Source organism: Microcaecilia unicolor, chromosome 14 (assembly GCF_901765095.1).
Source record: "Microcaecilia unicolor chromosome 14, aMicUni1.1, whole genome shotgun sequence".
Taxonomy (NCBI): domain Eukaryota; kingdom Metazoa; phylum Chordata; class Amphibia; order Gymnophiona; family Siphonopidae; genus Microcaecilia; species Microcaecilia unicolor.
The window spans coordinates 49,352,814-49,496,992 of record NC_044044.1 but is presented as its reverse complement, the minus strand read 5'-3'; the positions used below and the strand labels follow the sequence as shown (position 1 = coordinate 49,496,992).

The following is a 144,179-nucleotide window of genomic DNA, read 5'->3' as shown; positions in this document are numbered from 1 at the left end:
CCCTTACAGAATTTGCACTTAGTGCTCATCATTCCGGCATCTAGCTTTAGGCGATCCATAGAGAATTACCCCTAAGGAGGGCAAGTCTATAAGCAGGGGCCTACATGTTGACACCAGAAACGTTTGAGCCTATTCTTGAAAGGAAAGCATGTGCTTACTTTCCTTTATAGTTTAGTTTATTTGAACATGGATTCAAGTGTTTCATTGAGGCTCAAAGAGCGATAGTCGAGACAAGTGAACCTATATAGCAGGATCGCAAACATTTTTTACCTATATAGCATTAATGGTGCATAGAATATTTGTTTTGACAACCTTCGGTGGCATTGAACTCTTGATGCAGGCCAGGTGGCCAAAACACAGGCCCATGTTGAGTCGTGCCTTACTTCGATTAAAGTTTTACAGCACTGTTACTGACTGAGTGGTTTCATTGTCATCTTCGTATAGCAGTGGAGTGTGGGCGGAGCTTGCAAGGACATGCATAGATTATTAAAAACTATAATATCCACGTGTACTTCACAACAGGGGCATAGCCAGCCCTCCAATTTTGGAGGGGCCCAGAGGTGGATTGAGGGGAGGCAATGCATTCTCTCTCCATCCTCCCCAGCTCATTAAATATACTTTTTCTGGAGGGGATGCCAAGGCCCCACCAACCAAAGAAATTCACTGCTGAGCTACTCCCCTCCTCCTCTTGCTTCTGCAAGAAACAGGAAGTCGGCAGTGTACCTCCAGCAACTCCAGGACTCCCCGAGCATACTCAATTCTTGTGCAGACTGAGCATGCATGAGGAATCCCCAGCATTGGCAGATGAAGGCATGCTGCCGACGTCCTGTTTTTTGCAGCAGCAAGAGGAGGAGAGGAGCACCTCAGTAGTGAATTCCTTTGACTGGCGTGGCTTCAGCATCCCCGCCAGCTATTACATAAGTAATGCCATACTGGGAAAAGACCAAGGGTCCATTGAGCCCAGCATCTTGTCCACGACAGCGGCCAATCCAGGCCAAGGGCACCTGGCAAGCTTCCCAAACGTACAAAAGGTTAGAGCAGTGGGCTGAGAAGCACTGCAGGTTTGGAGGGGGCCTGAGCCCAAAGTGGGGGGGGCAGGCCCCCCTTGACTATGCCAGTGCTTCAAAAATATTGTACAGACATTTACACCAGCTCTAGGGCTGGTGTAAATGTCTTAAATAGACTTAAGATAGGTGCCTTAAAAGACACCCCCTTTTAAAATTACCTCCTGTATATCCAGGGCAAAATCTGCCTGAAAGTAATATCCCAGAGTTTTATAATGTGAATTTCAACTCTCATAATATACATCTGTTTACTAATCAAAATATGTATATGTGTATTTATTTTAATTTGGCTCTCACCTTTTTTGTTTGAGGCTCAAGGCGAGTTACTTGCAGGTACTTCCCAGTCCTTGAAGAGCTCACAGTCTGTTTGTACTGGAAGCAATGGAGAGTTAAGTGACTTGACCAAAGTCACAGGGGAATTTGAACCCTGGCTGCTCAGCCCACTGCTCTAAACTTTCACCATTAGACTCCTCCTCCACTTGAGTTCTTGCCCATTGTGTCATAGCTGTTTATGCTGATGCTAAGGCATGAGTGCCCAAAATGACACTCAGTACCAATTCCATGGGCATGACACTCAAGGAAAATGAATCAAGCAAGTTCCAGTCTCCTAATTCTAGATATTTGGGTACCTTTGTGGCACTCAAGGACTCAATGCAAGTAGCTGGATCAGTCTTTACAGAGAAACATAGCAAATGATAGTAGATAAAGACTTTATGGCCTACCCAGTGTACCCAACGATATCAACTACTAAGCTCTACAATCTCTTCCTCTCCCTTAGAGATCCTCTGGTCTTGTCCCATGCTTTCTCAAATACTGGGCTCTGACCCAGGTCAACCCTAAAAGGCTGATCCAGTCCTGGCTCTGACCCAGTGTATCCATGGACTTGAAGTTTCTTGGGCCAAACCCTCTCACACTGCATCGAACTGTCAGGGTTGACCTGTATCAGGCGGCAACTCTACTGGGCTCGCATTCTATTCCTTAATGCACAGAAAGTCACAGGAACAGTTCCGCTCTACTTATCAGCTGGTTTTCCTTCAGTGGACTTTGTTCTTAAGGCAAAGGGAGCCAGATCGTTCTGTTCTCAGAGCTTCCATGTGGATGACTGTTACCAGGGAAACCACTGCTATGCTCCTGTTCTGAAAGGTTAGCGCAATGGTGGGGGTCTGCCTGTCAAGAATGGCCTTGTTGTGGCAATGGGAAGCAAAAAAAAAATATATCGGGGCTGGGAGTTGGGGGGATGAGGGAGGAATGGAAGAAAGAAACCGAGCAAATGACCAAAAACACATTAGAGATGTAACTGGATCTAAACTTTTCGTGTTATTGTTTCACAGCTGAGGTGGACTTTTGTGAGGTTATTTTTGTTCTGTTTGGACTCGTGAACTAGCGAGTTGCTCAGCTCCCAGAGTGTCCAGCCCACGATGGTTGTGCTTTGGGTATTAAACAGGAGAAAACATTAAAGAAGCTGTTGTTCCATGGGTTTTCCCATCGGCACAGAAGGCGCAGGTCACTTCTTTTCTGAACATAAAGCAGTGCATGGATTGAACAGAGTCTCTCACTTTCTTTCACCTCTCCCTGACTGGACTCAGAACTAGAGACCCCCCCCCCCCCCCAGCTCAAGACCATGGCAAAAATCCAAATTAAAGGATCCCAAGTAATGATCAAAAAGGGTTCCCAAAATGGGGGAAATCTACCAGAAAAGGGTAAACATTCATCTGGTGGCGGTGAGTGATATCTTTTTAGCCGCCATTGTCTCTATGACCCGATAGTCAATGCCGGACCATGTCTAGGCACCAGCACTGATTATCCGGGTGTGTACAGCCAGCCGGCACTTATCCGGTTAAGGGACAATATTCAGCCCTTAAGTGGATGAGACCGGACAAAGATAGGACTGTGTTCTATGTGGTCCAATTTGTCCATTTACTTTATGTGGCTAAGTGCTGAATGTTGGCACTTAACCACATAAGTGCTGACTCTGCCCCTGACTCCACCACAGGACTGCCCACAACGTAGCTGATTTCGGCTTAGGCAGTAAAAGGGAATATTCGGCAGCACTACCCAGTTAAATGCCGCTGAATATCAGCAGTTCGCCCCATACAGGTGATTTAACTAGGCAGGAGCTTACTTTGCCTGGTTAAATCATTTTGAATATGGAGCCCAAAAGATCTGGAAACAGCCTTCCTCCCATGGGCCCTCTGTGGGGCTACTTGGGTGAAATTTACATCACTGGCTTATGGTGAATCTCCCAGTACTAGGCATGAACAATCTTGTAAGCTAATATACCCCTAGGTTCCTTAAAGATTTGCAGGGTCTCCGGGGCCAGATTAAAGCCAACTGATGCCCTAAGCACAGTCCAACAGCAATGCCTCTCTGCCCTTCCATTACTTAATTAACAAGACATTAAGACTCAATAAGTGCAGAGAAATATCATCATTGTACGAAACAAAACATTATGTATATTTATATTGATTAGAAAAACACTGAAATTCACATAGGATAATGGGTGTGGCAGATGGCAGTGAAAGAGTTAAGGGCATGATAGGTAGGGGGAAAAAATTCTGTGGTGCCCTAAGCACGTGCTTATTTTACTTAATGGTTAATCCAGGGCTGAGGGTCTTCTTGGACAGTAGAGAAGGCAACATCTAAACTTGGGTAGTATTCTTGGAGTTCACTGACATGCGGGTGATCAATATATTGCACCACTGGGACCAATACCGAGGGGTGCAGAATATCAGCTGACAGAGAAAGGGAACAGGACTTGATATACCACCTTTCTGTGGTTTTTGCAACTACATTCAAAGCAGTTTACATTGTATATACAGGGGCAATGGAGGGTTGAGTGACTTGCCCAGATTCACAAGGAGCTGCAGTTGGAATTGAACCCCGGTTCCCCAGGATCAAAGTCCACTGCACTAAGCACTAGGCTACAAAGGCACATGGTGTGGATTGTCACCTCATCCAGGTCAGTATGAACAGGTTGATCCAGTCCTGGGTTTGACCCACTGCAGGCATGCAGGTGCAGTCCTTTTTCTTAGGAAAATAAGAACTGCAACGCCATCAACCTGCAGGAGCTGGTGACCCCCTACACCTGCTGCAGCAGTTTGCAGCAGCTCATGGTTTAACAAAACAAAAAGAGCATTTGGTGAAAAATGGCTGACAAATCGAGGAGCACCAGTGAGGCCAAAGTGCGGAGATGAACAGCAGAAGACATGGCATTAGTTTATTTCTTTATTTATTGGGATGTATTTATCGGAGTGGAGGAGTGGCCTAGTGGTTAGGGTGGTGGACTTTGGTCCTGAGGAACTGAGTTCGATTCCCACTTCAGGCACAGGCAGCTCCTTGTGACTCTGGGCAAGTCACTTAACCCTCCATTGCCCCATGTAAGCCGCATTGAGCCTGCCATGAGTGGGAAAGCGCAGGGTACAAATGTAACAAAAATAAAATAGATACTATTGGAGATTCTACATGGAATGTTGCTTTCCACTAGCAACATTCCATGTAGAAGCCTGCGCGGCCACATTGGTGATCTGCAAGGGCCGACTTCTACATGGAATGTTGCTACTCTTTGAGATTCTACATGGAATGTTGCTATTCCACTAGCAACATTCCATGTAGAAGGCTGCGCAGGCTGCTGTTTCTGTGAGTCTGATGTCCTGCACGTACGTGCAGGACGTCAGAATCACAGAAGCGAAGCCTGCGCGGCTACATTGGTGATCTGCAAGGGCCGACTTCTACATGGTTCTACATGGAATGTTGCTAGTGGAATAGGGCGGTGGACTTTGGTCCTGGGGAACTGAGGAACTGAGTTTGATTCCCGGCACAGGCAGCTCCTTGTGACTCTGGACAAGTCACTTAACCCTCCATTGCCCCATGTAAGCCACATTGAGCCTGCCAAGAGTGGGAAAGCGCGGGGTACAAATGTAACAAAAATAAAAAATTTATTAACTATCTTTATGAAGAAATGTGAGGAAAGGTGACAGGAGACCACAAAAGCAAAGCCAGGGTTTTGGATAAAACCACTGCACAAATTCATTTAAAACAAGCCAGTCACTGCCGATCACGGAGTATGTGATTCAGACAGAGCAAAAAAGTTAATAGTGGATTGTTAAGATGACAGTCTTACAATGGTATTGGACATCATCACAGCTTACTCTGTATGGGCAAGCTCAATAAGCTGTCTGTGTAGCCATCTGCATCTCCTTTTGCGTGTCTCTAAAAGTGACACAACAATTCCTTCAAACCAAGACAATTTAATTGAGCGTCCAGAAATCATGAACACCACTGACTTCAATGCAAGCCTGACAAGGAAGTGACATCCGGCAGAGACAGGCGGCACGCCTTGTGCTGGCCTCTGTAGAGATCACTCCTACATTCATATCAGAACGGTGCTCCTTCCCAGACCAGTTTCAAGAGCAGATGAGGGACAGGACAGATCTTGGAACCACTTGACAAGTGGCCTGGCTTGTTTCACATTACACCATGCTCAGCAGGTTTCAGGAGTGCAGGGATCCTGGTATGATTAAAATTCTAGTGAATGGCATTCCTTTTGGAGTCAATGGTTTATGGCCACTCAGCTCCCTGACATGCCATACTTCAAGGAGGATGTCTTATTACCAAGGGATGGCATATAGCCAACTACAATAGTGCTAGGTGAAGGGAGAAAAATACCTATGATTCCTAAAACCACACCCTAACAAATACACCTGCTGCCCCCTTCCCGTGGCGTAAGACAGTCTTTACGATGACTGCTGAAGAAAAATGCACACGCTCCCCAATACTTTAAGAAACAGACTTTCTACTCAGTTTAGAAAAGGTCTGAAACCGTTTTTATTTCCCTCAATTTAATCAGGTCACACCTAATAATACCCTAATTATGGAATATGGAAGGAATGTTTAGTTCTAATTGTAAAACAAATCGCTATGCCATTAGTTTGTAAATTTTACTTACGGTCTTTGATATTTTTTTTGATACTACAATTTTATTGTATGGCTTTTTAATTTTGTAAACCATCTTGACTGGGTCTACCAAGAAGAGGGTATAAAAATTTTTTTGAAATAAATAAATTTACAGCAATTTTCATTTCATTTAGAGAATTTAAAAAAAAATTCATTTCGGACACGATATCATTACTATTGCACACACTTTCAGAAAGAGCACATACTATTGAGAAAGAGTGTGCAATTCGTAAAAAGTGTGCACTATTTGCAACACAGGAAAAAATCTGAAACATGATAGAGGTCTATAAAATACCGAGTGAAGTGAAACGGGGAGACGTGAATCGCTTGTTTACTCTTTCCAAAAATACTAGGACTAGGGGGCATACAATGAAGTTACTAAGTAGTATATTTAAAACAAATCAGAGAAAATATTTCTTCACTTTACTTGTAATTAAACTGAAATTCATTGCCAGAGAATGTGGTAAAAGCAGTTAGCTTAGCAGGGTTTTAAAAAGGTTTGAATAATTTCCTACAAGAATAGTCCATAAGCTATTTTATTAAGATGGACCTGGGAGAATCCATTGCATATTCTAGGATAAGCAGCATAAAATCTGTTTTACTGTTCTGGGATCTTGCCAGGTACTTGTGACTGTCATGTCCTCAGCCTCAACGCAAGCGGCGTCCTTGGGCTGTGCAGGGTCCCGTTGGCACACACACTTGACTGGCACAGCCCTGAGCCATGTGTATGTAGTTCTTCTCTGGCTGCAGGCTCCTTGATTGCTTTGCTTCCATGCACCTGGCTCTGCTCTCTCTCCGTCTGGCTTCCCTTGCTTCTCTCTTATTGGTCTTCCGGTTCCTCCTTCCCCTGCTCTTGTCCTATAGCTGTACTCCTTCTCCCTGCTGGTCCCTGTTGATGTCAGACGCCAGCACTTTATCTTCCTGGACTCCATGCTTCGGCTTCTACTTTGATAAGTGTTCCTTCCTCAGTAGTGTGCTTCTTCTCTACTTTGTCCCTCATTGCTGCCTGCCTATTGACTTTGCCTGTACCTGGATTACTCTCTTGACCTGCTGCCTGCCTATTGATTTTACCTGTGCCTGGATTACTCTCTTGCCTGTTGTTTGCCTGTTGACATTGCCTGTTCCTGGATCACTCTCTTGCCTGCTGCCTATCTGGCCATTACATTCACCACCTCACTCCCTGCTCTCGTAAGTCCTGCAGGCCACCCGCACCTCGGGGCAATACAAGGCATGATAGTTTCCATTTTCATTTTCCATTCCTTTCCTAATACCTATCATTCTATTTGCTTTCTTAGCTGCTGCCGCAAACTGAGCAGAGAATTTCAACATATTGATGACGTCTAGATCCCTTTCCTGGTTGGTGAATCATAATATGGAACCTTGCATTACGTAGCTATAATTCAGGTTCCTCTTTCCCATATGCATCACTTTGCACTTGCTCACATTAAACGTCATCTGCCATTTGGATGCCAAGTTTCCCAGTCTTGTAAGGTCCTCTTGTAATTTTTCACAATCCTCTTGCGATTTAACAACTTTGAATAACTTTGTGTTGTCCGCAAATTTAATTACATCACTAGTTACCATCTCTAGATCATTTATAAATATATTAAAAAGCAGCGGTCCCAGCACAGACCCCTGGAGAACCCTACTATCTACCCTTCTCCATTGAGAATACTGACCATTTAACCCTACTCTCTGTTTTCTATCTTTTAACCAGTTTTTAATCCACAATAGAACACTACCTCCTATCCCATGACTCTCCGATTTCCTCTGGAGTCTTTCATAAGGTACTTTGTCAAACACCTTCTGAAAATCCAGATACACAATATCAACCAGCTCCCCTTTATCCACATGTTCGTTCACTTCTTCAAAGAAATGTAATGTTGGCTTTGTCTCATTAATTCATGCTGTTGAATATGCTCTGTAATTTTGTTCTTCACCATCGATAACATCATTGGAACATTAATGACCTGTTCCTACCCTCAGTAAAGTGAAACCTGAGGCTCACTTCCTCCTTTTGCTTGTTACAGCTCAAAGCCACAGAAGGAAGAAATTGGGTTAATTCAAATAAATCTTCCAGTACATCAAAAAGGAAAAATTAGATTTGTCAGCAATGCAGCTAGAACAGAAGAAACGACATGATGTTCTTTATCTTCAGTTACTCAGGGAAATCAAACTTCTATTGCCTGCAGAGGAAGGAAGATGGGTGCAGTGGTCCTGTTCATAATGTTCATGGTCGTTGCTGTTTTCTTCCCCGATATATATCTATTTGTATTCTTTGCAGCTTTCTCCAGCTCCTAGCTCAGTCAGAACCTGTGCAGGAGCCTTTGTTCACAACCACCACAGCGTGAAGCCCCCAATTTTATTGGGGTATCCCTAGACTAGCCACTACAGAAACAGAACTCTGGCTGAGGTCCACAACCTATTTTCCCTCTTCAGTTTTCAGCAGGGACGACCCAACAAGCCCTGCCATTGGACAAAGGAGTCCTAGCTCACAAGTCGAATGTCTGGATGAAACCTACCCAAAGCAAGCCACCTCTCATTCTGTGTGGAACATATATGTAGCTTGTCCCTCTGATTGATGGGGCTGAGGGTGACCCCAGAGGTACATAAAATAAAGTTGCTGTCCGCGACTGCACTGAACTCAAAACTACCTCTACTTCGGGAGGCAGGTGAAAGCCTGGCTTCTTCTCTCAAAGCGATTGATTATCCATTCTGGACCCAGGACAAGCTTGCTGCACACCGCGTAACTTAGACCACTTTCTCATATCTTATTCAACTGCACAGATAGGGGTCCTTTTACTAAGGTGACGTAAAAGAGGCCCTGCGCTAGCGGCTGTTTTCTGCCATGTGCCAGAGCCCCTTTTACCGCAGCGGGTGAGAATAGTCAAAACTGGAATGGCCATATAGTAAGTTCGCACTTGCCATAGGGCCATTTCAGTGGGGAGGGAAAGGGAAATGGAACTTGATATACTGCCTTTCTGAGGTTTTTGCAACTACATTCAAAGTGTACCAGGGGCAATGGAGGGTTAAGTGACTTGTCCAGAGTCACAAGGAGCTGCAGTGGGAGTTGAACCCAGTTCCCCAGAATCAGAGTCCGCTGCACTAACCACTAGGCTACTCCTCCACTAGCAACTTTCCATGTAGAAGCCTACCCTTGCAGATTAGCAACGCAGCCTTCTGCTATAAGTGCAGGACGTCAGACTCACAGAAACAGAAGCCTGCGCGGCCGCGTTGCTGATCTGCAAGGGCAGGCTTCTACATGGAATGTTGCTAGTGGAATAGCAACATTAACATTCCATGTAGAATCTCAAATAGTAGCAACAGAATCCCAATAGTAGCAACATTCCATCTAGAATCTCCAATAGTAGCAACATTCCATGTAGAATCTCAAATAGGGAAAGGGAACTGGGACTTGATATACCGCCTTTCTGAGATTTTTGCAACTACATTCAAAGTGGTTTACATTTATTCAGGTACTTATTTTCTACCAGGGGCAATTGAGGGTTAAGTGACTTGCCCAGAGTCACAAGGAGCTGCAGTGGGAGTTGAACCCAGTTCCCCAGGATCAAAGTCCACTGCACTAACCACTAGGCTACTCCTCCACTCCACTTAACCGCCACCTCAATGATAACTGGGCAACTTGCTGGATAACCCCCTGCAGAAATATTTTTTTCAATATTTCTGTTAGCACCGGAAATGGTGCGCAGTAGGGGGGAAACTACCACCGGCACCCACGTCGGGCAGGCGGCAGCTCCGGGTTGCCAGGCGACAAGCCTTTATAGTAAAGGGGTCCCATAATTTGCCTTCAGTTTAGCCACTCATCTGCCTTGTGGGGCAGCTGGTTCAGGACCCAATAAGAGGAGGAGCTATTTTAGATCTAGGCCTTAGTGGAGTGAGAGACTTGCTGAGAAACGTAACGGTTTTGGGGCCGCTTGGCAACAGCATTTAACTTTCGAAAGGACCAACTGTGACAATGACAGCTGGCATAGTTAAAAGGTGAGGTAAAGGAGCAAAAAGAACATTTTTTTAGAACTTGGAAAAAAGATCTGAAGGAAGAAAACAGGAAGCTGCATAAGCTCCGACAAGTTAGATGCATGGCATTGATAAAGAAGGCTAAAAGAGAATTTGAAAAGAAACTTGCTGTAGAAGCAGAATCTCATAGCAAAAACATTTTCAACTACATTAAAAACAGAAAGCCTGTGATGGAGTCAGTTAAACCCTTAGATCATCAAGGAGTAAAAGGAGCACTTAGGGAGGAGAAGGCCAGAACAGAGAGTCTAAATGAATTCTTTGATTCAGCCTTTATTGAAGAGGATAATAGGGAGCTTCCTATGCAAAAAAATAGTATTTAGGGTGATGATACAGAAGAACTGAGAGAAATCTCGTTGAACCTGGAAGATGAAACATCTTACACCTCTTTCCATGCTCCTTAGAAAACACACCTTTTTCAACAGGCTAAATCACAAATCAAGTAGGGTGGCCTAGTGGTTAGGGTGGTGGACTTTGGTCCTGTGGAACTGAGTTCGATTTCCACTTCAGGCACAGGCAGCTCCTTGTGACTCTGGGCAAGTCACTTAACCCTCCATTGCCCCATGTAAGCCGCATTGAGCCTGCCATGAGTGGGAAAGCGCGGGGTACAAATGTAACAAAAATAAAATAGATACTATTGGAGATTCTACATGGAACGTTGCTACTATTGGAGATTCTATATGGAATGTTGCTATTCCACTAGCAACATTCCATGTAGAAGCCTGCGCGGCCACATTGGTGATCTGCAAGGGCCAACTTCTACATGGAATGTTGCTAGTGGAATAGCAACATTCCATATAGAATCTCCAATAGTAGCAACAGTGGAGGAGTGGCCTAGTGGTTAGGGTGGTGGACTTTGGTCCTGAGGAACTGAGTTCAATTCCCACTTCAGGCACAGACAGCTCCTTGTGACTCTGGGCAAGTCACTTAACCCTCCCCATGTAAGCCGCATTGAGCCTGCCATGAGTGGGAAAGCGCGGGGTACAAATGTAACAAAAAAAAAGTATGAAATCGCTGGATTTCGAAATACCAAAATTTCCACAAAATGAAAATGTCTTAAATTAAGTAATAAGTATAGCAATGATGGTCCCATCATACATAAATCATATGACACCAATGCTACAGTGCAAGTTCTTTAAACCATAGATTATCATGGAAGGACAGAGCTCTTGCATCATAAAAATCTACCAGAGCTAACCAGACCACAATCTCCTCTTCATCATTGGCCAGAAAAAAAAACTTCCAATTGCGAAATCTTTCATGCAATTTTTAATACTTTTTAAAAAATCTTTTCTTGCTTTATACAGCATTTTTTAAATGATTTTGCTGAAATGGTGCATATCAAAGTGTTCTCTACAATAAGAACAAAGAGGGACTACATTGATACTCTTCGGTAATATTGGTAGCCCCGCCACCAAGACCCTGAAGTAGCAGCGCGAAACGCTGGCCATCATCGGCTTGGGGCAAGGGAGTGAAGAGAACCCGGTCTAGCACAGGATCTTTCAGTGCCGACAACAGACAGTGCTGACAAAGAAAGATAAGTGTCTGCACAATACTACCAATATTACCGAAGAGTATCAAAGTAGTCCCTCTTTGTTCTTTTTGTAGAGAACACTTTGATATGCACCATTTCAGCAAAATCATTTAAAAAATGCTGTGTAAAGCAAGAAAAGATTTTTAAAAAATTATTAAAAATTGCATGAAAGATTTCGCAATTGGAAGTTTTTTTTCTGGCCAATGGTGAAGAGAAGATTGTGGTCTGGTTAGTTCTGGTAGATTTTTATGATGTAAGAGCTCTGTCCTTCCATGATAATCTATGGTTTAAAGAACTTGCACTGTAGCATTGGTGTCATATGATTTATGTATGATGGGACCATCATTGCTATACTTATTACTTAATTTAAGACATTTGCATTTGGTGGAAATTTTGTTTTTTTCTATATAAGTACATAAGTAATGCCACACTGGGAAAAGACCAAGGGTCCATCAAGCCCAGCATCCTGTCCACGACAGCGGCCAATCCAGGCCAAGGGCACCTGGCAAGCTTCCCAAACGTACAAACATTCTATACATGTTATTCCTGGGATTTTGGATTTTTCCAAGTCCGTTTAGTAGCGGTTTATGGACTTGTCCTTTAGGAAACCGTCCAACCCCTTTTTAAACTCTGCTAAGCTAACCATCTTCACCACGTTCTCCGGCAACAAATTCCAGAGTTTAATTACGCGTTGGGTGAAGAAAAGTTTTCTCCGATTTGTTTTAAATTTACTACAATGTAGTTTCATCGCATGCCCCCTAGTCCTAGTATTTTTGGAAAGCGTGAACAGACACTTCACATCCACCTGTTCCACTCCACTCATTATTTTATATACTTCTATCATGTCTCCCCTCAGCTGCCTCTTCTCCAAGCTGAAAAGCCCTAGCCTCCTTAGTCTTTCTTCATAGGGAAGTCGTCCCATCCTCGCTAACATTTTAGTCGCCCTTCGCTGCACCTTTTCCAATTCTACTATATCTTTCTTGAGATGCGGCGACCAGAATTGAACACAATACTCAAGGTGCGGTCACACCATGGAGCGATACAACGGCATTATAACATCCTCACACCTGTTTTCCATACCTTTCATAATAATACCCAACATTCTATTCGCTTTCCTAGCCGCAGGTTGATCCTGCAGTGAGACACCAGGAATGGTGGATGGGAAGTGGTTGTTTATTTGAATGTAATTTAAGTAGTTTAGTTTGTATGTATGCTTTCATTTCTCTTATGTGAGTGATTAGTAGTTAGTTATTTCCTGTCATAATTTGGCGTTTCTTTCTGGGGGGGGGGGGGTTAAATTGTATTTATTGTTTTAATGCAAACCACTTTAATTTGTTCACAACAAAGGGGTATAACAAATTTAATAAGTGATAAACAATGTAATAAGTCAGAGAGCAGCAAATCTCCTGGACTGGATGGTATACACTATACACCCCAGGGTACTGAAGGTGCTCAAAAATGAAATTGCAGGTCTCCTACTGGTAATCTATAACCTGTCATTAAAATTGTCCAAGATACTTGAAGACTGGAAAGTGGCCTATGTAACACAATTATTTTAAAAGGCTTCTAGGGGTGATCCGAGAAACTATAGACCAGTAAACCTGATGTCAGTGCCAGGCAAAATGGAGGAAACTATTATAAAGAATAAAATTACTGAACACGGAGACAATCATGGTTTAATGGGACAGAGTCAACATGGATTCAGAGAAGGAAAGTCTTGCCTCACCAATCTGCAACATTTTTTGAAGATGTGAATAAACATGTGGATAAGGGGGAACCAGTTAGATTTTCAGAAAACTTTTGACAAAGTGCCTCGTGAGAGACTCCTGAGAAAATTAAAAACCCATGGGATAGGAGGCAATGTTCTGTTGTGGATTAGAAATTGGTTGATGTATAGAAAACAGAGGGTAGGGTTAAATGGCCAATTGTCTCAGTGGAGTAGAGTGAATAGTAAAGTGCCCCAGGGATCTGGACAGGGACCAGTGCTTTTTAACATATTTATAAATGATCTGGAAATGGGAACAACAAGTGAGGTGATCAAATTTGTAGTTGACATAAAACTATTTGAAGTTGTGAAACCATATGTGGACTGTATAAACTTGCAGGAGGAGTTTGGGATTCTGGGAAAAGGGGCATCGAAACTGCAGGTGAAATTTAATGTGGACAAGTGCAAAGTGATGCACATTGGGAAAAATGACCCAATTTATAGCTAGATGAAGCTCAGTTCCACTTTAGGAGTTACCACCAAGGGAAATGATTTAGGTGTCGTCGTGGACAAAGAATGTATCAATTTCAAAGCCCAGACTTTAATCCACAAGATAATACATGGAGAATCTCCGAACGATATGATAAATCTGGTCGACCTTCCAGCAAGAAACATGTCTGTATCCTCACGAAAGTACCTCAACCTGCACTACCCCAGCTGTAAAGGTCTCAAGTACAAAACTTATTATGGATCCAATTTCTCCTTCCTGGGCAGCCGTCTATGGAACGATCTCCCTAGACCTATCCGAGCAATCCATGAGCACCTACCACTCAGAAAAGCACTAAAAACCCATCTATTCAAACAAGCCTACCCAAAAGACCCAGATTAATCTCATGAACCCATCTACCTTACATATACTGAAGAGACAACGACATTGACCCAGACTCTATCTCTCACCTTACCCTCCTCGCTCTATCACCTGTCTCTACCTACTTACCCATCCATTTACTACCCATCCATCCTTCTATTATGTTATACTTAATTTCCTACTTTACATAACAAAATTCTGTGTTACCTATTACTATGTAAGCCGCATTGAGCCTGCTTTTAGTGGGAAAGTGCAGGATACAAATATAATAAATAAATAAATATATTAAAATCTTCTGCTCAGTGTGCAACAGTGGTCAAAAAAGCAGAATGTTAGGAATTATTAAGAAAGGAATAGAAAACAAATCAAAGAATATCATAATGCCTTTGTATTGCTCCATGGTGAGGCAGCGTCTTCAGTACTGTGTGCAATTCTGGTTGTTGCATCTCAAAAAAGATATAGTGGCACTAGTAAAAGGTACAGAAAAGAGCAACCAACATGATAAAGGGGATGGAAGGACTCTCTTAGAAGAAAAGGCTAAAGAGTATAAGGCTCTTCAGCTTGGAGAAGAGATGGCCGAGGAGGGGAAGTATGATTGGTGTCTATAAAATCTTGAATGGAGTGGAATAGATAAACATGAATCAACTGTATACTCTTTCAAGTATAAAGACTAGGAGATGCTCCTTGAAGTTACACTGTGGCACATTAAAATAAATAGGAGAAAACATTTTTTCACTCCGAGTATAATATTGTAAGCTCTGGAACCTTTTGCCAGAGCAAGTGATAACAGCAGTTAATGCAGCTGGTTTTAAAAAAAGGTTTGGACAAATTCCTGGAGGAAAAGTCCATAACTGTGAAACAACATAAACGAAATACTGTAACATAAATGAAACACAAAGTTTTCAGATTTTACAATTTTTGCATAAAATGCATGTTGAAAAAAGGGGCAGAAAAAAGCCTCGGAAAAGGCATACAGAATTAAACCCATACCATTAGCGCACGGCCATTAACAGAAATTAGCTTCTGAGCCCTTACCACCACCCATTTTGTAGGTAGTACATAAGAACATATCAGTAGCCATACTGGATCAGATCAATGGTCCATCTAGCCCAGTATCCTGTTTTCCAAACAGTGGCCAAGTCAGGTCGCAGGCAGAAACCCAAATCGTGGCGACACTCTGTACTACAAGTCCCAGGGCAAGCAGTTGCTTCCCATGTCTGTCTCAATAGCAGACTATGGACTTTTCCTCCAGGAATTTGTCCAAACCTTTTTTTAAACCCAGATAATTCATGTGCTGGTCCAATATGAGAGACCCCAGCCTGGAAACAGTTCAGTTTTTCTCTAGGATTAGTAGGGTTACCAGAACCTTCTACCATGTACAGTAGATCTGAACAAACACGGAAAAAGTGTGTTTTTCCTATACAGGTTTAAGACCACTGACAACTATGAATTTGTAAAAGCCATGATTCCTGCAGGCTTGTAACAGCCTTTGGATCCGCAGAGGCTTATATTCAGCCCACGGGAGGCAGAATGGCTAAGTGCTATGATCGGTGCTGAGCCTGCATATACAATGATGGGTCGTTTCCAGTGACCGGCATTGAGAATCCGGGTTTTTTTTGGTCAGCTTAAACTTAACCAGCCAAGTCAATATTCAGCACTGGCTGGTTAAGTTTATAGCAGTTAAAGGACTGCTATTTGGCCACTAAACTTTGCCAGAAAAGCGCTGAATATTCGTGGCTAGCCAGTTATATTGTGCAATACAGCTGGTTAGCCGCTATGGGCTGGAATCTACATATGGCGCCTAAAATTAATGTACGCTAGGCAATCACGCCTAAACGTATTCTAAATACTGCATATAAATCTACATGGTATTTAGAATAAGTTTAGGTGTAGTTCATGTGACTGAATCTACGCATGTCCATTTATGCCAATGAAAAGCTGGTGTAAATCCCTGCGCACAGATTTACACGCATTGGCCCATATTTTATAACAACGCGCATAAATTTTGGAACACCCACGATAGCAATGTACGTGCCTAATATCTAATTTTTTCCAATTAGTGCTCGTTATTCCTTGTTAAGAGCTGTTAACAACGCTTAACCAGGGCCGCCGAGAGGGGGGGGGACAGGGGCGACAAAATTCCCTGGGCCTCCAAGGGGGGCCTGGCACTGCAATCCCCTCTACCCACCCCTCTCCGTCTACCACCGGGCCGGGCCCCCCTGAATTTAAATCATAGCGCCTCACCTCGACTTTGCTCCATGTGAAAGAAGCGCAGCAGTGGCAGTCTGCAGATTGCCTCCCTTTGGGTCTTCCCTCCCTGTGTCCCGCCCTCGTGCAAGTTACGTCAGAGGAGGGTGGGACACAGGGATGTAGGCCCGAAGAAGGCGATCTGCAGACTGCCACTGCTGCGCTTCTTTCACATGGAGCGTGGTCAAGGTGAGGCGCTATGATTTGAATTCAGGGGGGCCCAGCCCAGTGGTAGCCAGGGGGGGGGGGACGGGTCGAGGGAGGGTGGCGGCAACGATGACCTCGGGGGGGGGGGGGGGGGGGGGTGGCGGAGCCCCAGGGCGGCCTTGCCCTGGGCCCGGCCCAGTCTCTCGGCAGCCCTGAACTTAACAGCTTATTAAAGCAATTAATGTATGTGCATAGTTATAAAATACTCCTAGATTTATGCACGGAAAAGTGCTTAAATCCAGGTGCGATATACAGAATCTAGGGGTATACACTAAGCGCTAATATTCAGCAAAGATAACCGCTATCTCACGCTGAATATTAGTACTTAGCCAGTTAAGTGCTACTTAACTGGACAGGAGCCATTCCTGGCCAGATAATATCTTTGAATATCAGGGGGGGGGGGAACAGAATTTATACTGGAGCTGCATTTTAAACAAAGTTGAGCCCAAGGTCCGGCCTCCGTACCTTACTGCAGTGCATCCATGCACGTCTCCTATAAACCTTTCTGGCAACACTTCCAACTGAGTCTCACAATCGCACTGAAAGTATGAATTTAATTTTGATTAATGAAGCCAGTTACTGTGTTAATTAACTGACAAGTGTGTATTAAAAATAAATATTTTGATGTTTCACAGTTAGGTAAGTGATATGTATGGGTTATGCAATGGAAATCAGCTTTCTCCTGCTAATATGTTTCTCACTGTCCGCCCACCTCCCACCCCATCCCCCATCCCTCATTTCCCATCCTTTGGAGTCACTTTCTACACAAGTGTAGTTTGAATCTGATTAAATTGCAGTGTTGACACCCTCCTCAGAGAGGACGCAGCGAGGTGCTGCCTGGTGAGGCCTCATCGTTTGAAATAAAGATGGAGAACAGGCAAAACTCAAGCCAAAACCAGAGTATAAAGTAGAGTCCTATCCAATCTGTCCAGAATTCTGCAGCTCGACTTATTTTTCACCAAAATCGCTATGCCCACACTAGCCCACTCCTCAAGTCACTTCACTGGCTCCCTATACAGTTCCGTATACAATTCAAACTCCTCTTACTGACCTTTAAATGCATCCACTCTATGACCCCTCACTACCTCTCCTCTCTCATTTCTCCCTACACTCCTCCCCATTAACTCCGCTCTCTGAACAAATCTCTCTTGTCGTCCCCCTTCTACTCCACCGCTAACTCCAGACTTCGTTCCTTTTATCTTACGGCACCTTATGCCTGGAACCGTCTTCCTGAACCCATACGTGTAGCTCCATCTCTACCTGTTTTAAATCTATGTTGAAAGCTCACCTTTTCACTACTGCCTTTGACCCCTAACCGTTACTCATTTGCCCTCCTCCTTCCCTGTTCCTCTTTACCCTGTAATTCCCTTGCCCGTAATGTCTTGTCTGTCTGTTTTACTTAGATTGTAAGCTCTTTGAGCAGGGACTGTCTCTCTATGTCAAGTGTTCAGCACTGTGTGCGGCTGGTAGCGCTATATAAATGTTATTAGTAGTAGTAGTAGTCCAGCTGGGTCACCTGAGAATCAGAATGGATCAGTCCAAAGTCTACCATTACACTGTGACCCGAGTTCTGGTTCCAGATTGGTAAGGAAACACTGGCTCCTTGTGCTGGGTGTAGACTCAGAAGCTCATGGAAAGCAGCGTTAGCACAAGGATTCTGTAATAGTAGGTCATGGAGATGTTGAACTGAATCTCAAAATATCACTGCAAAAATCAGGCTTCATGTTCATATGATCCGTACTTTTGTTTAATTTAATTTCTTATATATCACCTGCAAGTCCCAAAGCTATTGAAGCAGTGAACATTCAGGTACTGAACATATTTCTGTCCCAGAAGGGTTCACAGTCTGAGTTTGTACCTGAGGCAATGGAGGGTTACGTGATTTGCCCAAGATCACAAGAATCAGAGGTGGGATTTGAACTGGGCTCTCCTGGCTCTCAGTCTGCTGCTCTAACCATTAGGCTACTTCTCCACTCAATACATATATTTCCGAGGTAAGCATTTAAAAAAAGAAACAGTTCCATACTGTCTTCTACAATGATTGATGTTTGTGAATGCTGAGTAGATGCAATGACACTCATCAGTCTTTCTGCCTCCCGTTGGGACATCAGAACTCGAAGATACTTCCACACAGGGCACCCTGTAGGCAATGGGATAGCCAAAGGGGGCCTGATGCCCCCACTTTGGCTCCGCCCCCCCCAAAATTGTAACATTCATTGAATGGCTGCTATGGATGATCATGCCCCGCCAGCCAAAGAGGTCCACTGCCCAAGCCCCACCAGTGCTGCCTCAGCATCAAGGGAGACAGCACTCCCTGCACATGCTCAGTTCATCCATGAGGAAATGCATGATCAGAGAGGAAATGCGTGGCCCCCAGTCCACCCCTGCCCCCCCCCCCCCAAAAAAAAATTGCTGGCTATGCCACTGGCTATGGAAGATGCAGATTGACGTGGGGCCATGTGCAGAGACTCATTCTGGGGTTTCATTTGCATAAGAGAGTGGGGGCTGAAAAGCAGGGACATATGTGAAAAACACAGTCACTTGAGGGTATGACCAGTCCTGTTTCCATCAGTTTTCCAGTACACAAATGTATCCCCCTAGGGGATGAATAGAGGGGATCACAGCAAACACCAACCCATTTGCTCCGTTCCAGTACCATGGTGCCACCAAGCTGGCATTCTGGGGCTGTTGATCGTTTCCCATGTCGGAACTCATGCTGATGGCGCATCCAGGTTAAAACATAGCTTCTACTACTCATGGGCCATTGAAATTTCTATGGGTTTGTGAAATTCCACATAGTTGAGTTTGTGGGCATGGATCCAAGCAATGATCCTATAAGTACATAAGTAATGCCACACTGGGAAAAGACCAAGGGTCCATCGAGCCCAGCATCCTGTCCACGACAGCGGCCAATCCAGGCCGAGGGCGCCTGGCAAGCTTCCGAAACGTACAAACATTCTATACATGTTATTCCTGTGGTTTATGTTGAAGCCCTAGGTCACCTCCAGATTCCTCCAGTTTGCAGGGTTGGCTTAACCATTAGCAAACTAGGTGGTTGCCCAGGGCACGTTGTTGTGCATTTTTCAGCGCACATTAAAATTAGTACACCCACATTAATATGCGAGCGTGCACTGATACACTTTAGAGTGTATGATTTCATTTAACACTCACTAATTCACTTTAGAACACACTAAACAAAAGAGCACGTGCTAAAATGAAACGATATGAAACAAAATTTAAAACACATGAAGGAAAATTGCACTAATCTACACAATAGGTACACTAATGCATATTAATTATGTCACCAATTTGCATAAGAACATAAGAATATCCATACTGGGTCAGATCAATGGTCCATCTAGCCCAGTATCCCGCTTCCAACAGTGGCCAAGCCAGGTCACAAGCACCTGACAGAAACCCAATTAGCAACAACATTCCATGCTACCAATCCCGCAAACAAGCAGTGGCTTCCCCACGTCTATCTCAATAGCAAACTATGGACTTTTCCTCCAGGAACTTGTCCAAATCTTTTTTAAACCCAGATACGCTAACCGCTGATACCACTGACAACAAGTTCCACAGCTTAACTATTTATTGAGTGAAAAAATATTTCCTCCTATTCGTTTAAAAAGTATTAACATGTAACTTCATTGAGTGTCCCCCTATTCTTTGTATTTTTGTATTTTTGAAAAATTAAAAAAATCAATTCACTTCTACTTGTTCTACACCACTCAGGATTTTGTAGACCTCAATCATATCTGACCTGATCCGTCTCTTGTCCAAGCTAAAGAGCCCTAACCTCTTTAGCCTTTCCTCATATTGGAGGAGTTCCATCATCCCCCATCATTTTAGTCGCTCTTCTTTGAACCTTTTCTATATATCCACTTGATTGGGGTATCCCTACTGCAGGGTCTGCTAGAAGTGTGGAGATCTTGGATTCTCTAGAGAGAGAACTATTCCAGCAGTTGGTGGTAATGGAACCCATATATGGGATGGAGCCATACTGGTCTTCGTGCTTACAAATGGTGTTTCTGATCTTACAGTCTGGTATACAGTGATCACCAGATAGTATATTAAGATGGGTGTAGAGAGGGTTCAGTCAAAAGTGAAGGTTCTAGGCTTGCTGAAAACTAACTTTGTTCAGTTGGGGGATTACCTCATGGAGTTAACAGGATGGGAACATCTGGAAATAGTAGGAAAACAGTGAGCCGTAAACCTTTTTGTAAGGAAAGTAAATAGGAAAGGAAAAGGTAAGGAAAAGAGATTATCCCTCAAACTACAACAGGTAGCAGGAAGTGGAAGACAGGCAACATTTGGAAAAGCTAAAAGAAGCTGGTAGAGTAGTCAAGAAAGCAAATATGCAAATGGAAGAAAAATTAGCCAATATGATCAAATGGGGTGGGGGGAAGACTTTTTTTTTTTTTTTTTTTTTTAACAGTGATAGTGTTAAGATTGTGGTTGTGACCCCTCTCAAACTTACCTTATTTCTGGGGGTCAGCTTCTGAGCTGGCTTTTGTCTCTCCTTCCTGAGTTAGCTCTGTCTCTGTATGCTGGCTGCTCCCAGCATGGTTCTAATTGCTTCACTATACTGCACCTGTGTGTGTTGCCTGAGTTAGCTCTGCCTCTGTCTCTGTGTGCTGGCTGCTTCCAGCGTGGCTCTAATACTGCACCTATACTGCACCTGTGTGTATTGAGCCTCTCTGTGCTATCCCTTTCCTAATAATTCCTATCATCCTGTTTCCTTTTTTGGACGCCGCCACACACTGGACAAAAGATTTCAGCAAATTGTCTACAATGACACCTAGATCTTTTTCTTGGATGCTGACTCCCATGGTAGACTCTAGCATTAGGCAAGTACGATTTCGATTATTCTTCTAAATGTGCATCACTTTGCATTTGCCCACATCAAATTTCATCTGCCATTTGGATGCCTAATCTTCCAATTTCCTAAGGACTCCCTGCAATGTTTCACAGTTCATATGTGTTTGTTTGTTTTTTAATTTATAACCATTTAAATTTGTACAAGTGATAAAACAACTTGCCGGAAATACAGAGAAAGTAATAAATAGGAATTATTTCAGTCAGGTAATTCTATTCTCTTCCTTAGACCACTAAATAGGGAGAGTGAAACAAGACAAGAAGATCAATTGAACAGTAAACAGAAAAAAAAAAGTGGTATTAACCTGATTATCCCCAGATATTACTCATCTAATTCATTATTTCACATTGATCAACTGGTTGGCTTCTTCAAGTCAAATCATTTCATTGAAAACATACTTATTGTCCAATATTAGTTAGAAATAATACATCTGATTACAATTCACATGTGTTTTAACAACTTTGAATAGTTTTGTGTCCTCTGCAAATTTACCCCCCCCCCCTTTTTTTTTTTTACAAAGAAACACTAGTGGATGACGGTGCATTAATGCTGACACAGCCCATTCAAAGTGAATGGGCTGTGTCGGCATTGCCGTGTGGCTTTCTAAAACGGGGAGTTAATCACCTCATTTGTTCCAATTTCCAGTTCATTTAGAAATATGTTTAGCACTGGTCCATCCAGAACTCCACTATTCACCCTCCTCCATTGATAAAAATGACCATTTAACCCTACTCTCTGTTTTCTGTCCAATAACCAATTCCCATTCTATATAATTGGCAGGCTAGTCATATGGGGCTAGATTCTATATATCATGCCTAAAAAATTGTCACAAAAAAAGTACACCTAGATGTATTCTATAAACTGCGCCTAAATTTATTTATTTATTTAGATTTTGCTCACACCTTTTTCAGTAGTAGTTCAAGGTGAGTTACGTTCAGGTACTCTGGGCAGGAGGGCTCACAATCTAAGTTAGTACCTGAGGCAATGGAGGTTAAGTGACTTGCCCAAGATCACAAGGAGCAGCAGTGGGATTTGAACCAGCCACCTCTGGATGTCAAGACCGGTGCTCTAACAACTAGGACACTCCTCCACTCATGGTTAGTTGTGGTTTGTAGAATACAATACTACTAATTAGGGGACAAAGCTCAACATCCAGAGTCAAAGTTAAAATCTATCACATAAAGACTCCAGTATCTTTTAAATATGAAAAAAATTTTATTCGTTGTGCATTAGTGCCATCCTACAACAGGTGACACTATTACCTACCTAAAAACTCTCACTCATATCATCCATTCACTGTCCTCACGCTGTAAATTATGTTATAATCATGCAATATCTTTCACTTGTTGAATTGATTTACAATTTACACACATTTTACACTGTTAACAATTGAAGGAACACGACTCAGTCTATCCAGCGCAGTGATTAACGCCACGTTTTCCACTTGGCCACTGCGTTCACATGATAAATGGGAGTTGATTGTTTAGTCCCGAATATACAAAAACCAGTTAAAATGTGAATGCTCTGTTGCCTGCTTCCAAGCAGTCCACTACTTCAACAAGCGTCCTTATAAATCACTGTACAGGTACTGTGAAATCGATGAATGGATGATATGAGTGAGAGTTTTTAGGTAGGTAATAGTGTCACCTGTTGTAGGATGGCACTAATGTACAACGAATAAAAAATTTTTCATATTTAAAAGATACTGGAGTCTTTATGTGATAGTTTGTAGAATACACCTAAATTTAGGCATACTTTATTGAATACATCCAACACCAACGGCCATTTACGCTAAGAAAAACTTGGTGTAAATGCCGACAACTAAATTACACACTGAACAGACATCCTATATAATAATTCTCATCTCCAACATTCTGAGGCTGCCTGGAACCGTGGATCATGTTGGAGTAGATAATAGTAATGTCACACAACCCACACCAGATTGGCCAGTAGAAGGGAGAGGGGCGGAGCCACAATACAGGGAGCAGCGAATCAGCACAACACGGGGAATGCACAGCAGCAGGAACAGAAGCCTCTCTCACACAGTCACTCTCACATATACTCTCTCAAACATACACACTCAGAGGAAAACTTTGCTAGCGCCCATTTCCTTTCAAACAGAAACGGGCCTTTTTTACTAGTATTCTATAACACTGCATGTAAATTCTAGGAATGCCCATGCCACGCCCCTGGCCCTACCCCCTTTTTAGATCTTCATCTTAGAATGTATGTGCATCACAATATAGAATACGCTTAGGCATTTGTGCATATAAATTCTAATTAATGCCAATTAGTGTCAATAATTATGTTCAATTATCGGCACTGATTGGCTTGTTGTGCTAATTAAGTTGTGTGCGCAAACCCAAAATATGACCAGATTTGTGGGTGCAACTCAAGTCGCTTTATATAGAATCCAGGGGATGGAACATAACAGCAAATGGGCTGTGCCACTGGGAGAAGCGTGGGAATGTCATTGGTGTTCCACCTAGCAACCCATGTACCTTATAAAATAATATCTGATGTGCACATTTCAAGGCTTCCTTAGAGGCACCAGCTTAGAGCTGTTATTGACCTGCATAAGCTGTCATGCCTAAGTTTCGGAATCTCAAAGCAGCTTTGCGCTACCATTCTGTAATGGGTTAGGCATGCCTTAATGCCATAATAGAATTGGCACTAAGCATGCTTCTTTGTCATGCCTATATTTAGGCACTACATTATAGAATTGCCTCCTTTCTGACTAAATACCCCTGGGATGACAGCCTCTGGGGGGCGGCAAAGAGCCGTTAATGCAAAACAACAGGCCCTGACAGCTAAATAAACTCAAAGAAATGACAGGAAGTTCTTTTACCAGCACAAGGGCGAGCAGATTTCAAAGAGTCCATTTACCAGATAAAAGGCTTTTGGAAACTGTATGATGGTCTTTGCATTTCTGAAGTATCGCTCTGGAAGGAACTGTGTTGGTACAATCATGATTTTATAGTTTAATTCTCACAATCATGATGAGGAGGTAGTGAGAGTTAATGAAGAAGGGCACAAAGCTTAAGATTTGTTTTATTTATTTATTTATTTCAAACTCTTATACACTGCCTACAAGCTTTAAAGAAACCGACAAAATGGTTTACAGCAATTAAAAACACAAAAAACATATGGCTTGCTCCTGATCCCTCCCAAAACCCACTGGCAATATAATGGAGTCCCTTCCAATAACCGCTACCCCTCACCCAGAAAACAACCAGGGCTAGATATTTAGCCAGCAGCAGGGAGCATGTTTTATCCCAGATAAGCATGCAAATGGAAGAAAAAATAGCCAATATGGTAAAATGGTGGGGAGGGGACAAGACATTTTTTTTTTTAGATATGTTAGTAATAGGAGGAAGTGCAAAAGTATCCTGCTTCCAACAGTGTTCAATCCAGGTCACAAGTACCTGGCAGAATCCCAAATAGCAGCAACATTCCAGAACCTCAAAGAGTAACAAGATTCCAGAATCCCAAAGAATAGCAAGATTCCATGCAGAATCCCAAAGAGTAGCAACATATTTATGTGCATTCTGTAAGGACCTGATATAGTAACATAGTAGATGACAGGAGAGAAAGACCTGTACGGTCCATCCAGTCTGTCCAACAAGATAAACTCATATATGCTACTCTATATGTATACCCGACCCTGACTTTTTCTGCCATTTTCAGGGCACAGACCGTAGAAGTCTGCCCAGCACTAGCCCCGCCTCCCAACCACTAGCCCCACCTCCCAACCACCGGCGCTGCCACCCAATCTCGGCTAAGCTTCTGAGAATCCATTCCTTCTGAACAGGATTCCTTTATCTTTATCCCATGCATGTTTGAATTCCGTTACCGTTTTCATCTCCACCACCTCCCGCGGGAGGGCATTCCAAGTACCCACCACTCTGTCCGTGAAAAAATACTTCCAGACATTTTTCTTGAGTCTTTCCCCCTTCAATCTCATTTCATATCCTCTAGTTCTATCGCCTTCCCATCTCCGGAAAAGGTTCGTTTGCGGATTAATACCTTTCAAATATTTGAACATCTGTATCATGTCACTCCGGTTTCTCCTTTCCTCCAGGGTGTACATGTATATCGTTCTTTGTTGATCACTGCTGACTCTGTGCTGTTTCTTCTGTTGTTTACTTTGAAAATTCAATAAAAATGATTTGAACTTTTCAAAAACAAACCTCATTTGTTTGTATCGGCATATACGTAGTGACTCATCGGGACAGTAGGTGGTGCCACTGGTGACTGATGACACTGCAACCCTATACTCGCTTTCCCTTGTACATTTAAGATATCCTATTTCTTCTTCTCCGGAAGTCTTTTCTCAGTTCTTGGCTGCTCTTTTGTCCTGTCTTGAACTGTAATTCCTTTCTGTTATTTCATTGATATTTTTTATCTTAAACCACTTTGGTTTTGAAAGAGGTATATCAAGAAACGTAAACTAGATCAAAAGCAGCAGCTGAATCCAAACAAGGACCCTCCCAGCTATCCCTATTTCCTCACAATGAGACAACAACAAATCATGATCCACCAGATCGAAAGCAGCTGCCAAATCCATCATAACCAGAAAGCCTCACAGGCCTTTGTCCAGGTGCTGACGCAACTCATCCTGCTGAGCCTCAAACACTGACTCAGTACTATGTGGTCTGCAGAAACCGGACTGAATATCTGACAACCTCCCTACTGTCTCCACATAATCCTGCGACTTCAGAAACACCACTCGCTCCAGCTCTTTAGCCAAAAATGGTACGTTGGCTGTAGGTCTCTAATTCTTGCTGTCCCAAGAGTCTAAATCTGGTTTCTTCAACAACAGAGTAATCACTGCACGTCTCTCTCAGGGAGCGCCTTTCCACAAACAAGGCTCAAGTTGGCAAAAAGTAGGATGCAGACCATGAATCAGCCGTATCAAACAGGACACATCTGGAGAAGAAAATTGGTCCAGCTGTGATCCTTGTAGGCAGTTCTGCACCCCTCAATCAGTATAAGCTTCATTTCCCAAAGCCCAACTTGCCCTACAACCTTCCCATAAGCTTGAACCTTAGACACAAAAAAAACTAGCCAACACCTCCCACCCTCAACTTCCACACCCTTTCCTCAACAACCTATTCACTACCCCAAACAATTCCTTAATCTCATGCATCCAGGAATGAATCAAATTAGAAACATGCAATCTCTTAGCCTACAAATCATACCATGATACTGATTCACTACCTTCTGCCACTGAGTTTTTAACCCCTTCCCTGGAAGACTTTTTGCACAGTGTGCTCCACTACGTTCAGCAGGTCCAAATACCAGGGCGCTTTTCTTGTTTCTCCTCCTCACCCTACTTCCTTCCATGGAGCTACTTCATCGATCCTAACACTTCCTCCACTTTCTTTTCTCAACTCTCCACCAACACATCCAAAGACACATTCTTACTCCCCAACTCCACCCGCGCTCAGACTTCACTGAACTTCTGCGTATCTACCTTACATCGTATCCTCACCCTTTCCCTGCCACACCCCCCATTTTCTCCCCCTTTTCCTTCCCCCTTTAAAAATAAAACAATACACACAAACGGCCCCACCAACAAACTGCCCTAACCCCCCAAAATTTTAAAGCTAACTTCTGACACACCACCTCCAACTCCAACCCTCTCCCTATAGAGCCCTGTTGCTTCTTTCACTCTTCATTACAAAACCAGAGAGGTGCACTGGGTTATAACATTTCTGGTGAGAAGTGATGGATTTGAGAGCAAAAAAGCCCCTTAGTTTTGTCCACTAAAGTTATCAGAGCTTGTACTGGTCACAGGACCACTCCAGGTGTATTTCCAGAAACAGCTGGACTTCAAATCTGTAGATGGCCAAACCAAGACTGGACCAAGGTTGCTACCTAACCCCATATTAACCAAACAAGTTGATCTGGTTTTGGTTTTACTCCTTGGCATGCAGGGATTTGTAGTGTTTGATTTTCTTAGAGAAGTCAATGAGACCATCTGAACTACAACTCCCTACATGTCAAGGGGCAAATCCAGGGCAAGGTCTGCCTGTTCAGTTGACCTGGGTTGAGGTAGCAACTCTATACAACCTGTCACTGGTGATCCAGGTGCCCCTGTATAACTTCTGGATATTTTTCTAAGTTATTATGCTTCCATACCCGAATGCTGCTGACACTTGGAAATGTGTCTGGGAAGCAGCTAAGCTTAACAGCTTTTGTTTAATAGAGAGAGAGAAATGGCTAATTGACTAAATGATTGTTTTTAAACTGTCTGAGATTGTTTTAAAAGAATTGTTTTATTAATGTCGGTTAATGCTGCTAAATATTTTGCCTTGTTTTCTACTTTTTCAAATGCTGTCTGCCATCTTGGCTGGCTCCCAGCGTGGATGTGTGAGCTGCTTTTCTATTGGTTATTACTTAACCATATATTAATTCTGCAATCATGTATGCATCCCAGAATGCACCAGTGTATATGGAAGGTCTCACACAGTATCTCATATAATTCATTTGAATGTCCAAGCCCATATGGGAGGAGACTTCAAGAGAACATAAGATAGGAACACTAGGGGGAGTTGCAATCATCCCGGAGGGAAGTGTGAGTAAAAAATGGAATGAGTGCTCTCTTTAGAAGTGTTCCCTAATGTCTCATTTTTTTGCCAGATCAAAGGTTGCTTTCATAACATGGTGCCTTAATGTTTTTCAAAATAGTGCCTATTTGATAAAGGCAACATGGTGCCTATATGCTGTTATGAAACACGGACCTATAATGCCACCCCCCCCCCCCCACCATGATATATTTCATGTCATTAACAAAAGAAAATGAACAGAACAAAACACAATATTTATGTTTTTTTGTTTGCCGATAATAGTGTGAGCTCTTTTGAAAGAATGCACTCTTTTCCTGATACCAGGGTTGTAGCCAGCCCTCCAATTTGGGGGAGCCCAGAGGTGGACTGGGGGGGGGCAATGCATTCACTTTCTCCCTATCTCCACCCTCCCGCTGGCGTGCCAAAAATAATACCTTTCCTGGCGGGGATGCTGAAGCCCCACCAGCCAAAGCTCATTCTCTCACTACTGCAGTACAGAAGACGTCAGCGGTGTGCCTCCAGTTGTCGACGATGGGACTCCCCAAGCACACTCAATTCTTGCACAAACTGAGCATGTGTGAGGAGTTCCAGCGTCAGTGGCTGGAGGCACGTTGCCCACTTCTTCTGTGCTGCAGCAGCGCAAAGAGGACAGCAGCTTTGCAACAAACTTCGTTGGCTGACAGAGCTTCAGACGCTGCATATTTGGAGGGGCCTAAGCAGGGCCGCCGAGAGGGGGGGCCGGGGAGGGGCAAAATTCCCCGGGCCTCCAAGGGGGGCCCGGCACCAGGGTCAGGCTGCTGGCACTGCAGTCCCCGGTCTCACCTGCCTGCCTCCACGGCTCTGGGCCCCCTTCATTCAAAGCGGCAGTTGCAGATCGCCTCTCTTCTGGCCTTCCCTCCCTGTGTCCCGCCCTCACGGAAACTGGAAGTTACATCAGACGAGGGCGGGACACAGGGCGGGAAGGCCAGAAGAGAGGCGATCTGCAACTGCCGCTTTGAATGAAGGGGGCCCAGAGCCGTGGAGGCAGGCAGGTAAGACCGCGGACTGCAGCAGCGGGGGGAGCGACGGGGGTGCGGCAGCGGGGCGGCAGAGGCGGGGTGGCCTTGCCCTGGGCCTAGTCTAGTCTCTTGGTGGCCCTGGGCCTAAGCCCAAAGTGGGGGGCCCAAACTCCGAAGCCCCCCCCCATGTGCAAACCACTATGCAAACAGTGTGTGTATGTTATAGCAGCCAACTTTTCAAAATGATTGGGCATGCTAAATCCAACAAAACCAACTCCTCCCTAGACATAATGAAGGAGCTTGTTCAATATTGGGGGTGCTCAGTACCCACTGCACCCACACAGCTGACACCTATGTGCATCTAGGAAGAAGCAGAGGAAAGGGATTCCAAAGGGCTGTGAGGAATCACAATCGGAAAAAAAAGAGCAATGGGCCCCAAGAATTGACATGAAGGAATGCAATTTCTTAAGAACTGTGTTTTGGCAATGTGCCTGCATTAGGGGTCAGCTCTGTATATGCTCCCAACATATGAATGAATATGTTAAAGTAATGTGATCCAACATGAACACAATATATGGTCCATGTAGCGAATAGATTCTACTCAATCACAGCCTGAAAGACCGCTGAGCATCCATGCAGGTTAATTAATGGACTCGATGCACTAAAATGTATGTGCTCAATGTGGCAGATAGACTGCGACTGAGTCGAGCCAAGCCTAAATGGTCAAATGAAGATGAATAAAACAAACATTCCCAGAAATAACATGAGAAAGGATACAAAACTTCTGGCTGCCCATCCCTACTAATAATGGTGGACTCTAGGTAGCTAATCCTATAGCGCCTCTAGCATACCAAGAGTAGTTCGCCCCAGGTGCAGGCGGCAAGCTGTCGGCTCTGCCGGTCCCTTGCACCCTCTGGCTTCAACTTCCTGTTCTGGGACAGGAGATCAGCAGATCTGTCAGCTGCACACCTCTGCAACGCACTCCCTTGCTCAGAGGAGGGGGTGCTCTGACCCAGGTGGCCACTAAGGTAGGTACACCATTAGGCTGTTATGGGGATGTATGAACAGCTGAACTCAGAAGGTGGCCAAATACAATTAAAAGACACGGAGGCTTATTTTCAAAGCACTTAGACTTACAAAGTTTCATGGCAACCAATGGAACTTTGTAAGTCTAAGTGCTTTGAAAATGAATAGTAAGTGAAGGCAGATAAAGACCTGAATGGTCCATCCAGTCTACCCAACTGTCATATTCATTATCAAGTCATGATTAAACCAACAGTGAACGTGATATAAAATACTTGATCATGGTCTTTCTTTGGTGTTTCTGGGACGTAACCATAGAAGTCCACCCGGCCCTGTCCTTGCATTCCAACTACTGGAGTTGCCATCGAAACCCACTCCAGCCTATCTGTCTTGTCTTTGTGGGACACGGACCATAAAAAAGTCTGCCCAGCACTGTCTCAGTCTCCAGCCATTGGAGTTGCTGTCAAAGCCCAGTTCAGCCTATCTGAATCTGTCATTTGTGGGACACAGAGCATACCAATCTGCCCAGCACTGTCCTCATGTTCCAGCTACTAAAGTTGCTATTGAAGCCCTTTCCAGCTCATCCTAAACCAGATTGCCATATATGGGACAGACCGTACAAATCTGCCTGACACCGGCCCTAGTTCATCAAAGCCAGGGTTGCCATCTAAGCATCACTCGACACATCCACACACATGCAGCCATTTAACTTTATACCTTCCATTTTCTAATTAGAGATCCTCTGTGTTCATCCCACACCTTTTTAAATTCTGTCATCATTTTCTTCTCCACCACCTCCCTCGGGAGGACATTCCAAGCTTCGACCACCCTCTCTGTGAAAAAGAATTTCCAGCCAATACTCCTAAGTCTTCCACCCCACAACCTCAATTCATGTCCTTCTCTGGAAAAGATTTGTTTCTATATTAATACCTTTCAAGTATTTAAATGTCTGTAAAATATCTCTCCTGTCCCTTCTTTCCTCTAGGGTATACATATTCAGGTCTTCCAGTCTCTTCTCATACGTCTTTTGGTGCAAACCCCATACTATTCTAGTCTTTTTACATCCTTAGCAAGATACGGCCTACACAACTGAACATAATACTCCAAATGGGGCCTCACCAACAACTTGTACAGGGGCATCAACACCTCCTTTCTTCTGCTGGTTACACCTCCCTCGATGCAATCTAACACCCTTCTGGCCATGGCCACCGCCTTGTCACACTGTTTTGTCGCCTTCAGATCCTCAGATACTATCACCCCAAGATCCCTCTCCCTGTCTGTGCATATCAGCCTCTTACTGCCTAACACATACATCTCCCTTAGACTTCTACTCCCCAAATGCATCACTATGCACTTCTTTGCATTAAATTTTAGCTGACAAACATTGGACCATCCTAACTTTTGCAGATCCTTTTTCATATTTTGTACTCCCCTCGGGGTGTCCAATCTATTACAAATCTTGTTATCAACTGCAAAAAGGCAAACCTTATCTCTTAACCCTTCGGCAATGTTGCTCACAAATATATTGAACAGAATCGGCCCCAGCATCAATCCTTGAGGCACTCCACTACTCATCCTTCTTTTCCCCTGAGTGAATTCCATTGACCACCACCTTCTTGGCCTCTGTCTGTCAACCAGTTACTAATCCAGTTCACCACTTTGGCTCCTAACTTCAGTCTGACAAGTTTATTCAAGAGCCTCCTATGAGGAACCATGTCAAAGGCTTTCCTGAAATACAAGTACATTATATCTAGTGCACATCCTCGATCCAATTCTCTGGTCATCCAAAGAATTCAATCAAAGTCATTTGGCATGATTTTTGGTACAACCATGTTGCCTCAGATCTTGTAACTCATTGGATTCCAGGAATTTCATTCAGCAACACTTCCATTACTTTTCCAACAACCGAAGTGAGGCTTACCAGCCCGTAGTTTTCCACTTCTTCTCTGTCATCACATTTATGAAGAGGGACTACATCTGCTCTTCTTCAATCCCACAGAACCTCTCCTGTCTCCAGGGATTTATTAAACAAGTCTTTAAGAGGACCCGCCAGAACCTGTCTAAGCTCCGCCAATATCCTGGGATGGATCCCGTCCGGTCCCATGGCTTTGTCTACCTTCAATTTTTCCAGTTGTTCATAAACGCATTGTTCCGTGAACGGTGCAATATCCATTCTCATATGTATCTTCAGTCAGAAAAGTTTGTCCAGGGAAAGATGGTCAAACACCGACTTTCCCCGAAGTAAAACCCATGGGTAAAAAATCATTCTTAGGGAACTTTGGTAAGGTAAAACAATCCTAAAAGATTGAGGGGTCCTACCACCCAGGAATGTAAAAAGATCCTCTCGCACATTCCTTAATTTACATCCTCCCAAATGCAAGGGTCTGAAATACAAATCAATGCATGCATCTACCTTTTCCTATACGAGCACGCAACTCTGGAACGCGCTGCCACGTAACCTGAAAACGGTCTATGAATTGACCAATTTCCGCAAACTATTGAAAACCTATCTCTTCGACAAGATATATCACAAAGATCAGCATATGTAACTGTATAATTCAACATGTGTAACTGTATAGTCTTAAAACTTCCAAACTGTCTTATAATGTGTTATAATATCTTTCTGCTCTAACACTCTCATCTATCTTACTACCATGTAACACAAAACCCTCTGTAAACCAAATGTATATTCAATGCTATTTCCAGTATCCATGACGAAATGTAAGCCACATTGAGCCTGCAATGAGGTGGGATAATGTGGGATACAAATGCCATAAAATAAATAAATAAAAATAAATAAAAGTGATTTAACTGACTAGAAAAGGCACCAGGCCACTTAAATCGTTTGTTTGGGACTATCTGCTGATATTCAGAGGCACTTTAACTGGTTATGGCCGCTAAATATCACTCAAAGCCAGCTATTTTGTGGGTGGTCTGGGGGCGGAGTCAGCACTTACGCAGTTGAGTATCTGGAACGAATTGCCAGAGAATGTGGTGGCAGCGGCTGGCCTTACGGAGTTTAAGGGGCATTTGGACAGATTCCTGAAGGAAAAGTCCATTGAACATTAGAAATTTTTTTTTTGTTTTGTTTTTTGCCAGGTACTTAAAACATGGATTGACCGCTGTCAGAGACAGGATGCTGGGCTTGATGGACCCTTGGTCTTTGCCGCACCTTATGCCTGGAATAGGCTTCCTCAGTCATTACGTCTAGCTCCATCCTTGGCTGCCTTCAAATCGGGGCTAAAGGCCTACCTGTTTGATGCTGCTTTCGACTCCTGACTTGTAACTTTTATCTTACCCTTGTGTGTCCTTCTGTCTGCCCTTCTCCTTTTTGGTCCTGTCTGTTTGTCCTGATTTAGATTGTAAGCTCTTTTGAGCAGGGACTGTCTTCTTCATGTTCAATTGTAAAGCGCTACGCAGGACTGGTAGCGCTATAGAAGTGATTTATAGTAGTATCGATATTCAGCACTTAATCACCTAAGTTTTATCAGACCACATAAAAGTCAGCCCTACCTTCATGCGGTGTCATTTATGATAAGAGTTAGCCGGCTGCATAAATCCAAATATTCAATGCTGGTGGTGCCTGGAAACGGCCCCGCATTGAGTATCCGGGAATAATGCCGCCTCCAGCTACAAAATATGCTCACCGCAGCCAGCTGAATATCAACTCCTGAGAATCAGTGACCTGGGGAGTCAGAAGCCAGTTCTAATGACCTACTTTAAATGTATGGCTAGGAGAAATTACACTCAGGGTGCAGTAGCTGTAGTGCATGGGCCGTAGGGGTTGTGACAGTGCACAATTCCAGCTCAGGATGCTGCTGCTCCTGCCAGTGCTACCCCTGTCCTGTTGTAGTATTGTGTTTGGGGATTTTTTTGGTTGGTTGTTTTTTTTTTTTTTTGGGGGGGGGGTTCTGTGTGGATATAAGATAAAGATTCTAGGTTTCTGTGCTGTCAGCCCTGTGCCTTTCTCTAGTTCCCATGCTTTACAAAACATGGGGAGGAGGAGGAGGGAGGGGTGGAGGAAGGAAGTGTACTTACACAAGCAAGAGTTAAAACCGGAATGCAAATCTCAGCCTTTCCTTTTTTTTTTTTTCTCAATGCCGATTTCCAGTGTGTGTGTGAGATGCCTTTGTATTAATCACACACACACACACACACATACAGAGCCTGACATCACTCGTCACAGAAAAGGGTGGAGAGAGAGCTCACATTGAAATCTGCTCTGTCTAAGGCAGTGGATCGCAGACAGGCAGTGGCAGAGAGCAGAAGCAGCAGCAGTAGCCGGTAGCCCACAGACAAGGAGCCCAAAGCCAAAACCAGACCCCCACCCCACCCCCGGAGGGCGCGAGAGGAGGCTCAGTCCCGGAGTACCTTAAAAAGCTCTGCAGGCGTACAAAGCCAACCGGCCATCTGATTCTCGTTTTGCGACAGCTCGAATCACACACCCTCTCTTCTGCCCTTGGAAGAAAATCCCAAGAATCCGGTAAGTTTTTGCAGGGGTTAAAGGAAAGATCGGTGGGATGGAGTGCAGTTGGGGAAGGAGGGAGGAAAGACATTTTGGAGAGGTTTGCGGTGCAAATTTGCTCTTGGCATGTGGAAAGAAGTCTGAAGGAAGGAGGGGAGCTGTGTTTTTAAGTGGGGTGCAGTGTAGCAGGGCACAGGAAGAGAGGATGGGAGGTGTAGGCAGGCAGGTGTGGCATGCTCAAGAAGAAAATAGAGGGGCATGGGGCAGGAGTGTATTTTGGCTGCATGCTTTCCAGAAAGTGATGGGGGCTTTTTTTTTTTTTACATTTTGGGCTCCGTTTTGGTGGGAGAGAGGACGAGAAAACGTGTAAATGTTTGTAAGTGTCTGAGTTTTGGCGATGGAGACACACACCTCTCCCCTCATTAAACCCACTGGATTTCTGATGCCCCCTACAATTCCTTGAGGCACTTCAGGGAAAGAGGTGTCAGCCTGAAAAAAAGTGCTTAACTGTGATGAGGGACCTCAAAATGTATGCATTAGTTCATCGGACCACTAAAACAAACAAAAAACCCCATCTCTGTCCTGCTAGAGATGTTTTGCTATCAGCCAGTGGCAACAAGGGCAAACAAATGGTAAATTCACTCCAAGTGCCCCTCCCGGAGATGTGCCCAGCCAGTACCAGCAGACAGGGAGGAAGTGGCAGCAGTAGGGTCACTTGCTCAGCAGTCCTCCATCTCCCTCAGGCTAGAGGGTGGGGGGGCATTTCCTGCTCATCATAGCCGTCACCCGCCCCCAGCACTGCCCTGGCAATGCCTGGGCACCGCCCGATTTTCAAAAGCTCAGATGAGGGGGCATTTTGTGTGCTAAAAGGTTTATGTTGAAATCTCCCTTCCAGCATATTGGATTGAAATTAACTTGTTGAGTGATGATAGCAAAGAAACTTTGTTTTTGTTTAAGTTCCTGGTTTTATCCTGCTCAAAAGGAGAACTGATGTAAATTTGAATACAATATGGGGCTGGCTCCGTGTCTGCTGGTCAGGCTGATCCGGCCATGTTTTAATTTCAATGGGTTTGTAATTTCTGCTTTTTCTACTGACTTCAGATCATATAAACAGTAGAGTGGGTAGGGTGAACCAGCAGAAATGGATACAGTCTGTCAATCCTAGTTCAGGACATCTGCATTATCAGTTCCCCATCCTATTTTGGTAATCCCAAACAAGAATCCAGCTTGGGTGTGGGGCCATCAGGATGTGGCATGGAATTGTGCATCTAGTTATGAAAGATACAGTTTTTGCTTACATAAAGAGCTAACATATACCCCAAAGTTATGACCAGGTCAGTAGCCACATCCTGAATACAACTTCTGATATTTCACATGTAACGTTTTGCATTTCAGATAGCTCATACGATGATATATATTTGATCACATCAATTTTCATACCATTGCTGTATCATTCTGCAGCGAGGGGAGACATGATAGAGGTATATAAAATAATGAGTGGAGTGGAACAGGTGGATGTGAAGCGTCTGTTCACGCTTTCCAAAAATACTAGGACTAGGGGGCATGCGATGAAACTACAGTGTAGTAAATTTAAAACAAATCGGAGAAAATTTTTCTTCACCCAACGTATAATTAAACTCTGGAATTCGTTGCCGGAAAAAGTGGTGAAGGCAGTTAGCTTAGCAGAGTTTATAAAGGGGTTGGACGGTTTCCTAAAGGACAAGTCCATAAACCGCTACTAAATGGACTGGGGAAAAATCCACAATTCCAGGAATAACATGTATAGAATGTTTGTACGTTTGGGAAGCTTGCCAGGTGCCCTTGGCCTGGATTGGCCGCTGTTGTGGACAGGATGCTGGGCTCGATGGACCCTTGGTCTTTTCCCAGTGTGGCATTACTTATGCACATGAAGTCATAAACATTTTAGTTGTGACATAACAAAGCACAGCATTATGACATCACTAGAGGTTCCGACAAGAGGGAGGGACTGCAAGAGAGGAGAACTTTAAATGTTTCTAGTGCACTAGAGCTGGCAAAATTGAAACAGGTGGCAGGCTGTGAGGGGCGGACTGACAGTGATCTTGGCCCCCGGGCAGTAAGAGTGATCTGGGGCCCCCTGGTCGCTGCCCGCTGCTCCCCCCCCCCACCACCACCATGCTGGCATTGCCCCCTCCCACACATTATAACCCCCCCCCCCCCCGAGCCTCAGTGGGCCCTTCCCGGTCCTAACCAAGAACCCCATTCTTTCCTGCCCATTACTGCTATTTTGCCTCAAGCCGCTGTGTTTTCAAAATGGGTGCCGAGACTTCCCGCGGTAATTTCGTGAGTCGACAGTCTCGCAAGACTGCCGCAGGGAGGCTTGGCGGCCATTTTTAAAACACAGTGGCGCCAGACAGCAGCCACTCCTGTCGACAGCGGGCAGGAAAGAGTGTTGTTTTTTTTTTCTGCCCTTGCAGAGGGGCTGTAGTGTGTGGAGCCTCTGGGCCCCCGGACACTGCCCGGTTGCTCGAATGGCCAGTCCGCCCCTGCAGGCTGTTTAGAATAGGACTGTGGCCCATGGCTACTTTCTGTTTGCAAGTGGCTACCAGCCTTTCTATGAAGAGCTGAGTAATTCTTGCTGCTGTAAACTACAATGGGTTAGAAGTTAACAATTCTTTTGCATTGCGTGGACAAGGGTAACACCATGGGTGGCTGGTATCTGAGTGCTGTTGGTCAGACTTCTTTTTCTGTTTGATAAGTTGCATGGACCAACTGCAACCAGTGCCACAGTAATTCCATGAAAAATCTCATAGTTTCTCACTTTGGTACCTGATCTACCTGCTTTTATCTCTTGGTTTGGGCTGGGCACACTGGGTATTCTTACAATATAATTTGTGAATTCTAGAAAATTCTTGTAGAATTTCTGTCTTGTGCTCCCTTGTGCATCTACATTAATTTTGCTGTCTACATGTGACAGACAGGTTCCTGAGGGAAAAGTCCATTGAACATTTTTTTTTTTTGTTACATTTGTACCCTGCGCTTTCCCACTCATGGCAGGCTCAATGCGGCTTACATGGGGCAATGGAGGGTTAAGTGACTTGCCCAGAGTCACAAGGAGCTGCCTGTGCCTGAAGTGGGAATCAAACTCAGTTCCTCAGAACCAAAGTCCACCACCCTAACCACTAGGTCACTCCTCCACTGTTGCTACTATTTGAGATTCTACATGGAATGTTGCTATTCCACTAGTGAAGTCGGCCCTTGCAGATCACCAATGTGGCTGTGCAGCCTTCTACATGGAATGTTGCTAGTGGAATAGCAACATTCCATATAGAATCTCCAATAGTAGCAACATTCCATGTAGAATCTCCAATAGTAGCAACATTCCATGTAGAATCTCCAATCGTATCTATTTTATTTTTGTTACATTTGTACCCTGCGCTTTCCCACTCATGGCAGGCTCAATGCGGCTTACATGGGGCAATGGAGGGTTAAGTGACTTGCCCAGAGTCACAAGGAGCTGCCTGTGCCTGAAGTGGGAATCAAACTCAGTTCCCCAGGACCAAAGTCCACCACCCTAACCACTAGGTCACTCCTACACTGTTGCTACTATTTGAGATTCTACATGGAATGTTGCTATTCCACTAGCAACATTCCATGTAGAAGTCGGTCCTTGCAGATCACCAATGTGGCCGCGCAGGCTTCTGCTTCTGTGAGTCTGACGTCCTGCACGTACGTGCAGGACGTCAGACTCACAGAAACAGAAGCCTGCGCAGCCTTCTAAATGGAATGTTGCTAGTGGAATAGCAACATTCCATGTAGAATCTCCAATAGTAGCAACATTCCATCTAGAATCTCCAATAGTATCTATTTTATTTTTGTTACATTTGTACCCTGCGCTTTCCCACTCATGGCAGGCTCAATGCGGCTTACATGGGGCAATGGAGGGTTAAGTGACTTGCCCAGAGTCACAAGGAGCTGCCTGTGCCTGAATTGGGAATCGAACTCAGTTCCTCAGGACCAAAGTCCACCACCCTAACCACTAGGCCACTCCTACACATTAAGTTTTTTTTTTTTTTTTTTTTGGGGGGGGGGGGTTGCCAGGTTCTTGAAGCCTGGATCAGCCGCTGTCGGAGACAGGATGCTGGGCTCGATGGACCCTTGGTCTTTTCCCAGTATGGCGGTGCTTATATACGTTATTATTTAGCAATTCAAGCTTCTTTCCAGCCCCAAGAAGGTAACGTAAAGAAATCCCTGACCCAGATTCTAAAAATTGGGTAGTGATTTCAGGGAAGTCCTGGGATCTGAGTTGAAGACTCAAGATTCTCTGAGGTACTTTGGGCTGGTCATTTTGTCATCCGCTTCTGGGACCCAGTTTTAAGTAAGATGTTTCTCTTTAATCTGGATTTTCTAGTCAACAAAGTTATAGTATTATTATTTATTGCCTCACCATCAATTATGGGGAATGGGAGTGACTCACATTTAATGGGTCCTGTAGATTGTGGCATGGACCCTTGAGCTAGTTTCTTTGACACTTTCCCATGTTTTTTTCTGCTCTGTTTGTATTTATATTGATTGAGATTTATGATTTTATGTGACTGTTATGTTGAGTTTGTTTGATCTTGTGAATGTTTTGTATTGTAATCTGCTTTGATTTTAAAGCGGGATATACATTTTTGAAAATAAACAGCATAAAAATAACAGCGGGAAACAGGGAGTTGCATTGTGCACTGCGCAGTTCCCGGTGGTTTGCATTTATTGGTAAGGTATTTGCCACAGAAAGAACTACCGTTTATCTGGCATTACTGTTTCTGTTTTTGTTCAGTGGACTTCTCCCGTCTCTCAGCTTCTCTGAATTAAGGTGTTGGCCTCTTACTGAGAGTTCTGAATTGTGCTCCCAAGGCCACAACGAATCCTTATATTTAAGGCAGGAAAAGCCATCTGTGCTCAGTCAACACAGATAGTCCTGAAGTGTGTTAGAGTCAGGCACAGCTGTACTGACTGTGGCTTCAGGAAACATCAGCACTCCATGATAAAATAATGAGAAAAATAAAATCGGCAAGATGGGCACTGAGAAAATGAATGTCAGGTGTATATTAGAGGAAGGCGGGTATGGAACTGAAGACAGAACTACTGGAATTAATATGAGTTGACCCACAAAACCATGACATGAGACTTTTGAAAACTACAATCTTTTTATCCAGCCTTCCAACCAGGCAGTACACAGGGAATGACTCAGTGGGAGTCCTGTACTTTCTGGTCTTTAATGGGCAGTGCATTCTTTCTAGAGGAAAAAGGTACCAGTACTCAAATGCCAGGCTACCGTTCAGGGTTGGAGTGATCACTGAGGGACCCACCCCACAATAGCCAGGCCCCCTGCAACCAGTCACAGAATCTAAGACAAGGCAGAATGGTTGTGTAGAGCCTGAGCTCTTTTATTAAAACTTGGGGGAGGGGACCATGGGTCAATTTTAGCAGACAATGGAAAAGGTGCCGGTACTCAGTACCTCCAAGTACCCCGGCAAAAAAAGCCCTGTTAAGGGGGCAATTCTCTAATTGCCCTCCCCCCCCCCTTTTAGATGCCCCAGTGCCGTACAGTGAGCCTTTCTTAGAAAAGAATCTGGGGTCCCAAATTCTGCGAGAAAATATTAGCCTAACCCAACAATGGTGCACTTTAACACTTACCTTAGACCCGGCCTAACTGTGGTCACGTAAATTCAGTTCAGTAACGGCACATATAATTTACAGTGTTCTGTAAGTTGCACACATAAGTGGAAGACATGCCTATGTCTTGTCTGTGGGAACACTCCCACTTCCGTGCACCCCGACAGAATAGTGCTTAGTCACTTTGGGCCAGATTCACTAAATGGTCCTCAAATGTGGGCACCAGAAAGAGCCATGTGAATCTCCTATTCTATACAGAGCGCTGTGCGCCAAGCACCCTTTTACAGAAAAGTGTGTAGCACTGAGTTCCGTGACCAACTTTGGGCGTGAGGACTTACAGCTGCTAAAATCTGGTGTAAATTCTGGCACGTTGGGTGCGCGTCCCCAGAATTCTATCACACTACATTCATATTTATGGACCATGCCTGCCCCTCCTATGCCCGTAGGCACATGCACACATTAGGGGCTAACCGAATTTCAGTTTTGTTTTCAGCTTCAGTGCCAAAACTGGCCCGAAATCTGTGTTCAGCCTTGTATTGGTTTCAGCCGAAAATACCCATGCAGTTCTGGTTAGAAGCTGAACTATGCTGGCAGCCCCCACTCCATCCCTCCTGGATCCATCCCCCCTCCCCAGGGCCTACTGTGTCAGACTCGGTGGCTAAAGGGGGTAGGAGTGATCCCCACTTGCGCCTCCCTCAGAATGGCTTCCTGTACTTCACGTGGCAGTTTCGTGAGACTGCTGCTGCAGGTCACAGCAGCCATTTTGAGACTGGAACTGGCGCAGCCAGCGGGTGAGTCTGGGAGGGTGCTCTTTTTGGTTGGATGGGAGATGTTAGGGGCCAGTTTTGTTTTGTTTTCAGATTCAGTTTCTCCCAAAGTTAAAGCGGTCATTTTCAGTTGCAGATTTGGTTTCAGCTGAAACCAAAAGATCCTGGTTTTGGTCAGGCTCCAGTGTGCATAAGTCCGTATTCGTGCCAACTAACACCAATAATGACGTTAATTGGCTCATTAACTATTTAATTTGGGCAACCTTTATAGAATTCAGGGGTTTATCATCACATGCACACATAAGTGTCCACTTACCCACAAGTGTTCTGTAAATTTATGCACACGAGTGCATTAATGCGGACGCCAGGTTATAGAATTGCCGTTTGAGCGTCAAGCTGCAGAAATGAAAAGGCATCACTGTAAGATCTGTTTAGGGTTTGCCTCCTCACCTGGGTCAACCAAAACAGGCTTATCCCATTCTGATTTTACCCTATTGAATGTGTAGGTTTGTAGTTTTGGAAAAATCAGAGCTGTAGCAGCAAGTATGCCGCAGGCCAAAACGAGGAGTGGATCACGCTGGCTTGCACGATCTGGGATGAGGTGGAAACCCTGCTGCTCCGTTTTCAGTCTTGTCTTCACTCTCAGAAGCTCATATCACTTTCACACCCAAGTTCTTAACCCTCCCCCCCCCCCCCCCCAACACACACACATCACCGACAGGAACAGAAGGTGAAAAGGAAGCTTTAATAAACGCCCCCTCGTTCTGTGCCGGGTGAGTTTAGATTATCAGAACTGGAGAGTCATATCATCCTAGAGCTGTAAAAATGTTTCTTTGGCCGAGGCTGCTACTCAGTTCAGATTCTGATCTTTCAAGCATTTCCTAATGCCGCATTCCCAGCATTCCCAGGCCCCCTACACGGAGCTGCTCCCTCCCCGACTATGAGGTGTGCTGCATGCTTGGCCCAGATGCCAAATTAATGCTCCCAAAGTTATTGGGGCTTGTGGCATGATACTTCAAAGACATCTGGTGGACTTTGGTTCGCCATCCAGAGTTCCAAATTACCCAGTTCCAGAAATAAGATTTTTGGCCTGTCCTGGATTTATTGCAACTCCATCCCAATGGCGCCTGCAGCACTGATTTTAAATGGGTGCAGTCAGGAACTACAAATCCCACACTGCTTTGGGATGTAAGTTTAAAACCAGAACTAGCTATAAATTTTCACTCTTGGGACTGGGTAACTTGGCAGCTCAGTCCATCATTTTATTATCAGTTTTTCTGATCTATCATTGATTCAGTTTCTGTCTTGAGAACGTCTCTCTCATCTCTCTTTGCCAGCTCCCCCTCACTTATTAAAAGCAATAATCACCCAAAAATCAAATCTCCCTTCCAGCTGGAGAATGAAATTTTATCCAAACAGCACTGTGGATCTGACACCTTTGAGATGTTACTTCTCTTTGGTAGCCAGAAACTAGTTTACATACAAGTCGTAGGTGATATCCCTTTAATGGACTAGTGGAGGAGTGGCCTAGTGGTTAGGGTGGTGGACTTTGGTCCTGAGGAACTGAGTTCCATTCCCACTTCAGGCACAGGCAGCTCCTTGTGACTCTGGGCAAGTCACTTAACCCTCCATTGCCCCATGTAAGCCGCATTGAGCCTGCCATGAGTGGGAAAGCGCAGGGTACAAATGTAACAAAAAAAACCAAACCTACATATGTGTTAAGCTTTTGATTGCTCTGCTCCTAGGTCATTACAAAATGCTTTCGAAAGCTTGCTGCATATATCACTGCACTGTATTTCCTGGCTTTATTGTTGTGTATCCACATGAACTCAAGACAGCAACCACATCACTTCTCTGTGGTAAAATTTCTGCAGTGAAACCACATTTTTGCCTGACTTCTGTAAAAAGAATATCACAGTCAAGTCAAAACCATGCAAAGCTGGAGCTCAGCAAATGAAGAACCCCTGATGAAGTACACTGGTATACACTGGATTCTGTGTCTGTTGAATTAGATAATTATATATTTATTTATTTATTGCACTTGTATCCCACATTTTCCCACCTATTTGCAGGCTCAATGTGGCTTACAAAGATCTGTTATGGCATCGCCATAACAGGGTCAATAATACAATTGGTGTTACAAAGAAATTAGAGAGAGCAAGAGGATCTGGTCAAGGAGTTGTAGAGTAAGACAGTCATAGTAACATAGTAACATAGTAGATGACGGCAGAAAAAGACCTTCACGGTCCATCCAGTCTGCCCAACAAGACAAACAGTCTGAATAGAAGGTGTTTAGGTGTTGTGTTGTAGTTAGTTATGTGTTCTCGTGGTGGGGCTTGTTAAAGAGATACGTTTTCAGGGCTTATATAATAATTAACAGTAGGAAGCAGCGCTAGTGTTGGTATGGGGGTGCCCATCAATTTTTCTCCCTTTCAAAAAGTACAAAGACTGGGGGACACTCAATGAAATTACATGGAAATACTTTTAAAACAAATAGGAGGAAATATTTTTCACTCAATGAATTGATAAGCTCTGGAACTCATTGCTGGAGGACGTGGTAACTTTGGTTAGCACATCTTGGTTTAAAAAAGGGCTTGGACAAGTTCCTGGAGGAAATATCCATAGTCATGGACATGAGGGAAGTCACTGCTTGCCCTGGGATTGGTAGTATAGAATGTTGCTACTCTTTGAGGTTCTACGTGGAATGTTGCTGCTCTTTGGGGTTCTACATGGAATGTTGCTACTCTTTGGGGTTCTGCCAGGTACTTGTGACCTGGATTGGCCACTGTTGGAAGCAGGATGTTGGGCTAGATTGGTCTGACCCAGTTTGGCTATTCTTATGTTCAAAATTCCAACACCAGATACACTGCTACTATGCTAGATAATCTAATTACACCTATAGCAGAGATTTTATTGCAAATGAGGAAAAAGTCTCAACTACTACGGCTATTTTCACACATAGGTGTTCATTATATAGCTCGTAGAAAAAGTCATCACTGACTCAAAAACCCTCAATTTTTATATTTTCTTTTTTTTGTTTCAATTATAATTACAATATATAAGCGTCTTATTAAGACTTAAAAAACTGTTAAACGTATCAAAAAGCATGGAACTGATTCACTTATCTTGCCCGAGAATTTTTTCAGAAGATACGATTTTCTTCAGAAGACAGAAGATTCAGATTGTTGATAAAGTGGTCACGGCGCAGTGTTCCAGGTGTGAGCAGGTTCCCTGATGAAGACATTCGAAACGGGACTGTAGGAACCAGTGCATTACCCATCTTAAATTGGATCTAGCGCCTCATTAAGAATAAATCGGCACAGCATTGAAAAAAACATTCGGCAATACTGGGCAAGATAAGTGAATCAGTTCCATGCTTTTTGATATGTTTAACAGTTTTTTAAGTCTTAATAAGACGCTTATATATTGTAATTATAATTGAAACAAAAAAAGAAAATATAAAATTGAGGGTTTTTGAGTCAGTGATGACTTTTTCTACGAGCTATATAATGAACACCTATGTGTGAAAATAGCCGTAGTAGTTGAGACTTTTCCCTCATTTGCAATAAAATCTCTGCTATAGGTGTAATTAGATTATTCTTATGTTCAGCCATACACCCCCCCCCCCCCACACACACACACCAGTTAACCTTCAGACTCTTTGCCTGCAGTTCCTCGAAGACTTTGCTAATTAAACTCAATAATAATGATCATCATAGAAAAATTCTGTTAAATTTTCAGGATAAAGTACTTGCTAATGATTCTTTGGGTTGGTGTGGCTGTCATGATCTACTGTTTGCGTTGGCTACAATAGTTCTTTGCTCCCCCTCCCCCCCCCCCCCCCCCCCCAAGAAGCTGCTGCACTAGGCGAACACCTAGTGTTGCCTAATAGTTAAGCTGGCCCTGGAGGGAAGAATATTTGCTCACAGCTAATGCCCCGACAGCAGGCAATGACAGCCCAAGGCAGAGCCAAAGGAAAAATAACTCAGAAAAGTCACGCCAGATCTTGGGATGGGAGTGAAAGAGTTACTGCTATCAGCACACCTTAGGCTTTGCAACTTAAAAAATCATTTCTGCTCATTAATAGACTGTTCCAAAAGCATTCTGGGTGCATCCGTAGTCCATGATAAACCTCTGACTTTGACAGAACTTTGGGTATGAGCCAATCAAAATGCTGGATTTGCAGCCCATTGTTCTCTGCACCAGTGATGATTTGCTCCCTATAGTAGCGCTATAGAAGTGTTTTATACTAGTAGTAGTTATGTGATTAATAGTCCACCCACAAAATAGTCAGCTTTCACTGCTAGTCTGTGATAATATTCGGCAGTACTACCGATTAAGGGGTCCTTTTACCAAGCTGTGGTAGCAGTGGGGGCCATTTTTGCCACAGTGGGTAAAAAGGCCAAAAAATGGCACGGCTATAATGTCATCAATTGAGGTGGTGTTAAGGGCTCCCGCGCTAACCTGGGCAGTAACCAGTAGCACATGGTGCTGCCCGATTACCGCCAGGTTAGCACCACGCTGGAACATAGGTATTTTCCATAGTATGGCAGATGGCATGCACTGGGGCTGAAACTACCACCGACGCCCACATTCAGTTGGAAGTAGCATGTGGTAAGCTGGCATTGAGCTTACCGCTGCTCTATTAAAGGACCCCTAAGTGTCCCTGAATATCCCTGCATAAGCAATTTAACCATCTGGCAGGTTAAAACCGCTTTGAATATCGACCCCTAGGAGTCACCAGTGTGTGATAACTGCAAATCCTCCCGCACAGACTGTGAACACTGACTGCAACACCCCAGGGTGTAGAGCCTGGGCCTAGAAGTCATACCCAGGTCTTTCCATGAGGCAAGTCTCTAGAACCCTTGCCACTGGGCCAGTCCTGTGCTGGCTACCTCTTAGCTTGGTCTTTGTGCAGGGAAAAGTAGGATGCAGCTTTGCTTTCTTAATTTTCCTATGCTACAAAAAAACGGAGAAGGGCAGTGAAGAGGAGGGAGCAGAGGAAATGCACAGTCATGGGAAAGGAATGACAGTCTGATCTGCATCTGCATTGGCTTGGTTCAAATGTGTCACCACCGGGAAAATGGGAGTCCAGATCACCACAAGCCTCATACCATATAGGCTAATGTGTTTTGTTTACTGCTGTAAAAGAGGAAATTGCATTGTTCTGTTCCATGGTTTTGAATTTTGGGCTTTGTTAAGAAGTAGCTGAGGTCAGAGGGAAAGGAGCGATGAGGAGGAAAGCAACCAGAAATCAGAGACCAAAGCAAGCTGAATATGGGGGAAGAAAGAGTGAATGAGGAGCATCTACTGTTACCAGATGCATGGGAGTTGTTGTTGGGTTTGGTTTGGTTTTTTGGAAAGGGCTAAAGTCCCTTTTGCTAATAAGTGGTTGTTTTTTTATTTTCTTTTGGTTTGTGAAATCTTTGCTGGGTGATGGTAGCAGACAAGAGAGTTAGATGGACACCTTTAAATCAATATTGAAACACGTGTTTAGGGTCGGATTCAGTAAATGGTGCTCAAAATTTGGCACTGGAAAAAATAATCACTAAGTATTTTATTTATTTGTTACATTTGTATCCCACGTTTTCCCACCTATTTGCAGGCTCAATGTGGCTAACATAGTACCGGAGAGGCGATCGCCAATACCGGTTGTAACAAATACAAAGAATGTGCCCTTTATAGAATTGCGCTTAGCGTGGATTCCCACACCTAACTTTAGGCGTCAGACTTACGCCTGATGAAAATGCTGGTGCCCAAGTTACGTGCGCTGAGGCCGTGTTGTACAACCGTGGGCACAACTTTTCAAAACATCCTTTTGAGTTACATGCTAGTAGAGTTAGGCGTCATGCCTTATAAAATAGTGCGCAGCCAGATGTATACGCAGATTTGAATGAGCCAATTAACATGAATAATTGGGTTTAGCACTCAACTATTGATAGTTAATTTATTTGCACATGCGTCTTGGGCGCGCAACGCTAGGCACCTTTATAGCATCCGGGTCAGCACCAAATGCATTGGTGCTTTTAAAAACATATCATTCTAAAGGGTTCAGGTCCAGATTTATTTATTTAATTATATTCTAAAGTGGAATGGAGGAGTAGCCTAGTGGTTAGTACAGTGAACTGGGTTCAGTTCTTCACTGCAGGTCCTGGTGGCTCTGAGCAAGTCACTTAACCCTCCATTGCCCCAGGTACAAATAAGTACCTGTATATATACTCTGTAAACTGCTTTGAATGTAGTTGTAAAAACCATAGAAAGGTGGTATATCAAGTCCCATTAATAAGATTCCATGCAGAATCTTAAAAAGTAGCAACATTCCATGTAGAACCCCAAAGAATAACAAGATTCCAGAATCCCAGCCTATTTGAGATTCTACATGGAATGTTGCTATTCTACTAGCAACATTCCATGTAGAAGCCTGCCCTTGCAGATCAGCAACGCGGCCGCGCAGGCTTCTGTTTCTGTGAGTCTGACATCAGACTCACAGAAACAGAAGCCTGTGCGGCCGCATTGCTGATCTGCAAGGGCAGGCTTCTACATGGAATACTGCTAGTGAAGGAGTAGCCTAGTGGTTAGTGCAGCGGACTCTGATTCTGGGGAACTGGGTTTGATTCCCACTGCAGCTCCTTGTGACTCTGGGCAAGTCACTTAACCCTCCATTGCCCCAGGTATAAATAAGTACCTGTATATATACTCTGTAAACTGCTTTGAATGTAGTTGTAAAAACCATAGAAAGGTTATATATATATATCATTCTAAAGGGTAGGGGTCCAGAATTATGCTGCTGAAAAGGGGCTGGGGTTTAAGGCATTCCGTGAACAGCGCCAGTTACACATAAGTGGAAACATTCAGTTGTTAAATGTACAAATTGTGTGTTTATCTGAGTTGCAAAAAGAGGGAAAAAAAGCAGGTATAAGAGCAACATTGACTTTGGATGTCCTGAATATTCAGCGGTGCTGCCTAAATGGACAGCACTACTAAATATATGTATAATCTGAGGCCGTCTACATTATTGTACACTGCCCATCTTGCGTAATATTGGCCTTATTACACCTGTGTCGACCAAGCGATAGTGCCTATTTGAGAGACTTCATCAACTCCTGTCTGTCTGCATACACACACACACAAAGACATTTGCACATATACACAAAGCCAGAGACACACACACAAAGACACAAACATAGACATAAAGACAGAGACACTCACAAACACTAAAACATACACACACAAAGATACTATCACAGATACCCAAAGACACATGACTTGTACAGCCCTTGTCACCTTGATGAGACACATTTTCTCATGTCTTTTCACACCCAGTTCCCAAACAGACATGTCTGGATTTGCAGACGGAGGAAGGGGAAATGCACCATTTTGACACAGTATAAGTGTTACACATTAAAACTTTTATTTTTAAACACTTCTCATTTATTTTTAAGCACTTCTCTATATTACTTTGGCAACACATGTACCAATGAATGTCAGGGGTAGAAAGTTTCCTGAATCTGCCACAGAAAGAGAGAGGAAGGTAGGATACAATTGTATGTTTTTGGGAAGTGATTTTCCGCCTTTTGGCTGGTTCCTTTCCTCTTCAGCACTGTTTTTCAGCTACCCAGAGACACATCACCTCATTTTCCCAGATGTGGGCTAAAGCTTTTTCCTGTGCTCTTAAAGCAACAGAGCCCACTGCTAGATAGTTATAGGGAGGGACATAAACACACCCACACATATATACATAAACACACCCCTGCACCACAAACACACACACACAGAGGTGCAGACTGGAGGACCACAGCCCACACAACAATAATGAGCCAAACTGAGAAGAGCTAACACATCCCCCACCCTTACACACACACACCCATTTTGCTGGGTTGTGAATCAGCAAAGTGTGTGTGATAAGTTGCTAAACACACTGGAAATTTTTTCCTAAGTGATAGTCACAGAGAAAATGTCTCACATGGCATTCTGTCTCGGCCTCCGCAGCAAACAGAGCAGGCTACGATGACTAGTGCTTTTAATCTTCATATCTGGGCATTACCTATAATCATTGACGCTTCTCAGTTTAATAGAGTGCCATATAGATTTCTGTCTCAGAGTGATACATTGACACAAGCTGCTCGTAAAGTGGCTGAGACTTTTATGTTCCCTTGCAAGTGAAGAACGTCACGGTCACGCTGACTTAGTATCTGGCTTAACTTGGCATCACTTTCTTTTTTTATCTTCCGCTCTTCCAGCTGCTGTGAAAGATTAAGAGAGGCAAGGAAGCTCCAGCTGTGTTCTGTGCCAGTGACATCATAGCCCAGTCTAACGCTGCTGATGTCATTCTCGGGGGGGGGGGGGGCTAGTGAACACAGGTGAATGTAAAACCCAGTGGCGTGAAGGTCACAGGAGGGAGATGGCTGTTCAGCCACTCTCTGATTTAGGGTGCAAGAGGTGAAGGAGGTATGGAGTGTCTGGACATGCCCCTGGACTGACTTAATGTGGCTGCTTCAATGCTTCTGGGTTTGCAGTAAGATTTAAGCTGCAGCTTCCGCTCAGAGGATTACAGAGACTCTTACAACAGGAATTAAAAGACAATAATACTGCCATCTGTTCAGCAACTCAGCTGGCATAGTTTCTGCAATTTAGATTAGAAGTGTGCAAGAGATAATCTTCAACCATAGTGCTTGTCCATCATGCTGAGTTGAGGATCAGGGTACAAAAAATGGACCTGATCTAGGACGTCTCAGACCACCAGGCTGTGATGCAAGTTATCTTCTGGGTCTTCGGGTCAAGCCTGTACCTGTCAAAGAACTGATTTCCAAACATGGGAGAAATTTGTTTCCTTTCAGAATACAGAACAAAGAAACGATAACATTTCATTTACAAAGACAATGGTGTTGGAACTCAATGGTTGTGAATAAGAAAAAGAGATAGTTAAAAGACTGATTATAGAGTCTATGGAAGAGAATGATGTGGGGAAGAGATAAGAGAGTGACGCCATTGAAGTTTATGGAGGGGAATGATGTAGGGAAGAGATACTCGAGAGAGTGACACCATTGAAGTCTACGGAAGAGAAGATGTGGGGAAGAGATGAGAGTGACGCCATTGAAGTCTATCGAAGAGATACTCAAGAGGGTGATAGCACTGATGCCTATAGCATTTTAAAATTGTATGTATTGCTCTAAAAGCACTTTTCAGTTTGATCCCTATCTGGCTGATTTAATAAAGTGATACCATTCAGAATGATCTGCCTATAATGCTTTACCTTCATTTCCCTTGCTGAAGGAGATCAGACGATGAGGAAGCAGACTTTCAGCTGTGTAGTGCTGCGATATGGAATATGCCATCTTGTATTCAGGCAGCAGGTTGGAACCCAGTTCTTTACAGAGTCATTTGAATGACTTGATGGGCAGATTAGGCAGGCCTCGCTCTGTATTTGGTTTTGGGCTGAGACTTGGAGCAGGGATATTGGGAGTAGATGGGTTGCTACTTTTATTACTTGTTATTTTTGTGCTTATTTATGGTATGCTTGTTGCTTTTAGTTCTGTATATTTATTTTTAATTTTATATGACTCATGCATTATGTACTTTGTTATCCGCCTTCATGAATGTTCACGGCAAGGCAGAATAGAAATATAAATAAATGATATGGTAAAGAGATATTTAAGAGGGTGACACTACTGAAGCCTATGGAGGGGAATGATGTAGGAAGAGATTTTTTAAAGAGAGAGTGACAAACAAAAAAAGCAACACTGGGCCTTCAAGACTGGGACACAAAGTTCTTTATTGATGACCGGACCCGACACGGGCCGTGTTTCGGCGCTAAACAGCGCCTGCCTCAGGGGTCTAGAAGGGTCACAGTTAGGTGTACTTGAAGTCAGTTCAATGCCCCAGCGTGTAATGTAAAAATCGCCGTTCGCCGCAGTAGCAAAGATACAGCTCTATGAAGAGCCTTCTCCTGTGCTTGAAAGCGAAAGTAAAAAAGAGAGTGATGCCACTGAAGTCTAGGGAGGGGAATGATGTAGAGATATTTAAGAGGGTGACATCATTAAAGTCTTTAGAGAGGAATGAAGTAGGGAAGAGATATTTAAGAAGATGACACTAGTGAAATGGGGAAGAAATATTGAAGAGGTGACGCCACTAAAATCTATGAAGGGGAATGGATGCGAGGAGGAGAAATTTAAGAGCGTGACTCTGCTGAAATCTATGGAGAAGAACGATGTGGAGAAGAAATATTTTAAGAGCGTGACTCCATTGAGCTCTATGGAGGGGAATGATATGGGTGAGAGCAAGAGATTACTTAAAGGGGTGCGCCATGATATTTTTTCATGAAGAATATTGTAAATGAATGCTGTACCCAACTATCTCAGGCAGCTGTGAGTTTGGAACTGGTACCTGTTTTAAATCAGCCATCGCATTTTACTATTTCATGTTATTTTGCTAGAAAGGCCCTGAGGATATTTGAGAAATATGGTCTCAATATGGAGCTGTATGGTATCAACACAGGAATTTAATTTTGGCCATAATATTAATGGCATTCTTCTGCCAATCATAGTACATTTGTAAATTAACATGGAAGGACTGTTTTAATAAAACAAACCTATTTTACAGATTTACAACATCATGTGATAAATGATTAGACTAGGTAAGAGTCAGAAAATCCTCTGGTAAGTTCTTTAAGTTTTCAAGGGTAATGATGCAGAAGAACTGAAAGAAATCTCGGTGAGCCTGGAAGATGTAGTGGGCCAAATAGACAAATTAAAGAGTAGTAAATCACCTGGACCAGATGTCATACATCCAAGGGTACTCAAAGAACTCAAGCATGAAATTGCTGATCTGCTGTTAGTAATATGTAACCTGTTGTTAAAATCGTCCGTAGTACCTGAGGATTTGAGGGTGGCCAATGTGATGCCGATTTTTAAAAAGGGTTCCAGGGGTGTTCCAGGGGTGATCCAGGAAATTACAGACTGGTAAGCCTGACATCAGTGCTAAGCAAAATAGTGGATAGTATTATAAAGAATAAAATTACAGACACATAGATAAATATAGTTTATGGGACAGAGTCAGCATGGATTTAGCCAACGGAAGTTTTGCCTCACCAATTTGCTTAATTTCTTTGAAGGCATGAATGAACATGTTTATAAAGGTGAGCCAGTTGATGTAGTGTATCTAGATTTTCATAAAGCTTTTGATAAAGTTCCTCATGAGAGACTCCTGAGAAAATTAAGGAGTCATGGGATAGGAAACAATGTTCTGGTGTGAATTAGGAATTGGTTATTTGACAGAAAAACAGAGGGAGGGTCAAATGGTCATTTCTGTCAATGGAGGAGGGTGAACAATGGAGTGCCATGGGGATCAGTACTGGGACCGATACTATTTCTAAATTATATGGAAATTGGAATGACAAGTGAGGTGAATAAATTTGCAGATGACACAAAACTATTCAAGGTTGTTAAAACACGTGCGGATTGTGAAATATTGCAGGAAGACCTTAGAAAATTGGAATTCCCAGCTGGAGGATCATGGTGGCCAACAAATAAAATCACAAACCACACACCCTTGATCTGGGTTAGGTAGTCTCACAACCCAGTTTGTGCCTGGACTCAATGTTTGTTCCACGACCACAGGCCAACATCTGAAGCTATTAAGGGGAAGACGAGGGACCCTCTGCATCTTCCATCAAGATATGTTGAAACACTAGCATTTCAAGGATGGAATAGCACCCAGCTTCTCTGCAGTCCTACACTTTGCAGGTCTATCACAGTGCACTGTGGGACTAGAGATCTTGCATGTTCCATTTGAAATCAGCCCATCCAGGTTCGTTTGTGGCCTGGCTTATCAGAAAGGTCATGCTTAACCTAAGGTATTTGTACTAGTTTTGGTAGCCCTCACTCCCTCTGTATACTGTAACATATATTACATATATTTGGTATTTTATTATTTGTATCATCTTACATGTTATTTTATTTGCCGCACCTTATGCCTGGAATAGACTCCCTGAGCCATTACGTCAAGCTCCATCCCTGACCGCCTTCAAATCCGGGCTAAAGGCTTACCTGTTTGATGCTGCTTTTAATTCCTAACTTGTCACCTGCTCGTAACCTTTATCTTGTCTTCCTGTCTTCAATAGTCCCTTTCCCATATGTCCTTCTGGCTGTCCTACCCTTATTCCTTATTTGTCCTGTCTGTCCTGATTTAGATTGTAAGCTCTTTTGAGCAGGGACTGTCTATTTTTCATGTTAAATTGTGAAGTGCTGCGTACGACTGGTAGCGCTATAGAAATGATTTATAGTAGTAGTAGTAGTATTTGGGGGTTTTTAGACTCCTGAGGCAGGCCTGTAGCTGACACACAGATCTGTGTCGAGTCTTTAATAAAATATTTGATCCAACTGTCCCAGTCTCTGGAGTCATTGATCCATTTCCGTTTGCTGGTTCCGTGGGATTTTGTTGTTCATCCACCTAGGTGGATTTCCTGTCCCTGTCCCACTGTAACATAGTAAATGACGGCAGATAAAGACCTGAACGGTCCATCCAGTCTGCCCAACAGACTGGACTGTCTTTTCCAAACAGAGAGTATTGACAAGTTGATATTTTAGCCTAGCCAATAATATCAGGTGATATGAACTTCCAGTGTTGTATAGATCCAATCACTCAGTCTTTTGAAAAGGAGACACCCTCTTAATGGGAAAAATAATATTCCTGCTCTGCCCCTATCCCTAAGGTGTCCTCTTCTGTTGGGGTTGCCTCTTTCTGGACATGTTCCTGTTCCAAGGGCCATCTACAAGATATGATGTGGATTCTTCAACAAAGGGAAAGGGCATCCAAATGGCAGTTGAAATTTAATGTGGACAAATGCAAGGTGATACACATCGGAAAGAATAATCCAAGTCATAGTTACCTGATGCTAGGGTCCACTTTGGGGGATCAGCAGAGAGATGGGAGACTGGCATCTTCCTCCTTCCCTCACTTTAGGGTAGTCTACTCACTAGAGCATAGGTGGTCAACTCAAGGCTCACAGCCTATTTGGGTTTTCAAGATTTCCACAATGAATATGTATGAGGTCTATTTGCACACACTGGAAGCAATACATGCAAATCAATCTCACATGCATTCATTGTGAAAATCTTGAAAACCCGACTGGGTTGTGACCCTCAAGGATGGTGGTTGTCCATCCCTTGCACTAGAGTCATCCTTGGGCTATACTGTTGTGATCACTCCTGGAGGAATTGGTAGCAAACTCTATCCATGTGTTTTCTGGAGGAAGAAACATACCCTTTGCACCCCTTAGCAAAGGGGGCAAAAGCCCCTTTTTATTTGAATCCTAAGCCATGACTGCAGTGGGACCAGCAGACATTTCTGGGGGTGTGGGGGGGGAGCAGGGTAAAGACTTTAGGGAGACAAATATTCAGAAAATACCACTTCTGATCCAAAAGGATGGATTTTCTCAGGGATAAGCCTGCTCAGGTGCTGATATTTTCCTGGTTCCTCAGCATAAGTATGAAGAAGTTGGCAGAATCATGGATGCCTGTCAAAGCGCTCAGACAAATGGTGATGAAACCCATGAGGGAAGGGTCAACACTGGATCTAGTGCTAACAAATGGAAGAACTGTTTCCAATGTCCGGGTTGATGCCCACCAATGTAATAGTGATCATCACACAAAGTGGTTTGATATAAAAGCAAAAGTGTAGTAAATTTAAAACAAATAGGAGAAAATATTTCTTCACTCAATATGTAATTAAACTCTGGAAGTCATTGCCAGAGAATGTAGTAAAAGCAGTTAGCTTAGCGGGGTTTAAAAAAGGTTTGGATGGCTTCCTAAAGGAAAAGTCCACAGACCATTATTAAAATGGACTTGGGAAAATCCACTGCTTATTTCTAGAATAAGCAGCATAAAATGTATTGTGCTGTTTTGGAATCTTGCCAGGTACTTGTGACTTGGATTGGGCACTATTGGAAACAGGATACTTGACTTGATGGACCTTCGGTCTGTCCCAGTATGGCAATGCTTATGTTCTTATGAAGTCACTATTTCTTAGTGCTCAACAAATTTTATTGCAGTGTCCCATAATAAAATAGTCCTCATGAGCCGCTAAGTTAGCTCTGCAGTATCCTACCCAAGGCTTCCAACAATTTGCCCATGTAGGCCCCTTCTCCAGCTCTGCCTTCCACCAACACAGTCCTGTAGCTTCTCACCACCCCACAGTGCATTAATGTTCCAACAAAAAACAGTCACAGCTTTCTGGAGCAGATTCACCCAACAGTACTCAGGTCATAACAGGCCTCTCACACTGCTTCATAATGGTTTATACAGTCAAAAAACTTCTGGCACAAGCATGAATTAGCACTAAATCCCCACACTCTTTTTCCACTCTTTTCAAACAAAAATTAGCAACAGAAAAATATCCAACACTGGGGCTTTTCTATCTCTGCCACCAGAGCTGGGTCAGCCACCTCCCTTGCACTGTTCCACTGACACTGCCCACCCTCAGCTTCCACTAGAGAAAAGTAGTATACTGTGGCCCTAAGCGCTGCCACCCCCAGAACAATCCAATATTATTTAGAAACTTCTCAGGAACTTTTGGGGTTAATATAAAAAGTTTCCTCTTCACGCCAGCTCACTGGCGTCTGCAATTTCCATATGCTTGAGCTACATTCCTTTTCAGAACTTCCTGGCTCAGCTATGACTTTGGGGTCCCTTCTTGCCCCGGGTTGGGTAGCACATCTACTCCTGGATGGCCCTTCTCTCTGTGTGAGAGCTTCACTCTCTGGGGCTGTCCTCCCCCTCTGGGCTTGGGCTCTTTCCAGTGTTGCCAGATGGTGAAACTTTTTTCAGCCCAAAAGTAACCCCCCAAAATAAACCTATATGAATATTAATATTGTAGTCATCATAATCAGCAGCAGCATAATCATAATCATCATAATCATCATCAGCATAATCAAAATCATCATCAGCATAATCATGATCAGTAGCATAATCATAAGCATAATTAGCAGCAGCATAATCAATCATAAATTAGCGTGATCAGCACCATTAGCAGCATAATCATAAACAACAGGATAATTATCAACAGCATAATCAACATAAACATATGCATAATCAGCAGCATAATCATAATTATAATCAGCAGCAGCATAATCATAATCATCATAGTAACATAGTAGATGACGGCAGAAAAAGACCTGCATGGTCCATCCAGTCAGCATAATCATAAGCATAATCAGCAGCATAATCATAATTATAATCAGCAGCAGCATAATCATAATCATCGTAATCATCAGCATAATCATGATCAGCACCATCAGTAGCATAATCATAAACAGCAGGATAATTATCATCAGCATAATCATGATCAGCAGCATAATCATAATTATCATAATCAGAAGCAGTATAATCAGCATCATCAGCAGCATAATCATAATCAGCAAAATAATCATAATTATAAGCATCATAAACATCATAATCAGCAGCATCATAAATCATCCATCCACATACCCAGCAGCAACAGCAAGGTAAGCATCTTTTTTTTTTTCTTTTTTACAGGCTGAGACTGTGCTATATTTGCCCTTCTCTCCATGTATGTCCCCCTTAGACATCTTTTTGCCCCCCAGGAGCCAGCACCAGACATCCCCCTCCCCCCCCCCCCCCCCCCCACACACACACCAGCACCAGACATCTAAACAAGGACATCCCATGAAGCTATGCAACTCCATTTGGAAAACATAAATGCTATTCAGCTCCAACTCTTCTATTACTGCTTTCCCTTAGCCATCATTATTCCCAGGACACATCTATATTCAATCTCTCTCTCTTATAAGCAGTGGTAATAAACAATATTAAGTGGCTCCTTCGGTCAGTCCGTGCTCCCTCTGGCTCCTGCTAGCATCTACTCATGCCTGGCCCTGTCTCCACAGTCCGTCTCCCGCCGGGCCGTCCAGCCGAGGCCACCACACTAACACTACATCCATGAGTTACCCAGTTCCAGGAGAACTTGACTAGTCCAGGATTTTAAAATTTACACATCCCAAAGCACTGGAATATTAGTAATCTCCGACTACACCCATTTAAACCAGTGCAGCGTGGTCCCAAAAAACAACAGGATGCGGTTGTTAAAAATCCAGGACTGCCCTCAAGTCTCCCTCAATGGGAGGCGGTAAGGGCTCCCCCCTTGAAATGGCCGTGCGGCAAGTGCTTCACTTGCTGCATAGCCATTTCCTCAAAAAAGGAAAGACCTACCTTTTACTCACTGCGGTAAAAGGGGGCCTCCCATTGGTCCACTCAAAATGTGCAGTTTGGCTATGCCACTGTTTGGAAGAAAGGCAGGAGAGGGGAAATATGATAGAGACATTTCAATACCTCTGTGGTATAAATATACCGGAGGTGAGTCTCTTTCAATTGAAGGGAAGTTCTGGAACGAGGGGGCATAGTATGAAGGTAAAAGGAATTATACTCTGAAGTAATCTAAGGAAATACCTCTTTACAGAAAAGGTGGCGGATGTGTGGAACAGCCTCTTGTTGGAGGTGGTGCAGATGAAGGTATCTGAATTCAAGAAAGCTTGGGACACGCACAGAGAATCTGCAAGAGAGAGAAAGGGGTAGTGGCGATTAGTTGTTGGCATTGATTTGCAGACTGGATAGGCTGTACGGTCTTTATCTGTTGGGGGTAATATTCAGCCGGCGGCAATCGGCATTTTTTCAAACGTGGACTGCCGCTGTCAAAGTTATACCTGGATATTTAATGCCAAGTATGTCTGGGTACCAGCACTAAACATCCAGGTTTTGAGTGGACGGCCAGCACTTAACTGGTTAAATCCGGCAAACATAGGACAGCTATTTATGGGGTCCTATTTGGCTGGTTAAGGTAGCTGGTAAAGGGCTGAATATTGGCACTTATCTGATTATGTGCTGACTCTGGCCCTAGACTGTGAACTCCACCCCCGGACTGCCCACACAATAGCTGGTTTTGGCTTTAGCAGTTAGGGGGGATGTTCAGCCCATACAAGGTTCTCTTACTGGGTTAACTGGCTTTGAATAGCGACCCCTGTATTTCTGTATCTGCATGTATAAAACCCAAGACAAGACACTGTTGCAAATTTTTTTTTAAAGCACAAAAGCCTGGATAATAAGAGAAATAAACCTTCCCATGGGGCGCATTTAATTCAGTTTTTAGAAAAGGGGCTACATTACATTTTTTTTTTTATAAGGAGCTGAAATGAACTAGAAAAGAATGAAGGGCTGGAGAGAGAAAACGTCAATAAACTCATAAAACAGGCAGGCCCCCCTTTTGTGTGTCTGTCCTCAAGTTTCCATCTGCCTCTCGCAGCCAGATGTTCAAATCATTTTCAACCCCTGGATGCAAAGGAGGAGGAACTCGTCTATTGCAAATCATGTTTGGGGTGGAGCAGCGGCATTGCATTTCAGATTCTCAGTTTGGGCGTCTGTTCATTTCTGCAGTGAGCGATCGATCGGTAAAGTTCAGGTGGTACACAGGATACTTTCATACCCAAGGCTACGGTGCACCACAAGGTCAAGGTTTTCCTAAAGAAACTGGAAGCATGAGTCCATAAAAGCACTGGGGATGAGGGGAAACCAGGACTGGCTCAGTCTATAGCTGCTGACCTGGAGCCATCTAGTTGTAAAGAGCTTCCTGTAGTTCACCATAAAAATGGGACACTACATTCTTCACATCGCTGACCTCGAAATTAGTTCCCATGTTTAGTCTGCCGTTGTGTGACCCTTCCCTTGGCCTGAAGTTGCCTCTGGGCTCAGCTTACTCCATTTTGCTTATTTAATCTCTGGATTGGTGTCTCTGTGTATTTTTAACATTCGGAAGCACTCACTATCTTGGCTTCTCGCCCCGTGGTTTTCTGGCAGTCTCTGCTTGTGGCTGAAGAGTTTCAACAGAAGGAATTTCTTTCCAGGCACCTCCCTCCGCCCCCATTTCACTGACCAAAATTATGAGTGTCTTCAGACCTCTCTGCTTCTGAAATTTCCAGTGCTCTCTTCCATGAAGGACGGGAACTCTTGCACAAGTTTTCTGCCCTTTAAGACGGGTCAGCACAAGGGGATATCACACCCCATGCAAACTTTAAGCCATGTGCCCCCCCTTCACACCCCAGGGCAGCTCAGGGCCTCACCCACCTCATCTCCAACATATTTCTCTCTCTTCCTTGCCCCTCTGTAGTCTAGCATCTCCCTTTGTCTAACCCTACCCCCTCCAGTGACCTTAAACTTAATATAATGTCTTTCTGCTTTAACACCATCATGTATTTCACCACCATGCAACACAAAACCCTCTGTAAACCAAATGTATACTCACTTCTATTTCCAGTATCCATGATGAATTGTAAGCCACATTGAGCCTGCTAAGAGGTGGGATAATGTGGGATACAAATAAATAAATTGTGAGCCCTCTAGAGCCGAGTACCTGCATATAATGTGTACAGTGCTGTGTACATCTAGTAGCCCTATAGAAATGATTAATAGTAGTAGTAGTGTCCAGCATCTTGTCTTCCTACCCACCCTTAACGTTCAGCCACTTTAGAAACATAGAAACATGACGGCAGATAAAGGCCATATGACCCATCCAGTCTGCCCATCCTCTGACTTTCTTTCATTCCTTATTCCCTCTGGGGTAGCATCAATGGGATAATCAGCGTGACTATGGAAGACATTGCAACTGGCATAGGACCTTCAGCATTCTCCAAGCCCACTGTGTTCTACCCCTTCTAAAACAGGAAGTCAGGCAATTGCCAGTTCCGCGTTAAAACCGCAGAATTGGGCGGTTTCCCGCGACCTACCACGGGATTTTTTGTGAAAGTCACAGGTTGCGGCTAATTGGGCGTCTTTTCACCATTGCGGCCGCGGGTTGGGCAATTTTCATGCAATCTGTCTGGTCACCCTCCTATTGTTCCAATTGGACCAATATGAGGCTGAGGGAGGTGGGATCCAGCCCTCTGTAAATGCCCATGTGTGCGGCGGCATGCTCTGCGGTGTGTGAGGGCAGAGTCGGCCTAGTCTGTTTGCAGCATTGTGATTGCACTCATGCCTGCTTGCACCATGCGCCCTGCGCTGTTATTTAAAATTTTTTTACAGACTTTAGTGTACTAGTATTTAATTGGAGTGGAGACTTAGAAGACTAGAAGAAGAGGGCTAGGGCCTGGTGAACTTGAGCACATGCGGATGCTCAACACCCTGCACCAGCTGCAATGTCTTTCATAGGCATGTTGACTGCCGAGTTGATGCCTCCCCTCAAATTACGCTTAGTCTGCCTAGTAAACAGGCCAGCCCCGCCTTTAAGTCATTTTCTACAGATGAAAAAAAATATCCATGCTTATCTTCAACCTAGAGACACTATCAAAAAATCCCCAAGGGACAGACAAAAAATGGAAACTGGTTATGAAAAGTCAATCCCTAAATATACTGGTGAACATCAAAGGGTTCAACAGGATGTTCACAGAGAACGTTCTGCAGATATATCTTCTACTTTAGTTATTATTATTATTATTGAGGGATGAAAGGGGATTCAGTATTGGCTGTACATACAGCCGAGCAAAATTTCAGTGAGTCACACCGCTAAAAGTAGCTCACCTGAACAGCTCTACACATCATAGCATATCCTCCGATATCAACCCTTTAAAAAAATTTTTATATAATAAAGTTAATACCTGAACCCTTATAGTGAAAAATCAATCATCAAACATATAAATTGCGAGTGACCATACTCACTCGAAAATGCGCAGTAGAGACTTTCCCTCTCTGTCCTGCCCCCGCGTCAATACGTGATGACAGGGGCGGGACAGAGAGGAAAACTGCGCGAAGGGGAGGGAGGGAACCGCTGAGGTCGCCGCCACCGCCCCCCCCTCCACCCGGCCTGGGCCCTCTCTTCGCAATTGAACTTACAGTGCCAAAAACGCAGCAGGCACATCAGCTGAGCTCCCATCAGCCTTCCTTCCCTGCCTGTGTCCCGCCCTCGCCAACGTTATGTCACACGAGGGCGGGACACAGGCAGAGAACGAAGGCCGATGGGAGCTCAGCTGATCTGCCTGATGCGGTTTCGGCGCTGTAAGTTCAGTAGCGAACAGAGTGCCCGGCCCGGGTGGAGGGGAGGCGGAGATGACCTGGCGAGGAGGGTAGCTGGAAATCTCACCCGATTTAACGGGCATAACGGCTAGTCAATATATAAGTTCTCCCTGAACATACTGTGTCCCCAGAGTTCACCTGGAGGAGGAAAACTGTAGCTAAATATTGCTGTGAACAAACTGAGCAAAGTCTTGACTGTAAGCAAAACCTTTTAACTCAAAAAACAAAAACTGGAATAAAGAACCCCACAGGAGCCAAGTTATCTGAGCTGCATATGCACTGTGAGGTTTGGCACGTCCTATCTTCAATCTAGGGCAATATCAACTGTTTCTCAAAAAGACAAGCTGAAAAACTCTGCACCCCATGGTTGCTATCAAAAAACCCTGCAGATATGATTTATTTAATCACCACTGCCTCGTTCCTTCTTATCATAGTTACCTAGATCATGGGTGAGTGACCAGATCATAGATAGAACTTACCAACTCAGGTCATAATTACTGGCCCCTAGGTATATGCATGGAGAAAAGTTTCAGTCTATTTCTATTGTTTTACTTTTTTTCTTTTGTTGTTTACCCATGTTGTAATTTATTTTTTAGTGTGCATTAGAATGTTTTAACGTGCATTAATTCATAGGTTCTCTTGCATTAAATCAAACTCCCTGAGACCATTCGCCAGGCCCCCTCCCTGCCCATCTTCAAATCCTTACTCAAAGCCCATCTCTTCAGTGTCGCCTTCAGCACCTAACCACCATACCTCCATCCAGGAAATCTAGACTGCCCTAACTTGACATTTCGTCCTTTAGATTGTAAGCTCCTTTGAGCAGGGACCGTCCTTCATTGTTAAACTGTACAGCGCTGCGTAACCCTAGTAGCGCTCTAGAAATGTTAAGTATTAGTAGTACCATTAAATCAATTTAGTGTGCACTAATTTTTTTGAAGATGTATTAACGAACCAAATGCACATCTCTACTTGCTCTTTCTGCTTTGGGCTGGCTCTCTGCCTGTGTCCAGCTGTTCTTGTTTTCGTCTCTTTCACTGTTGCAGAAGGATGAATGATTTAGAATTATATACCCTGCTGTAGAAATGATTTCCAGGTTCATCCAGTGGTTCAACTGGTAGCATTTTGTACTGTCATGGAACAGAGACCCAAGTTTCATTCATGGGCCTGCCAGAGAAGGGAACTGAGTCTTGCATGCCCAGCTGCAGCGGTTTCATGAATCTGAACTTGTAGGATCTCTCCTTACCAAAGGAATCCCTGAACAGAAGGGATACATTTGCATTTGGGTATATTTCTTCGCCTGGATAAGCGTTAGCTCTGTGTCTGGTGAGCATGCCTGGAGATGTCGTTCTCTGTTGAGTTTTCCAAGGAATGACAGGACTACAACTCCCAGCATGCACTGGGATAAAAATCAGGCCTCGATCGGCCTCCTTGGGTTGTCTGTCTCCGGTTATGATGACATCCTACTGTACACTGCCCTAAGCTGAGAGCCAGCCAGCAGGAGAGTCTGAATCTTTCTCAGTATCCTGGGAACTCACAGCCAGCAACCACTTATTGTCCTGGAAAAGGAGACGATTATCCGGTGACTGTCGGCGGCATGTGCTTGAAACCCACATGAAAGAAAATGGAAGGCAGTAGATACTACCCAGGCCTTCATCTGGGATGATTCATTTGGCAAGGAGACAAAATAATTCAAGATCCACCTTTTTCTGTTTTGAGTGTACTTTTCTTCTCAAGAAGATTTTGATTTTGAAAGCTCTATCAACTGAGTCACTCCTGCTATTCTACATCTAGGCAAATCCAAACGATTGTCAGACACTCAGAACTCAGTCTGTGAAGGCATATAGTCAGAAGGAAAGGAAAAAATGAAAGTGTAAAACAATTTCTTGATTTTTTTTTTTTTTGGGGGGGGGGGGGGGGGGGAAGACAGGTAGGAGTATGAGTCTCCTGCTTCTTTTCATACCTTCCCTTGCTATATTATCACACAGCAGACATCTGCCATTCTTCTGGGTTTTATCATGGATAACAGCAAGGACTCCTATCCCTGTCCCTGACACACACCTGGCTAGTCAGGTTTTTAGACTATCCACAATGAATATATATATGAGAATGAGAAGTAGCGTTTCGCTATCCCCTGAGGAAAGAGAACCGCTGGACAACCCTGCTTTGCGTCAAGAGAGTGCTGGAGCTGAGCAGAGTGTCTGTTGTTGATGCTCTTGGCAGAGACTCTACTGCTCCTGGCCCAGCAGAGATGCTGGGCCTTGTGGTGTTGGACAACCCCAGCCTGACAGGGAGTCCAGCCCCTACCTTTCTACATCAGTGCATCTGCTCCTCCCTGACCTCCAAGTGAGGCCTGGAGCCAGGGTCTGTCTCGCTCCTGCTTCTGTGTGCCGCAACCAGGTTATCACGTTAACGCAATCACATTTGTCCTGACAGGAGCAGGAAAGAGACAAACCCAGTGCCAGGCTCCCCTTGGAGGCCGAGACTGGGGAAGTTTGCCCCCTCCCCTCTCGGCGGCCCTGGGAAAGAGGGGCAGGTTCCAGGTTTGAAGGATGTGGCTGCCCTAAATTGTTTATACGTCACTAAAAGGTGCCAAAAAACTGGCTGCTAAGCTAGTATTTTATAAAAGCAGAGTTGTGTGCCAAATCCATTATAAAATATAGGGTAAGTCCACAGTTATATGCAGAGCCGTAGCGAGGGGAGCTGACACCCTCGTCCCGCTGGAGCGCACCCCACCCTGGAGCGCATACCCCCCCCCCCCCCGGAGCGCATACCTGCAGCGAGGGACGGGCGGGAGGGCCGATCCGCCCCAACTGCACGTTGTTGGGGTGTGTCGGCTCAGCGCTGGTTCACTGCTCTCTCTGTCCCGGAACAGGAAGTAACCTGTTCCGGGGCAGAGAGGGCAGTGCACCAGTGCGGAGCCGACACCCCCCAGTGGCGTGCACCCGGGGCGGACCACCCCCCCTTCCTACGCCACTGGTTATATGTGACACTTTTGGTGCGACTGCTTATGCCACGTCTATGGTTGGAGTAAATGGTGACACCTTACTGAATCAGTTGGGTGCATGAATGTGACTATTCTATAAAATGAATGCAAGAAGAGTCAGGACACCCCGACACCTCCGTGCCCATCTCACATTAACGCCCCATTTGCACTAGCATGCGAGAGAAGTTAGGCGCACTGTTTATAGAATAGGGACATGTCTGTTGCGCGTGCAGTGGTAAATTAGTGTCAATTAGCAGTGGAACCCATACCTTTAGGCCACCTGAGGCGGGGGCCTCAGGCGGCACTCTGCAGTGAGAAGCACTCTCCCCTTCCCTCCTCAAATTTACATTTTGGGTGGCCACCAGCTTCTCCCCAAGCCAATGCTACCACCAGCATGCATGCTTAGTTTTCACGCATGTGCAAAACTGAGCATACACGAAGGCCGGCGGCTGTCAGCAGCGGCTCAGGTACAGCACTGGCAGCCACCCAAGATGTAAATTGGTTTGGCATGGAAGTGGTCTTCAGGTAGCAGGGCTTGGGGGATCTCCACCAACACAGGTATTTCATTTACTTTGGGGAAGGGACAAAAATGAGTTATGGGGGCAGAGATTACATTTTTAGACCACCCACTTTGGTCTCAGGCCCACCCTAAATTGGCTTTCTGGCCACACCACTGCTTTACTACATGTCAGATTTTTCAGAATGATGGAATCTTTCTAGATTTCTTTATCAGATTGAACACTACAGTCAAAACATCTGTATGATTAGTAATGCTTCACAGCATGGTAGACTTTGCAAAGATCAACAGAGGTAACTTTTATCGCCTTGAGGCAATGCTGAGGATCTGAAAAAAAAAAGGAGGTGAAAGACAGAGAACTTACATCTCAAGTGTTCAGTCTGTGCTTTTCTGACAAAATGTGCTCGTATTGCACCCCTTTTCCTTGGCCCCTGGTATTGATATCACAGCACTGTGACATTTCCAATTTCTGCTCTTTCTATGAAATTATTCATAGTAGAGGAATAGCCTAGTGGTTAGTGCAGCAGACTTTGATCCTGGGGAACTGGGTTTGATTCCCACTGCAGCTCCTTGGGACTCTGGGCAAGTCACTTCACCTTCCATTGCCCCTGGTACAAAATAAGTACCTGAATATATGTAAACCGCTTTGAATGTAGTTGCAAAAACCTCAGAAAGGCGGTATGTCAAGTCCCGGTTCCCTTTCCCTATTTGAGATTCTACATGGAATGTTGCTATTCCACTAGCAACATTCCATGTAGAAGCCTGACCTTGAGGATCAGCAACGCGGCCGCGCAGGCTTCTGTTTCTGTGAGTCTGATGTCCTGCACGTATGTGCAGGACGTCAGACTCACAGAAACAGAAGCCTGCGCAGCCGCATTGCTGATCTGCAAGGGCAGGCTTCTACATGGAATGTTGCTAGTGGAGGAGTAGCCTAGTGGTTAGTGCAGCGGACTCTGATTCTGGGGAACTGGGTTTGATTCCCACTGCAGCTCCTTGGGACTCTGGGCAAGTCACTTAACCCTCCATTGCCCCAGGTACAAATAAGTAGCTGTATATACTATGTAAACCACTTTGAATGTAGTTGCAAAAACCACAGAAAGGCAGTATATCAAGTCCAATTTCCCCTTCCTCTTTCTTCCAACTGTTTCTATGTAAATGTCTTTTGTTGAGGCATCAAGGATATGCATATGGTTCATTAACAGCATTTGGTTCCTTAGCAAGCCTTAAAAAATGTAGTGCACGCCAAATTGATTTAGAACATAAGAACAGCCATACTGGGTCAGACTAATGGTCCATCTAGCCCAGTATCCTGTTTCCAATAGTGGCCAAGACAGGTCACATGTACCTGGCAGAAAACCAAATAGTAGCAACACTCCATGCTACCAATCTCAGGGCAAGCAGTGGCTTCCCTATGTCTGTCTCAATGGCAGACTATGGACTTTTTCTCCAGGAACTTGTCCAAACCTTTTTTAAACCCAGATATGCTAACCGCTATTACTACATCCTCCGGTAAAGAGTTCCAGAGCTTAACTATTCGTTGAGTGAATAAATCTATTTCCTCCTATTTGTTTTAAAAGTATTTTCATGTAACTTCCTTGAGTGTCCCCTGTAGTGTTTGCACTTTGGAATGAGTAAAAAATGGATTCACTTGCACTCGTTCTACACCACTCAGGATTTTCTAGACCTCAGTCATATCTCCCCTCATGTGTCTCTTTTCCAAGCTGAAGAGCCTTAACCTACAAATTAATGGCTATTAAATCAATGATTGCGCCTTAATTAACCATCCTATATAACAATTTGTACCTCCAATGTTCCATGGCTGGCTGGGTTCGTAACATCTCCTGACGTCAGCCAGCCTCCAGTGTTCCATTCCCCCGCCCTTGCGTCAAGACGTAATGACATCAGAGGGCGGAACAGTGAGAGGGAAGGGAACGCTGGAGGCGAGCTGATGTCAGGGGATGCTATGAACAGACGGAACGAAGCCAGCCAGCCAGAGAACATTCAGGTACAAAGAAGAACAGAATCGCAGGACATTGAGGGCAGAGCAGAGGAGAATCGATGGGATGGAAGGGGAGGAAAAGCTCTGTCAAGCAGGGACTGTCTCCATGTTCAAGTGTACAGAGCTGTGTACATCTAGTAGCGCTACAGAAATGATAAGTAGTAGTAGGAGGAGGAGGACAGGAGAGAATCGAGGCACACGGATGGGAGGGCAGGGAAGAGGAGAATCGCTGGACAAGGATGGGAGGGGATGGAAGAATCGCTGGACATGGAGGGGAGGGCAGGGGAGAGAGGGGAAAAAATCGCTTACAAGACTGCCTTCCTAGGGCCCGCTTCCTTGTTGAGGAAATGGGCTTGGTTCCACTAGTTTTTTTATTAAAATGAACATGTGAAACAAACTGAAAATAATGACAAATTGGCAGAAAAGTTCATAAATGACCCACAACTTAGCAAAAATGTTTTCCATGTCCCTCCCTATTGGAAAGGGTTAGTTCAGAATGCAACTATGCAAGGCCGCCAAGAGGAGGGGCAGGGGGGCAAAATTCCCTGGGCCTGCTTCCGGGTCTGTCCTCCCAGCTCCTGCATGATTGTATTAGCGCAATATCGTGTTAATGCAGTCATCCGGATCCTGACTCCCAGCACGGACAGGATCAGGAGAGGACAGACTGGGGGAACAGGAAGCGACTTGCTTGCGCGAGCTCCCCCTTGGAGGCAAAGACAATAAGGTGCAGGAGTGGCGGTGTAAGTGTGTGTGTGGGGGGGGGGGGGCAGTTTGAGCACGGGTGTGGCCTGCAGCAGTCCGGTCCTGCCCCCAGGGGCCCAGCCATGTCTCTCAGCAGCCCTGAAACTATGCATTGCACAAGACAGAAGCTGTTGGGGGTGGGGGCAGCAAGCACATTTTACAGTCACTGCAAAACAACAGGCTCTGACTGCCACATAAGTTCACATATCATATCTGGGCAGCATTGTACAGCGATGCCGAGTACTGGTTTTCAGCTGTCTTTATTTATTTTTGTGCTATTAGTTTAAGATTTAAGGAACGGTGGAGGTCCCCGACGGACCTGTTTCGCTCCAAGCTTCCTCTGGAGACCCGGCTGATTCAGGACACGGTGGGGTCTCCAGAGGGAGCTTGGAGCGAAACAGGTCTGTTGGGACCTACGCTGCTCCTTTTTTTATCCTGCTTAAATCGAGCAACCATCTACTAGAACAAGACATTTTCTATAAGATAAGTGATTTAGCCCACATGACACAATTATATGGACGAAATGATAATATTGTGTTAAGCTGCACTCTAAGGATTTTTGTTTGATTGAAGTTTTGTTTACACTCATTAAGAATTTTTGAAGGGGACCGTTTTTGACCAATGATTAGTATTTTTAACTGTTTTCGTTTCGTATTGCTAAAAAGTTCGGATTTTGCCTCACAGTTCTATGCGGTCTTTTTCCTCCTTCTCTTTCTTGTATTAATTAATATTTTAAGAAAAGTTGGAAATGTTCATGCCATGATTCACTGTTTGGTTGGAGCAAACCCAGGGCTGGCCAAAAGGTCTCCCTCCTGGACCTGACAGCTCTGCCTTTATCTAACAAATGTAATAATGTCCAAAAAGCTAGTCTACAGAAACTTTCAAGACCACATGGCATCCTTTTTGAAAACATCCATCCAGTCTTTGGATAATTCTAACATACAAGTCAGAATGTTCCTCTAAAGGCTGAGGTTACATTAAAAGGGTTTGTTTTCTCAGCTTAATGGAGATATGGATGGAAGTCTGGTGGACAGAAGAAGTGAAAGTATGATTTTTCATGTGGGTGGGGGGTTGAACATAGGGGAAGAGGATTTAAGAAACTGAAAAAGGGAACAAAATTGATGAGAAAAGAGCCAAGGGTTTCCGTAGCGCCTTTCGGGACTTTCCTGTTGGCAGGTTCCTCTTCTGTCCAGGTTGGGCCTGGATCCAGTTAAAGTCTGCTGCCCTGCTCTGCTTTGGCTGGCTGCCTCCAGCAGTTAGAGCTATCCTAAATCAAAACTACTTTCAGCCTTTTGCAATGCAAGAAAAACAAAGGAAATGCAGGGGAACCTAGTCATGAAAAGAATGGCTGTGTAAGCAGAAAGCCACCTTACCACCAGGGCATTACCTGTAACAGAGGCTGTGAAGTGTGCTTAGCTGAAATGTCAGAGCAGCACAGCAGAGATTGACAGCACATTTTTGCAAACTTGTCTATCTCACTGTTTTCACACAATGCAGGGAATAAATTCCATCCCCAGGCATTTCTATCCCTTCTATTCCACTGTATCATACGGTGCAGGGAATAAAGACCATCCCCCAGGCCTTTCTACCCCTTCTTTCTCACTGTATCACACGGTGCAGGGAATAAAGATCATCCCCAGGGTATCCACTCTATTGGTTATCTTCATGTCATCCACAAAAAGGCAAACTTTTCCTTCTAACACTTCAGGAAAGTCTCACACAAATATATTAAACAGAATTGGCCCCGGCACAGACCCCCGAGGCACTCCACTGTTCACCTTCCTTTCCTCAGATCTGATTCCAATTAACACCACCCTCTGCCACTTGTTGGTCAACCAGTTTCCAATCCAGTTAACCATTTTGGGTCTAAGTTCAGCCCTTTCAGCTTATTCACGAGTCTTCTATGATGGAACTTATCATAGGCTTTGCTGAAATCCAAGTAGATTACATCTAGTGCACGTCCTTCATCCAGTTCTTTGGTCACCCAGTCAAAAAAGTCAATCTGACTATTTGTTCTGGTCTATGTTCTGTCACAAGCCTCACTTGATCATTGATCCCATTCCTCCCCCCCACTACTAAGGTCCCTTTGCGTCTATTCTATAATACTGGAATTTTGCCCCTTGTAATCTCCGTTGGAAGTCTGTTCCTCATGTCCACCACCTTCTGGTGTGAAAATATATTATTTCAAGCTTGTTTTAAAATCCCTCCCCCCTAGTCCCTGTAAGGCTGCTCCAGTCTGTTCCTTTTGATTTGCACACTCACAGGCAAGCAAGGTATGACCTGATCATCAAGAAATACAGTTACCACTTCACTCAGCAGGCCATCTCTCCAGCAACAATTGAGTTCAAGACCTCCATCCATCCTTGCTGCTTTGCTGTGATTTTAGACGGTCACTTTGAGGTGCATTTCCTTTACTCCTTCTGGAGTCTTTTAAAATGGGGGCTGTCCCTATCAGGCGGCATGGGAAAAAAAACATGGAATGAACTACCACCGCCTCTAGCAGGGATGTGTTAGGAAAAGAGCACGGAGAAGTGGAAGGGGTGAACTCTTAATAATGGGGCAGTGAGAGTATGAGGGGGAAAGCAAACTTTTAAAGACCTCAAAACAGACTTCCGGTTGGGGAATGGAGTAGAGAGACGGAAGGTGAAGCTACTCCGGGACACGAAGTGATCCGCACTCGTAAACAGCGTCCTAAACGAGAATAAAACGCTTATTTGGAAGCGGGAAAGAACCCTGCACGGGCGAGAGCCAAAAGTTGGAATCGCGAGCCATGGCGGCAAAATTAGGGCGGAAAGAGCCCAAAGATCGAGCGCGCCCCGGCGAAAATAAAATGGCGGACAAAGGAGCGCCTGATTCGCCCTCGCCTAGTTCGCTATGGGCCGCGGAGATCACTGAGGAAGTGAAGGCGGCAGTGGAGCAGACGATCGATCAAAAGCTGCAACTGATCTTAGATAAGCTGGACGGCATGGAGGAGAGGCAAACCACACTGATGACTGAGCTGCACGAGGTACAACAGCGAGTGGGGCAGGCAGAGGAGGAGATCCGGAAAGTTGCAGAAGAGCACCCGAAAATGACCCGTAGGTTGGGAGAGCTAGAAGCGAAACTGGAGGATCTTGAGAATCGCTCCAGGAGGAACAACCTGAGACTAGTGGGTCTACCAGAGAGCTTGGGGGACAAAAATCTGAGTGCTTTCCTTGAAAAATGGTTGCCAGGAGCGTTGGAACAGCCAGATCTTGAAGGCAAGCTGAGAATAGAACGGGCACACCGGCTGGGACCCAGACGTGACAACGCAGAGAGACCACGGGTGACCATATTAAAGATCCTGAACTATGCTCACAAAATGGAGATTCTGCAGAGCCTGAGAGCAGGGAAGAAACTGGAATACCAGGGGAAAAAAATTTTATGTTTCCAAGACTATTCACAGAAAGTATCAACAGCCAGAAGGGACTTTGCCCCCATCTGCTCAACTTTGTTTGATCTCAAATATAAGTTTAGTCTCCTATATCCAGCAAGACTGAAGGTGATTCACAATGGCCAAGCAGTCTTTTTTGAAACAGTGAGGGAGGCTAAAGATTTTGTGAATAAACTGACAGGAGCAAGCGGAGGAACACCTGGAGAGAACAATGGTTGAAGTGAACGCCAAATAGTGGATCGTGATGAAAAGCTGACAGAAAGATGGGGGTTAAAGACAGCAGAAACATGGAGGAGACATTGCTTTGATTAATACACATGTTGATGGTGACTCGCCGTTGCGAGTCAAAAGGACTTCTGGTTGTGGTTATGAGTAGACTGCTTACTGGTCAAGGACACCAGAGGGCGGCAGCCCTCAGAACAATAAGAGTGTGTCCTAATCCTGGGGACACGGAAGCTCACGTGCCATTGGGCATGATGGGGGTAAAGTATTCTAGGGGGGGAGAGGGGGGGGAAGGGCTCAAGGGACAGAGGGGAGGGAGGATTAGGAAGCGAGGGGCAGGTCAAAGGAAGGCTAAGACGAATGAGCGAATGTGGGCGAGTGAGATGTATGTAAGGAAGATGTGGCTGTTTGAAAATAAGGGTGGGCGAAATGTAGACAAAGAACTGAACCCGGGAGGTGGAGGCTGGGACACCTCCGGGGTGTATAAAAAATGGAAAGCAGAATTGGAGTCACACACTAATATACAGGGATGACAACTTTAAAGATTGTGACTTGGAATGTGGGGGGCATTCACTCACCAATAAAGAGACAAAAAATATTGAAGGTCCTTAATGACCAGAAAGCGACAATAGCCCTCCTACAAGAAACGCATCTGACACACATAGAACATGAGAAACTAAAGAGATGGTGGGTGGGAGAGATCATAGATTCCCCGGCAGTAGGAGGGAAAGGAGGAGTGATAATTTTGATTCGTAAGGGACTGCATGTAAAAATACGGAAAACGGTAAAGGACACCAGAGGGCGGTATGTTCTGGTGGCCTTGGAAATAGAGAGGCAACCAATGTTGATATGTAACATATATGCACCTAATACCTTTGAGAAGGTGTTTTATAAGACGCTCTTGAGCAGAATGCAGGATATGGGAGAAAACCCCATAGTGATGGCTGGCGACTTCAACGAAGTCAGAGACCCGCTACTAGACAGATCAAGGCCGACGGGGAGGGAGCTGTCCAGGGGCCAGAGGGGATTGGGGGTACTAGAGGAGGCGCTGGATGTGATAGATGTCTGGAGAACCTTGCATCCATTGGAAAAAGATTACACGCATCTGTCTAGGGCCCACTCCACACTGTCCCGCATTGATTACATATTGATTGCAAGGGAATTGCTAACACAAGTGCACAGAGCTGAGATAGGACCAATAGCTGTCTCTGACCATGCCTGGGTGTCGATGGAGATGAGACTGGATAATAGCGCGCAGAGGACTTTCTCTTGGCGCTTCCCGACATATCTTTATCGAGATAGACAGTTTCAGCTGCAATTAAAGGCGAGATGGGAACAGTATCAAGGGGAAAATGAGGCCCATAGGAGTGATCCGGTCCTTTTTTGGGAAACCGCAAAAGCGGTTCTCCGAGGTGAGACAATAGCCTATAATAGTTTTCAAAAGAAAGTACGGAAACGAGAAGTACTGAGATGGGAGAAGAGGGTAACAACCTTAAGGAGAGAATATGGCCACACTCAGACACCAGAAGCGCGGGCCCGGTTGTTAGAGGCGCAGCAAGCCTTAAATGAACTGCTGCAGCAGACAGCGCAAAAATCTGCAATGTACTACAAATATCAATTATATAAATTTGCTAACAAAGGTGGGAGATTCTTGGCTAGGCTACTGAAAAGACAGGCGGGGTCTAGAAAAGTGTTATCCCTAGCTAATAGCCAAAAAGAGTTGAAACACACGGATAGTGCGATAGCGGAGATCTTTAGGCATTTTTATGAACAGCTGTATAAGCGGCAAGCAGAGGTGGTGACCCCGAGTACAACATATCTGGATAGTGTGGAGATACCAAAGTTGGAAAATGCAGACCTAGAGATTTTAAATGCAGAAATATCAGAAGACGAAGTAGATTGGGTAGTGCAGCAGAGTTCCCTGGGGAAGACACCTGGGCCGGATGGCCTCAGTAATGAATTCTATAAATTACTTAGACCAGGAATTGGACGACAGCTAACAGAAGTATTCAATGAAGTGGTTAGAAGGGGGCAGATGCCTGAACATATGAATAAGGCTAATATTACGGTAATACTGAAGCCACATAAGCAGGCACACTTACCGGAATCTTACCGGCCTATCTCTTTGTTGAATTCGGAGACGAAATTTTTAGCTAAGATTCTGGCGAATAGACTGGCCCGGTTTCTGCCGACAATGCTGGAAGAATCGCAGGTGGGATTCGTGAAAGGTCGAAAGTGGTTAGGAATCTGAGACGAATACTTGGGGCACTGGAAAGAGTAAGAGACGAAGGTTTGCCAGCCATGTTAATAAGCTTTGATGCCGAGAAGGCCTTTGACAGAGTGGACTGGGGCTTTTTGTTTGAGACCTTATCGGCCTATGGCATAAAAGGATTTTTCGAAAAAGCGGTAAAAACGTTATACACGGAACCTAAGGCGAGAATTAGTGTCAATGGGCTATTCTCCGACTGGTTTGATATAAAGCGGGGCACTAGGCAGGGATGTCCGCTTTCGCCGCTGCTGTTTGTATTGACCCTGGACCCGTTACTGAGGGAAATTAACAACAATGTAGAGATCAAAGGAGTTCGGATCCTGGGTCAGGAATTTAAAACTGCAGCATTTGCAGATGATTTGCTGGCGCTGATAACCGAGCCGAAGAACTCATTGACCCGGTTGTTGGAAAGCATGGAGGAATACGGGGATTTTGCGGGTTTTAAATTGAACCTAGAGAAATCAGAAGCCCTAATAAGTGCTGGGGTAGATCTAGAGATTTGGACTAGGACAAAGATTCGACAGGCGCACATGGAATTTAAGTATTTGGGAGTGCAACTGTCGATGGATCCGGCAAATTTATATAAAAGTAATGTCCCTCGATTAATTGGGGAAACTAAAACACAACTAACAACCTGGGTTTCATTACCGCTATCTTTTCTTGGTAGGATTCATCTATATCGTATGGTCATATTCCCGAAATGGCTGTACATGTTGCAGATTTTACCTCTTAAACTGCTGGCTAGAGATCTGAAAATTCTGCAGAGGCACATAGCATGGTTTTGCTGGGCGGGGAAAAAATCGAAAATGAAATGGAAATATGTGTATGGGACTCAACGTGAAGGTGGATTAGGCATGCCTGATTTAAAAGATTATAACTGGGCATGCATGGCTAGACATTTAAGAGATTGGGTTTTGCACTCGACAACATACACTGACATAGGTTGGGAACAAGCTTTGTTTAGACCATGGTCCTTAAATTGCTTATTACACACTAGAAGAGTGAAGATACCAGCTCCTTTCCAAAATAGTGTGCTTTTACAACCTCTGCGATACGCCTGGAGGATGCTGGTGGGTCTCTGGGGGCAGGACCCAGAGGCCAGTGTGCTGTTACCGATAGTGGGGAATGTAGATTTCCCGGCGGGCAGGGAAAACCGAATCTTTAAGGACATGGAGAGACAGGGAGTGATGTTACTGGAGAGTTTTCTTCAAGTAGATGGGTCGCTGTTGACCTATGGGGAGTTTGAAAGGAGGTGCGCAGGCGGCTCACTGGCGAGATTGGCCTATTTACAACTGGAACACTACTTTAGAAGCTTGCCTAGATCTGCGATCACATTGGAGTTTGGGAAGAAGATTAGGGATTTTCTGCAAGGGGATGCATTAGGGCAAACATCAATCTCCTGGTTTCACAAGGCGCTGAAGGATCTAAAACCCCCCAAAGATGTCAAGGAGGTAGTGGGGAGATGGGAACAGGAGCTGGGAAGTTCATTTGCTATAGAGAAAGTAATCATAGCACTAAAAGGGATGACAGGAGTAGTGCATAGTGCTGAACTGCAAGAATGTCATTTTAGAACAATACATAGAGCATACTTCTCTGGCAAGCAAGCATGGCATGCAGGGATAGTGGAGGCCGATAGATGCCGGAAGTGTGGAGCGGCAATGCCTTCTTTGGCACATGGGTTATGGCAGTGTCAGCGAATTCGGGGTTTCTGGACAGCTCTTGCCCGGTTTGTGTCGAGGGTTCTGAAGTGTAGAATACAGTTCACTTTTGAACGAATCATGTTTAGCTCGCCAAGAGTATGGGCACGGGGTACAAAAGAAGAGAAGCTATTTCTGAGTAAGTCTTGCATTCTGGGGAAGAAATGCATATTGAATCATTGGATAAAGGACATACCGCCCTCCTATTGGTATTGGAGGAATAAATTGCACGAGCTTATGCTGTGGGAAGCCAGAGGTGCGCGATTTACCCCCAAAAGAAGGAAGCATTTCATAAACATTTGGACTGCATACCTGAATGTTGTAGCGCCCAGAGTTAGAAGTCAGGTATTGAATGAGTTGGAATGAATGGGAATGAATGTGGAGCAAGAGAGAATGATGAGTAGGGAGAAGTACTGGGGGGGGGGGGGGGAGGGAGGGGGGGGGGGAGGGAAGAGGAGGGGGGACGATGCTGAGACATGCACCGCCGACATTTGACCATATGGGAATGGCTTTAGTCTGCTAAGGATATTGATATGAACAATAAAGCTGTATGATTCGTGGTAAAGATGGAGATGGTAGATGAAGGGCTATGAGAAACAAAGCCCTGGGCAGTGGGTCGTGCATATAAGCTACTGCCTCAGGAGGAAGAATGTTCTTAATCCCAATGTCTTGAACGAATGCCCTATGGATGGTAGCACTGTTTGAAACTGGCTTGAACATAGCGGGAAGGGAAGGGGGGGAAGGGGGGGGACGAGTGGATGGGAGGGGGACGGGGGGAGGGAGGGGGGGGGAAAATAAAGAAAATGTTCACAAGCTGATTTGAACTAGCATATTGTTACTTGGTTGAATATCTCTCAGTGTATAACATGTTTAACTGTTGTTGTTCTTAATAAAAAAGATTTAAAAATAAATAAAAGACCTCAAAACAGGAAGAGATGTGTAAGGAGAGCATATCTGTCTGAAATTGAGCAGAGCTGCAATGTCAACCAGATCAAGGAAATAGATTTGTAGAATTTCAAGGGGAAAGAGGGAAGGGATTTGATAAACTGCCTTTCTGTGGTACAGTCAAAGTAGTTTACATATTATATGCAGGTATTTCTTTTTCTATCCCTAGTAGGCTCACAGTCTAAGGCAGTGGTTCCCAAACCTGGTCCTGGAGGCAGGGGTAACCATAAGTGGGCCTGGGTGAGTCTGGGCCCACCCAGTTTGGGCTCAGACCCACCCAGCAACAGGTGCACCTTGACAGCGTGGAGAAAACAGGCTGGGCTCCCGCGGTCCTGCATCTCTCTATTCAATGGGTCCTGGCTAGTGGCAATGATTCCCACATGCTGCCTGCCACAAACCCGAAAGCCTCTCCTCTGCTGCATCCTGCCCTCCTCTGTCGCAATTTCCTGTTTCAGTGCCTGGGTGGTGGGACGCAACAGAAGAAAGGCTTCCAGGTTAACGGCAGGCAGCGTGTGGGCATTGCTGCCACTACCCAGGACCCACTGAAGTAAGAGGGTCAGAGGGGGAGTTGTGGGGTGAGAGAAGGAATGAAGGAGAGATGCTGCATGGGAGAACGGGGACAGCAAGAGAGGGAGAATTGTTGGATATGGGGTGGAGGGAAGGAAGGAAGGAAGAGATGCAGCAAAGGAGAAAGGAAGAGAGATACTGCATAGAGAGAAGAGAGGAGCAAGAAAGGGACAAATGTTGGACATAGGGTTGGAGGGGACGGAGAAATATTGGGCATGATGGTGGGGAGGAAAGGAGATATGTTGGACCCAGGGCACAAGGGAAGGAGAGAGATTGTGGACAAAGGGGGGTGGTGAGAGGGATAATTATTGGATATGAGGTGGAGGGGAGGAAGGAAGAGATGGAGCAAAGGGGTGGAGAGGGGTGAGAGAGAGGGAGAGATACTGCATGAAGAGGGGCAAGGGAGGGAGAAATATTGGACAAAGGGCTGGAAGAGAGGGAGAGATGGTGCATGGGGAAGAGAGGGAGAAATATTGGGCAAGATGGTAGAGGGAAGGAAGGGAGAGATGTTGGACCCAGGGCACAAGGGAGGAAGAGAGAGAGATGGTGGTGAGAGAGGGAGGGATGTTGGGCAAGGGAGGGATGAGAGAAAGGGAGAGATACACAGGAGGTGGAGAGGGGAGAAAGATGGAGAAGAAGGAAGTGATAAATGCCAGACAATGGGAAGGAGGGAAAAGAGGGAGAAATGCTGAACCATGGGCGAGAGGGCAGAAGGGACAGGGAGATGAGGCTATGAAGATGAGGAGGGGACAGGGAGCAGATGCTGGGCTAGAAGGGTACAGGAAGGAAGATGCTGGGAATGGTGAAACCATGTGAGAGAGGCCAGGAGGGGAAGGAGGGAGGTGGCAAGAAAATGAATGAGAGAATAGTGTTTACAGAGGGTATAAATATGGTAATGGGAATGAAATACTGAGGAAGGAGTGAGATGGGGGATGGCACAGCTAGTAGGTGAGAGAAGAAGATGGAAATTTGATAGGTAGCTGAAAAGTAAAAAGGAGGAGAAGGGTGAGAAAGGGTGAAATTTGAGTTGACAGACAGGGAAAAAAAAAGGAAAGAGCTAAAAAGGAATGATTAATATGTCAGAGGCAGGTGTAGTGAGGGAATAGATAGGAGAAAAGACAAATGGACAGCAGCCGCTTGAAAGAGAATTAGCAGACTACAGACAGGAAAGCAGAAAAGGAAAACTTGAACCAACATGATGGAAAATAAACTGTCCAGACAACAAAGGTAGAAAAAAAGCATTTTATTTTGAATATTTTAAATGGAATATGTTAGCTTTGGGAAATGTGGATAGCACATGTCTTTGTATTGTATTCCATAGAAAAGGAAATGGATTTCTGGTTTTTTTTTGTCTAAATACCTTTATTTATAAACCCTTGTTCTGTATTTGGTGAGGGTCTGTCAGGGTGTTAGTAATGGCAGGTGGTGAAATCGGAGGGGAGGCAGGGAGAAGAGGGGGATCAGGGATGGAGGCCTTCCTTTATTTTTTATTTTCTGACCTGGGCCCTAGCATGTCTAACAACTCACTAAGAAACTCCAGACCGCTCAAAACACAGCAGCCAGGCTGATATTTGGCAAATCGCGATTCGAAAGTGCCAAACCCCTCTGAGAAAAACTGCACTGGCTTCCAATCAAAGAACATATTACCTTCAAAATCTGTACCCTAGTCCACAAAATTATCCACGGCCAAGTCCCAGGATACATGACAGACCTCATACACCTACCAATTAGAAGCATAACCAGATCATCTTGAACATACCTAAACCTTCACTACCCTAACTGCAAAGGACTTACCGTATTTTTCGGACTATAAGACGCATCGGACCATAAGACGCACCTAGGTTTTAGAGGAGGGAAATAGGAAAAAAAAATTTTTCCTTTTTCCCTCCTCTAAAACCTAGGTGCTCCAGTGCGTCTTGTCCGAGTTTTGGACCACCGTCCCGTACTTACACGATGCCATGTTCCGTGGTGGTCTAGTGACGTCGGGGCAGGAAAGAGCCCCCTCTTTCCTGCCCATCGCGCTGCTCTCCGTGCTCCTCACTGCTTTCTGACGGTCTGGCGAGATTCAAAATGCATTTTGAATCTCGCCGAAGCAGTCAGGAGCACGGAGAGCAGTGCGATGGGCAGGAAAGAGGGGGCTCTTTCCTGCCCCGACGTCACTAGACCACCACGGAACATGGCATCGCGTAAGTACGGGACGGCGATCCAAAAACGCTACCTTCGGACTATAAGACGCACCCCCCATTTTCCTCCCAAATTTTGGGGGAAAAAAGTGCGTCTTATAGTCCGAAAAATACGGTAAATACAAAGCAGCCTATGCATCCAGCTTCTCCTACATAAGCACAAAACTATGGAACGCATTGGCAAAAGCTGTGACAGCAATCTACGACCACCTTAACTTCAGGAAATCACTAAAAACCAACCTGTTCAAAAAGGCATGCCCCACCGACCCAACATAAATACCTACATTCTGCACCACAGCAAAACCAAAGCTCATAATGGACACTAACAGCCTTATTTTCGAAAGTGATGGGCACCCAGATTTCGACCCAAATCGGGAGATAGGCACCCATCTCGCAAAGGCGCCAAAATCGGTATAATCAAAAGCCGATTTTGGGCGTCTTCAACTGCAATCTGTCGCGGAAACGGGCAAAGTTGACGGGGGCGTGTCGGAGGCGTCTTGAAGGCGGGACTGGGGCGTGTTTATTGGCCGAGGAGTGATGGGCACCTTCGGCCGATAATGGAAAAAAGAAAGGCGTTTTTAGCGCGAATTTGGGTCATTTTTATTGGACCCTTTTTTTCACGAGCAAGTAGAGTTGTGGGCAGTGGGTTTTGGGGGGGATTTGAGGGGCTCAGCACCCAAGGGATGGGAGCTATGGACTTGGGAGGTATTTAATTTTTTTTTTCTAATTGTTACAAGTGCCCCCTAGGGTGCCCGGTTGGTGTCCTGGCATGTGAGGGGGACCAGTGCACTACGAATCCTGGCCCCTCCCACGACCCAATGCCTTGGATTTGTTCGTTTTTGAGCTGGGCACCTTCGGTTTCCATTATCGCTGAAAAACAAAACCGCCCAGCTCAAATCCGCACAAATCCGATGCATTTGCCAGGCACAAACCATATTATTGAAAATAAAAGATGGGCGCCCATTTTTTTCGAAAATACAGTCTGTCCCACCCCTTCACGTACCCGTTCGCGGACATGGAGATGGGCGTTCGCATTAGATTATGCCCCTTCACATAACCTTTCCTCTCCCCAGTGCCGTAGCGAGGGTGCCTGACACCCGGGGCGGGTCTCCGCTGCGCACCCCCCCCCCCGGGTGCAGGGCACGGCGCCCCCCCTCCGGAGCGCACCCCCCCCACACCGAAACGCACCCTACCTTTCAGCGGGGGGCAGGCGGGAGGGCCGATCCGCCCCCAGTGCACGTCACTGGGAGCTGCGTCGGCTCTGCTGCTTCCCTGCTTTCTCTGCCCCGGAACAGGACCTGTTCCGGGGCAGAAAGAGCAGGGAACCAGCGAGCCGACACCCCCCCCAGCGCGTGCATCCGGGGCGGACCGCCCCACCGCCCCCCCCTTCCTACGCCACTGCCTCTCCCCGATCCCCATGTGATGAAACAAATGTACCTTTATTCGACCACAATATCACCTTGTATTTGTTTCTTTACCGGAAATGGTGAATGCCATCACTGTACTATGTAAGCCACATTGAGCCTGCAAATAGGTGGGAAAATGTGGGATACAAATGTAACAAATAAATAGATAACATCAGTCCCGACCCTTGCTGTATAGCTTGAGGGGATCCCCAGTTGAGGGACTTCCTCCAAAGATGGCCAGAACTCGCTTTCGACCAAACTCTGCAGTCGGCAACATCATCCTTAAGCCACCAACAACTAAGCAAGCATGGGATGCCAGCATTAGTGGCTTGGGGACGTTGCTACTGCCTGCCAAGCTTGGTAAAAGAGAGTTCTGGCCACCTTCAGAGAAAGTCTTCAGCTGACAGAGCTTGGGGACCTCACTAGTTAAAGTATTTATATTTTGAGGTGGATATCATGAAAACCTGACTGGCTGGGGTGCCTCCAGGACCAGTTTTGGGAACTACTGGTCTAAGAATTTTTTTTTTGATTGGTTGGTTGTTTTGTACTTGGGGCAATGTAGGGTTAAGTGGGAAACAAACCCAGTTTAATTTATTTAATGGAAGTATTTTTTCATGGAGAGAGTGGTGGATGCTTGGAATGCTCTCCCACGGGAGGTGGTGGAGAGGAAAACGGTAACGGAATTCAAACATGCATGGGATAAACATAAAGGAATCCTGTTCCAAAGGAATGGATCCTCAGAAGCTTAGCCGAGATTGGGTGGCAGAGCCGGTGGTGGGAGGCGGGGATAGTGCTGGGCAGACTTATAAGTTCTGTGCCAGAGCCGGTGGTGGGAGGCGGGGATAGTGCTGGGCAGAGTTATACGGTCTGTGCCCTGAAGAGGACAGGTACAAATCAAGGTAGGGTATACACAAAAAGTAGCACATACGAGTTTATCTTGTTGGGCAGACTGGATGGACCGTGCAGGTCTTTTTCTGCCGTCATCAACTATGTTAAACTGTTCTATCACCAAATAGCATCAAGGCTGTGTACAAACAAAAATTTGTAACTGCACATAGTTGAAACATCATCAATACATAAACAAAAGACATTAGACAGAAAAAATATATAGGGTAGGGGGTGACTAGTACAACAATCATTTCCATATTAACAAACATGAAGATAATAAGATATCAGTCAGGGCCTGGCTCTCAGGTCATTGCACTAACTATAAGTCTAGTCCTTCACTAAGACACCCTTTATGTCCCGTCACTCATTTCATCTGGTAGAAATAGGGACTATAAATCCTACAATACACTGGAATGTAGGTTCAGAACTGGTGTCCGTACAGGAACTGGGGCCACTTGGGAAGCTTGTTTCAACAAGAGAGCATTAGGTCAGTCTTTTGGGCTTGGATGGTCCAGATCTGAGCATTTCTTCCTTTTTCTGGTTGACCTGAATGGTAAAGTTTTCCAGTTTGCTTCTGGAGAGTTTAGAAGTGTTAAGTGCTAAAGCCCAGAAACAGCAGCAGGTGAGCACAGATAGTATTAAGCAATTGAAAAAACAAACAATCCTTGAATGCTTTTGGATTTTAAATGAAATTTATAATTGGTTCAGCTGAGCACAAAGAGTCTGAAAGCTGGTGCAGGTCACCCAAGTGAAAGAAATGTTTGTTTAAAAAAGAAACACATAGCAGCTTAAAGTCACTAACAGATTAAATAAGGACTGTCAAATTGATATTAAAGAAAATGAAATGAAAAACTGTGCTTAACTTCCCTTGTCTCTCTCTTCACCCTTGCTAATTACATTATTTTAAAGTAGCTATACAGGCACAGCAGTGACACATTTAAACCTCAGGAGGTGATTTAAAGATGCAGTTTCAAGTTCCTACTAACATTTTGTTTTATTCCTTATTCACCTTTCTTTTTTAATATTAAAGCACTCCATTTTTAAAACTCCTTTCTTGTGTTTTTACCTAGTTTAGTGCAGCGGCTCCCAAATGTTTTCTGTTCAAGGCACCCTTAGTGTCCAAGAAGTTTTTTGTGGCATCCTTCCTTCCCCCGCCCCGCAGATCTCTAACCCCCCCCCCCCCCCTCCGCTACACATCATGTCCAGTATTTCTCCCTCTCTCCCCTAGGTACCATCGCACCCTTCCCTCCACCCCTATGTCCAACATTTCTCCCTCTCTATTCAGCATGTCACCCTCCCCTCAACCCCCATATACAAGATTTCACCCCTTCCTCCCCCTCCAACTCATGTCCATCACTTATGCCCCTCATTCCTCCTGCAGCCTCTCTCCTTCCCTCCACCACCCCACCCACAATTTCCCCTCTGTTTGTATGGGTCCCTGGCAGCGACAGCAATTCCCACATGGTGTCCGTCACTAAACCAGAAGCCTCCTCTTGCTTTTGTGATTTTTTGTAACTTGCTGTTCTTATAGGGTCAGGATTATTTGTGCTTACCTTTATCTCTTTCTCTCTGCCAGCTGCCTACAAAATCTTTCTCACGGATGGAGGACCACTGTTTTCCTGCCACACATGGCTGGGGCAAGCCATTGGTCACCGGAGCCTGTCTGGTGCCTAAAAGGACGATCCTGATTTGGAAACAAAGAGCCTCACTCCTTGCTTCCCAATCAGGATCGCCCTCTTAGGAGCCAGACAGGCTCCATGACCAATCACAGCTGAGCTTGCCCCAGCCATGTAGGTTTCCTGGAACCTCCATACAACTTTGTTTAAATAGGGTGACATATTAAGTGATGTCCCTGCACTTGCCTGTGAACCTCCCATCTGCCCTGCGGTACCCCTGTGAGTTTGCCACGGCGGCGCACAGTTTGGGAAATGCTGTATTAGTGTGATTCTTAACAAGGCTATGATGAAGCCTTTCAGTTATTTGTGCTGTTTTCATGCTTTATGTGTAGTGGTGTGGTGCTTGCATGGAGCTACGATGGAGATCTGCTCTTCAGTTGTCTGTGCTGCATTCATGCTTCACGGGGGGAGGGGGGTAATTTTCAAAGGGATTCTCTGCTGGTAATGGGTGTTTACTTATGGAGTAGGGCTTTTTAAAAATCCCACTACTCAAATGGGGGAAAGAGGTGATGTTGGGAGCAGGATCGGAGCTGGTCTTGCAAGGCACATAAAAGTTTTTCTTTAACTCCACATGCACACATTATGGGATTTGCAGTGGCTGGAATCAAGGCCTACACGTACAGTACTGCTCTGGGATTTAAGTTCAAAACCAAGACTGGTCCAAAATTCTCCCTCCTAGAACTTTTGAAATTTAGGGAACTCAATGGAAATGCTATAGAGAAAAGTCTGGATTTTTTTTTTTTTTTTTTTTTTTTGCAACCTTGGCTAATTTTTTAAATTGTGTCCATCCTTAACAGAGCTGCCATGTTACTCATTTCCAGGCTGGAGATTTTGGGACATTTCTGAATTTCTGACCATCCCATCCTGTTGCATTATGGGACTTGCAGCACTGATTTAAATGGGCAGGATCAGGCACTACAGATCCCAAACTGCTTTGGGATGTATGTTCAAAACCAGGACTGGCCAAAGTCTCCAGTCTGGAACTGGGTAACATGGCAGCTGCCTTAACTTCCTCTCCAGGCCTCCCTGACCTTGTTTTTTTTTTTTTGTTACATTTGTACCCCGCGCTTTCCCACTCATGGCAGGCTCAATGCGGCTTACATGGGGCAATGGAGGGTTAAGTGACTTGCCCAGAGTCACAAGGAGCTGCCTGTGCCTGAAGTGGGAATCAAACTCAGTTCCTCAGTTCCCCAGGACCAAAGTCCACCACCCTAGTCGGCACTTGCAGATCACCAATGTGGCCGCGCAGGCTTCTGCTTCTGTGAGTCTGACGTCCTGCACGTACGTGCAGGACGTCAGACTCACAGAAACAGAAGCCTGCGCAGCCTTCTACATGGAATGTTGCTAGTGGAATAGCAACATTCCATGTAGAATCTCCAATAGTAGCAACATTCCATGTAGAATCTCCAATAGTAGCAACATTCCTTGTAGAATCTCCAATAGTATCTATTTTATTTCTTTTACATTTGTACCCCGCGCTTTCCCACTCATGGCAGGCTCAATGCGGCTTACATGGGGCAATGGAGGGTTAAGTGACTTGCCCAGAGTCACAAGGAGCTGCCTGTGCCTGAAGTGGGAATCAAACTCAGTTCCTCAGTTCCCCAGGACCAAAGTCCACCACCCTAGTCGGCACTTGCAGATCACCAATGTGGCCGCGCAGGCTTCTGCTTCTGTGAGTCTGACGTCCTGCACGTACGTGCAGGACGTCAGACTCACAGAAACAGAAGCCTGCGCAGCCTTCTACATGGAATGTTGCTAGTGGAATAGCAACATTCCATGTAGAATCTCCAATAGTAGCAACATTCCATGTAGAATCTCCAATAGTAGCAACATTCCTTGTAGAATCTCCAATAGTATCTATTTTATTTTTGTTACATTTGTACCCTGCACTTTCCCACTCATGGCAGGCTCAATGCGGCTTACATGGGGCAATGGAGGGTTAAGTGACTTGCCCAGAGTCACAAGGAGCTGCCTGTGCCTGAAGTGGGAATCAAACTCAGTTCCTCAGTTCCCCAGGACCAAAGTCCACCACCCTAGTCGGCACTTGCAGATCACCAATGTGGCCGCGCAGGCTTCTGCTTCTGTGAGTCTGACGTCCTGCACGTACGTGCAGGACGTCAGACTCACAGAAACAGAAGCCTGCGCAGCCTTCTACATGGAATGTTGCTAGTGGAATAGCAACATTCCATGTAGAATCTCCAATAGTAGCAACATTCCATGTAGAATCTCCAATAGTAGCAACATTCCTTGTAGAATCTCCAATAGTATCTATTTTATTTCTGTTACATTTGTACCCCGCGCTTTCCTACTCATGGCAGGCTCAATGCCGCTTACATGGGGCAATGGAGGGTTAAGTGACTTGCCCAGAGTCACAAGGAGCTGCCTGTGCCTGAAGTGGGAATCAAACTCAGTTCCTCAGTTCCCCAGGACCAAAGTCCACCACCCTAGTCGGCACTTGCAGATCACCAATGTGGCCGCGCAGGCTTCTGCTTCTGTGAGTCTGACGTCCTGCACGTACATGCAGGACGTCAGACTCACAGAAACAGAAGCCTGCGCAGCCTTCTACATGGAATGTTGCTAGTGGAATAGCAACATTCCATGTAGAATCTCCAATAGTAGCAACATTCCATGTAGAAGTCGACCCTTGCAGATCACCAATGTGACCGCGCAGGCTTCTGCTTCTGTGAGTCTGACGTCCTGCACGTACATGCAGGACGTCAGACTCACAGAAACAGAAGCCTGCGCAGCCTTCTACATGGAATGTTGCTAGTGGAATAGCAACATTCCATGTAGAATCTCCAATAGTAGCAACATTCCATGTAGAATCTCCAATAGTAGCAACATTCCTTGTAGAATCTCCAATAGTATCTATTTTATTTCTGTTACATTTGTACCCCGCACTTTCCCACTCATGGCAGGCTCAATGCCGCTTACATGGGGCAATGGAGGGTTAAGTGACTTGCCCAGAGTCACAAGGAGCTGCCTGTGCCTGAAGTGGGAATCAAACTCAGTTCCTCAGTTCCCCAGGACCAAAGTCCACCACCCTAGTCGGCACTTGCAGATCACCAATGTGGCCGCGCAGGCTTCTGCTTCTGTGAGTCTGACGTCCTGCACGTACATGCAGGACGTCAGACTCACAGAAACAGAAGCCTGCGCAGCCTTCTACATGGAATGTTGCTAGTGGAATAGCAACATTCCATGTAGAATCTCCAATAGTAGCAACATTCCATGTAGAATCTCCAATAGTAGCAACATTCCTTGTAGAATCTCCGATAGTATCTATTTTATTTCTGTTACATTTGTACCCCGCACTTTCCCACTCATGGCAGGCTCAATGCCGCTTACATGGGGCAATGGAGGGTTAAGTGACTTGCCCAGAGTCACAAGGAGCTGCCTGTGTCTGAAGTGGGAATCAAACTCAGTTCCTCAGTTCCCCAGGACCAAAGTCCACCACCCTAACCACTAGGCCACTCCTCCATAGTGTTCAAAATCACTATCCATCTGTCCCTTGCCATCTACTCCAACTCCTCACTGTCTGCCCTTATTGAGGTGCGGGGTGGCCATATAGCTACATACCCAAAAGGACAGGTTCATCCAGCCTGGTTTCACGGAGAAAGTAGTCCCTGCTTTTCTTAGGAGCGGTTGCATTTATGATCCAAGGAGGAACCGGTTCTGGTTCAGCCTGGCTGACAGAAAGCTAGCTATTTGATGATCCACTCTGGCTGGTGGGCCAGGATGATGAGATGGGTGCACCTGTTGGATGTGGATCTCACCCAGATGCTCCCAGTCCATCCAGGATGTGTTCAGAAGAACGTACCCATCCTTCCCCACCAAAATGAGAAGTTGCCAGGTTCCCAGACGCTTGTGCCTGAAAGGAAACAGAGATACAAAGGGGGGGAAAAAAGCAAGAAAAATGAGAGTTAATTCATTTCCTGTAGTTTCCATGGTGATATTGTTGCATGCAGAAGTGGAGTACAGCGTGTTCACTGTCCCTTGAGGCCCCCCTCTGCCCTTCCCACCCCAGCTCCCTTCCTTCCTTTCTCACCTTGTGCGTTCAGCTAATTTTCACATTTCATTCAAGGCTCTAGGCTCTGTGAAGAGCAATTCACTCTGTCAGATATCTACGAAGAGTTCTCAGCTTCAACGCAGAAAGACCACCAACTGGCCAGGGCTGCCGAGAGACAGAGCTGGGCCTGGGACAGAGTCGCTGCAGCCGCCACCCCCTCCCCACTCTGGACGCACTGCCCCTCGCTCACTTGTTCAGGTCGCCAACGCCCCCCACCTTCTTGTGTCAGTGTGTCTGCTCCTCCCCAGTTTCAACACCAGGGTCTGTCTCTCTCCTGCTCCTGTGTGCCGGGACCGGGTTATCACATTAACGCAATCACCCAGGTCCCGACAGGAGCAGGAGAAAGACAGACCCCGGTGCTGAGCCCCCCTGGAGGCTAGGCCCAGTGAATTCCCCCCCCCCCCCCTTCTCGGCGGCCCTGGAACTGGCCCCATTCCTGACAGGACAAGTTAGCCCAGTCCTGAGTTTCTTTGCCAATCCATGCATAGACTTGGGGGGGGCAAGGGTTGGGGTTTTGAACTCAGCAGGGACTACAAGTCAATGCACGCAATGGGAATGGGGGTGGAGGGTAAAACCAGGACTGCATCACCCTGTTATAGAGATGCTATCTGTCTTGTAAGGCCTACCCTACTGATGCTACTCAATAGACTCTACATTATATTGCCTCAAAGGACCATTTTATTCATTATTATTTTGCACCTTATTTTACACATGTACCCCCTCCCTTACCTGTCCCTATTTCTTATTGACTTGTAAGCCACATTGAGCCTGCTTGTGTGTGGGAAAATGTGGGATACAAATGCTGCAAATAAATAAATAAATGCAATTCCAGGCTGGAGATTTTGGGCAGTCCCGGATTTCTAAGAACCCCATCCTACTGCATTATGGGATTTCTAGCACTGATTTCAGTGGGTAGAATCAGGCACTACAAATCCCAGACCACTTTGGGATGTAGGTTCATTAAAACTGAGCATGCACGGGAGGGAGGGAGAAGCAGGGAAGGCAGCGCAACGGCAAATATCGCCGCAGGAAAGCTGCTAGCAGGGCTTGGGAACCCCTGCCAGCCAAACCAGCAGACTTGTGCTATAAGCCAAGAAAACTGTTATACACATATAAAAAGTGTGAGCATGCTTGTACCTTTAAAGCTGCCTGGTTACCCAGTTCAAAGAGGGAGATTTTAGGCCACTCCTGGATTTCAGGCAACTGCATTATGAAACATGCAGCACTGATTTCAATGGGGAGAATCAGGGACTACAAACACCACCCTACTTTGGGATGTGAGTTCAAAACCAGGACCGGCCTAGAATAGAGTAACATAACATACATAGTAACATAGTAGATGATGGCAGAAAAAGACCTGCACGGTCCATCCAGTCTGCCCAACAAGATAAACTCATATGTGATGGCTTGGTATTTGGTGCATATACAGTGGGGGAAATAAGTATTTGATCCCTTGCTGATTTTGTAAGTGTGCCCACTGACAAAGACATGAGCAGCCCATAATTGAAGGGTAGGTTATTGGTAACAGTGAGAGATAGCACATCACAAATTAAATCCGGAAAATCACATTGTGGAAAGTATATGAATTTATTTGCATTCTGCAGAGGGAAATAAGTATTTGATCCCCCACCAACCAGTAAGAGATCTGGCCCCTACAGACCAGGTAGATGCTCCAAATCAACTCGTTACCTGCATGACAGACAGCTGTCGGCAATGGTCACCTGTATGAAAGACACCTGTCCACAGACTCAGTGAATCAGTCAGACTCTAACCTCTACAAAATGGCCAAGAGCAAGGAGCTGTCTAAGGATGTCAGGGACAAGATCATACACCTGCACAAGGCTGGAATGGGCTACAAAACCATCAGTAAGACGCTGGGCGAGAAGGAGACAACTGTTGGTGCCATAGTAAGAAAATGGAAGAAGTACAAAATGACTGTCAATCGACAAAGATCTGGGGCTCCACGCAAAATCTCACCTCGTGGGGTATCCTTGATCATGAGGAAGGTTAGAAATCAGCCTACAACTACAAGGGGGGAACTTGTCAATGATCTCAAGGCAGCTGGGACCACTGTCACCACGAAAACCATTGGTAACACATTACGACATAACGGATTGCAATCCTGCAGTGCCCGCAAGGTCCCCCTGCTCCGGAAGGCACATGTGACGGCCCGTCTGAAGTTTGCCAGTGAACACCTGGATGATGCCGAGAGTGATTGGGAGAAGGTGCTGTGGTCAGATGAGACAAAAATTGAGCTCTTTGGCATGAACTCAACTCGCCGTGTTTGGAGGAAGAGAAATGCTGCCTATGACCCAAAGAACACCGTCCCCACTGTCAAGCATGGAGGTGGAAATGTTATGTTTTGGGGGTGTTTCTCTGCTAAGGGCACAGGACTACTTCACCGCATCAATGGGAGAATGGATGGGGCCATGTACCGTACAATTCTGAGTGACAACCTCCTTCCCTCCGCCAGGGCCTTAAAAATGGGTCGTGGCTGGGTCTTCCAGCACGACAATGACCCAAAACATACAGCCAAGGCAACAAAGGAGTGGCTCAGGAAGAAGCACATTAGGGTCATGGAGTGGCCTAGCCAGTCACCAGACCTTAATCCCATTGAAAACTTATGGAGGGAGCTGAAGCTGCGAGTTGCCAAGCGACAGCCCAGAACTCTTAATGATTTAGAGATGATCTGCAAAGAGGAGTGGACCAAAATTCCTCCTGACATGTGTGCAAACCTCATCATCAACTACAGAAGACGTCTGACCGCTGTGCTTGCCAACAAGGGTTTTGCCACCAAGTATTAGGTCTTGTTTGCCAGAGGGATCAAATACTTATTTCCCTCTGCAGAATGCAAATAAATTCATATACTTTCCACAATGTGATTTTCCGGATTTAATTTGTGATGTGCTATCTCTCACTGTTACCAATAACCTACCCTTCAATTATGGGCTGCTCATGTCTTTGTCAGTGGGCACACTTACAAAATCAGCAAGGGATCAAATACTTATTTCCCCCACTGTATCTGCCAGAGGGTCGGTGTCTCCGAACAGTTTAGTATGTGGTGTTAATTAAGTTAATTGGGCCTAGACTCAAAGATAAGTTACAACAACAAGAAGAATGTAATAAATATCGCCCAATTGCTAACCTTCCATTCATAGCAAAAATTGCTGAAAATATTGTCCTTTCCTAACTTCAAGATTTTTTGGAGAAAACATTGGCTCTCTGTCCTAATCAAACAGGATTCCGGTCACACCATAGCACTGAAACATCCCTTCTTGGACTCCCAGTTTACATGCATTATCATCTGGATCACTCAACATCGGTTCACTTGTTATCAATTTGCCTCATAGGTCACACTATCCTTCTTACTAGACTTCAGCAGTTAGGTTGAGGAGACACTGCAGTGGTTTGCGTCCTGTCTATCCGATCGCTCCTATACAGTTCAATGGAATGACAATATTTCTACTTCCTTAAAGAGTTCACTTCCCTGTGGAGTCCCGCAGGGTTCAGTTTTAGCACCTGCTCTTTTGAGTCTCTTTCTCTCACCATTTTTAATGCTTCTCCAATCTTTGGAGTTTACCCTGATGATATACAGATCCAATGTATTCTAGATCCTACTAATATACATCACATTAATACTAGACTTGCAAAAGTCACCAGTCAGCTTATTGAAAATAAACTTGTGCTGAATCCTAATAAATCCAAGTTGCGTATCTTTTCCAGCTTTCCTGTTGCAACAGTGGTGGTGGGTTCAAACAAACTTTGTTCAAGTGTAGTTCCTCTAGTTCAGAATGTTAAAATTCTGGGCAGCCCTTTTACTAAGCCATGTACGCGAGCCCAACGCACACCAAATTGGAGTTACCGCCCGGTTACCGTGCGTGGCCCTTGCAGTAATTTCAATTTTGGCGTGCATCCGAAAAATATTTGTTATTTTCTGATGCGTGGCAGCTACGCACGTCAAGTGGAATTTGACGCGCATAGACCGTTAGCGTCCAGTTACTGTGTGAGACCTTAGCACCAGGTCAATGGCTTGCAGTAAGGTCTCAGACCCAAAATGGACGCGCGGCAATTTTCATTTTGCCGCACGTCCGTTTTCGGCAAAAATTTTAAAAAGGGCATTTTTTTGTAGGTGCGCTAAAAAAATAATTCTGCGCGCACCCAAAACACACATCTACATTACCGCAGACAATTTTTCAGCGCACCTTAGTAAAAGGACCCCACTGAGTTCTTATTGATTTAGATATCTCTTTTATTCCTCAGATTTCATCAATAGTCAAAAAATCACTATTCAAAGTTTGCATTATTCACTGTATTGAAACACTCTTGCATCCTCTAGCTGTTAACATTCTCGTACACTCTTTAGTGATTAGTCAGCTCAGCTATTGTAATTCTTTGTATAAAGGTCTTCATATCAAAGATTTTTGTCATCTACAATTAGTACAAAATACAGCTATTAAAGTTATTACTGGACATCGTAAATATGACCATACCACCCACTTCCAAAAGAAGCACACTGGCTGCCCCTGACCCATTGTATAATCTACAAAATACCGCTCCTTGTTTACACAATCTATTCCTCAGGTGAACCAGCACATCTGTCTCAATTCATAATGCCGTATTGTCCTTGGAGTGGAGGAGTAGCCTAGTGGTTAGTGCAGCAGACTTTGAGCCTGGGGAACTGGATTCAAGTCCCATTGCAGCTCCTTGTGACTCTGGGCAAGTCACTTAACCCTCCATTGCTCCAGGTATAAATAAGTACCTGAATATACTGTGTAAACTGCTTTGAATGCAGTTGCAAAAAAACACAGAAAAGAGGTATATCAAGTCCCATTGACAAGATTCCATGCAGAATCTTAGAAAGTAGCAACATTCCATGTAGAACCCCAAAGAATAGCAAGATTCCAGAATCCCAGCCTATTTCAGATTCTACATGGAATGTTGCTACTATTTGAGGTTCCACATGGAATGTTGTTAGTGGAGGAGTAGCCTAGTGGTTAGTGCATTGGACTTTGATCCTGGGGAACTGGATTCAATTCCCACTGCAGCTCCTTGTGACTGGGCAAGTCACTTAACCCTCCATTGCTCCAGGTATAAATAAGTACCTGAATATACTATGTAAACCGCTTTGAATGCAGTTGCAAAAAAAAAAAAAAAAACCACAGAAAAGCAGTAAAAAGTGGAGGAGTGGCCTAGTGGTTAGGGTGGTGAACTTTGGTCCTGGGGAACTGAGAAACTGAGTTTGATTCCCGCTTCAGGCACAGGTAGCTCCTTGTGACTCTGGGCAAGTCACTTAACCCTCCATTGCTCCATGTAAGCCGCATTGAGCCTGCCATGAGTGGGAAAGTGCAGGGTACAAATGTAACGAAAATAAATAAAATTTCCCTTTCCCTTCATGAACATTTCAATCAGCCCACTAAAATCAATTGGTAATTCCACCTTTCGTGATATTCATTTTGATGCTACAAGACAGTCTATCTTTTTGGTTCAAGGTCCTGAACTATAGAATAAATTACCATTTCACTTAAGTTTATGTGCAAGAGTTAGGTGCAGGGGTCCAGTACCTGGAAATTTACAAACACAAGTGGTTTGTCTCCCCTTCAGAGCCAACACCCACCTCCTACTGTGTAGTGATTTCCTCACAAAGTATCAGCTAACTGCTGTTATCAAGGCATCCTCTTTAATCAAATTTAAGACAGATTTGTTTTATTTTTGCACCTGACATGGGCAAAGTTCTGGAAGACACAAGTTTCCCTCCCTCTATTGTTTCCCTCTCTTCTTTTCTATTATTATTGCAGTTCCTCCCTTCTTTCCTCACAGTTGCTTTTTAATGCACTCCTCTCAATTTTTAATAACTTTATTGTAAACCACTCAGACATCTTTGATGGGCGGAATATAAGGCCCCAACTGAGCTTAGTCACTCTTCTAGAGGCTGTGCATGCAATTTCTGTTGCACGCAACTTCTAAGGGGTGTGGCTGTGGGAGGGGTATGCCTAGGAGTCACATGCACAGGTTTAGAATGCATGGGGTTATCCCCCGGATACTAAATGGGCTGCCTCGAGAGCCACATTGAAATCCAAGTGTATTATATAACAGTGCACGTAACTTAATTTTATTTATTTATTGCACTTGTACCCACATTTTCCCACCTATTTGCAGGCTCAATGTGGCTTACAAAGACCTGATTTAACAAGCTAATTAGTCACTAATGTTGAAACACATACCAGGAAATGTAGATGGAAAGCGATGGTCACAAATGCTCACAGTCTAAGCAATAAAGTTCATGACCTTCAAGCCCTGATGTTGGAGACAGACTTAGACATTGTTGCAATCACAGAGGTTCCCAGGAATGGGATGCAAACATACCAGGCTATAATCTATTTAGGAAGGATAGAGAGGGTCGTAAAGGTGGAGGAGTAGCTCTGTATGTGAGAAATGACATCGAGGCAACTGAAATGACAGGGACCTAGGGAAAGGAAGAAGCGATATGGATCACCTTAAAAAGAGATGATAGAACCTCTGTCCACGTGGGTGTTGTCTACAGACCTCCAACACAATTGGAGGAACTAGTTAAAGATCTGATCGCAGATATTCAAAAGTTGGGAAAGAAGAGAGAGGTGCTGTTGCTGGGAGATTTCAATCTGCCGGATGTAGATTGGAAGGTTCCGTCTGCGGAATCGGAAAGAAGTAGAGAGATCGTGGATGCTTTCCAAAGTGCTCTGCTCAGACAAATGGTGACGGAACCCACGAGGGAGGGAGCGACGCTGGATCTGGTGCTCACAAATGGGGCTAGTGTGTCAAATGTCCGAGTGGGTGCCCACCTGGGCAGCAGTGACCTTGATATGACAGCTGAAGTGGAGGGCGGCCACTCAAAACTCAAAGTCCTGGATTTCAAGCATGCTGATTTTAGTAAAATGGGGGAATACCTGAGGAAGGAACTGATGGGCTGGGAGGATGTACGAGAAGTGGAAGGACAGTGGTCCAGGCTGAAAGAAGCTATAAATAGGGCCACAAACCTTTATGTAAGGAGAGTACATAAAAGCAAGAGAAAAAGGAAACCGATATGGTTCTCCAAGCAAGTGGCTGAGAAAATAAAGGCTAAAGAGTTGGTGTTTCTGAAATACAGAAAAACTCAAGAAGAGGAACACGGGGAGGAATACCAGATGAAACAGAAAGAAGCCAAGAGAGAGATACGTCTAGTGAAAGCACAAGCGGAAGAACAAATGGCTAGAAATGTAAGGAGGGATGACAAAAATTTCTTCAGGTATATTAGTGAAAGGAGAATGACTAAAAAGGGAATTGTGAGACTAAAAGATACTGTGAACCGCTATTAGATAAAGATGAAGAAAAAGCAAATTTGCTAAATAGATACTTTTGTTCTGTTTTCACAGAAGAAAATCCTGGAGAAGGGCCACGATGGACTGGCAAAATTTGAGAATGGAGTGGATATAGAACCGTTCACGGAAGAGTGTGTGTATGAACAACTTGAAAATCTAAAGGTGGACAAAGCCATGGGACTGGACGGGATCCACCCCAGGATATTGAGGGAGCTCAGAGAGGTTCTGGCGGGTCCTCTTAAAGATTTGTTTAATAAATCCTTGGAGACAGGAGAGGTTCCGAGGGATTGGAGAACGGCAGATGTGGCACCTCTTCACAAAAGTGGTGATAGGGAAGAAGCTGGAAACTATAGGCCGGTAAGCCTCACTTCGGTTATTGGAAAAGTAATGGAAGCGATGCTGAAGGAAAGGATAGTGAATTTCCTGGAAGCCAATAAGTTGCAAGATCCGAGACAACATGGTTTTACCAAAGGGAAATTGTGCCAAATGAATCTCATTGAATTCTTTGACTGGGTGACCGGAGAATTGAATCATGGACATGCTATAGACGTAATCTACTTAGATTTCAGCAAAGCTTTTGACACGGTTCCCCACAGGAAATAAACTGGACGGGCTGAAGATAGGACCTGAAGTGGTGAACTGGATTAGGAACTGGTTGACGGACAGACGCCAGAGGGTGGTGGTTAATGGAATTCGCTCGGATGAGGGAAAGGTGAGTAGTGGAGTGCCTCAGGTGCTGGGGCCGATTCTGTTCAATATATTTGTGAGTGACATTGCCGAAGGGTTAGAAGGTAAAGTTTGCCTATTTGCGGATGATACTAAGATTTGTAACAGAGTGGACACCCGGGCGTGGAAAACATGAAAAAGGATCTGCGGAAGCTAGAAGAATGGTCTAAGGTTTGGCAATTAAAATTCAATGTGAAGAAATGTAAAGTGATGCACTTAGGGAGTAGAAATCCACGAAAGACGTATGTGTTAGGTGGTGATAGTCTGATATGTACGGATGGGGAGAGGGATCTTGGGGTGATAGTATCTGAGGATCTGAAGGCGACGAAACAGTGTCACAAGGCGGTGGCCATAGCTAGAAGGTTTCTAGGTTGTATAGAGAGAGGTGTGACCAGCAGAAGAAAGGAGGTGTTGATGCCCCAGTATAAGTCGTTGGTGAGGCCCCACCTGGAGTATTGTGTTCAGTTTTGGAGGCTGTATCTTGCTAAGGATGTAAAAAGAATTGAAGCGGTGCAAAGAAAAGCTACGAGAATGGTATGGGATTTGCGTTACAAGACGTATGAGGAGAGACTTGCTGACCTGAACATGTATACCCTGGAGGAAAGGAGAAACAGGGGTGATATGATACAGACGTTCAAATATTTGAAAGGTATTAGTCCGCAAACGAACCTTTTCCGTAGATGGGAAGGCGGTAGAACTAGAGGATATGAAATGAGATTGAAGGGGGGCAGACTCAAGAAAAATGTCAGGAAGTATTTTTTCATGGAGAGAGTGGTGGATGCTTGGAATGCCCTCCCGCGGGAGGTGGTAGAGATGAAAACGGTAATGGAATTCAAACATGCGTGGGATAAACATAAAGGAATCCTGTTCAGAAGAAAGGGATTCTCAGAAGCTTAGCCGAGATTGGGTGGCGGATCTGGTGATGGGAGGTGGGGCTAGTGGTTGGGAGGCAGGGCTAGTGCTGGGCAGACTTCTACGGTCTGTGCCCTGAAAATGACAGATACAAATCAAGGTAAGGTATTCACAAAAAGTAGCACATATGAGTTTATCTTGTTGGGCAGACTAGATGGACCATGCAGGTCTTTTTCTGCCGTCATCTACTATGATAACAGCACTTAGCAAGCAAAAGTACTAATTGGTAATAATTAGAATTTACATGCACAACTCACTAAACGTTTTCTGTAATGCACTGTGCCTAACTTCTAATGCATGCAGACAAAAAGGGGTGTGGTTATGCGTGAGGAAATGGGCGTTTCGTGGGAGTTCAAAATTTACTTGCGTAGTTGTAGAATTTGGCCCTCTGCGCCTAAATCTACACACTGGGATTAACGCCATGTTTTCGTTGGTGTAAATGGAGGTTCATAGATTTAGGCACTACGATTGCCTGCCTAAATCTAGGCACGGCTTATGGAATGTTTATTTATTTTATTTATTACATTAGTATCCCACATTTTCCCACCTCTTTGCAGGCTCAATGTGGCTTTCATATTACCGTTAACGCCATTAGCCGATTCCGGTTTTAACAAATACATGGCATGAATGAATGGATACAGTGATATTGTGGTGGAATGAAGTTAGGCTTAGGCAGACCCGTTTTCCACATGGATCTTTTAGGCACCTTATAAAGAATCCCCTCCCCCCTTGTGCCTAACCAGCCTTTGACAAGGTATAAGTGCTTTTGCCTATGGTCAGACATGAAAGTTCAATCTTACACTAATATTCCATAACCACAATTCCACATGGAACTGCTGTTATAGAATTCATACTTAGCACCCATCATCCTGATGCCTACATTTCAGGGCCATTTATTGAATTTACTCCTCTGTGACATGAATGAACCTCATTCTCATGCCAGGATACCTTGGGTATGATCTCAGAATGTGAGATGTACTGCTTTTGCCCATCATTAACACTTGCCTTGTGCCAAAGAGACAGAAAGAGAGAGCATATGAAGGTGGGGATCTGAATGTTTGAGCAGGGTGATACAAGCTGGCAGCCCCCCTCTGCCTGGCACACGAGAATCTTCCCTTTTAGACTGGAACAGCTAATTAAAAGCCTGGCCTGACATTTCCTGAATGCAAAGGTCAGCGTTCGGGGCTGGGAGAAGGAGGAGGGCTTTTGGGATTCATTAGCTGGCATCCTTCCATCTTGCTCACATCCTTCCTGACTTTGAAGGCAGATAGGAGAAGAGAGATGGGCAGAGAGGGGGCGTGGAGGGACTTATTGGCTCGCGGTCAGCCGCCCGGCTGGGATTTTCTGATGTACTGTCAGGATTCAGAGCTATAAACACTGGTCTCAGAAAACAGCAAGGCAGTGGATGCCTTGATTCCCTTAACATGATACAGTTTCTTGGATGCGTGAATAAACATGTGGATAAAGGTGAACCAGTTGAGATATTGTATCTAGAAGATTTTCAGATTTTCATGAGACAATGCTGAGAAATTTAAAAAGCAATGGGATAGGAGGCAATGTTCTCTTGTGGATTGGAAACTGGTTAAAAGAGAGAAAACAGAGTAAGGGTAAATGGCCAGTTTTCTCAATGAGACCAGTGCCTTTTAACATAGAAACATCCCTAGAAAATGATGGCAGATAAAGGTCGTATGGTATATTTATAAATGATCTGGAAAAGGAAATGAAGAGTGAGGTGATCAAATTTGCAGATACAAAATTATTCAAAGTTTTTAAATCACAAGTGGAGTCACCACCCATGAAAAGAATGTAGGTGTCATTGTGGACAATATATTGAAATCTGCTCAGTGTGCTGCAGTGGCCAAAAAAAAAGCAAACAGGAACTATTAGAAAAGAAATAGAAAATAAATCAAAGAATATCATAAAGCCTTTGCATTGCACCATGGTGCGACTGGACTGTGAGTATTGTTGCAGCATCTAAAAGAACAACAACAACAAAACCATAATGGAATTAGTAAAAGTGCATAAAAATATCCATACTGGGTCAGACCAATGGTTCATGTAGTTCAGTATCCTGCTTCCAAAAGTGACCAATCCAGGTCCCAAGCACCTGGCAGAAACCCAAAAAGTAGTAACATTCCATGCTACCAATCCCAGGGCAAGCAGTGGCTTCCCCTATGTCCATCTCAATAACATATGGACTTTTCCTCATTTTATGTTTTTATTTTTTTTAGTATATGTTTTAATTTGCTTATATGTGTATTATTATTATAAGGGATGTTTTTTCATACCCCACTTAGACTTTAAAGATACAGCAGAGGCTCATTCTTCTAAAGATATGATCTTGTTGCTGGTGCGAGAGATCCGTAGTTGAACTCCCAGATGAGAGTCTTTCCTCGATGTCTCTCCTGGGAGAGCAGGGAGGTTGGTACTAGTTAAGCTTTTTTTCACAAAATTATCTATGGTGAAGCCCCGGGATACATGGCAGACCTGATCGACCTACCAACTAGAAACACAACCGAATCAACATGAACGTACCTAAATCTGCACTACCCAAGCTGCAAAGGACTCAAATACAAATCAACTTATGTATCCAGTTTCTCCTACATAAGCACACAACTGTGGAACGCATTACCAAAAGCCTTGAAAACTACATATGACCACCTAAACTTCCGGAAAACACTAAAACCTAACCTGTTTAAAAAGCATACCCTACCAATCAAACATAAATGCCTGATCTCTGCAACACAACAAAACTAAAGTACGTAATGGACATAACACAACTCTTCCGTTGTACGATTCCCTAGTGTGGCTGTGCCACATCAACTTTATCTTACCACAACATCACTTTGTTTTTGTTTACACCGGAGTCTGCAAACACCTCTCCGGTACTATGGAAGCCACATTGAGCCTACAAATAGGTGGGAAAATGTGGGATACAAATGTAACAAATAAATAAATAACTAAAGAACGCCAGTTACATTCAGTTAGCAGAAAGAGAAGGCTTGTTTTCAGAGTGAGGGAAAAGCTGTCTGCTGAGAACCCCCACCCCCTGAGAAACGTGTTCCAAGTTTCAGGGGCCACACCTTGAAAAGTTCAAAGGCAATTCAAAGGGTGTACCGAGAGCATTGTGGTGTGGAGACTAGCAAGATGGAAAGAACTACCAAAATACCTGCCAACATAATGGTAGGAACTTTCAAGAATTCTGCATTGAGTCTAGAAAGTAAAAGTCGGAAATTCAAGCGCAGGGAGTCATCATGTGTTGTTGAAGGGAGAAAAGTCGTTGGCGTGGGTGGGTGGGTGGCAGACACCTGTAAATTATTTTGTGGGAGTCAAAATGCTGATGAAACTCAAGCATTCACAGACTAGAGGGGTTGAGGGAGGGCAGGAAATTAGTGGAGACCAAGTACAGAGAATGGTGACCAAAACAGGGGTAGAATGATTATCATTTGAAGAAAGGCTGAAGAGGTTGGGGCTGTTCAGCTTGGAGAAGAGACGGCTGAGAGGAAATATAATAGAGGTCGATAAAACCCTAAATGGAGTGGAATGGGTAATTCTGAATTGATTGTTTACTTATCTTTGCACATCCTACACCATCCTCATTTCAGCTTCTGAGGAAGTGGACTCTGGCCCTCGAAAACTCCGGCCTCAATAAATTGGTTAGTCTATAAGGTGCCACCTGCTTCTGTCAATTTTGTTGCACCAGACTAACACAGTTACCCCCTTTTAAAGTTTCTACTTTGAGAAGCAGGTGAAAGGCTGGCTCTTCACCTGAGCCTTTATAGGCTTTGACAGCTGACCTGTCAGTTACTACTACTACGACTACTTCTATAGCGCTACCAGTCGTACGCAGCGCTTTACAATTGAACATGACTAAGAAAGACAGTCCCTGCTCAAAAGAGCTTACAATCTAAATCAGGACAAACAGACAGGACCAAAAAGGAGAAGGGAAGGACAGACAGAAGGACACATAAGGATAAGATAAAAGTTACAAGTCAGGAGTCGAAAGCAGCATCAAACAGGTAGGCCTTTAGCCCACCTACTCACACGGCATCTGGACTAGCTTGCCACACACCCTCTGAGACCAGTTCCACATACCTTATTCCACTGCCCTCAGTCTAGCCACCCAGTTATTTATCCCAGTGCCTTTGTCATACCTGTCTTGTTTGGATCAACTCCACATGTCTCTTCTGCTGCCTATTAAGATGATTTGTTTGTATTGTGCTGACACTGTATCATTTTTCTGTTACAGTATCTGAATGTTCTCCTGTGCTGTTTCAATGTGTCATTTGTACTGTGCTGACACTGTATCAAATTACTGTTATTGCTATACTTTAATTTGCTTGTTCCCAGATTTACCACTGTTGGTACACTTTCAGCACAGTGTAAGTTGTTTATATCCAGCTACACTTGCTGTACACCACCTCAGGTGAATATCTCCATGAAAGGGGTTTATTAATCTTAATAAGTAAATAAAGCAAATCGCAAAGTCCAGACAAAATTCAAAAGAAGGATCAGTGAGAGCATCTGCCAGGAACAAGAGTGGGCATCAAACCAGTGGGGCTTTTACACTGCCGGTTATTTCTTTTCTACATTTGTAACCCACCTATACCTAGGCAGAGGTACAACAAAAACATTCATATTCATCAAATACAAATGCAACACATAACAACTCGATAGTTTATCTACATCTCCTCAGTCCTATACACAGTTAAATGTGGCAACCACCCGCGCTGCTGCAGAAACGGCCTGAAAAACATCAACAGTTGAGATGTATCATATTAACTACCTAGCGCATAGGCCTCTGGGGGAAAAAAAAAGCCTTAAGTTGTTTCTGAAAGGCATCAGCCTGAGGTATCCAGGGAGACGATTCCATCTTTCTGGTCCTGCGATCAAAAAAGAACACTTTCTCATTAATCTTACGCAAGTCTATAAGTCTGAGGGTAGCATGGAGGAGAAACCCAGTGCAGTGTTTCTCAATCTTTCTGTGACCATGATTGACTCCCTAAGAGAACAGACCAGTGATGTCTTATGTACAGCTCGCCCATGTCGTGACCCAATGTGGGTTTGTGAGGTTACGACCCACGGTTTGGGAAGCTCTAGCCTGGTAATTAGAGCAGTGAGCTGAGAAGCCAGGGTTCAAATCCTGCTTCTTCCACAAATACACCCTGTGACCTTGGGCATCACGGCCATAGCAAGGGATGTGCTGCCAATGCTGTCATACAGGGCACAAAGAAGGGAGGGCTGCCAAAACCATGCCCTATCCATTGGCTTCCCTTCCTTGAGTGAGGCAGGAGCACTTGGAAGCATGCCGCACAGGGTGTATTTCTGAATTGGGACACTGCTGCTGTGCAAGTCACTTAATCTTCCATTATCTCAGGTACAAAACTTAGATTTCAAGTCCTCTTGGGCTAGGATGTAGATTTATGGTGCTTATATGTGGCTCATGTTGAGTTTGGAAAGGTGGGCAATCAAATCTTAAATCCAAATGGGAAGGGGATGTGGCAGTGGGAGGAGTGGCCTAGTGGTTAGAGCACTGGTCTTGCAATCCAGAGGTGGCTGGTTCAAATCCCACTGCTGCTCCTTGTGATCTTGGGCAAGTCACTTAACCCTCCATTGCCTCAGGTACAAACTTAGATTGTGAGCCCTCCTGGGACAGAGAAACAGAAGCCTGCCCTTGCAGATCAGCAGTGCGGCCGCGCAGGCTTCTGTTTCTGTGAGTCTGAAGCAGAAGCCTGCGCAGCTGCGTTGCTGATCTGCAAGGGCAGGTTTCTACATGGAATGTTGCTAATGGAGGAGTAGCCTAGTGGTTAGTGCAGTGGAACATTGAACGTTGCTACTATTTGAGATTCTAGATGGATTGTTGCTATTATTGGTGATTCTACATGGAATGTTGCTAGTGGAGGAGTGGCCTAGTGGTTAGAGCACTGGTCTTGCAATCCAGAGGTGGCCAGTTCAAATCCCGCTGCTGCTCCTTGTGATCTTGGGCAAGTCACTTAACCCTCCATTGCCTCAGGTACAAACTTAGATTGTGAGCCCTCCTGGGACAGAGAAATATCCAGAGTACCTGAATGTAACTCACCTTGATCTACTACTGAAAAAGGTGTGAGCAAAATCTAAATAAATAAATAAAAATCAAAACACACACAAATGCACTTGCAGGACTGGTGTTCAACTTATATCCAAATGCATAGTGGGTTTTGTAGTCCCTTATGCAGCACTGCAGATCCCATAATGCAACTGGATGAGAGATCTTAGAAATATAGGTCTGGCCTAATATCTCATTTCTGGACCTGGGTAATTTGGCATCTCTTTGTATCCACTTTAAGATTTTTGTAACCCTACTTGAACCAATATAACCTGTAGCCAAATTACTCCAGATATCTGTAAGTCACATTAAACCTACAAATAGGTGGGAAAATGCGGGGTGCAATGTAATAAATAAAATAAATATTTGGCAAGGAAGGCAGACTGCTTTTCTGAGTGAAATCAACTTCATCCCCCTTTTATTTTGAAAATGTATATAATACCTTCCTGTTTAGAAAAAAATATCATTCCACATAACTTAAAACAATAAAACAAGCTGAAATGAAAAAGGAGCCAGAAACCATAACAACAAGAAGAGAAAAAAATGTATTTTAAAAAAGTAGTGGAGCAAATCCAGAACTGAATTTGTCTGTCACCAGCTCTTCCCATTCTCTTGTCTGACAATTGACTTTTTCCACTTTCTCCTTCCCACTCCTAGGCCTCAACCCCCCCCCCCCCCCCCTCCGTATTACTTACCACAACCCCTTCATTGTTATTCAAATAACAATACAAAGCATGGCGTGGAGGGGCATAATTGAACAAAAACGTCTATCTCCATGGGCGTTTATCTCCGAGAACGGGTCCGTGAAGGGGCGGACCGAACCGTATTTTCGAAAAAAATAGACGTCCATGTTTTAATCGACAATTTGTGAGCTGGGCGTTTTTGTTTTTCAGTGATAATGGAAAATGAAAGCACCCAGCTCAAAAACGAATAAATCCAAGGCATTTGTTCGTGGGAGGGGCGAGGATTCGTAGTACACTGGTCCCCCTCACATGCCAGGACACCAACCGGGCACCCTAGGAGGCACTTTTACAAAAACAAAAAAAAAGGTAAAAGAGCTCCCAGGTGCATAGCACCCTTCCCTTGTTTGTTGAGCCCCCCCCAAATCCCCCTCAAAACCCACTACCCACAAGTCTACACCATTACTATAGCCCTAAGGGGTGAAGGGGGGCACCTATATATGGGTACAGTGGGTTTGGGGGGGTTGGACGACTAAGCATTAAGCAGCACAATTGTAACAGGTAGGGGTGGGGGATGGGCCTGGGTCCACCTGCCTGAAGTCCACTGCACCCCCTAACAACTGCTCCAGGGACCTGCATACTGCTGCCAGGGAGGTGGGTATGACATTTGAGGGTGAAAATAAAAAGTTGTGAAACATCATTTTTTGTGGTGGAGGGGGTTAGTGACCACTGGAGGAGTCAGGGGAGGTCATCCCCGATTCCCTCTGGTGGTAATCTGGTCATTTAGGGCACTTTTTGTGGCCTTATTCGTGAAAAAACAGGGTCCAGGAAAAGTGCCCTAAATTCTAGCTACAAACACATACTTTTTTCCATTATCGGCGAAAGGCGCCCATCTCTCCTCAGCCGATAACCACGCCCCAGTTCCACCTTCGCCACGCCTCAGACACGCCCCCGTCAACTTTGTACGCTTCCGTGATGGAGTGCAGTTGAAAACGTCCAAAATCGGCTCTCCATTATACCGATTTATTCGTTTTTGTGAGATAAACGTCTATCTCCCGATTTGGGTCGAAATCTAGGCGTTTTTCTCTTTCAATTATAAGGTGGATAGTATACTAACGTCAACACAATACATGATAGAATATTTTAATTGACAGTGAAGAGTATAAGCAAAGATGGAACATATAGATAGGTAAGAGAGTAAGAAGAGTTAGAAAGTAAGGGGACTAATTTAAAGAAAGGTGCATATGAGGTCATAGTTAACATAACATTCTGCACTATCTTTTGCATTCTAGGCAGATTAGAACTAAAAATTCACAATCTGATAAATAGTACCACAAAAACAAAATATGCAATACAATAATCAACAGATTCATAACTTATGATTCACCACGTCAGCTGATAAAAGTCACACATGCAAACTGAAAGCCTGACTGAATAAAAAAAAAGTCTTTAAGGAAACTTTTTGAAATCTTTCATGTCCCTCATCGAATGGATATTCAATGGTAAATCATTCCACATTTTCGGTCCCGTTACAAAGCCACGCTAGCGGATGCCAGTGCGGTAATGCCGCACAGCCCGTTCGCTTTGAATAAACTGTGTCGGCATGGTCACACAACTTTGTACATGTGGGGGGGGGGGAGGAAAGCAGAGGGGGAAAAAAGCCCAGTCACTGCGCTGATACAGTCGCTGCAAGAAAGGGGTCCAAGATTGAGGGTATGGGGGGTGGTAAGCCCAAGGCTTTTTGGAAAAGGTGGGTTTTGAGGGCACCTCTGTAAGAAGGCTCCTTATGAAGGTTCAAGGAAGGTGCCATGTAAAGTCAAATTGTGAATGACAGACAGGCGAGAATTGCATGAAGAGAGTAAGGAATGGACTGGACAATATGGGGTAATAAGTGAAAAGAGAGAAGAAGAGGTAGTAAAAAAAATTAATAATTTTGGAATTTTACAGGAAGCCATTGATGTGGAGTTAGCAGGGGGATTACCCTGCCAAATCTCTTAGCTCGACCAAGTATGTGGACAGTAGTATTCTGAATAGACTGAAGTCACTTGAGGAGTTAAAGCCGGCATAGACTACATTACAGTACGGATGCACTAACCAGCTGGCATGGCAGGAGTGGCATATCCAAGCCTATTCTGTACCCCTGACATGTTCCCTCCTAAAAATAAATACATAAATGCCACGACTCTGCGCTTCGCATCCACAGAAGGCAGAACTACAACAGAATTGCTTTAGACATCCTGCGTTAGGTGCACGTTAGTGCTCAACACAACTTAATAAAAGGGCCTCTAGCCCCTCCCCTCATCGGTATCTGGGTCAAGGAGAGATAAAATCAGGGCTTTTTTGAGGGGGTACTTGGGGGTACTGAGTACCGGCACCTTTTCCATTGTCTGCTAAAATTGACCCGTGGTCCCCTAGTTTTAATGAAAGAGCTCAGGCTTTGCACACCAATTCTGCCTTGTCATAGATTCTGTGACTGGTTGCAGGGGGCCTGGTTATTGTGGGGTGGGTCCCTCTGAAGAGTGGCCTGGCATTTGAGTACTGGCACCTTTTTCGCTAGAAAAAATGCTCTGGATAAAATAACATCTCCAGATCACAAGGAGTGTCAGTGGGGAAGTGGGAACTCTGGTTTCCCTGGTTCTCACTCCATTGCTCTAACCCAGGGGTTCTCAACCCCGTCCTTGGGACACACCCGGCTAGTCAGGTTTTCAGGATACCCACAATGAATATCTATGAGATAGATTCACATGCACCTCCTAGTATGCAAATGTATCCCATGCATATTTCCTATGGATATCATGAAAACCAAACTGGCTGCGGGTTCCCTGGTATATAGGGTATGAGCCCACATTTGAGGAGACATAAAGGAGGTAAAGGGTTAAGAAGAGCTGAATTTACAGCCAGACAAGCTTTCCCTTCCTGGTACTGCTGTCACCCCATGTTCTCAGCATCTGGGTCTCTCTCAGCCTTCTCTGAGTGAGTCTGACACTTTTTATCTCTACAAGCACCACAGTGCAAGCAAAACACTATGAGGTGTTATGGACAGGAAGTGAGGCTGGCAAGGAGACAAGAGCTTAGGGCTTGTGTACTGTGGGAAAAAAAAAAGACTCCCAGTTCCAGCAGCTTTCCTGGAGTTTGCTTCAGCTCTTTGAATGAGACTTTGGGCCAAAAGACAGGGCAGGATTAAAGCATAGGCAAACTAGGAATGTCAAACATGGGGGGAGGCCCTTTCAGATCTGCTAATCTAATTACTTCAAAGGCAGATTTTCAGACCTGCCGAGGTTTTAGACCAGTCCTGGATTTCTAACCATCCAGATTATGGGACCTAGAACACTAGTCTATTATTGAGTCAGACATAGGGAAGCCACTGCTTACCCTGGGATTGGTAGCATGGATTTTTGCCCTGGTAAGTCAGCTGTTGGCAGAAAAAAGAGTGTGTGTGTGTGTGTGTGTGTGTGTGTGGGGGGGGGGGGTGATCAAAGTCACTGCTGCCCACAGAGATTTGTCTTTATTTATTTGAATCATCTAATATACCACACTTCACAAACATGCAGCATACTATTCTTCCCTTCCTCGGTGTGTTGTCCTCCAATGGCAGGGGGAGTCTTGGGGGTGCTTCTCTTAGCTGCTGTACTTAGAGCCACTTGGGGCCCATTTGTGGAAGTTCATGTTATGATAAAGGGCCCACAAGATGATTAATCCTACCCTGTCGATAAGGGTATCACCGGGCTCCTGCTTTTCTCCCCATTGCAGTGAATAGACTTGTAGTCCTCTCCTTCTCTTATGGATGTCAGAGCTCCCAAGAATCTAAACCGGGACTGGATCAGCTTTTCCATGGTGGTCCAGAACGATCTGGATAATCCAGTCCTGATTTGAATACACTGGCAAGCCCCTGGATTTAGAGATCTGTCTTTTTCAGGTGGAGAAGGCCACAGAATGCACATTCATGGAGGTGAAGAAATCCCAGACACAGATTTGCCAAGTTACCTAGTTCCAGGCTGGAGACGTTTTGGTCAGTCCTGCTTTTGAACTTGTAGTATCTGATCCTGCCTATGGAAATCAGTACTGCAGGTGCAATAATGCAACAGGATGGGGGTGGTCAGAAATCCAGGTCTTTCCCAAAATCTGAAGCTTGGAATTGGGTAATTTGACAGCTCTGTACACGGTGTTTTGAGTGCATCAGAGCAAAAGCAACACTGGGCCACTGCCAAATGCAGGGAGCTGCTCCTCTGTCCAGTTGTGAGAGTGAGAGACTCACGCCTCCACAGCAGCACACAAATTGAAAGAAAAAAAAAGTGCAGGCCGACAAGATCAAGTTCTCAAGTTGTAAAGTACACTAATTAACCTTCTGGTTATAATTATGGGTGTGCTAGACTATATTGCCACATTCTTGTGAGGATTTCTGTGACAGAGGTTCTCAGTCCTTGGGACACACTCAGCCAGTCAGGTTTTCAGGATATTCTCAATGGATATGCATGAGATAAATTTGCATGCACCAACTCCATAGTATGCAAATCTGTCTCATGCATATTCACTGTAGCTATCCTGAAAACTTGAGTAGCTGGGTGTGTTTGATGGACTGGGTTGAAAACAGCTATTCGGTGATAATGATCTGAATTTGGCACAGCGTATTGTGGCAGTGCCGTAGTGAGGGCGGCTGACACCCGGGGCGGGTCACCGCTGCGCACCCTCCCTCCCGGGTGCAGCTCGGTGCACCCCCCCTCAGCGAGCCCCCTCCCCTGGAACGCATTCGTACTTGCATAGGGAAGCGGCGAGGGGCGATCCACCCCGAGTGCACGTCGCTGGGAGCTGCATCGGCTCCACTGGTTCCCTGCTCTCTCTGCCCCGGAACAGGAAGTAACCTGATCCGGGGAAGAGGGAGCAGGGAACCAGCGAAGCCAACACCCCCCTCAGCGGTGTGCACTCGGGGTGGATCGCCCCACTGCCCCCCCCCTTCCTACGCCACTGCATTGTGGTATTCCTGTGAAAATACTACTGGATTTGGCACACAGTAATGCAAATTCCTGTGGGAATGCTCTGGATTTGGTACGCGTTATAGTGTGGTACTCCTGTAGGAATGCTCTGGATTAGAACACCAAATACAGGGGTCATTTTACCAAGCTAAGGTAAAAAGGGCCCTGAGGTAGTGGCAGGGGCCGTTTTTGCCACGCGCTGAGGCCTGAAAATAGCCATGGCCATGCGGTAAGATTGCTCTTACCAAGCAACCATGCGAGGGAGAGCACTTACCACCATTCACTGAGATGGTGGTAAGGGGTCCCATGCTAACCCAGCAGTAATCAGGTAGTGCGCGGTGCTGCCTGATTATTGGCGGGTTAGTGGCACCCTAAAAATTACAGCTGTGATTGGCTCAGAGACTTCCTGGTCTCTCAGCTGAGTGATGCACTGCCAAAAAAGACGTTTTTATTATTGCAGGGGGGGAATGACAGCCAAAATGGACGTTTTTTTTGGATGGACGTCCTCAACTGCAATGTCCTCTGTTGAGCCGCATCGGAGGGGGTGAGCAGTGCGGCATCTTCGGGCGGCACAGGGAGGCGTATTTGGCATGCTCGACTGGCCGACTGTTTAACGACGGAATAGAGAATTCAAGTGAGCTACGAGCAGCTCATTTGCATTCCCATTCCTTACCGATTCGCTAAGGGAATCGGTAAGGAAAGGGCTTTAACGAGTCTTTAGTGCATCTTGCCCCGGTTACGTATACAGGTACCAGCACACTGCAGTAGGTTGTTCCTGTGGTGCTTCTTTTGATCTATTTATTTGTTTGTTTGTTTATTTATTAGGATTTATTAACCGCCTTTATGAAGGGATTTACCCAAGGCGGTGTACAGCAGGGACAGTTTAACATAAAACGTACAATTTTGTTAACAGCATAACAATAGTAAAATAACCAAGAATAAAAATAAATATTTGAAAGGTATTAATCCGCAAACGAACCTTTTCCGGAGATGGGAAGGCGGTAGAACGAGAGGGCATGAAATGAGATTGAAGGGGGGGCAGACTTAAGAAAAATGTCAGGAAGTATTTTTTCACGGAGAGGGTGGTGGATGCTTGGAATGCCCTCCCGCGGGAGGTGGTGGAGAGGAAAACGGTAACGGAATTCAAACATGCGTGGGATAAACATAAAGGAATCCTGTTCAGAAGGAAGGGATCCTCAGGAGCTTAGCCTTGAATGGGTGGCAGAGACGGTTGGGAGGCGGGGCTAGTGCTGGGCAGACTTATACGGTCTGTGCCAGGGCTGGTGGTTGGGAGGCGGGGCTAGTGCTGGGTAGACTTATACGGTCTGTGCCAGAGCCGGTGGTGGGAGATGGGACTGGTGGTTTGGAGGCGGGGATAGTGCTGGGTAGACTTATACGGTCTGTGCCAGAGCCGGTGGTGGGAGATGGGGCTGGTGGTTGGGAGGCGGGGATAGTACTGGGCGGACTTATACGGTCTGTGCCCTGAAAAAGACAGGTACAAATCAAGGTAAGGTATACACAAAAAATAGCACATATGAGTTATCTTGTTGGGCAGACTGGATGGACCGTGCAGGTCTTTTTCTGCCGTCATTTACTATGTTACATTTCTTCTTAACAGCAGAAACTGAGCTGTCATTGAAAATGAGCATAATCAAAAAGTGGCATGACCTCTCCTTGCTAATTGGGAATCATCTCATTTTATGCATTTATCTGTTATTTGCTAGACCACCCATAATCCAATGGACAGCTGAGCAGTTTATGACAACTAGAACATCTTCTAGCCCTAACAAAAATGCATTGTAATTGAGGTCAGGTACAGATTTCCCAGTCCATCCAGTGTCTGCCTATTCCCTCTTGCGGCTGTGATACCACACAGGCTGAGGGTGCAGTTGAAGGTGAACGCAATGCATGAAAGCCTGACATAGGGGACAGTTTCTTGCATTATCTATGCTGTACTTTCTAGCCTGTTGATCAGGATCAACTGCTTTCCTGTTTCCAGTTTCCTGTTAACAGTTCAGAAATATCCTTCCTAACCTCTCCCACCCTAGAGTTAAAGGAAACAGAACAGAAGATATGGCCAACAGGCAGAAGCTATAAGCAGACAAGAGGATAGCTTGCATCTTCCCATTCTTCAGGCCTGGAAACCCAATGGTTCTGGCTATGGCAAAATGAGTCTCCTTACACTGAAAATGAGCAGATCTGAGGGGCTTGGGAAAACGGTGTTCAGTTTGACTAGCACTGGTGGGGACACTGCTTTATTCTCCTAGTATTTCTTTATCATTCATTAAAAGTTGCTAAAACCACCTGCAAATCAAAGCACGACACAGTAACACTACTCAAGTGGAAAAGGAACAGTTAACAAGCACAGAAGATTTCCACAACCACAGTATTAGTTATATTCTGCAACAGCTGACTGCAGTGGTTATGAGCCAAAGTCCACCTGTGTCACACAATCTCTAATCTTCTCAACGGATTCGTATATGGAAAGAGAATCACATCAAAACGAAACTTAGCCATGCTTAGGCGGCATCTCTAGTAGTTAGGAAGCAAATCTAGTGCTGGGCGGATTTCTATAGTCTGTGTCCCAATTATGGCTAGACAGATCTAGCTGGGCTACAGCAGGCTTTTGATGGCAACTCCAGAAGTTGAAAATTAAAGCCAATGCCGGGCAGACGTCTATGGTCTGTGCCCTGAAAATACCAAGGACAGATCAAGATCAAATATGCATATGTTATATCACATCATATCATATGCTATGAATTTATCTTGTTGGGCAGACTGGATGGCCATGGAAGTCTTTATCTGCTGTCATTTACTATGTTACAACGTTAGAGAGTATAGATTTTTGGTCACCTTATTGGTCTTGCAGAAAACTGGATTCTTTGTGAACCTTTTGAAAACTTTTCTTGGTCCAGCCTTAGGATTTATTTACAGGAGATATTTAGCATGGGCTATTCAAGCCCTTGGACACGCCTCGTTGACATCCAAGGAAGGAACCTGTCGCGCCTCTCGCGCTCGCCGCGCTCTCGAGGACCTTGGCATACCTTCAGGCTTCTTCCCCGGGAGCGCGGGGTTTGTGAGTCCTTAAGACAAAATCACCCTCCAGGTAGACAGGAGAAAAGACTGGGCCGGAACTCCGGACTGGAGTTGTACACCGGAACACTCGGAACTGGAACGCACCGGACTGGTGCGCACTGGAATGGGGCCCACTGGACTGGACACACTGGAGTGGCCCCACTGGACTGAAACGTACAGGAGTGAAAGCCGCTGGACTGGAACACACTGGAGCGGAACCCGCGGAACTGGAACACCCTGGATCTAGGCTTCACCTACACTTGACTGCCTTCTCCCTCGGGTTGAGCCCTCAGGTTCTGGCAGCCGGTAGGACTTACAGGAACAGCAGGAATGAAGATCCAGGAGTGCCCCCTGGTACCTAGGCGAAGGCAAGGCAGACAAGCAGGAACTGTCCGGGTTCTGGCAGTCGGCAGGAATCAACACAATGACTAGTAGACTGTACCCGGGCTAATAGAAACACTATACCCAGGCCAACCAGTCATACACAAGAACATACACAGAGCAGACTCAGGAGACTTGGAAAGCTATACACCAGCTAACAACTAAGCTGTGCCTCAGCTAACAAGTCATGCCCTGGGCCCAAACGCAGAAGACTAGCAAGGCTTGACACAGGCTACAAGCCAGCGGGGCCTAAGCTGGCTAGTCTACACTAAGAACAAACACAGTCTTGGAATAGTGGCTAGCAAGGGCGGCTAGGCTCACTCTAGGAACAAACACAATCTTGGAATAGTGGCTAGCAAGGGCGGCTAGTCTAACAATAGAACCAAACACAGACTTGGAAATGGCTAGCAGGACGGCTAGCTGACACGAGGAACAAACATGGTCTTGGACATAGCTTAGCAGGACGGCTAACTGACACGAGGAACAAACATGGTCTTGGAAATAGCTTAGCAGGACGGCTAGCTAACACAAGGAACAAACATGGTCTTGGAAATAGCTTAGCAGGACGGCTAGCTAACACAAGGAACAAACATGGTCTTGGAAATAGCTTAGCAGGACGGCTAGCTAACACAAGGAACAAACATAGTCTGGGAATAGTGGCTAGCAGGGGTGGCTAGGCTCACTCTAGAAACAAGCATAGGAAACTAGCAGAGCTATGCACAGGCAACAAGCCAGGCGGTGCCTAAGCTAACTAGTCATACCTTAGAAACAAACATAGAGAACTAGTAAAGCTATGCACAGGCAACAAGCCAGACGGTGCCTAAGCTAACTAGTCTTACCTTGGAAACAAACATAGAACACTCACACAGAGCAAACACTGACACTGGGTACAGAGCACTCTATACTCCAGGACCTTTGGATAAGATGTCATAAATGAGATGAGGTTAGATACAAAGGCCAGGACTGTAGTCTTCAGGTGACTAATAAAGCCCATCAACACCAGAGCCACAGGTGCAGCAATCACCTTGCAACCAAACAGAGGCTTGACACTCAGAGCAGGCATCCCATAGAAAGTAACAGCGGGAGCCATCTTGGATACTGGCAGAGACGAAGAGGCGGCAGCCATCTTGGATACTGGCAGAGACGAAGAGGCGGCAGCCATCTTGGATACTGGCAGAGACGAAGAGGCGGCAGCCATCTTGGAAGAGGCATAGCCCACACAGGTGAGGTTCAGTAGGGCAATCAGCACACAGAGCCAGAGAGAACCTAAGACAGACACAGACACAAAGACAAGCAGAAGCCAGCACAGACACTGACTCCCAGAAACAGGGTAAGTCCGAAGGGTGGCACGGCCACAAACGGGACAGAACCACAGTGGTTTCAAAAGCTCATATACAAAATCTCTCAATAATTCTGGCTGTCCCATAGGATAAATGCTAGGAATCTAACTTTGGACCAATCAGACCAGAGTGAGCCTGAGAAAACTGCTGGATACTCAGAAGTGGTTTTCAGAATGTTTTCTTTTTAGACACAGTAGATTCCTCCTGCTTCTCAAGGCTTCCAGGTCAATCAGGCCCTAGTGGAACTCTGATACTATGAGCCTTCTTCACAAATGTTCAGATAAGGGGGAAGGAATGGATGTTCTCCTATTCTGAACACCCATATATCCCTTGTCCTCCTTTATAGCCCAACCATTCCAGTGGCAATCCTTCAAAATAGGGCTACCCAAAAGGGGTGCAGCTCCCAGGGAGAATCTGCCAAGAGCAAGCTCACAGAGGAGTGAGTTGGGGAAGGAGGATCTGCCATTGTACCTGTAGTCTCCAGTCTCTGCTGCTGCTTCAGCTCCTGCCCTGCTGATGCTCTGGAAGAGTGAGTAATCTCAGGGTAGAGAGAGATACTATGGTAAACAGATGCCCTAATTGCTCCCACCTAAGGATGACCCTGCTCGAGAAACTGGTGTGCATGTGTCATTAGTCTAACTATAGCAAGGCAATTCTATAATTGCTACATACTGATCTACAAGGAAGTGTGTAAGTGCCATGCATTGGAAAGAGGCAATTGGTGACCAGAATTTTTCAATTTATTTATACCTATTGGTACAATCAGTAGCTTTGCATTCATGTCCATGAATCATAGCAATAGTATGCCACCAAAAGGTGGTATTAACCACAGATGAAGATTTCCAATTTGAGAAGATCAACTGTATTGTAATAACTAAGACAATATCTAGTAATCGAGATTGTCATTGCTCTAACCCTAGTAGCGCTTTAGAAATGTTAAATAGTAGTAGTAGTAGAGTTTTTAATTTCAGCCCATGTGGACATCCAGAATGACAAAATCAAGGGACAATAATATATCATATGATTTAGATTCTCTTGGGTTGAGGTGCAATAACACCATTTTATCATCGTGTGAAAGACCAGCCTTAAATATTTTATGTGAGGTCCAAGGTGCTCTATGGATTAAAAAGTACGTTTGAGTGAGGCTAATAGAAAGCGTGGGTCTGTTAACACAACAAAAATAATTTTGCCATTCCGTGTCAGTACCAAGCCAATTGGAATCTGTTTCCCATTTTGTTTTTAAAGCTGAACTAAAAGGAAACAATTTATTTCTCATTTTCTTATTAAAATAACATGAGGTAGTACTGCATGGGCAAATGACAATCTTTTTCTTGATTGAAAATCCATTCCTACCCTAGCTGAGATAATGTTTAACCATCTTCTGACCTCAAGTACAACTTTCTTAAAATCAATCGCCTTACTTTCTAACTCTTCCTACTTTCTTACCCATCTATATGTTACAACTTTGCCTTATCCTTCACTATCAATTATAATGTTCTATTACGTATTGTGTTGACATTGCAAGTAGTATACCGTACCATACTCTGTATTGTTAATTGAATATTTTTACTGCTGTAATTGCCTATTGCTCATGTTTGATCTATTCTTACTGTACACTGCCTTGAGTGAGTTCCTTCAAAAAGGTGGTAAATAAATCCTAATAAATAAAATAAAAATACATTTAAAGTGTGATATATTAGGCAGATCTTTTTAAATACTTTGTTGTAATTGTATCCAATTATAAAACTCCATGGTGGGAAGGATGTATTTCTCCATTAAAAATTGAAAAGATAATAATTTGATTTAAGGACCATATTCCAAGTTGACACCAAGATTGCCAACATAGGGTTTTATTATCTATCATCATTTTGGTTTTACACCAAATGGGTGCACTCATAGACTGTCAACAAGGAGTAGGTAAGGTCTTATGTAAAGCAAGTAAAGCAATGAGTGTAGATCTTTCGGGGTTTATATCAGGGGAAATAGTTGAGAGTTTAGTGTAACACAGACATTTAAGAGATAGAAAAGGCACTTCTTTATAATATATATCAGGAGCCAATCAAGACTGTAAGATTAGTCAATTTGATTAGATAGCCAATGGACTCCATGACGTAAAATATTAGCAAGGTCGTAAGTATAAAAATCAAGGAGTCCAACACCTCCATCTTTAGAAGCTTTGAGAGTCTTTAATACTATTCTAGGTTGTTTACCTTCCTATAAATATTTTGTAAGTTTTTTTAAAATCTGTATTCTAATAAGAAAAGGATGGAGCCAGCATTGATAACATACTAAAGGTCTCTTTTTTTCAAGCACGCTAGCAGTCCCTGGTACGGTAATGCCAATAAAGCTCATTCACTTTGAATGGGCTTCATCGTGTGGGAACCACAAGAGGCCCTAGTATAGTAATTGATAGCAGGCATAAGTGGGAATCAAATACAAGAAAACTTTAGAAAATTATTTTGGTTTTCAAGCAGTAGAGTTTTGGCTTTTGTTATCTGGAACTTTATGTGTAGTCTCTTCCTATAGCTCTTTTCAGAAAGATCTTAAAATGTATCTGTTTAGAAAATTTTATGCTTAAATCTGTTTTTTTAATAAAGTTTAACTTTTGTTAACCGCGTTGAACCACCATGTGGTGGGGGTTAGCGGTATACAAATATCACATCATATCACATTTTTATAGTTTCAATCCCACCCCATCAAGAGAGAATTAACAGGGTCCACCTCTTTAGGTTGTTATCCATATTTAATTCCCTCATTTGTTCTCTGTCTCTATGGAAAAGCATGCTTAGATATTTAATATGTAAAGAAGACCAGCAAAAGTTAACAGATCCTAAATCCGTCTGTGTTGTGTGGTCATTCACAGGCATTGTCTCGGATTTGTCCCAGTTGATTCAATATCCAGAAAATGAAGAAAAATGATTAGTTTAAAAAGAGCTACAATCAATGTCATTGGATCTGTCAAAAAGATTGAGGTCATCTGCATATGCCAACAATTTGAATTTGTGCCCATCAATAACCACACCAGATATTGATTACCATTAGAAATTATATTAATATAGGCAGTGCGTTTTTCTTTATTTATTTACTAGCCGTTAAGCCCGTTAAAACGGGCAAGATTTCCAGCTACCCTCCTCGCAGCCACTCCCTCCCCCCTCTGTGCCAGGCCCCCTGCAGTGACCTAACAGTGCCTCTCACCTCCGTGTGAAAGCGCTGCAGGCAGCAGCAGATCGCTCTGCTGCTGCCTGCAGCGCTTCCACACGGAGGTGAGAGGCGCTGTCAGGTCAGTGCAGGGGGCCCAATACGGAGGGGGGCGGGAGCGGCGGCGGGGATGGGGGGGAGGGTGGAGGTTGGTGCACGCGATGTTCGTTTCCAGGCTCTAGCAGCAGCGTCCGACAGTCTGACTCCATTTCCCTCTCTGTCCCGCCCTCTGACATCATCACGTCTTGACGCGAGGGCGGGACAGAGAGGGAAGTCTCTACTGTGCATTTGCAGGTGAGTCGGTCACTTGCCATTTATATGTTTGATTTATTTATTTATTTGCTGCATTTGTATCCCACATTTTCCCACCTTTTTTCAGGCTCAATGTGGCTTACATTATGCTGCAATGGCAATCGCCATTAACGGAATGAGAAGTACAGAGTATTAATACAATTAAGGTACATAAAATATCAAGTAAATTAGAAGGAAATAAATAAATAAATGATTCATATCAGGTATACGAGATCAAGGATAAGTATAACGTTCAATAATAACAATATGATTAAAGTAATCAAATTAAAGAGTTCAGTGTTGGCTTGTTCGGGTACAGTTTTAATGTTAAGTCTTTTATGAAGGATTCTTTTTATAAGTCTCTTTGAACAGGTTAGTCTTCAGTAACTTTCGGAAGGCTGTCAGATCATATGTTGTTTTTATGGCATTCGGTAGTGCGTTTCATTGTTGCATACATATGTAGGAGAAGCTAGATGCATATACCAATTTGTATTTGAATCCTCTACAGTTGGGGTAATGGAGGTTTAAGAAGGTGATTGATTTTCATTGTTACACAAAGATACAATCTTTGAAAAGATACACCAATATATAGCAAATATTAAGGAAAAAACTAGAAAACAGAAGAAAACAAAATTTTCTTTCTATTACAAACCAAACTATATTGGTTAAACAATCCTCTATTAATGGGAAATATATCAAGATTTAATCAATATACCAAAGGAAGTTGGCTAAACAATGAAAAGTTTTCCAAAAGGAAATAAGCAGAAGGTTACCCCTATTAAATAAAATGAGACCGCTTCATATCTGAGCGTGTTCCTTGTTACTTTGCATATTAAGAAATGTACGTAGTTGTTCCGGTTCAAAGAAAATATCTCTCTTCTCTCTCAATGTTAATAAACACTTTCAAGGAAATCTTAATTGAAAACAAGCCTTAATATCCAAAGATTCTTCCTTCATATCCAGGAGTTTTTTCCTTCTCTGTTGTGTCCATCTGGAAATATCTGGGAATATTGAAACTTTACAGCCTTTAAATTCTGGATGAATATTTTTAAAATAGAGTCTTAATAAGGCTTCTCTATCTTGTAGAAATACAAATGAAACAATTAAGGTTGCCCTAGTTTCAATATTCTCTTTTGATTGTTCCAAAAACTCCGTTATATCAAATGTTCCAGTTAAATTATCCTGTGGTATTGGAGCATTTTGTTGTTGATTTGGCTTCATAATCAAATAATATATTTTCTGTAAAGGTGGAAGAGATTGCTCTGAATATTTATAAATCTCTCTTAGAAATTGAACAAACATGTCTCTTGGAGTAATAATATATTGAGATTGTGGAAAATTGAATATGCGTAGATTCAAGTTTCTAGATAAGTTCTCTAAATTGTCTATTTTCCGAAGAAGTAATAAATGATCCCCAGAGACTTGAGCTTGTTGATCTGTTATTTTAGCCATTTCTGTTTCCAAATTAGTCTGTTTAGTCAAAACACCCTCCACCTTTTCTTTTAAAGTTCTTATTTGAGTAGCATTATTTAATGATACTGATGTAAAAGAAGTACAGACCTTATGCAGAGGCTCAAGGGCAGTCCACATTGATTCCAGCGACACCTCCTGGGGCCTAACCAACGGCTGAATCGCCATTGCACAGAGAGAAATTTCTTCTTGTAAACCAGTGTATCGAGACGTATCCACCATGGCGTCCCCTGCTATCATTTCTGGTAGTCGTTGTACTCCCGCCACCATCCCTGATATATTTTCAGGAGTCGTTTCCACTGACAGAGTCCGCCACCCCTTCGAATCTATTTCGCTTCCAAGATTCGGTACAGCAATTCCGTCTGGTTGTGGAGGTGGAGGGGTTGCAGGTCCTAACGGGCTAAGCGATAAATCGCTCTCCTGAACAGGGCTCTTCCTTGCCCCGTTAACGGAAATGCCCGAAATCGGGGTCGATACCAAAAATGTGGATATTGACGGTTGCCCAGGTAGGGAGGGTACTTGCTTTGGGAGGGGTGGGCCCTTTGGCTTACCCTTCCTTTCTGGCATGCTCTTTTGAAGAAAAAGGCAACTTTTCTGAGTATGTAGAGAGCATCCATCTCGCACAACCTGTTTGGTCGCCATCTTGAATCTCCCGGCAGTGCGTTTTTTCTAGCGAAAAAGGTGCCAGTACTCAAATGCCAGGCCACCCTTTAGGGGTGGGGTGATCACTGAGAGACCCACCCCACAATAGCCAGGCCCCCTTCAACCAGTCACAGAATCTATGACAAGGCAGAATTGGTGTGTAGAGCCTGAGATCGTTCATTAAAACCCGGGGACCATGGGTCAATTTTAGCAGACAATGGAAAAGGTGCCGGTACTCAGTACCCCCAAGTATCCCCTCAAAATATAGGGGTTCCAAAGCTAAGTTGAATAAGAGAAGGGATAGTGGTCATCCCTCTACTGGCTATTCCTCTCCCTATGCACCCAGGCATCCTTCTATTGCCATTGCCTTTTCTACCTGTTTGGCCACCTTAAGATCATCAAATACGATCACCCCCAAGTCCACTCTTCTGTGTAAAAAAGCAGTATCCCCCAGATTCTATATATTGTGCCGAGATTTCTGTGTGGCAATCGAAGCATATTCCATAACAATGAGCATAACCTAATTGGTTAGCAAGCCAATCAGCACTGATAATTGCCAATTAGCAAGCAATTATTGACACTAATTGGCATTAATTAGAATTTATACACAGAACTGTCTAAGTGTTTTCTATAATGTGCTGTGCCTAAATTCTAAGTTGCATAATTGAAAAGGGGGCATGGAATGGGTGGGTCATGGGCATTTCCAACATCTATGCACATTGTTATAGAATACACCTGGTCTGTGCCTAATTTAGGTGTCAGCATTTACACCAGGTTTTGTAACTGCCTGCGACTACATTTAGTCGCACATCAGGGCGCTCGGCGTATTCTATAAACCATGCTGAAATGTAGGCTTATTCTATAAAGTATGTCTAAATTGAGGCATACTTTGTAGAATGCGCTTAGGTGAATTTCATTTCAGCTCTGAATTTTTAGGTGTGATATATATATAGCATCTAGTCCTTTATTTTTTTTGTAATCCAGTTTCAAGAGGGAGATTTAACTAGTTGCATTATGGCAGCACAGATTTAAATAGATAGATTCAGGGACTACAAATCCCACACTGCATTAATATAAGTTCAAAACTGGGATGGGCCAAAAAGTATCCCTCCTGACACTGTATTTTTACACACTAAATCTTGGCTGCCAACCTCTAGCCCTGTTAGACCAAGCTTTATTAATTCTCACCTAATGGTTTCCACACTTTACAGGTGTCTATTCTGCTATACATTTTGGTATCATCTGTAAAAAATAAAGACTTTTCCCAATAGTCCTTCCACAATACCACTTACTAGATACCAACTGTATCTAGTATCCTATAATGAATATGCCATAACAAAACTCTGTACACTACCAATGATATCTGATATCTTGTAATGACTATGACATAACAAAACTCTGTAAGCCACATTGAGCCTGCAAATAGGTGGGAAAATGTGGGATACAAATGCAATAAATAAATAAATAAATAAATAAATAAAAAAGGCCACTGGTAAAGCCCCTTTCCTTGGCATGACCTCCTTTATCACTACCTTTTGTTAAGCAAAGAGCACAGCTTGTGTAATTCATTTTTCTGCTTCACTGGAAAAAACAAATCTATTTAACGTGTAAGAAAAAAAATCAATGGTTTATTGAAAAATCACACCCTTCCCATAGAGCAGGGATCTCTACTTATCAAATAAGAAAGGAGTTACCGTAGCAACTATAAGTTTCTACTTAGTGTTTATCCTGAAATCAGCGAACATATATTTCCATGAGAAGAGCAGGCATCACATGTTACATTTGGTGTTGTTTTGACATTTTTTTTTAATACAACGGTTCAGAGCTGCCATACAAATTGGCTTTTGGAAGAAAACTTTGAGCCAGTACTGTGTTATATCCCATTGCATTGTGGGATCTGTAGTTCTGCATTTCTCATTTTGAAATCAGCTCAACATTTCTACCACAATACATCAAACGGAGATGTTGTTGTCATGACTAGCCCAATATCTCCCTCCAGAAACAAGGTCAATTGGAAGTAGGGTTGTCTAATAGGATCCATGGGAAAAGGCTGAGCCTGTCCCCCATTGTAGTTTGAACTTTTCAAGAAAGACTAGAATGTAAAGAGGTAAAACCAAGGTCTAGGTTTGCCAGGTCCTTATAACATCATAGAGCAGTGTTTTCCAACCTTTTCCTAGAGGCACACATAGGTATCGCATGCATATCCATCATGGATATTCTGAAAACCAGACCAGTTTGGTGAGTCTCCAGGACAGGGCTGGGAACCACAATCACAGAGCTTGTTGCCAGTTCCTCTTGGATGCTAGTTGGGAATGTAAGGAAGCCAAAAGATCTTACCCACCAGAATTCAACAGTTTTGTCCTCTGCTTTGACCCTTGTTCCCAAGCAGTTATGTTCCAGAGGAAGGCACAATTCTTGCAGCTTTGTCTGGAATTAGGATATTGCAGCAACATTATGTCAAATCTCGGGAGAAAGAACACCAAGAACTTGCAGCTCTAAAGTATGAAACTGTTCTGTGGTCTTGGAGTGGAGGAGTGCCTAATGGTTAGTGCCATGCCATGACCTGACAAGCTGGGGAATTGGGTTTGATTCTCACTGCAACTCCTTGTGGCTCTGGGCAAGTATATTGTTCCAGGTACAAAATAAGTACCTGTACATAATATGTAAACCACTTTGATTGTAACCACAGAAAGGTATATCAAATCCCATCTCCTTATCATAAATTGTATGAGGACAGACTTAAAGATCTCAATACATATACTTCGGAAGAAAGGAGGGAAAGGGGGGATATGATAGAGACATTCAAGTACCTCCATGGTATAAATGTACAGGAGGTGAAACTCTTTCAATTGAAAGGAAACTGAATTGAGGGAGCATATGATGAAGGTGAAAGGGGATAGGCTCAGGAGGAGCTAAGGAAATAGTTCTTTATGGAAAGGGTGGTGGATGCATGGAACGGTGTCCCGATGGATGTGGTGGCGACCATGACTGTATCTGAATTTAAGAAAGCTTGGGACAAGCACATAGGATCTCGTTATTGGCCATAATTTTCTCTGTTTCTAAGTAACTCCAGAACTCTGGAACACTTTTTGTCCCTGGTTTCCTCTTCATGTCCTGGAAAATATCTTGTTGGTTTCCTTCTCTTTTCAACAAAAGGAACAGAACAGGTTCCCTTGCAAACTGATGTGTCAAACACAGCGAAGGTGACAAAAAAATAATGGCAGCTAGATGATGTTCAAGGTATCAGCAATTTATTAAAACATCCAGTGACTCAACACTAGTCGTGTTTTGGCCTTAAAGGCCTGACTCAGGAGTCTTTTGTAGGATGTTACTCAACACACTAGCTTTCTAAATATAACCAGAAATAATATCACACCTTTTGTAGTGCAAAAAAACTCTTGTCGAGGTGCAGTAACATATTCACTTGAACAAAGTAAACTTCTTTCTCTTTTCTCCAGCTGTCAAAATTACATCTGTTGGATAATTACAAGTTGAAGGCAGTTTATGTCCTGGTTGTTCACATACAAATAGGGCAGAGCTGACGCTGATATATCAATAGGGGGTAGACCCTTGAGACATCTCGGTCTCGGGCGAAACATATGTTGGGCTGACAATCCCCTGAGTCCGGAAGTAGATGGACTCTATAAGCTAGTTGAAAGCTAAGTAAATTTTGATATCTAAATTTCTATATATATATATAAAAAACGGTCTATAAATTTTGATAATTGACCGATGAAGATGATGGATGTTGTTTAACGCTGCCATTACAAGAATTAGAATGGCAACGGACATCGCTGAGGTCTTTTGAATAATGAAATTAGTTTACTGCTTGAAGTGATTTAAGTAAAAAACAACGATAATTAAAAAACAACGATAGTTGGATACACTAAAGTGGTTTTCTGGTTTTAACAGTGCCAGGTTTTCAGTGCCTGGAGGGGCAGAAACTCTTCCAGTTTCCACCGACCCAGCCATGGTCAGCACTGGTTACCATGGTTGGAAGGGATAAACACTCATAGCAAGAGGGATCCAGGAACCTCTGCCTTTCATGATGTTTGGCCAGCACCATGTGCATATTAACCCTTCTTAGGTGGCATGTCTTATTTATGATCTTGTGAGGTTTCATTTGCATGCCATGCTGGTTGAATATCAGAAAGGGTAGAGCAGCGGGAAATGGAGCGATGGGCTCCCACCACAATCAGAAGGTGCAGATGCTGGGGGTTAGTGTAAGATACTGGCAGATAGGCTGGAGAGAGGAGGAGAGGCCAGGGAAGATTAATTGGAGAGACAGGAAAGAAAAGATGGTGAGGAAAAGGGAGAAGAAGGAGGTAAATGCTGGGGGGAGGCAGGAAGGAAGGAAGGAAGGAAGGAAGATGGAGTAAAAATTGAAGACATAATCTCTTCAACAAATGTCTGATTCTGAATTTATTATTTAAAGTTCTGTTTTCTAAGGCTCAGGCCTATATGCCAACTACCCCATGTGTTAACCTTATCCCCCCCCCCCCCAAAAAAAAAAAAAGGAAACTCAGTTCTGGCTACACCACTGTTGAAGGGAGACATAAAGCAAAAGAGAAGGCATATAATAACACTATTGATGACTGGACTGCTCTTTGGCTTGGTGCTAAATGCTAGCCTAGCCTCACGGTAGCATTATCTATTCAACCAGGACGACTATTAAAGGGGATAAGCCAAGTGGCAGCGATCGTCTAAAAATTATAGTGGGACTTTCCTGGCTGACCACAACCTTGGAGGGGTACTCCTGTATTTAACTCCATAATGGTCTTGCTCATGTATATTCACTGCAGTGAGCCTGAAACCTGACCTGTTGGATGAAGACTAGGTTGTGAAATTACTTTAGTGCAGGGCCCTCCAAAGTTATCCTAGTAAGTCAGTTGGGTTTTTGTAAAATTTCAGTGAGTAGCATGAGATCCAATGCATGCAAACGTCTCATGAGTATTCATTGCAGGTATCCTAAAACCCAACCTGAGGACTAGATTGGGAAACTACTAATCTAGAACATAGGGACCCAACCCAGTTCTCAAGTATGACTTCACATTCATTTTGGATAGCCTGAAAACCGCATCAATTAGGTGAGGCTTCAGGATCATGTTAGGTTCTATTGGTTTAGAGCAGGGGTTAACCCATTTATTATTAATTTAAATATTTGGATTTTGCTCACACCTTTTTCCGTAGTAGCTCAAGGTGAGTTACATTCAGGTACTCTGGATATTTCTCTGTCCCAGGAGGGCTCACAATCTAAGCTTGTACCTGTGGCAATGGAGGGTTAAGTGACTTGCCCAAGATCACAAGGAGCAGCAGCAGGATTTGAACCAGCCACCTCTGGTTTGCAAGACCAGTGCTCTAACCACTAGGCCACTCCTTAGGACCCAGTCCTTAGGACACACCTAGCCAGATAGGTTTTCAGGATACCCACAATGAATATGCATGAGATACATTTGCATGTGCTACCTCCTTTTCATTCAAATCTATCTCATGCATATTCATTATAGGCACGCTCAAAACCTGACTGACTGGGTGTGTGCCGCGGACTGGGTTGAGAACCCCTGATCTAGAGCAGGGATGCAGGAGTTCAGGACTTGAGTGTCACAAACAGGACAGGATTTCAGGATATCCCTAATGAATATGCATGGGACAAATTTGTGTACAATGGCGGCAATATCAGTGTAGGTCTAGCTCATACATATTCATTAATAATATGCTATATAAATCAAGCAACTGCGTTTCCAAATTTGTAACAGTTTATTCTTCTTATAAATTCCACTTATAATTTTATCATAACAATGTGCTCTTATCTGCATTCACTCACCCTCAAACCACATTCATACTTCTCACGAAAAGCTCCTTATTTCTGTTTTAAACCTGAAGGAGATCACATGATACTAGGATATCACTCCCTGTAAGCATAGGAGCTGACTTTGTGGATGCTGTGGGTGCTTGAGCACCCCCAATATTGAGAAAATTCCTCGTTCGTGTCCAGAACGGGCTTAGCACCCCCAATCATTTTGAAAAGTTGGCTCCTATGCCTGTAAGCACGTTAGCAGCTAATAGATGGTTCCCTACTAATATGCTAAGGTATTTAGCAATAGAGTTGCTTTATCACTTTTCTTTTCAAGTTTGCGATTATACTTAAAGAGTCACTTATCATTTACAGGAGGTCTCAGTTCTTAATAAAGATGTTTTTTCATCCGATCAAGCGATTTTTCTTCTAGCTTCACAGCTGGTATCACATGATAGTTCTTTACGGGACCTGGAAACAATGGCGCCGAAATCTCGGTCCCTTGAGTAAGGTCGATCCTGTGTAAGCAACCGGTAAGAAGATAAGAGTTAAACCCCTGAAGATGTCAGGTGGCGAAACGCTGTGCAAGCATTGGATTTAATCATTATGGTAACGTCTGGTGCTGATTGTTAACATTTGGCCATTACGGAAGCTGTAGTAATGAGCCTATAGGAGAATACCCAAGGAAGAACCGTGACACTAGTAAATGGAAATGTTGGAACTGTAAAGAACTATCATGTGATACCAGCTGTGAAGCCAGAAGAAAAATCGCTTGATCGGATGAAAAAAAATCTTTAAGAATATGTCTGGAGGTCAAAAAAGCTTCCCTATGCGTACTTATCAAAGAGAATGCATACAAGATACTGAATAGATGGTACTACACACCAGATAAAGTAAAAGCAATGTTCCTGAGAGCCTCGGACACCTGCTGGAGATGTGAGAAGGGGAAGGGAACCTACTTTCATATATGGTGGGAATGTCCAGCCCTCCAGGTGTTTTGGAATAACGTAACCAACTCCATAACTAAGGCGGTGGGCGTCCTGTTCCCCTGTGATCCAAAGTGGTGCTTGCTGGGCTGGGGAAATAGAGGGGGGGGGGGGGGGAAGTGGCAATGTAGAATTAAACATATGGGCCTAGCTGCGGCAAAAATGCTGGTGGTGGAAACAAACAAGGGGACCCACAGGGACTGAATGGGTAGAAAAGCTTAGGATGATTGTGGACATGGAAAAGTTGACGGATAGCCGAAGAGGGCGCTTTAATCCCAAAGCAGACGAATGGATACATATGGAGGTCATATTAGCTGGTATTTCAATGAATAGGGCAGGTTGAACCAAAGGAACGGGGAGGGGGAGGGGGAGGTAGGGATAAGGGGGGAAAACAAAAAAAAAATGGTTTGTGGAAAATGTTTGGCTGATTGTAGGTTGGACTGTTGTGGGAGTTGTTGGTTCCAAAATGTTGTATTATTGGTTTCTTAATAAAAAAAACTTATAAATCAAAAAAAAAGAAAAAACATCTTTATTAAGAACTGAGACCTCCTGTAAATGATAAGTGACTCTTTAAGTATAATCGCAAACTTGAAAAGAAAAGTGATAAAGCAACTCTGTTGCTAAATACCTTAGCATATTAGTAGGGAACCATCTATTAGCTGCTAACGTGCTTACAGGCATAGGAGCCAACTTTTCAAAATGATTGGGGGTGCTAAGCCCTTTCTGGACACGTACGAGGAATTTTCTCAATATTGGGGGTGCTCAAGCACCCACAAAGTCGGCTCTTATGCTTACAGGGAGTGATATCTTAGTATCGTGTGATCTCCTTCGGTTTAAAACAGAAATAAGGAGCTTTTCGTGAGAAGTATGAATGTGGTTTGAGGGTGAGTGAATGCAGATAAGAGCACATTGTTTGTTATGATAAAATTATAACTGTTGCAAATTTGGAAACGCAGTTGCTTGATTTATATAGTATATTATCAATGGTAATGACTGGATTGAAATATAGGAACTCAGATTAATTACTTAACTGTTCAATACATATTCATTAGGAGTATCCTGAAAACCTAGCCTGTTTGTGGCACTTGAGGACTGAACTCCTGCACACCTAGAGCAGTGGTTCTCAAACCAGTCCTCAGGAAACACCCAGCCAGTAAGGTTTTCAGGAGACCCACAATGAATATTGAGTTATACTGTGGATTGAGTTGTTGCAGATTTTATTTTTAAGACCAAGGTCTGGTTATTCACTTATGACATTAAATATGTCTGTGTGCAAAGCTGGAACTATACCCCAGTGCAAGCGACTGCTGAAACATGGTTGTGTCAAATCTTCTGTTAATCAATAAACACCTTTTTACCATACTGGTATTACATATTGTTCTCTACTGATATCACTGTTCTCCATTGTTCTCCTGGTAGAGATGGCGGAGTACGGCGCTTTGCTGGAGGAGCTGACTGAGAACATCACTAAGGAGGACCTTGATCAGCTGAAATCGGCATGCAAAGAGGACATCCCCAGTGAGAGGAGTGATGAAATAACCACATGCAAGGAGTGGTTTGTCTTTCTGGAGAAACACGACAAGCTGGCTAAAGGTAGGAAGAAGAATAGGATGGTGATGGCTGGTCTTCTGCCTAAAATGACTTGCCACCAGCAAAAAAGACAGGCCAGACTTGATACCCTTCTGATAACAGTTGGATTAAAGAGCCTATAAGAAATATGGTGCATAATGGGAAAAGAGGGGATAGAGAGTATAAATGGAGCTGCCAAGGGGACCCAATTTTGGAGAGGGAGATTTTAGTATACACCCCTCCAGCCCCACCCACTCTACCTCATTGCTCTGTCCCCTATGGTGCTGTTTGAGCAGAGTGGAAGCCAGTGATGCTGGCGCTCCCATGCATGCTCAGTTCAGGCATTTGAAAATGGAATATAAGATGATACCTTTCTATTAGGACTAGCCTAATACATTTTTCGATTAGCTTTCAGAGGCCAAAACCTCCTGATTCAGGTCAGGTCAAGATAGTGTACTACTGTTATGGTATCCTCTCCTGAACTGAGGAAGGAATAGTTGGTCTTTGAAAGCTAGTCAAAAACGTATTAAAATTAGTCCAATATGAAGGTACCACCTTATTTTCCACTAGTAAAAAAGGCCAGTTTCTGACACAAATGAAACGGGCGCTAGCAAGGTTTTCCTCAGAGTGTGTATGTTTGAGAGAGTGTATGTGAGAGTGACTGTGTGTGAGAGAGAGAGTGAATGTGTGAGTGTGTGTGTGTGTGAGAGAGAGAGTGAGTCTGGGTGCGAGTGTGTCTGTGAGAGAGAGTGTGTGTGTGAGACTGAGAGTGTGTGCAAGTGCGTATGTGAGACACAGTGTGAGAGAGAGAGAGTGTGTTTCACACAGATACAGTGTGTGCGAGAGAGAGTGTGTGTGAGAGACACAGACTCTCTGTGAGACTGAATGTATGAGACCAAGAGAGTGTATGAGTGACTGTGTGACACATAGAGAGTGAATGTGATACATTGTGAGACATAGAGTGTGTGTGAGACAGTGTGTGAGAGTGAGAGAAAGACATTGACTGTGAGAGAGAGAGTGTGTGTGTGTGTGACAGAGATACCTCCCCCCCCCTTTCTGATGTCAGGCCCCCCTCCCTCCCTCTCTCTGGTGTCAGGCCCCCTCTCTCTCTATGGTGTCTGAGCGTTACTGTGCAGGACGCTGAGCTCTGGCTGTGCTTCAAGGAACTGACCAATCCTATTTAATAGAATGCACCTCCAACATTCTGAAGCTGAGAAACCTCGTGTGGTTGGTCACTTCTGCTTGTGACGAACCCGGGAGGGGCAAGGTAAGCACGCAGCGGCGGCGCCCCCCAGAAGATGGCGCCCCCCTGCGGCGCTTACCCCGCTTACCGCATCGGCACGGCCCTGAGGGCGAAGGTGGGTGGGGGGAGTACAGAATGGACAGAGCAGACACGCTGAAGCGCAAAGACGGCTGAGTGCAAAACAGCGTTGATTTGTGGCTTAAAAGTCAGAGAAGAATCGAAAATAACCCTGAGGATCCTTATGTAGTCACGGAGTGGGATTGGGTGGTTGTCCAGAGAGGGAGGAGATGAGAGTGAGACAGACTGCTTTCCTTCATCTTCTCTTAACTCTTTTGCCAGGGTTTACTGTCCATTTGTCATTTTTCTCTCCTTTTTTCTTTCAGTTTTCTTCAATTTATTTTTCTGCCTATTTGTCCAGATTTAATTCATTCTTACTATGCAGCCTTTAATTTCCCTCTTTTTACTTCATCTACCTACAGCCTTTCATCTTTCCCTCACCTTTGTTCTCCCCTGTGCCCCTTCCACTTAATTTCAAGTCTTTCAGTAATTCTATCCTCTTCTCCTTTCCATCCAGCATCTCCCCTCTTTCTTTCTCTACCCTTTCATTCTGCATCTCCCCATCTTTCCATCCAGCGTTTACCCTATCTCCCGATCCTTCAGTCCAATGTCTATCCTCTCTACCGATCCTTCAATCCAGTTCATAGGATCAGAGCCAATGTTAGACATGCAGGGGTCCTTGGCAGAAACTGGGGGGGGGGGGGGGGGGGGGGGAGTGGCCCCAAAGTCCACCTTAATACTATGCCTCCTTCAGCTTAAGACAGGCTTGGAACAACCTGTAGCACAGGGGCCCTGGAAACTGCCCTAGTTGCCACTCCTTAATGCTGGTCCTGCATAGATTTGCCACTTGAAAAAGAATGAGCATTAGGCCTCACATGGAGCTATAGTTCAGACTTTACTATGAAATTGCATCTCCAAGCTTTATTTATTTAGATTTTGCTCACACCTTTTTCAGTAGTAGCGCAAGGTGAGTTACTTTCAGGTACTCTGGATATTTCTCTGTCCCAGGAGCTCACAATCTAAGTTTGTACCTGAGGCAATGGAGGGTTAAGTGTCTTGCCCAATATCATAAGGAGCAGCAGTGGGATTTGAACCAGCCACTTCTGGATTGCAAGACCAGTGCTCTAACCACTAGGCCACTCCTCAACTCCAAGCATGTAGCTGGAACTTTAGAATTTGATCAATTTTAGGGGGTTGATTTAGAGAAGGTGGCAAGTCTACCTCTATGTGTCAGTTCCCTCATGAGAGCTGGGTGTGAGCAGGATAGAGTGAGGCTGTATGTGATAATCCCCTGATGGAATGCCAGCTGGGAAAGAATCAGGAGAGAAGCATGATAAAATTAAGAAAGATGGGGTTACCATCTGTTTCCTTGTGTGCACGCCAGATATATGCACATCTGTTCAGACAACAAAGTATTTTGTTTTAAAATATATGAAAGCATCTTCCACAATACCTGTAATAAATTGACTTGTCATAATTTTTGTTTAATTGCTAGAAGAGATAAATTTTTATGACAGACAGAGAGAGTGGGGTGTGGTGGGAGAAGCAGATAAAGGAGACAGAAAAAGAAAAGGTGAGACAGAGAGTTGAGTGGGGAGGGGGAAGGGATATAGGAGAAAGAAAGACATGGGGAAAAGAAGATACAATAGCAGGGTTTTTTTTAACCTCTTATTGGGCCCTGAGTAAACATTTGAAGATGGGCTCTGCTGCATCAGTTCCATAACTTCCTGACCTGCACCTTGTGTCTATATTGATCCTACCCTGTGGCTGCTGCTGGCACAGTAAAAACACTGAATCCACAGCCATGAGAAAAAGAAGCCAATGTTCCTTTCTGGACGCAGGTCAGAAATGGAGCTTGTACAAAATTTGGGTCCTACTACTGCTACTTATCATTTTTATAGTGCTACTAGACGTATGCAGCGCTGTACACTGGACATGAAGAGACAGTCCCTGCTCGACAGAGCTTACAATGTAATTAGGACAGACAACCAGGACAAATAAGCGATAAGGGAATTAATAAGGTGGGAATGATAAAACAGACATGGGTACTGAACCAGTGAATAAGGGTTAGGAGTTAAAAGCAGCATCAAAAAGGTGGGCTTTTAGCCTAGATTTGAAGACGACCAGAGATGGAGCTTGACGTACTGGCTCAGGAACTCTATTTCAGGTGCAGCAAGATAAAAGGAACGGAGTCTGGAGTTAGCAGTAGAGGAGAAGGGTGCAAATAAGAGAGATTTACCCAGTGAACGGAGTTCCCAGGGAGGAGTGTAGGGACATAAGAGTGGAGAGGTACTGAGGAGCTGCAGAGTGAAGGCACTTGTAAGTCAATAAGAGGAGTTTGAACTGTATGTGGAAATGGATAGGGAGCCAATGAAGTGACTTGAGGAGAGGGCTAATATGAGCATAGTGACACTGGCGGAATATAAGTCGTGCAGCAGAAGGGGAGAGAGATGGCATAATGGGAGACCTGTGAGAAGCAAGTTGCAATAGTCTAAGCAAGAGGTGATAAGAGTGTGGATAAGGGTTCTGGAGGTGTGCTTAGAGAGGAAAGGACAATTTTGGTGATATTATAGAAGTCCATCCACTCAGCAAACTTCCCCTACCAAAGCACAAAGCTGTGGAATGCCCTTCCCAAATCACTAAGGTCCTTAACTCCTCACACCATCTTTCGAAAACACCTCTAGACTTACCTGTTCAAAAAGTTCATACCCACATAAAACGAGCATGTAACTACCCCCTACTTCCACTCTCACTCCCTAAGACATCCCTTTTGTACCAGTATGTAAGTCTCTTAACCCTACTCTCCCCCCCCCCCACCCATCCTATTAAAATCTAATTACCTACCTGTACTAACTAAATTTGTAAGCCACATAAAACCAAACATGTTTGGAAAATGTGGGCTATAAATACTGTTATCAATAAATAAATAAAATGAGAGGTGTGGAGAGAAGTACAATCAAGACCTCTGGTCTCTCATGATTACACAGCCAGAGCCATAAAAAATACTATCATCACTGCAGAATCATGGGGTGGGTCTAAGGTGGGAGGAAGCAGCTGGCAGGGACCAGTCAAGCATGAGCCTGTACCACTGACATCCTTTTCCTCTTCCTGGATGATCAGTGCAAGAAGGGAAGAACCAATGGGTTGGAAAGAGGAAGAGCCAGGGGCGGACTGACCATATGGGTGACCGGGCAGTGCCCGAATGCCCAGAGGCTCTACTGGTGATCTAGTAGCCTCTGTGGGGTGGGGGGGAGACGGACATGTTCTTTCCTGCCCAGCCCGCTAGGCTGGCTCTATTCCCCACCCCCACCCCAACACCACTGCATTTTAAAAATGGTGGCTGGGACTCCCTACAGAAGTCTCGCGAGACTGTCGAGACCCGCGAGACTACTGCAGGAAGTTTCTGCCGCCATACACTGGCGCCGGCAGGCAGGGGACTGGCGGTAGTGCAGCGGGCAGGAAAGAACATCCCTCCCCCCACAGAGGCCACAGACCACTAGGACCCCTCAGGTAGGACTGGGGTAGTGGGGGCGGCAGCAGTGGCTGGGCGGGGAGGCCCAGACCACCTTCAGTCCACCCCTGGGAAGAGTACAATAAAAACCAAAAGAGAGGAGGATAAGAACTGACAGAGCAGTAGAGAAGACGGTTAAAATCTGTAGGGAGGAGGGTGAACATTGAAAGAAGTGAAGAAGGTGAGAATCCAGGAAACGTTAGAGAAAAGGGTGAGATTTGATGGGTGGGGGGATGAATAAGGGGAGAGTTGACAGGAGAGAGGAAGAAAAAGAATGAGAAGTGGGGAGGGAGGCAAGAGTTATTGGAGGGAGAACTGACTGGGGAGGGAATAAGATAGGGGGTGGATGGTATGAGGGGGTGGGACAGAGATGATTTGGCACCAGGCAGAGAAGGGAGTGAGAGACAGAATCCTCCCACCCTCTGCTTCTCCTTTCCCAGGTTCAGGATCTCCCTCCATTCCACCCTTGATCTTCTTTTCCCTGCCCCTCCGCCATCTCTGATCCGTGCCTCTTATGTCCAATCTATCGCCAATCCTCTGCCCCCCCCCCCCTCTTTATCTGAAGGAGCTCATTTCACTCCCCACTTCCAGTGATCACTAAGATTAATCAGCTTTATCAGTTTCATTTCTACACCGGCATAGTTGTAAGCATGTGGTTATTTCCACGTAACGTCACTCCTTTTCTTCCTTTCTTCATTACTGGTTTTCTCATCCTATATAATAGAAAGCACCTCCAACGTTCTGAAGCTGAGAAAGTGAAGCCTTGAAGCATTCGTGCTCCTGCTGTATCCATCTCCTGAAATGACGTCACGTACTTCCGTGTTCGTAAAGACCAATCACTGGAAGGGAACACTGCAGAGTTGCCAGGCAACGGAACGTGACATCACAGGCATGAGGGTGTCGTCGTCCCTCCCTTCCTCCCTCCCTTCCAGTTCCAGGCCCCCTACCTCCAAATTTTAAAAGTCAACTTCACTTACGAAGTCGGGTTTACGGCGGCCGACAGCAGCAGCGGTAACAGGCGTGCAGGCTCGACCCTTCTCTCTCTCTCTCTCTCAGCTCTGGTCCCACCCTTGCGGAAACAGGAAATGAGGGCGGGACCAGAGCTGAGAGAGAAGGGCTGAGCCTGCACGCCTGTTACCGCTGCTGCCGGCTGCCGTAAACCCAACTTCATAAGTGAAGATGACTTTTAAAATTTGGAGGTAGGGGGCCTGGAACTGGAAGGGAGGGAGGGACGACGACACCCTCATGCGTGTGACGTCGCGTTCCGAGGGGGGGGGATCCTGGAACTGGGAGGGAGGGAGGGGGAAACCTGAAACTCGGAGGGAGGGGGGAACCTGAAACTCGGAGGGAGGCAGGGGATGACCCTGTAACTCGGAGGGAGAGAGGGAGGGGATGACCCTGGAACTTGGATGGAGGGAACGACGCTGGAACTCGGAGGGAGGGGGGACGAGGGAGGGAACTACCCTGGAACTCAGAGGGGGGGACGACCCTGGAACTCAGAGAGAGGGAGAGTGGGGACAACCCTGGAACTCGGAGGGAGGACGACCCTGCAACTTGGAGGGAGGGAGGGGGGACGACCATGGAACTTGGAGAGAGGGAGGGAGGGGACGACCCTGGAGCTCGGAGGGTGGGGGAGGACGACCCTGGAACTCGGAGGGAGGGGGATGACCCTGGAACTCGGAGGGAGAACACTGGAACTGGGAGGGAGGGAGGGCCCATGGCACACACTCTCATTCTCACACACACACTCGCACCCAGTCTCACTCTCTCTCTGTCACACACACACACTTGCACATTCACTCTCTCTCTCTCGTACATTCACTCTCTCTCTCTCACACAGTCACTCTCACACACACTCTCTCAAACATACACACTCCGAGGAAAACCTTGCTAGCGCCCGTTTCATTGGTTTCACAAACGGGCCTTTTTTCCTAGTTTTTTTTATATTTTGATGTTAACTGCTTTCCTGGTTTCTGAAGAGTATTATAACAATAAATTAATAAGCCATAAACTGTTCCTTCTCTCTCCTCCACCCAAAAACAAAAATGAATTACCCTGACAAATAAGAAAGCAAAAAAATGACTCTATTTTTATAGTGTAAGATAAAATACGCTGCATTTAACATGCAAATCTATACAAGTATATGCAAATTTGCTTCAAAATTGGCAGAGAATTTTGTAACTCCTGCTGCAGAATTTGCCCCTGAACCACTGCTGAGAAATGAAGACTATAATTATTTTTAATTGTCACATAGTACAGGACCCAGAGGGCACCCGATGACAGCTATCAGGGGGCAAGTTTAACACTCACCAGAGGAAGGACCTGCTTCCCCCACACTGTAGAGTGAATATGTGGATCCAACTGACACAGAATGGTATGGAAGCAAAAAGAGACGGTTCAGCTAGGCATGTAGCTAGACTTCGGGTTTTGAGGGGACCTGATCCCAAAGGGAGGGAGGCACAACATTTTGCCCTGTAACCCCATATACCTGTGTTGGTGGGGGTGCCCAAGCCCCCCCAGTAGAAGGCATCCTGCACACAAAGCCTGACAATTAGCGGTGCCTTTCCACTGCTCAGGAAAGGCCCCCCACCCCCGTGTATGCTCAGTTTTCTCACGGGAGAGGCCCACCCTTGCTTATGCTTGGTTTTCGTGCACCCATGGGGAGAGTATAAATCTATTCAACTAGTCTAGGAATCTCAACAATCTAAATTCCCTCCAAATATTAATATCTACAAATTAGGAAAATATAAACATATCATATATAATTCACGTGTTTTTATTCATATTCAAAATATTCAAAAATGTGTACAGTAAACCTATTTTATAAATACACATCACAAATCCCATATAAAAATTAAATACTAAACCCCCATTCATACTCACACACACATTACCTAACTTTAAAATTCTCTAATCATGGAAAGACCAATAAATCTATCAGAACTTCATGGAGAAAAAAATCCAAGCAAGGAAAAGAAAACAACAACAAAAAACTCCATGAAGTTTTGATAAAGTTATAATTTTTGAATTTCCTATTTATTTATTATTATTATTTATTGCATTTGTATCCCACATTTTCCCACCTCTTTGCAGGCTCAATGTAGCTTACAATACATCATGAATGGTGAACATATATAGATAGTAGACTTTTAGTGTTTGACTGCTTTAAAAACAAATTGGGGAATAAGCCAACAGCCTATGATTGATGACTTCCCTTGACATGTTGAAGCTTTTGCATCACAAAAAAAGTTTGGAAGTCTGAGGATTTTTGGCTATGTCCTTCCCTTTCTTGGCAGGGGGGGGGGGGGTTTCGAAATTTGTGACATCATGTTTACTTTATTTGTTTAACAACAGAATCAATTGTTCTGTATTTGTAGTGTTTTGTCTGTTGTTCCCTGTTCTTGATTTGCTCTGTGATAGTTCAGTGACCTCCGTTCTATGAATGCAGTACACTTGGAAGGGGGCCATGGACAGCCGCTCTGAGCATGCACTGTATGCCGCTGGGAAAAATGGGGTATTGGGCAAGATGGACCTTAGTTCTGACCCAGTTTGACTGGTCTCTTATGGGAGCTGGGTAGGACTCAGGATTGGGGGGGGGGGGGGGGGGGAGAGAGGAGTCAGCGTAACTCAGGGAGTTTATCGTCTCATCTCTTGTCCTGTGAACAAGGTGCATTTATTAGATGGAGGGAAGAGACTTCAAGCGCCGGAAGCTTTATTTGCTGTTACTTTCTCTCAATTTATAAAGAAAAGACTGAAATGATAAAGAATGGAGGTGATTAAAGTGCCTGGCTGCTTGCCAGCCACCATAAGTAGAGCGATCAATATAGCAGCCATTATTAACACAAAATGCTTCAGGTCTCCTTCAAAAATTACTCATCTGTTTTCTAACCTCTCTTATATTAAAAAGTAGGCTGTGGGTTGGAAGGTTGAATAAGACAAGTTTATTTGGAAACGTGGGTTATAAATAATAAATTGGTTAAATAAGAAATAAAAAAAAAAGAATGGCCCAGAGGTTCAGTTCCGGACTGATTAGCAACAGAATATTTCTAGAGACAGAACAGCAGGTGGAAATGGGAAAGAAACAGGTGCTCAGAGGGGGGTGCACTGGCAGAGCTGTGTGTGTGTCTGTGCAGAAATAGAAGGAAGTGCTACAAGGGCAGAAGGGAGGTGCATTGGCAGTGCTGTGCATGTGTCTTGGTGCAGGAATCGCAGGGAGTGCAGCAGGGCAGTACTGAGGTGCATTGGCAGAGCCCTGTTTGTGTCTCAGTACAGAAACTGTTGCGGGGGGGGGGGGGGGGGGTGGTAGAGGGTGCTGCAGGGTAGGACTGAGGTGCACTGACTGAGTTGTGTGTGTTTGTGATGAAACAGCAGAGGGTGCTGCAGGGCAGGACTGAGGTGCATTGGCAGAGCCCTGTTTATGTCTCAGTACAGAAACTGTTTTGGGGGGGGGGGCTGCAGGGTAGGACTGAGGTGCACTAACAGAGCTGTGTGTTTGTGATGAAACAGCAGAAGGTGCTGTAGGGCAGGACTGAGGTGCATTGGCAGAGTTATGTGTGTTTCAGTGCTGGATTTGCAAGGGGGGGGGGGGGGGGGGGGGTACCGCAGGGCAGCAACCAAGGTGCTTTGACTAAGGGGTGTGTATGTATCAGTAGTGAAACATCAGGCAGGGCTGCAGGACAGCAGTGAGTTGCATTTGCAGAATTGGCTTGCAACCTAATACCTAACTACAAAAATGTATTAATATGATTGAAAGCCATCTCCTGATTGCTAAACACAACACAAATGACCCCTCCATAGGCATAGTGAAGGAGCTTGTTCTGTGTTTGGGGGGTGCTCAGCACTCAGAGAGCTGGTACTTATACCTGAGGATAATATATTTCCTGCTCTTCCTTCTGCTTGTAGCCCAAGAGTCTTCCCTTTGTTTTCAGTTGCAGGGAAAAATTGGTAAAATCTAATTAACTTGATGATTTGTGGTTTCCTACTTGTGCCAGCACAGATCAGGTGGGGTAGCAGCATTGACAGTCCACGTTCCTGCAGTCCAGGTCCACATCACTTTCCTTGCAACCAGAAAAAAAGAAAAGCTAGCTGTTCTGGGAGAATGGACTATTTCTTTCTGGTGTCACCTGAGAAGTATTTTCATTTCACCACTCCTAATAATTTGGGCTGTGGTGACCCATTCAGGCTGACTAGAAACAAAGGGATTCAGACTGAATTTCTGTTAAATCCAAGTCAATCTCTTTTCATCATATTCACCCCTCCTTTCCTGCACACCCTTTCTCCGACTCCATCACATCCTCTCTCTTCATCACATTCTCTCCTGTCTCTCTCACTTCCCGTCACACTTCTCCTATACCAAGCATCTATAAATAGTCTGCTTTGCTCTCCATTTGGAGATAACATACCCTACTTCATTGCTTGATTTTGGACTAGCATAGGAGAATTTAAAATGCAATCCTTTTTCCATACAGATAACCTCTTCTACATAGAGCACATTTTCGAGATCTCCCGGCGCCCAGACCTCCTCACGATGGTCATCGATTACCGGACCAAAGTGCTGAACATTTCAGAGGAAGATGAAGTTGATACAAAACTTACCCGCATTCCCAGTGCCAAAAAATATAAAGGTGAGGTGTCAGTTCACTGGAGACAGATCGGCCATGCCTGTCGTTTTGTGCAGGAAGTAGAGTTACCAAGGGACACTGGGTCGTCTGGGCAGGCTGTTGTGTCCCTTTTCTTTAAATCTGTGAAAACCAACTGGCTGATATTCAAGGTGATTTAAGCCTACCCCCCCCCCCCCCCAACTGCCAATACTCAGCAGCACTTAACAGGCAGTGTTGTTGAACATTAGCTCTGACTGGGCCAAAAAAAGTGAGCAGGTCAGAGGAAGTACAAGGGGCAGCGTTTGGGGAGGAGCCAGCAGTTATGCGGATGAAGGCAATAATCAGTGCTGGGACCCACATAGCTAAGTGGCTGAAATTAATACAGCTCAAAATCTGTCCTAATTTTGGCTACTTCACGGGCTCTGTCACTTAATATTCACTGCCACACGCATGGCAAGGTGCTTTGAGTCCTGGGAGCCCCCTCCCCCCTGGAACAGCCACCAACCCCCAACCCGCCCCAGTCTTGATAGGCCTTCCTAGGTATACCTTAGCACTCTCATCCAGTGGGAGCGACAGAGGCAGGAGCAAAGCCCATTCATTCCTGCCCCTTGTGGCTGCCGCAACCTCTCACAGCAGCTTTGTGGTACTGCCCACTCACTCCTGCACCCATCACTCCCAATGGCCACAAGGATGGTAAGGTAGGCCTGGAGGGCCTATAAAGACCAGTGGGGGGGGGGGGAGGGAGTTAGGGGGACATTCCAGTAGGGAGAAGAAAGTTCTGACCATCAGTGGCTGGGGGGAAGGAAGGGAAGCAGGGGTGCTGTTTCAGGGGCTGGGAGGGAGCTCCATAGATCTTTGCAATAGTTATGCGGGTCCAACCGATATTCAGCAGGAATTTTTATGTTTAATTTTCTTGGGCCACTCAATGAAACAAATCATAACTACAAGGCCATGCAGGCAGTGGATCAGCCTGTTCCTCATGACATGGAGTCAGGTAGAAACCCTACCCACTGGTCCATTTTCTGGACTAATAATAAAAATAAAACAAAACAAGGAAAATAAGGCAATATCTTTTTATTGAACTAACTTAATACATTTTTATTTTATTTATTTATTTATTTTTACTAGCTTTCGGAAGCCAAAGCCTCCTTTCTTCAGCCATCTTTAAAGTGGACTAACAAGGCTACCACATTTAGTAGCGTGCTTTATCCATTTTCCAGAGGGGCAACCTGATCCAGTCCTGGGCTGTCTGGTAGCCCTCTCTTGGTGCATTTTGGCACCAGTAGTGGTTAATTTCAAATAGATGAAACGGGAACTACAAACCCCCAAAACACTGGGCGGCTTTATGTCCAGATATAAAGTGGCGGGCTGTGTCCAAGCACCGGCACTGAATAGCCAGGTGCGTGCAGGCAGCTGGCACTAAACTGGTTAAGTGACAATATGCAGTCTTAACCAGTTAAGTTAAACCAGCCAGAGATAGGACTGCTATTTATATGGTCCTATTGGACTGGCTAACTTAGGGGCCCTTTTACTAAGCCACAGTAGACATTAACGTGTGCCTACAACATGGCAAACAGCACTCCTGCGGGATACGCTGAGGTGTCCTGTGGTAGTGTACCCATTAGTGCTGTAAAATATCTTTTATTTTCCAGCGCGCGAGGCGTGACTATGGGTGGAGAGTAGGCATGCCCTATGCTAATTGGGTAGTGCAAGCACATTGCCGTGTGCAGCCCGATTACCGCAGGAGCCCTCAGTGCCTACAAAATGGTGTTGGTAAGGGCTCCCATGGTAATGGCCAAATGGTAATTGGGAAATTAGCATGTGGCCATTAAAGAAAAATATGGAACTGTGGCCATTTTGTCGCCGTGTGTAGGAAACCCACGTGGCCATTTTGTCTCTGTGTGCAGGAAACCCACGTGCCGACAACAGTACCAGCCACATTTTAGTACAGCTTAGTAAAAGGGCCTCTTAATCAGTTAAGTGCCAACTCTGCCCTCCCCCACCTGCCCACTGAATAGCTGATTTCTTTTAGAGCTGATATTCAGCGACATTGAATACCAGTGGATATTGACCCCTAAGCTGGAATTTGATCTGAAAGACTCCCTCCAGAAAATGGGCCACGTGGCAGCACTGAAGATGACAGGAGCAAAGAGAGAGGGTTTTTTTTATGCAGACAATTTAAAAGCACTTGTGCGTTAGAAACGGAGTCTTGGTTTTATTGCAACATAACTGGTCTGTTACAGAAGTCACAATCTACTGTAGAAATCCCTCCCCTTATTTCTTATTTAGGAGGGATGGCTGAATTTATCCAGGTAGAACTCACACACTTCCTTCTTGTCCCTTTTCACAGATATTATTCGACAGCCCTCAGAAGAAGAAATTATTAAGCTGGCCCCACCCCCGAAGAAAGCCTGAGGAGAGCAAGATGGTCATGACCAATGACCCCATCTCTACCACCACCATGACCACTATCATCTTCCTCCTTCTCCTCCTCCCCCTGCCATTTTCACCTACCATCCCCCTCCTACGGCTCATCTCTGCATCTGATCTGGACCTTTACAAAGTTGTTTGGATTCAGAGGGGGCCGGTCCAGAATAGAACAATGAAGACATGAAATCATAAAGAGGAGGGAGCCAAGGGAACGTCATGTACCTGGTCACTGTTAACGGAGTCTTAACCCCCACTATGCGTGCTCAGTTTTCCTGCAGTCTGCCTATCTACGCGCCTTTTGTGAGCGTCTTTTGATATAAGTATTATTTTTGACAAACCCTGTGGGATAATTATGTGGCTACTCTTAATTTTTTTTTTAGAGATTTCTATGCAAAATGGAAATTAACAGTACTCTCTCCACCACCACTGCCTCCTACCATCGCACACCTAGCCCTTCCCTTCCCTCCTCCCCCACCCACCCCTCCTTTATTAGTCAGTGGCTTTGTGCAGAACTGAATGTTCACACCCGTGTGGATACATGTGCAGTATGTCTCTAATGTATTTATAGGCAAAGAAGTAACTGGATTCCAGTTGGGCATTGAACACTATTCTTTGTTGTTTCAAAAGATACAAAAATAAAATTATATTTAAGCATTTAACCAAAACACCCATTAAATTTGACAAGATTGCAGGCTTAGTCGATTTGTGTTGACAAAGTGCACAAATATTTTAGTATACGTATCTGCTGGAACTTCAAAACCATGCGCTTAGCAATTGAAAACAATATCTAGGGTGCATCTTGGCCACTCCTTAGCAATTTGGATGCTGTGCCACCCTTTAAGTGCTAAGCCCCTGACGAGTCTGTGGAAGCCAGACTGGGCACCCTCTGGGTGTCAGACAGTTTTGGGCTCAGTGCTACATGCTTTCTAGCCTCTTTTCTGGAGCATCCAGTATACTCCATCTCTAGATCTGGCTTCCCCTCCCCCTCCCCCCCCCCCCCCCCCCCCCAGCCTTTTCTGGAATGTTATTTTCAGTGTTCTGCATATTTCTAGCGTCTCTGGTCTTTTCTGTCACTGTAGTTCTGGATTTTGCCGGTGTTTCTTGCATTTTGCCTGCATGTCTGGTGTTTTTTTTTTCTTCAGAATTTTGTTGGAGTCACTGACATTTTCGGCAACTTCAAGCCCATCAAAGGCCTTGTAAAAATGTCTGAAAATCTTCAGCACAGCTCTGAAGGTCCTTGGATAGCAGGGAAGTGAATGTGTCTCTCTGGATACACATTGTTTAATTTTCTGATTATTATATCTTCCAACTTCTGGAAGGGAAAACCTTTTATCCGTATGATATTTAATTTATGCCAGTATTTTATCTTTAATGCTACTTACTAGGGTTAAGTGAAACTCAGTAATCAGAAATAGGAATATGTGAGAGCCCCAAAGACATTACCATTTAATCCAGAATTTGTAATTTTGATAACGGAAACAGCAAAAGACGTATTTAACACACTTGAAAATGAGACAGAAACTCAGGTCGGAGGGCTTAATTCAGTAATAGTGAATGGTGCTAAACTGGAGGGCAAGGTCGGCCATGTAAAGAATTTGCTAGGAGATTTGCCTGGGTAAAAAGTGTCTCTAAATTTCCCTCATACATATCTACATAAGGTTATCTGCATTGAGAGGAAGTGTTTCCAGGGGTAGTTACCATCTTATGAGTATTTTAAGCAGTCTTTAAAAAAATGTGGCTGTTTCAGAAACATCTTTGTTAAAGTGTCTGGTATGTAGATTGATGGGTTTTATAAGAAGGTATCTAAATGTAATGTAGTTTTACTAGAATTCTCCTTGAACTATTTTGGTGACGTGGATGATAATTGCCTATATGAAATTTATTTGTTTTTATTTGTGTTACATTTGTACCCCGCGCTTTCCCACTCATGGCAGGCTCAATGCGGCTTACATGGGGCAATGGAGGGTTAAGTGACTTGCCCAGAGTCACAAGGAGCTGCCTGTGCCTGAAGTGGGAATTGAACTCAATTCCTCAGTTCCCCAGGACCAAAGTCCACCACCCTAACCACTAGGCCACTCCTCCACTGTTGCTACTATTTGAGATTCTACATGGAATGTTGCAACATTCCATGTAGAAGTCGGCCCTTGCAGATCACCAATGTGGCCGCGCAAGCTTCTGCTTCTGTGAGTGAAGTGGGAATCGAACTCAGTTCCTCAGGACCAAAGTCCACCACCCTAACCACTAGGGTACATGGCATCTTCAAATCTGTGTGTCTACTCTTCCAGCAAAATTTTACCAGCTGGAAAAGCAGGGGCAAGAGACTGTGCATTCGCTAGACCAGCAGAAATTTCAAAGTGTAAATATCTGATTTCTTTGGCTTTAAGAACTGAGGCAAAGCCTATGGACGAGTGACACGCTGTCTTTGCCCCAATGTGACAGTTTGAAAATTGCCTCCATACTGACTAACTGGTACTTATCTGTACAAGCTGATCCTGTCAATGGTTTACCTCCACTGCATGCAGGGCCTTGTAGTTAGAATGTCACTACAGCAAGCAGGAACTACAAGTCCATGCATGCAGCAGGGGTAAAAGTAGGACTGGATCAGCCTGCCTAGCAGAAATGTAGCCATGGCCTACACTGACTGATAGTGGAGCTGGGGATTAGGGGATCAGATGACACTATGAACTCTTCAGGAAGCCTTAACCTGCCTAGTTTTTCAACTTGCATTCTCAGAGCATACTGGGATCTGTAGTCCTCTAATCTAGTATTTGAGACAAAGATGTTACAAATCCCAAACTTATTTGGGATTTGGAGGGGAAAATGAAAAAGGGTGTTTTTACCAAACTGATGGAGATCGTAAGAAAACAAAAATGGTTTCCTTTTATGAATCACTTTAGGCCTTGTGTCAGCATACCACATGTCTGTTGAATAGCAGCAGACCTGGCTATTTACTCCAGATTATCAGAGACATGCCTTATTCGTTATCACCTCTGTGTATTCTGGGATTGACCATCACTATTGAACTCAGGGCTAATACATGTTGCAAATTGGACTTCTGAAATACCAGCTTTAGAACTTTATTCCCCTTAAGAGCTTAATAGAGTTAAGCAGTTATGCAAACAAATCTTGGAAGAAATCAGTTTGAATATAAGGTACAGAAGCGATATGTTAAGATTATAATTATTGCTCATTGTGGTATACCTCGTTGAAGAAGTGGGTCTTCAGGGATATACGAAAGTTGGTTAGTTCATACATTGTTTTTAGGTTGAGTGGTAATGCATTCCACATCTGCATGCTTAGGTAGGAAAAGCTGGACGCATGTGTTAGTTTGTATTTTATTCCATTACAGTTGGGAAAGTGTAGATTGAGGAATGTGCGGGATGATCTTTTAGCGTTTCTGGGTGGTAAGTCAATCACGTCAGACATGTATGCCAGGGCTTCTCTGTGAATGATTTTATGGACCAGAGTGCAGACCTTGAACGCAATATGTTCTTTGAGTGGAAGCCAGTGTACTTTTTCTCTTAGGGGTTTTGCGCTTTCATACTTTGCTTTCCCAAATGCTTGTCTATATCAAACGTTTTTGTGACACACTTCCACCTCTTGCGTTATGTCCCAACACACTGGCTGAGAACCACTGGCTTTAAGGGAGCATTAGGGATGGGTGTGATCAATAAAAAAATTTTTTCCTCCCATGTTGGGACTATGAAAAAACTCTTGGTGGACTCATGGCCAAAAAGTTAAGAGCAACATGGAAACCAAAATTGAATCATACTAAAGTCAACTTCAGAGAGCAGAGGGAGAGTGAAATTTATGGGCAAATCAAAAGAGCTTCCAACTGTATGCATGGAAGTGTCATTCTTGCTTTTCATGAGGGAAATCCAAACTACAAGATCCTGCATGCAATTTGGGCAGGCAGAGGCTTAGAGATAACATTAGGACTAGCACCTTGTTTTGGAGTGGGGGAGGGGAGAAGACTGGCTAGCAATGCTAATCCTCCCTGCCGAAGATACTTTTCTTATTTAATATAGTGGGGTTATTTCAAATTTAGTTGACTTTAACTGCACATGAGCAGCTTGTTTTTTGTCCTTTTCACTGACGTGTGTATATGTACAATGAATCTCATACCTATGTTCCACAAAACTGTATACTTACAGTGGGGGAAATAAGTATTTGATCCCTTGCTGATTTTGTAAGTTTGCCCACTGACAAAGACATGAGCAGCCCATAATTGAAGGGTAGGTTATTGGTAACAGTGAGAGATAGCACATCACAAATTAAATCCGGAAAATCACATTGTGGAAAGTATATGAATTTATTTGCATTCTGCAGAGGGAAATAAGTATTTGATCCCTCTGGCAAACAAGACCTAATACTTGGTGGCAAAACCCTTGTTGGCAAGCACAGCGGTCAGACGTCTTCTGTAGTTGATGATGAGGTTTGCACACATGTCAGGAGGAATTTTGGTCCACTCCTCTTTGCAGATCATCTCTAAATCATTAAGAGTTCTGGGCTGTCGCTTGGCAACTCGCAGCTTCAGCTCCCTCCATAAGTTTTCAATGGGATTAAGGTCTGGTGACTGGCTAGGCCACTCCATGACCCTAATGTGCTTCTTCCTGAGCCACTCCTTTGTTGCCTTGGCTGTATGTTTTGGGTCATTGTCGTGCTGGAAGACCCAGCCACGACCCATTTTTAAGGCCCTGGCGGAGGGGAGGAGGTTGTCACTCAGAATTGTACGGTACATGGCCACATCCATTCTCCCATTGATGCGGTGAAGTAGTCCTGTGCCCTTAGCAGAGAAACACCCCCAAAACATAACATTTCCACCTCCATGCTTGACAGTGGGGACGGTGTTCTTTGGGTCATAGGCAGCATTTCTCTTCCTCCAAACACGGCGAGTTGAGTTCATGCCAAAGAGCTCAATTTTTGTCTCATCTGACCACAGCACCTTCTCCCAATCACTCTCGGCATCATCCAGGTGTTCACTGGCAAACTTCAGATGGGCCGTCACATGTGCCTTCCGGAGCAGGGGGACCTTGCGGGCACTGCAGGATTGCAATCCGTTATGTCGTAATGTGTTACCAATGGTTTTCGTGGTGACAGTGGTCCCAGCTGCCTTGAGATCATTGACAAGTTCCCCCCTTGTAGTTGTAGGCTGATTTCTAACCTTCCTCATGATCAAGGATACCCCACGAGGTGAGATTTTGCGTGGAGCCCCAGATCTTTGTCGATTGACAGTCATTTTGTACTTCTTCCATTTTCTTACTATGGCACCAACAGTTGTCTCCTTCTCG

At 44.6% G+C, this 144,179-nt stretch overlaps 1 protein-coding gene across 1 annotated transcript; it reads left to right on the top strand.

Moving 5' to 3' along the window:
- Positions 1–34,319: 34,319 nt before the first annotated feature.
- PEA15 (proliferation and apoptosis adaptor protein 15) lies at positions 34,320–140,837 on the top strand. The gene is made up of 4 exons (XM_030188087.1): positions 34,320–34,565; positions 125,898–126,071; positions 136,327–136,482; positions 138,809–140,837. The coding sequence occupies exons 2-4, from the start codon at positions 125,900–125,902 to the stop codon at positions 138,871–138,873; spliced, it is 393 nt and encodes a 130-aa protein (XP_030043947.1). The 5' UTR covers positions 34,320–34,565; positions 125,898–125,899; the 3' UTR covers positions 138,874–140,837.
- The last annotated feature ends 3,342 nt before the right edge of the window (positions 140,838–144,179 follow it).

Excerpts from the sequence above, each read along its gene's own strand:
- PEA15 (XM_030188087.1), top strand. The coding sequence starts at position 125,900 with ATGGCGGAGTACGGCGCTTTGCTGGAGGAGCTGACTGAGAACATCACT. Across the intron at positions 126,072-136,326 it reads ACACGACAAGCTGGCTAAAG|ATAACCTCTTCTACATAGAG; the intron begins GTAGGAAGAAGA and ends TTTTCCATACAG. Across the intron at positions 136,483-138,808 it reads CAGTGCCAAAAAATATAAAG|ATATTATTCGACAGCCCTCA; the intron begins GTGAGGTGTCAG and ends CCCTTTTCACAG.